The sequence below is a fragment of the Pyrus communis genome, chromosome 1 (assembly GCF_963583255.1).
Source record: "Pyrus communis chromosome 1, drPyrComm1.1, whole genome shotgun sequence".
Taxonomy (NCBI): domain Eukaryota; kingdom Viridiplantae; phylum Streptophyta; class Magnoliopsida; order Rosales; family Rosaceae; genus Pyrus; species Pyrus communis.
In genome coordinates, this window is record NC_084803.1 from 15,248,731 (window position 1) to 15,386,943 (window position 138,213).

General features: G+C 37.4%; 20 protein-coding genes and 1 pseudogene across 26 annotated transcripts; 10 read left to right on the forward strand and 11 right to left on the reverse strand.

The window, feature by feature from the left end:
• Positions 1-5,027: 5,027 nt before the first annotated feature.
• LOC137710763 (lysine histidine transporter-like 8) lies at positions 5,028-8,339 on the forward strand. The gene is made up of 5 exons (XM_068449889.1): positions 5,028-5,684; positions 5,902-6,038; positions 6,147-6,574; positions 7,479-7,610; positions 7,814-8,339. Exons 1-5 carry the CDS (start codon positions 5,230-5,232, stop codon positions 8,300-8,302), a joined length of 1,641 nt encoding a protein of 546 aa, XP_068305990.1. The 5' UTR covers positions 5,028-5,229; the 3' UTR covers positions 8,303-8,339.
• Positions 8,340-9,850: 1,511 nt separating this feature from the next.
• LOC137744699 (protein S-acyltransferase 10-like) lies at positions 9,851-15,012 on the reverse strand. Of its 2 annotated transcripts, none has more exons than XM_068484482.1 (11): positions 14,632-15,012; positions 14,312-14,426; positions 13,760-13,834; positions 13,520-13,591; positions 13,261-13,398; positions 12,956-12,989; positions 12,276-12,385; positions 11,735-11,821; positions 11,390-11,473; positions 10,975-11,040; positions 9,851-10,213 (listed from the first exon to the last, which is right to left on the reverse strand). In XM_068484482.1, the coding sequence occupies exons 1-11, from the start codon at positions 14,714-14,716 to the stop codon at positions 10,117-10,119; spliced, it is 963 nt and encodes a 320-aa protein (XP_068340583.1). In that variant the 5' UTR covers positions 14,717-15,012; the 3' UTR covers positions 9,851-10,116. The 2 variants fall into 2 exon arrangements, with proteins under 2 accessions (XP_068340583.1, XP_068340572.1); XM_068484471.1 differs by having other exon boundaries at positions 9,851-10,291; positions 14,632-15,010.
• Positions 15,013-22,790: 7,778 nt separating this feature from the next.
• LOC137735510 (GDSL esterase/lipase At2g23540-like) lies at positions 22,791-24,150 on the forward strand. The gene is made up of 2 exons (XM_068474941.1): positions 22,791-23,049; positions 23,906-24,150. The coding sequence occupies exons 1-2, from the start codon at positions 22,791-22,793 to the stop codon at positions 24,148-24,150; spliced, it is 504 nt and encodes a 167-aa protein (XP_068331042.1).
• Positions 24,151-31,913: 7,763 nt separating this feature from the next.
• Positions 31,914-33,990, forward strand: LOC137740980 (putative F-box protein At1g65770). 2 transcript variants are annotated; one of them, XR_011069192.1, is made up of 3 exons: positions 31,914-33,229; positions 33,414-33,635; positions 33,741-33,990. XR_011069192.1 is itself a non-coding variant. In XM_068480792.1 (2 exons), exon 1 carries the CDS (start codon positions 31,965-31,967, stop codon positions 33,222-33,224), a length of 1,260 nt encoding a protein of 419 aa, XP_068336893.1. In that variant the 5' UTR covers positions 31,914-31,964; the 3' UTR covers positions 33,225-33,229; positions 33,741-33,990. The 2 variants fall into 2 exon arrangements, 1 of the variants encoding a protein (XP_068336893.1); XM_068480792.1 differs by lacking the exon at positions 33,414-33,635.
• A 461-nt stretch (positions 33,991-34,451) lies between these two features.
• On the reverse strand, positions 34,452-35,743 carry LOC137744325 (uncharacterized). Its single transcript, XM_068484165.1, has 3 exons — positions 35,478-35,743; positions 34,882-35,146; positions 34,452-34,789 (listed from the first exon to the last, which is right to left on the reverse strand). The coding sequence occupies exons 1-3, from the start codon at positions 35,599-35,601 to the stop codon at positions 34,570-34,572; spliced, it is 609 nt and encodes a 202-aa protein (XP_068340266.1). The 5' UTR covers positions 35,602-35,743; the 3' UTR covers positions 34,452-34,569.
• A 249-nt stretch (positions 35,744-35,992) lies between these two features.
• LOC137744315 (thiol-disulfide oxidoreductase LTO1-like) lies at positions 35,993-38,980 on the reverse strand. 2 transcript variants are annotated; one of them, XR_011069605.1, is made up of 3 exons: positions 38,499-38,980; positions 37,889-38,347; positions 35,993-36,916 (listed from the first exon to the last, which is right to left on the reverse strand). XR_011069605.1 is itself a non-coding variant. In XM_068484158.1 (2 exons), exons 1-2 carry the CDS (start codon positions 38,884-38,886, stop codon positions 38,025-38,027), a joined length of 711 nt encoding a protein of 236 aa, XP_068340259.1. In that variant the 5' UTR covers positions 38,887-38,980; the 3' UTR covers positions 37,474-38,024. The 2 variants fall into 2 exon arrangements, 1 of the variants encoding a protein (XP_068340259.1); XM_068484158.1 differs by lacking the exon at positions 35,993-36,916 and having other exon boundaries at positions 37,474-38,347.
• Positions 38,981-40,610: 1,630 nt separating this feature from the next.
• On the forward strand, positions 40,611-43,062 carry LOC137714893 (thiosulfate sulfurtransferase 16, chloroplastic-like). Its single transcript, XM_068454052.1, has 6 exons — positions 40,611-40,944; positions 41,231-41,341; positions 41,477-41,550; positions 42,119-42,189; positions 42,302-42,355; positions 42,949-43,062. The coding sequence occupies exons 1-6, from the start codon at positions 40,781-40,783 to the stop codon at positions 43,021-43,023; spliced, it is 549 nt and encodes a 182-aa protein (XP_068310153.1). The 5' UTR covers positions 40,611-40,780; the 3' UTR covers positions 43,024-43,062.
• Positions 43,063-43,549: 487 nt separating this feature from the next.
• Positions 43,550-44,516, forward strand: LOC137749329 (protein IQ-DOMAIN 6-like). Its single transcript, XM_068489430.1, has 2 exons — positions 43,550-44,145; positions 44,248-44,516. Exons 1-2 carry the CDS (start codon positions 43,888-43,890, stop codon positions 44,431-44,433), a joined length of 444 nt encoding a protein of 147 aa, XP_068345531.1. The 5' UTR covers positions 43,550-43,887; the 3' UTR covers positions 44,434-44,516.
• Positions 44,517-44,584: 68 nt separating this feature from the next.
• On the reverse strand, positions 44,585-50,414 carry LOC137749314 (serine/threonine-protein kinase STY17-like). Of its 2 annotated transcripts, XM_068489409.1 has the most exons (16): positions 49,983-50,414; positions 49,542-49,656; positions 49,132-49,232; positions 48,884-49,003; positions 48,306-48,360; positions 47,358-47,468; positions 47,222-47,272; positions 46,803-46,978; positions 46,621-46,728; positions 46,457-46,530; positions 45,994-46,169; positions 45,725-45,820; positions 45,400-45,480; positions 45,217-45,270; positions 45,001-45,135; positions 44,585-44,923 (listed from the first exon to the last, which is right to left on the reverse strand). In XM_068489409.1, exons 1-16 carry the CDS (start codon positions 50,177-50,179, stop codon positions 44,852-44,854), a joined length of 1,722 nt encoding a protein of 573 aa, XP_068345510.1. In that variant the 5' UTR covers positions 50,180-50,414; the 3' UTR covers positions 44,585-44,851. The 2 variants fall into 2 exon arrangements, with proteins under 2 accessions (XP_068345510.1, XP_068345520.1); XM_068489419.1 differs by lacking the exon at positions 47,358-47,468.
• Positions 50,415-59,639: 9,225 nt separating this feature from the next.
• On the forward strand, positions 59,640-62,456 carry LOC137710644 (ammonium transporter 2 member 3-like; annotated as a pseudogene).
• A 386-nt stretch (positions 62,457-62,842) lies between these two features.
• On the reverse strand, positions 62,843-65,476 carry LOC137710957 (bifunctional nuclease 2-like). 2 transcript variants are annotated; one of them, XM_068450140.1, is made up of 9 exons: positions 65,151-65,476; positions 64,825-64,890; positions 64,529-64,581; positions 64,393-64,449; positions 63,990-64,055; positions 63,827-63,898; positions 63,561-63,670; positions 63,389-63,480; positions 62,843-63,238 (listed from the first exon to the last, which is right to left on the reverse strand). In XM_068450140.1, exons 1-9 carry the CDS (start codon positions 65,407-65,409, stop codon positions 63,186-63,188), a joined length of 828 nt encoding a protein of 275 aa, XP_068306241.1. In that variant the 5' UTR covers positions 65,410-65,476; the 3' UTR covers positions 62,843-63,185. The 2 variants fall into 2 exon arrangements, with proteins under 2 accessions (XP_068306241.1, XP_068306233.1); XM_068450132.1 differs by having other exon boundaries at positions 64,678-64,890; positions 65,151-65,475.
• Positions 65,477-65,996: 520 nt separating this feature from the next.
• On the reverse strand, positions 65,997-68,696 carry LOC137748657 (ankyrin repeat domain-containing protein, chloroplastic). The gene is made up of 7 exons (XM_068488828.1): positions 67,977-68,696; positions 67,654-67,730; positions 67,428-67,526; positions 67,230-67,328; positions 67,039-67,137; positions 66,845-66,943; positions 65,997-66,655 (listed from the first exon to the last, which is right to left on the reverse strand). Exons 1-7 carry the CDS (start codon positions 68,689-68,691, stop codon positions 66,557-66,559), a joined length of 1,287 nt encoding a protein of 428 aa, XP_068344929.1. The 5' UTR covers positions 68,692-68,696; the 3' UTR covers positions 65,997-66,556.
• Positions 68,697-70,167: 1,471 nt separating this feature from the next.
• LOC137738081 (serine/arginine-rich splicing factor SR45a-like) lies at positions 70,168-73,325 on the reverse strand. Of its 2 annotated transcripts, none has more exons than XM_068477693.1 (8): positions 73,212-73,325; positions 73,099-73,118; positions 72,028-72,159; positions 71,881-71,904; positions 71,622-71,721; positions 71,361-71,510; positions 70,697-70,766; positions 70,168-70,603 (listed from the first exon to the last, which is right to left on the reverse strand). In XM_068477693.1, exons 1-8 carry the CDS (start codon positions 73,212-73,214, stop codon positions 70,368-70,370), a joined length of 735 nt encoding a protein of 244 aa, XP_068333794.1. In that variant the 5' UTR covers positions 73,215-73,325; the 3' UTR covers positions 70,168-70,367. The 2 variants fall into 2 exon arrangements, with proteins under 2 accessions (XP_068333794.1, XP_068333786.1); XM_068477685.1 differs by having other exon boundaries at positions 71,875-71,904.
• A 1,196-nt stretch (positions 73,326-74,521) lies between these two features.
• Positions 74,522-80,019, reverse strand: LOC137719170 (phospholipase D delta-like). The gene is made up of 10 exons (XM_068458404.1): positions 79,025-80,019; positions 78,370-78,486; positions 77,870-78,064; positions 77,406-77,708; positions 77,190-77,258; positions 76,933-77,080; positions 76,356-76,504; positions 75,853-76,005; positions 75,370-75,570; positions 74,522-75,030 (listed from the first exon to the last, which is right to left on the reverse strand). The coding sequence occupies exons 1-10, from the start codon at positions 79,958-79,960 to the stop codon at positions 74,734-74,736; spliced, it is 2,568 nt and encodes an 855-aa protein (XP_068314505.1). The 5' UTR covers positions 79,961-80,019; the 3' UTR covers positions 74,522-74,733.
• A 2,958-nt stretch (positions 80,020-82,977) lies between these two features.
• LOC137710729 (uncharacterized protein At1g76070-like) lies at positions 82,978-83,436 on the reverse strand. The gene has a single exon (XM_068449878.1). It carries the CDS (start codon positions 83,434-83,436, stop codon positions 82,978-82,980), a length of 459 nt encoding a protein of 152 aa, XP_068305979.1.
• Positions 83,437-84,469: 1,033 nt separating this feature from the next.
• Positions 84,470-92,956, reverse strand: LOC137734295 (DNA-directed RNA polymerase II subunit RPB1-like). The gene is made up of 15 exons (XM_068473586.1): positions 92,676-92,956; positions 92,269-92,532; positions 91,633-91,932; positions 91,386-91,544; positions 91,079-91,240; positions 90,718-90,938; positions 90,462-90,603; positions 90,041-90,376; positions 89,657-89,943; positions 89,212-89,470; positions 86,070-89,131; positions 85,800-85,871; positions 85,599-85,652; positions 85,415-85,486; positions 84,470-84,939 (listed from the first exon to the last, which is right to left on the reverse strand). Exons 1-14 carry the CDS (start codon positions 92,757-92,759, stop codon positions 85,426-85,428), a joined length of 5,463 nt encoding a protein of 1,820 aa, XP_068329687.1. The 5' UTR covers positions 92,760-92,956; the 3' UTR covers positions 84,470-84,939; positions 85,415-85,425.
• A 1,671-nt stretch (positions 92,957-94,627) lies between these two features.
• Positions 94,628-95,652, forward strand: LOC137715105 (uncharacterized). The gene is made up of 3 exons (XM_068454332.1): positions 94,628-94,926; positions 95,064-95,179; positions 95,264-95,652. Exons 1-3 carry the CDS (start codon positions 94,717-94,719, stop codon positions 95,409-95,411), a joined length of 474 nt encoding a protein of 157 aa, XP_068310433.1. The 5' UTR covers positions 94,628-94,716; the 3' UTR covers positions 95,412-95,652.
• A 4,916-nt stretch (positions 95,653-100,568) lies between these two features.
• LOC137740402 (probable prolyl 4-hydroxylase 10) lies at positions 100,569-103,138 on the forward strand. Its single transcript, XM_068480283.1, has 8 exons — positions 100,569-100,969; positions 101,056-101,137; positions 101,430-101,527; positions 101,661-101,758; positions 101,950-102,079; positions 102,176-102,363; positions 102,607-102,695; positions 102,903-103,138. Exons 1-7 carry the CDS (start codon positions 100,764-100,766, stop codon positions 102,678-102,680), a joined length of 876 nt encoding a protein of 291 aa, XP_068336384.1. The 5' UTR covers positions 100,569-100,763; the 3' UTR covers positions 102,681-102,695; positions 102,903-103,138.
• An 810-nt stretch (positions 103,139-103,948) lies between these two features.
• LOC137733370 (F-box protein SKIP23-like) lies at positions 103,949-105,328 on the forward strand. Its single transcript, XM_068472525.1, has one exon. The coding sequence runs from the start codon at positions 103,949-103,951 to the stop codon at positions 105,200-105,202; it is 1,254 nt and encodes a 417-aa protein (XP_068328626.1). The 3' UTR covers positions 105,203-105,328.
• Positions 105,329-105,579: 251 nt separating this feature from the next.
• Positions 105,580-111,299, reverse strand: LOC137733379 (aconitate hydratase 1). The gene is made up of 20 exons (XM_068472533.1): positions 111,129-111,299; positions 110,908-111,012; positions 110,549-110,709; positions 110,365-110,457; positions 110,015-110,200; positions 109,758-109,919; positions 109,379-109,523; positions 109,114-109,256; positions 108,982-109,038; positions 108,805-108,884; positions 108,642-108,717; positions 108,299-108,484; positions 107,852-107,919; positions 107,652-107,770; positions 107,439-107,560; positions 107,195-107,293; positions 106,599-107,078; positions 106,349-106,447; positions 106,012-106,254; positions 105,580-105,918 (listed from the first exon to the last, which is right to left on the reverse strand). The coding sequence occupies exons 1-20, from the start codon at positions 111,130-111,132 to the stop codon at positions 105,850-105,852; spliced, it is 2,697 nt and encodes an 898-aa protein (XP_068328634.1). The 5' UTR covers positions 111,133-111,299; the 3' UTR covers positions 105,580-105,849.
• A 6,248-nt stretch (positions 111,300-117,547) lies between these two features.
• On the forward strand, positions 117,548-119,835 carry LOC137709760 (NEP1-interacting protein 1-like). The gene is made up of 5 exons (XM_068448745.1): positions 117,548-118,229; positions 118,739-118,917; positions 119,063-119,146; positions 119,265-119,432; positions 119,540-119,835. Exons 1-5 carry the CDS (start codon positions 118,070-118,072, stop codon positions 119,660-119,662), a joined length of 714 nt encoding a protein of 237 aa, XP_068304846.1. The 5' UTR covers positions 117,548-118,069; the 3' UTR covers positions 119,663-119,835.
• Positions 119,836-138,213: the final 18,378 nt, after the last annotated feature.

Sequence of the window (138,213 nt, forward strand, 5' to 3'; positions counted from 1 at the left end):
TTCAACCAAATTCATGGAAAATTTCCAATCACACTCACTGGTTAATGGAAAGAAAATTAAAACTAAATTCGCAACACCACTAATATAAATTCTCATTTTATGGTTCCCGTCATTTTTCGCAATTAACTAAATTGCCCACAATAAAATTAAAACCTTTTAAATCTTCCCTTCGATTGTTTCACTTTTAACTTACCTCAAATGTAGCCACGGATTTAATAAATTAGTGACTCACACTTCCAGAGCACTACTCACATTCCATCATCCAAGGGAGAGAAATATATATATATCACAACTTTAACGGTCAGTGAAATTAAACTTTAAATAATCACATAGTTACGAGAATATATGCTCGTCATTAGTTTTTGTTCGCAATATCGAATCCAACAATGCCAACTCAAGACCAAGGCAACCAAAATAATCAAATTTGTAATTAAAATTTTTCCCATCAATTTTTCATCAATCATAAAAATTTCTCATCTCACACAACTGGAAATTCGTTTATATTAAACGAACTTAAATATCATTTCATAATTTTATTCATGTCCACCCTAAATAAATGGAGAAAATTTCATAGTCTTTTCACCATTCCAAATATAATGACCAACCATAACCACAGTTTTTAATTTCCTTCCCATTCGAAAAATCACCATATCTTCCATAAATATTAAAATGTCCAACCAAATTATCGTGGCCATAAGATTTTTAAAATTTCTAGCTATATTTATCATTGTCAAAACACTGATTTCACCACCATTTTCTTTTATCTTCATCAGTGACTAGTAGGCTGGAAAAGATTGTACTATACCTGGCCAATACACATCACACTTTTTTTTTTTTTTTTTACATCTATGGGCCTTTTCCACCCAATTTCACATCCACGAGCCTTTCTCGCCCAATTTCACATTCACGGGCCTTTTTCGCCCCATTTCACATTCACGGGCCTTTCTCGCCCAATTTCACCTTCACGGGCCTTTTTCGCCCAATCTCACATATCCACGGGCCTTTCTCGCCCAATTCACATATCCACGGGCCTTTTTGCCCAATTCAACTTCTCAAGTGCCAGGTATAATGCCAATTCTCCATCTACTTATCACCACCTCACAATCACCTTAACATTCAACATTTTCATAATGCATAGCCTAATATCGATTCAATTCAAGATTAATCCAAAACTTTAATCAAATGCTCATCTTCAAAGCTATAACATGAATACTATATTTTAAAATTTTCTACTCCCATTCAATTCAATTCAAAGCATCATAATTCGCAATATATGCATTTCACATAATTTCCGTCATACTCATAGAACTTATGAAATAAAGCAATATCAATACAATTCATAATTCACACCCACAATTCAATAATATCTCATAATACATACCATAATGTCAATCCAATTCATTTCACTTCATGGTGATTCTCAACATATATATATATTTCACATAACTTTCTCATTACCCAAAGAACTTAGAAATAATGCATTATTAACGCAAATCACAATTCCCAGTAACGAAACTTTCATAATTATCAAGGAAATTGCACCACAATCATAATACAATTTATATCTGTATTTCACAGATAAAACATGAATGCCACTTTATTCCTAAAAATATGAATTAATGCAACCACAATGCATGTCATAATTCACACCAACAAGACTCACGAATAGTGCATCTCGTAGAGTATGATTATTTGCTCTGATACCATTTTGTCACACCCTGGCCCCGAAATATTTATTTCGGGAAATCATAATATTAGTGATAGGCCCAAACTAAACTCTTGTTTATTTAGCCGACAATTTTCACGACTCTAAATTTGTGACATCCCACATCGCCCAGGGTAGTGATCCTTAAATGTATATTCTCATCCCTACCTAGCACGAGGCCTTTTGGGAGCTCACTGGCTTCGGGTTCCGTAGGAACTCCGAAGTTAAGCGAGAAGGGGGCTAGAGCATTCCCATGATGGGTGACCCATTGGGAAGTTGCTTGTGAGTTCCCAAAAACAAAACCGTGAGGGAATGGTAAGCCCAAAGCAGACAATATCGTGCTACGGTGGTGGAGCGGGCCCGGGAAGTGATCCGCCCCGGGCCGGGATGTGACAAAATTTAAGTTCCTTAAATCCGCAAGTTCTATAACCTTACTTCTCTTAGATCAATTTTCTAATCTAAGAATAATCCTCAATTAAAATGTAATTTTTGATTATTTAATCTCACTTATTTTATGGCTGCATCTAACGTCTTGTTAGACTGCCTATGTACCCTAAACAGGGATCAAGCCATTTGTAGTTCACATTTCCAAAAATCAAACCAAATCCGAATATATTCATTTAAATTCAACATATAACACAATGGTATTATTATTCAACCCACAGCAGTTAGATCTCAAAAGCATAATTAGAATAACGAAATTCGCATAAAAACACAATGTTGGCTCCTTGGCCGTGCGCCGCTGCACCTGCCGCCGCGGGTGGCGGTCAGTCGCCTTGACTGGACAGAAAATTCAACTATTTTTAAAAATTCTCAAATTTTACAGAAATGTAGAGCAAATCAAGGTGAACAACTTTTATACCTGGGCCGAAGTGCAATTCAGCTGGAAAACACCTGAATTTGGCTACGAACTGCCGGAACACTAGAATTTGAGTGTTCTTGATTCGCCTCCAAAACATTCCCGACGCCCCAACCAATGCTTGGGATTTGTTCTTGAGGTTGAGAGGAGCCTACTGGTAGTTGTAATCGACGGAATACCTTTCAAAAATGACTAATTTTCGTCGTGCACCCATTAAACCCGCCGGTTTGTTCTAGAAGAAATTGTGGCTATTTCCCCTAAAATCTTTGTGAAAAAGGAAGAGAAAGGATTTGGGATATGCTTCTAAGTCTTTTCCCATTGAAATGCCTCGAAAAACGGCCGAAATTGGAGGCAGAGATCAACAATTTCCGTTAGGTTGTTGTCGGGTTCGCAGGTCTGCCTATGACCCAGCCCACTAGGCTTCCCTCTCCCTTTTCTCTCTTCCCTCCTTTCTCTCATTTCCTCTCTCTCCATTCAACAGCTCCTTTTTTTTTTCTTTTTTTTTCTTTTCCTTTCTTTTGTCTTCTCTTTCTCTTTTCCAACGACCCCCCCAAAACCGCAACCACTACGTGGCTTATCTACACAAAACTCCAGCAAAATCTAGAGCATTCCAGATTTCAGGGCAAAAGGATTATTTTGCCCCTATCTCGGTTTTCGCCTACATGCTCGTAGGGTTGTTCTCTATCCAAATATGCCAAAAAATCCGATAAAATATATGAGGATAAAATACATCCTCGTAAATTACATTCAGCCAACTAGGGCATTTCCATCATTTCACTTATCGACAAAGAAAAACTGACGTAAATTATAAAAAAATTCCCATAAATAAAACTTTAAAATTTCCCAATTCTATTTCCATAACCATAAATCGATTTATTTTCGATTTTCTCCACATATTCATAATTATGAATGTATAATTCATATATTTAAATTTCTAGGGTATTACACAGTCTCCATCCCCCATATTTGGAGATGAGGGAGTAGGCGCGTGATGGGGGATGGGGGATTTTTGGGTTAGGTTGCTTAGAAGAAGAAGAAGAAAAAAAGGGATTTTTTGGGAAATGGGATTTTTGGGAGAGGGGGGGGGGGGGGGTGGGTGATGGGGGCTCTCATTTTGGTGGTGAAGGAAGGTTGGGGGTGGGGGATGGGTTTGTAGGGGTGGGTCCCCCATTTAAAAAATTATTAAATGATTTTATTTTATTTAGTTTTTAAGATTTAATTAATATTTTAATAGAAAGTAGGTTCCGTCTCAAGCTACGTCAGCATTTAACGGTCAATTTGATAGACAAACTAACGGAAAATATGAAATTGTAACAAATTCGTAAGATGAGGTATGACATTAACATTTTTTAAAGATGGGGTATGAAATTGTGACTAGTCCAATAGTTGAGGAGTTTTATGCAATTTACCCATTTTTTGTGATAATTTTGCCTTCACTAGTTTATTATTTTTTCTAGTAAGATCGGTCTCATGTTTACTTACAGGAATAGAGATTGGAAATATTTTTATTCATAAAGTTCCTTGCATTAATTACGAAAGACTATTTCACTACTTAATCTTCCCTTATGTTTACTAACATATATGGATTCAAAAAAGTGTGAGTTATTCTTTAATTCTCCGTAATCATCTACCTAAACATAAAGAATCAGATCAACTAGAGGGGCTATAGCTAGTGATCCGATTCTATTTCCGTACCTCCCCTATTTCTAAGTTCTCTAATTCACACCTTCTCCCATTTCTATTAACCAAACATGTCTTATCAATCATGACAATTTAATCTGCATAAGGTTCATGTATGTCAATAAGAAAATAAAAACAATCATGCACATTGCGTTTTGGAGTAAAGAATGCCCAATGGATGTTGGCATGCATCATCATAGCATGTTAAAATAACATTAGAGGCCATTTTCATTTGAGAAGCTCTACTAAAAAAATCTAATGATCTCTTTCCCTTCATCGCTGATGGCTCATTCAGCCAAGAAAGTCACCGGCAGGAGACTTTGTTTTTCGTCACCTTCATGCTTTGGGGTCTAAGAAAGTCCAATTCCAATTCCAAAAGAACGCTAATATTGACCAGTGTGTTTATCTTTGAAAGCAACTTGCATTTCCTTTCTGTTTTTCAAAGTCTTATATTTTCAAATATCCACATGCTAATATAAACTCCTAATAAAAAAAACCCTAAGTTCTCCACAAATTAAAATAATAATAGCCGTTTTGGCCTCTTTCCCACTATTTCCTTAGGGTTAAAACGTTGACCAATTCATACTCCATGCTCAAGTAACCTTAACAATGGAGCTCCAAATCGTACGTTATATATCATTTATGCCAAAACAATTTAAATGCATAAAGCAAGAAAAATAAGCAGTCAATATTGCCCGTCAAACAATTGCTTTAATTACTTTCCAACTAATGCAATCTTTCTCTCTCGGTCATGGTCATACAAAGTTGTCTAAAACGAACCAAAGACTATCGACTCCAAAGCAGTTTCACAAACAAGACCCACCAGCTCTTTCCTTGTACCTTGCCACTTCCATCTTTTACTATTTGATTTATTCCCCTCCCCTATATGTATTCTGCTCTGTGTTTTCTCTCCAAGCCACAGAGGGAGATAAATAGAGTGCAAGGAGCAAGAACAATATAGGAGAACACAAACAAAATAGCAAAAATGAGTGTAGAAGCAAACGAGATTAGCTCAGCTCCTATAACACCGAGGCCGGCTGCTGGGGCTCCAAAGCCTCCGGTAGCTCCACAGCCTGCGGTGTCTTGCCCACCTTTGCAGTACAACTCACCGTCTTTGTCTAGGTCACCGCTTCTCGATGGAGCCTCAGATCAACCAGCAGCGGGAGGAGCTGTTGTGCCTGCCAGTAAGACCCCCAAGGGCTCTAGAACCCCAGCTGGAATAAGGACTCCAAGGATGTCTTTGACTCCAAGGTTCATCACTCCCATTGGTAGCCCTGTCAGGAAGGCTTTGAAGATGACTAGGCTTGATCCTGAGGATGCTTGGCTTCCCATCACTGAGTCTAGAAATGGGAACAAGTACTATGCTGCCTTCCACACTCTTTGTTCTGGGATTGGTATTCAAGCTTTGGTGCTTCCTGTTGCTTTCACAATTCTTGGCTGGTAAGACCCTCCAGATTAAACCCGGAACTAGTACTCGTTTTGCAAACTTTTGATGTTGCCAGACTGTCAATCTGGACCGTAATTTCACCATGACTCAGATTGAAAGTATGGCAACGTAAAATGTCAGACTATTTTAATCTTTCAGAGCTACAAAATTTACGAGTTATGGCTTCTGATAGTTTTATGGGTTTTTCTCCTCTTTTCTGATTGATTGCAGGGCTTGGGGTATAATCTGTTTGACTCTCGCATTCATATGGCAAAGTTACACCCTATGGATACTGGTTCATCTCCACGAGAATGTAGAAACTGGAGTACGTTACAGCAGATACATGCAGCTCTTTAGTCTCACCTATGGTACGATTCCAATCGAACTTCATAATTTTACCCCCAAGTCCATCAACCTTTTCTAATTCGACTTTCTGCACCATTGGAGTGACTGATTATGTATACAAAATGTTGCAGGTGACAGAATAGCAAATTGGCTAGGGATGTTTCCGATCATGTATCTATCTGGAGGCACCTGCGTGGCCTTGATAGTGATTGGTGGAGCCACTTCCAAGCTCTTCTTCCAAACTTTATGTGGGGCCGCATGCAGCTCTAAGCCATTGACAACAGTTGAATGGTACTTGGTGTTCACATGTGCTGCTGTGCTGCTATCTCTGCTGCCAAACTTGAACTCCATAGCTGGAGTTTCACTTATCGGAGCTCTCACTGCAGTTGGGTACTGTACAGCGATTTGGGTGATTTCTGTATCAGAAGGCAGGCTTCCTGGAGTTTCATATGATCCCATTGAATCTGCGACTAATGTGGAGAGGGTGTTTAGTGTGCTCAATGCCCTTGGGATCATTGCTTTCGCCTTCAGAGGTCACAATCTCATCCTTGAGATTCAGGTAATTGATAATTTTCATCTTAATTAATTATTAAATTTTAATTTAAACAACTTTACAGATTAACAGATTAATTTGAGTTGGTTCTTTCGACTCCCAATGCATATGGCCAGTGAGAACCTGCAAAATTGGTCAATATATATTTTTTTAGGGTTTTTGAAGTCAGAAATTGATGCCTAACTAGGTGAATTATTAAATGCGCACTTTTTCTTTGAAGCCAACAATTTCCTAACAATAATTCTAACAGAATTGAGACTTCTCATATTGCTTTTACACATACAAAGTGACAATTTTGACCAACTTGAGCATCTTCAAATGAATAAGAATCTAACCGTCAATTATTATTATTTATTTTATTTTTTATTTTTTGAAAATGCTAAGACACATGCAGATACAGTACAACTAATCTAGCAATTGGAATAGCTTAGTTTTCCCAGTTGAATATTTAATTAAAACCAACCATGACCGATCATTAATCTTTAGCTTTACATAAATTAAAATTGTGCAAATTCATGCTTATTTGTTTATTTATATTTTATAAAAGCTTATCTTTAAAGATTCATTTTGGCTTTAAAACATAAAAAATGCTGAGAGAGTATGTTTTTTAGATCATATTTTTGCAGATAACACGATGAGACAGTTGATGATTGAATTTCTCGTTTAATGATTTAAAGAATGAATCAAAAAATTAACCGGCACAACATGTAATCTACAAAATATAATTTAAGTAGATGATATCTCTAACATTGTACGTCAAATTAAAAAGAAAATTTTAAATAAAAGTGCGGGGGTGCTCAACCGTTCACTTATCATGATCATCCCCATCACCTAGGTAGTTAACTCTAACATGGAATTATTCAACCATAGACTTACTTAGCTTTCTGAATTCAATGTTTTTGTGTTGCAGGCCACCATGCCTTCTAGTGAGAAACATCCCTCACATGTGCCAATGTGGAGAGGAGTGAAGGTGTCCTATGCAATCATTGCTGCATGCTTGTTTCCCCTTGCAATTGGAGGCTACTGGGCTTATGGTCACTTGGTAAGCACCCAATCCTCATCCTCAGTTCTTTCCTGCACAAGACGTTTGTTCTTTATCAAAGAACAGACATGCAGACGTATATTTTTTTTCCAGACGTTCAGCATAAAGAATTTCTGTATTAATCATAATTAACAAATGTTTAAACATGAACTATACACTTAACTCAAAGATTTTAATATTTTATTTCACTTTTTTTTCGACAGATACCAGCAAATGGAGGAATGCTTCCAGCTGTGTTCCAGTTCCATTCAAGAGATGTGTCACAATCCGTCCTAGCGCTCATAAGCTTGTTTGTGGTGATAAATGCACTGTGCTCATTCCAAATCTATGGCATGCCAATGTTTGACCACATGGAGTCCCAATACACAAGCAGAAAGAAAGCTCCACTTCCATGGTGGCTGAGGTGCATTGCTAGGGCAATGTTTGGGTTCGGAGTCTTCTTCGTCGCGGTGGCAATTCCATTTTTGGGAAGTGTGGCTGGTTTGGTTGGAGGGATAGCACTGCCTGTGACTTTAGCGTACCCTTGTTTCATGTGGATCAAGATTAACAAGCCTAAGAAGTACAGTCCTATGTGGTGGCTAAATTGGTCTCTTGGGATTTTGGGGATGGCTTTGAGTTTGGTTTTGATGGCAGCTGGACTCTATGTTGTGATTCAAACTGGGATTCAAGTCAAATTCTTCAAGCCTCACTAACAAAGGGAGGATTTCAGGGGAGGATTTGAAGGGAGGATTTGTGAAGAGGAAAACAAAACGGTGGATTTACACTTATTAATTTGTTTTACTGTTCTTCGTGAAAGAAAAAAAAAATTATTCACAGTTGTAGTTTGCTGCTGAATTTCATGGGAAAGATAATTCTATTATATAATCATTTTTTTTTTCATGGAAATTGTAATTGACATTGTAGAATCTTTAGGTGTGTGTAATATTACTTAGTCAAGTAAAATTCTGAAGATTGGATTAATCTCACTTAACACACACACACTCTCTCTCTCTCTCTCTCTCTCTCTCTCTCTCTCTCTCTCTCTCTCTCATGCTAATTCATTTTTTAATTCAGAAAATTCAAAGGCCAGTGGAAAATTCCGGAACAGATCCTGTCTGGATCCTCTTTGTGAGAATTATAGGGATCAGTTCATCCTATATGTTTATCAGTCTACGACCAAATTTTATTTTGATTTTTTTTATTAAATTGAATACAAATAGTACTTAACGAAAACTAGCCATACAATGTACGATAAATGGCTGAGATGAATTGATCCATAGAATCTTCACAAAGAGAATCCAGAAAAAATCCTCATCCAAAAATTCCATCAACTATGGACTGCCACTCTAATTATAAAATCAAATCACACTAAGTTAATTGGTTAGGTGGGAGGAGAAGTTGGATGAAATTTCAAAAGTTGATCAGGTGATTTTGGTGGAAGATATCTGATGAAGATCTCTTCTCAGGTGGGAGAGCTTAATTGTAACGCTAAAGTGGCCTACTGCGGACCATGCCTGTTTTATTATTATTCAAGAACACTACTTAGCTCTTTTATACACCGAAAAAGTTGTTCTTCCTTAACTGCAAATCAGTATAACATATTTAATTAAAACCATCAAATTTTAAGAGGTTAGAAGTCTTGAACCAACGTTTAATTAACTGAGCTTATTAGTCTCAGAAGGTGGCTCAAAGTCAAGTCAATGCTCTTGTGACTTGTGATGAACCTTGACGGGTGGTTCAACCAGTGTGGACGCAGACGCATAAAATTGCAAACTATCTTAAGGATCCGACAAAAGGATCCTCACCGGATCTTTTTCCTGAGGGATCCAGAGATCTTGTAATCGTGTTCATTCATCGTACATAGTAAAAAATCTTTTAAAATTAAATATAAATAGTACTTAACGAAAACTAACCGCATAATGTACAATAAACGGACACGATTACAAGATTCCCCAGATCCCCGAAAAGGATCCCTCCCAAGCATCATGCAGCCGTAATTACCAAAGGAAAATACTCGACTCCTTCTGCAGAATAAATCATGTATCTAAATATTTTTTTCATCCGCGTAAAATTTAATCGCTTCTATCCATATATTCCACTAACACATATCGCGAGAGATAGGATCAGTAAATATAATGCACCAAGTGTATAACTCAATTCACATTAGATAAACTTTTGAACCACATTTCAACGATATGAAATTCTTGCAGAGCAGTTCTAGGAGAGTGAATTTGGTAATTTATGGGAAGAGTTCAGCTATGTATATAAAACTGGCACAAATAATTCGGAATTTTATATCCTGCAAAAACAATTTGATCAAAAACCTTTTTTTATAACATGCCTAAAGATCGAGCCTAAAATAAAGTACAAACTATAGACCTTGAACCAGTTCCGACTTATCCATCTCCGGTCGCCATATTTGGGAGCTACCTAAACAAAATATATGCGCAGATATGCCCCCGGATGGTTCCCCCTGTAAATTTTGAGGGAAAAAATATGACAAATTAATGATACAAAGCTCACAATGTCAGCAACAACGACAGGTTACAACGTCACAACAGGTGTAAGGTCTAGACTTTTCTTCAAGTTGCTGCGTTGTTGGTAATGATTCCATTCTGTATTTACTGCTTCGAACACAGCAAAACTCGTATAAATTTCTGCATGCTCCTTTACTGAAGGGATATACCCTCTCGGGTACTCCTCTGTCGATCAAAACAAAGTAAAAAGAACTGAGAATCTAAGAGCATAACGGTTAACTATTTTAATTCACATCTCAACACAATATTCATAGCCTAGTATATGCAAATAACAATTCTCCTATGTTTGACAACGGATTTGCATTAGCAAGGGATTTAGACTAAATGAATTAGAAATGAACAACAAACATCAGATAGAGGGATTTGAAATGCACTACATGATCGTTATATATTTACAACAAAGACATAAACAAAGGATTTACAAATCAATCTTTCAAGTAATCATTTGCGAATCCCTCTCAATGCATTGTATCTAGTCATCTCAAATCTCTCCCTCTAATCTTTTCTAGCACATTTCTAACTAATTTAGCCTAAATTCCTTGGTGGTCGTTGCAAACCCCTTACCATTATAGAACAATTTGGAACACAACGCTAGTTAGGGTTCTGTAAACACCGTGTACATATACTATTATACTCTTTTTCTTTCATCACACAAATTGTTCATGCATGTTAACCACAAATAGCCATAATAAACACATCTAACCATATTTATGTCACATATATTTTTTTTTACTGAATCAGTATTAAAGTATATATAATGACACTAGATATTTTTAACATACAATGACGATTTTAGTTATTTACAGCAAATAATATTATATAGCAGAAAAGAAAAGAAATGAACTAACCTTAAATATGGGATGCGCCTTCGTCTTACAAGCTCATAGGTAGTCTGATTGGTCAGAACTAGGTAACTGCAGGAAAAGAAAAAGAAAATTAATGTTCTACTGATACATTTCAGTTATGCTTTTGAGGTAAATGACTTATGTAGTGATAGTGCTCAGTTATAGAGAACGAAGCCGGGATGGGGGAGCAGAAAGAGAGAGAGAAAAAACAGACATCCAATTCTTTAAATATATTATACTATAACACGACTACTGCCAGCATCATAACACAAACAAATGGCAGAAGTTCTGTGAAAGCATTAAAATTAGGTAACTCTACCAAAATGGCAAATTGAAAATAAAAACATGGTGTCATAGCATAGGAGGAAACGTCTTGCATCTAAGAAACCCAAAGCTGATGCCAAATATAAAACTTTACCTATGAAATATCAGGAGGAGCAGCAGAAAGGTCATGGAAATTGACAAAGTAACCAACAGCAATATCACAATTGCATCCTTCCACCTGACAATTAAACATTCAGAATCCAAATTATAATGGACACCAATTAAACAGAAAAGAAAACCCTTAATGGGCAAATAAAACTTCATAACGAAAACCACAAGGACCATAAGAAATGACTTTTCGATTCTGTTTTTAGTTTTCACTTAATCTATTTCTCCATGGATTCATAGAGCACCAAACACTTAGACAGTACTACCACAATGACAAGGGTATAACCTAAATCATTCCCACGAAATAAGGACCTCAGAAAAGATACCATACCAAGCGACTGATATATTAGCCTTCAGGTATGTGATGTACAGGATGACAGTCCAAAGGCACAGTGCTGTCTCTTCGCAAATGTACCACCTACAACATTAGACCAAAAGACATAAAAGTTCTTGATCAGGAATTTTAAGTGTGGAAATGTAAATAAAAGTTTTCCGTGCAGTATTCAGTGCACTGATCGCCTATCCTGTTAAACGACAATTTTAGAAATGATCAGACAAGACTCAAAACTAAATAAGATTACAATCTTAGGAATGTTTTGTACCATTGACAAAAAGAATAGTTCAACCATAAAATAGAATAGAAATATGTCAAGGTGGTGATCAGGGCTTTTAAGTATGAAATGTATATATACGTTGGAGAAAAATAGAGATGATACTGAAATAACAAAATAAGTGCAATTCTAAATTCAACAACTGGTACTCATTCATACCACAAACTGAACATGGAATATCTTCTGTCTATTGGCAACAGATAAAATATAAGAACGCAAAACACAATAACAAAATTTAAGCTAGTACAAAATCACACCCACCAAAATTTACAATGGTTACCCACACCAATGCATGTTCCAAGCCAAACACAATGATGATCGAACTGAAGAACACATTTGTCACAATCATGGCAGTGCTTTGATCTCGGAGGCTGCACATAAGTCAAAAGCAAAATATATAATCCAAATTTACATTATAGGTAAATAAAAATTTTGAGTAACGGCAACGAGATAGATAATAGATTCTTTTTCCAGTAAATTAACACAAGGGCAATTTTGTACACTAACAAATAACAATCTTGATGCATAACCTGAAAAATAGGGGGTGTGAACATCTAGAGGATTGCAGCTAGAATCTTGTTCAACAGCAGCCATACTTTTTCGAATGCTCTAGTGACTCTTCTGGAGGAAATTCATTTGTCCAAGGTCGTAATTCTAAATCAGATCAACTTTTTTAAGACCCTTGTCCATGCCGAGCAGTTTAACTATAACTAATTACTCAATCACTCTTATAATAACACTGAACATACACAGGTACAATACGAGAATCTTTAATTATTGGTCTTCTCTTTCCTAAGATAGACATTTTCTCTGTATATCTTTGTGAATATTCCATCCTTTATAAAGTTTTGTTCCATGCTCAAAAGATGTTGGCAAGAGAAATAATGTAAACAGCCAAAAGTATCAGACAAGATGAATATGTAAAACCGAGATGGTACTACCTGCTCAACATTACAGTACGCGCATGTCAAACTTCTGCAATAACCAAAAGGAAGCAGTCAGCAAATATATTTGTGAAATATGAGAACTTATCTCGCTCTTATTCTTAACTATTTCATTCAATATTGTATTTGAAAGGAAATGGTTGCATCGAAACAACTTTAAACTCTGTTTACCCTACTTATTTTATGTTCAAACAAACACAATTAAGATGAAACACACAGAATAACGTGCAAACACCAAATCATCACTTTGCAATGTACAATAAAAGTGAAACTGCTCTGACAACTTATGAATAATTGCATACCTAACAGATGTTCCAGGTGGATACAAGTCCATCACAAGTTTGGTCCAAGATGTTGCATTATTTCCAAGAAGACTTCTTCCCAACTGACTCCCTTCCACTGTCACAACCACGCTGCCAGTTTTGCTTGGAGCAGGCTGTCTTTGCTTAACATTACAGCAAGATGACATCAAGAAATTAGTTCACTTAATGTTGTAAGATCTCTGACCATAATTTTTATCAATATGAAAAACAGAAATACATAAATGAAAGCAACGCTTACTTTGAGATTACTGATGCTTTTCTGAATATTGTATTGGATTCATTGACAGTCCTCATTGCATCGAAGACAAAGCTAAAATATAAACACAAATAATCAAGAAGTCAATGAGCTGAAATTGGAATACAAGTATCAAATTTTTGAGATATCACAATGAGATGAAACTGGAACACAAGCGTAACGTTCGCTATTCATATTCAAACAAGTATAATCTTAAGGTAGCATAAGTGCAGTGGCATTTACCCCGGAGAAGAACCAGAGGTAACAAAGTATTGAATCAGTGTCACAACAAAGAGAGTCAAATATACAGCAGTATTCCTGAAAAAGGGCAGAAAAGAAAAACAAGGAGAAGGGTTAGTGGTACGACAGAAACACTAATAGAACACTTTCATACGATGACTTAGACGTTCATACCCAAATCTAAGATCATTGATCTTAAGTTCCATATGTTCCACCACTAGTTCAGACAGAATGTGATAAATAACTTGTCTAAGTTTCAGCCCTAATACAATGCACGCATTGCTAAACAAAAGGCAACGCCTCATCAGTTACACTTGCGCTAATGGAACCAATTGACACCGGTCCTCACATACGTTAAGGTTCAACTCATTTTGTGATCTTAAATTGAAAATTGATATTATGCAACTAAGACACAGCGGGACCTATTTATTTAAAAGTTCTACAGTAACCCATCGTCGAAATTAGCTAAATTTGCATATGAATATGCTTATCGCCATAAAAAATGTGATGCAACTAAAACAAAGATTAAATAAAACTATAAAAACATTAGCATACCATGGTTCTTTCTTAGTTTTCTCTATCAAACCTCCATCAAAAAGAAAAATCACGCCGGCGTATATCAGATGTAGCATCACCAATGCAACTTTCAATCCCAAAGCAGACCTCCGCGCTGAAATTCAAAGTACCCAAAACATAAAAATCACAATGTTTTTGCATCAACAAAAAGTCAAGCTCTCTAAAAACAATAAAAAGTAAAATCCTGGACTCAATTGCGATTAAAAAACTATGTAGCTGAACAAAAACAGTCAGATTTTGTTTTCTGTTCCAATTTTTTTAAAAATAAATACAAAATTGAAGGGAAAAAAAAAACTCACCGGGATCGGAGAGGCAGGGAAGGAAACGGGAGCATCGCTCAAGTGGTCGACACGACGAGTCCCGGCAGATGTTCACGATCGTCATCGGACGAAATTGAAAGAGAAAATAAGGAACTGGTTACATCAGTATTCTACAACACTGGGTTTTCCAGGAAAATGCTTTCTTTAGCTTCAAAATTTGAACTTTCTCGGGAAAGTGACGGAATTGGAGAAACCCAAGTGGTTAAACTGGAAGAGCAACGGACCTGCGAGAACGAGAAGGGTTTGGATTTGGATAGAAGATTGAGCGTTTTTTGTCAGAGAAACTGGAAATTGAATAGTAGCTGTACGCCTGTGCCCCTATGTTCCTCTGTCCAACACTTCGATTTGTAATATGCCTATGGCTTTTCTAACCCTCATTACATATCACTTGATTAATTAGATTAGATCGCTAATCATATCTAAACTACATATTAACAACGTTTCTTTGTTAACTAACAGTGGGTATAATGACTATTTAGTTTTTATCACAACAAAAAGTTAAAGCAGTAACGTAATTTCATAAAATAAAATTTTACAAGCGTACATGTGATTTTAACATTTCTAATTTTAAAATATTTAAAAAAATCTCTTTCAATTTAAAAAAATTTCAAATGCTTTATATATGGGCATATACTAGTTAACTTTTGAGTAATGTTATAGATACCACATTTATACCATCTCTCTAGGTAAGGCTACCAACACATGAGAATTTTTTCTTTATCACAAAGATGTACAAATATGGTAAGAGCAATATTTTTTTTAGAGAATAGTAAGATCAAATTTAGTGATCTAAAATGCAATACAAATAATTTTTCTTGGTTTAGTGTTTCAAATTTCTAATGTGAACAAGAATTCCTCTATTTTTTGCTCATTCATTTACATATTCTACACATTTAAATTTGATATTTTAACTTACAGATTTTAACATGTGACAATCGATAAAACGACAAAAAATTGCATTGTCATAAACCGCAGAAAAGTTCATTTGTTAACCTTGGGTATCATAACCACCACCTATGGAAAATTCAAGTCAGTTTGCTTCAGGTATATTTGTTTTGTATTCAAGTTCAGTTGGTTAGCTCATAAAATTGGACAATATGAATCAAACTTTCGGAATACACATACATTTTCTAATAATAGGGTTCACAAAATTTCTGCCAAATAAAAGTGTTCCCACTTAACAACGTGAAGCATGATGATTCTAATAATTTAATTGCCAAATTGAGATTTGAAGTCAAATTTAAACTACATATTAATTAATGAAGTTCTTCTTGTCAACTAAAATTTCATAAAATTACCATTCTACCCTTTAATCAAAACTGAACATCTCTATTAATTAATGAAACATTTTTTGTCAACCAAAAGAGAGTGAAAAGACTACTTAGTCTTCTATCACATAAAAAAATGATGGGCGATAATTTAATTCATAGGTCCAAATTTTACTGTTTTTTATTGAAGTCTCATTTACGGATGATGTTAAAATACCTCTAATATTAAAAAAAATATATATGAAAACAAAAACCTCCCACTCCCCCCACATTATCTCTCTCCCTCTCTCCTCATTTTTCTAAAAAAAATGTGTTCATACACACAAAGTGTGTAGACAAATGCTAGTAACATATTAATAGAAATCTTATTGTCAACCAAAACTTTGTAAATTACCATTCTAACCCTCTAATCAAAACTAAACTTAAATATAAAAAATGGACAGTAATGTAATTACACACAACCAATATTTTACCACTTTTTAAAACCTCACCTATATGTGACTCTAATATTTCTAATTAAAAAATAAAAATAAATCTCTGACTCCTCTCTCCCACTCCTGCTCCGAAGTTCTCTCTCACTCTCTTCCTCTCTCCTTCTATTTAAAATTTAAAAAAACCACTTAGCACTACTATTTAGTGGTATTCCTCTTCACTTGTAAGTGAGAAGACTTAGGTCTAATTCTCGCCAAAAGCGAATTTGGATCACATTATTGATAACTCATTATGAGACTTAGTCGACTCTCCCATCCTTTAGTATGGATAATATCGTTTGGTAAAAAAAAAAAAACGTTCACATACACTTTGTATGTGGGCATATTCTAGTTTTAATTATATGTTAGGACCTCATCATTTTTTTTTTAGGAAAACTAATAAAAAAAGGTTTGAAAACTTTGAGTTTTAATGATAAGGACAAAATAAAGGATAAAGTAAATAGTACTAGGATTGACTTTTTAGTATAAAAATATGGCTTTTCGTTAAAGTGAACAGTACCGTGAATTTTTCGTTAAAACTATTTTTTTTTTTTTACAAGCAAAAAGGTAATTCTCCTAAATATATTTAAATTACTAAAAAAGATTCGAACTGAAATTTCATAATTCGTATTAAGTTTGCGAAAAAAATCAACCAGAAATTTAGGCAAGTTCTGTACCGACAGGTCCAACTGATCCATTAACATATGTTCAACCTAATTTCCATTTCCACACCTAACTAAGCTAACTGAACAGTCGTTGGGAGCACCAATCATTCAATGACAAGTTGCAATCTTTATTCTCCGAGTATTGTGATTGTTGTATCATCAAACTAACTCTATAACTAAGCTAACTGAACAGTCGTTGTATCATCAAACTAACCTAATTTCCATTTGCACATATTTTTTTAATTTTCGATTGTCGGATTAGAAGAATTGAAGAATATCAAATGATAAAAATTAATAAAAAATGTGTGAAAAATAAAATAAAGTGTGTGGATAGCACACCCCTATATGCATTCTTTCGAAAACATGAATTGTAAAAATATGTTGCTAGACCAGAGAACTCTATCGGTTTAGTTCTAGGATTTGCCAATCTGCCAAAAAACAAAACAAACATCTCACAATAATAAAACGGTATTGTGGGTTTTTTTTGTTAACAAAAACAACGGTGTTATTACTTTACTTGAAAGTGAGATGTCTTAAGTTCGAATCTCGTGAATGGCGAATTCGATACCAAATTAAGTTGCCCATTGTATGGCTTAGCCGAACTTCCCCTCCCCCTAGTGTAAAAATATCAATATACTCAAAAAAAAAAAAGTCATTATGTATTTTTTTTTTTTGAAAGAAACGAAAGTTTCATTTCAGGGAGTGCAGAATAAATTTTTTTTAAATATCAATTGTTGTTTACATGTTAAATTTGAAATTTATCACACGTGAAGAAGCATGTTGAGCGCAAATCACACATGAAAAATAGAAAGAACCTTGCATGATCTTTAACATCGCTCGAATAAAATTCTGAATACTAAACCGCTATAGTAAGGCCATCGAGTCATTTGGCCCACCAAGATATTAATATTTTAATAAATAGTACATGGCTATATTTGCCTCCATCTCCAACCGAGGGCCAAATGGGCATAGGGCTCGTTTTAGCCCTGTGACAAAAAACCGTCTCCAACCGAGGGCTAAATGGTCATAAGGCCAAACATAATTTATGACACACCCCGATCGAGATCAGGGCATGCTGGCCGTCACGTGGAAGTGACGTAACCATGTGCACAGTGCGGAAGCTAATAGAATACTAATAAAAATAGTACAAATAAATAAAAACCAGCTTTACACAAAGTAATAACAAACATGTGCAAGCGTAAGTGTGAGAACAAAGTTCAGAGCACGAAGACCTAATGCAGTCCGGGAGAAAATGACACACAAAAGCACACCCGAAGATGGTCCTACACTGGTAATAGTCTATCAGATATGCCGGGGAAATCCTCAGGGGAGCCACCAAACGTGCTAGCCAACTAGAACCTGGAGGGGCGCAAAACAAAAGCGTGAGTGGGCAAAAACAAAGTTTTTCCAAAAACCATTTCATAAATAAGTTCTAACCCCTCGCCGTAAAACCTGTATACTTCCCAGAAAATAGAATATACATATATATAAGTCATGCTCAGAAATATGTCATGCCAAATGCCTCGAAGTAAAATGCAAGTGCTCAGGAATATCAAATCAATGTCATGTAATCTGTCAGCCGGAGTCACCTAACGTGACCTGTACGGCTGAATCTAGAGCTCAAATCTCCATCTCACTAACTATACATGCACACGAGTCGGAACCACCTAAAGTGGTCTGCACGACAAGCCTGGGTGTAATATAAGTACGCTCAAGTGCTACGATCACGTGAAGGCTGGGCGAATAATCGCGGGTCATCTACGAGTCGGAACCACCTAAAGTGGTCTGTACGACAGGAATGTGCACCTAACTTGGATCCAAGATGAGCGTGTGGTGCAGGAGGTGAACATCACGTGAAGGACTGTGCCCGACTCTGGGCGGGAGCACTAACACTAAGGGTGCAGGTTATGAGCTCTCTAAGCATCTCAAATCACTACTGAACGTAAACATAAATCATAACTCACCTGGCACTTACCTGTGCGTCCACAACACCAATACATATATATATATGCAACTAACAATGCATAAATAAACGGCAATATAATGCATGGCATATAAACGAATAAACGTTTCATTTCACTTTCTGGGAAAAGTATAAGTATATAGGTATATATGGAAAACCAAAAGCCCACTCACTGGTATGTAGAAGGGTCGTAACCCCCTTGCCAATGACGGATCCACAGAGGGACCTGGGAGGTCCCATGACCCCTCGAAGACCCCTGAATCGTTTCTTGAAAATTTTCAGGGACCCCTCGTACTCGGATGAAGGCTATGCAGCTGCAGCAATGGCGTCCTCATGGGGAAGACGAACGTTCGGAGGAAGAAAGACAATTTTGTCCTTTTCAGCCTTGGCCCAAAACGCACGTTTTGGCCAACTGATTAAAACCTTTTCTTAAATAAAAAAAAAGAAAAAGAAAAATTAGACAATGGAAAAACGTTTTCGTTTGCTTCCTTTTTGTTTTAAGTCCCCAAGGCCCCCATCACTCTTCCTGAATCCCCATACCTTACTCATCCCTTCCCCCATCCAAAACCTGAAACCGCCAATTTTCACATATCCAATCCTCAATTTCCCAATTCTCAAAACCCTAAAATCCTAAAATCCCACCCAATCTCATATTTTAATTTTACTTGAATATCATATCTCAATTTGTTTCAAATATCCACACCACCACCATTTGGTTCAAAATTCAAATAAGATTTTTTGGTATTCTAATCTAATCTAATCTCAACTAAATTATATTTTCTATTGATGGAGATTTATAATCTATTATTGATATGATTATAAATATGTTTTATGTTTGTATACTCATTTAATTATTGGAATTTTGTTTATTGATTAATTGGTATATGTTTTTTGTGTGTTTTTTTATTTTTTTTTGTTAATATGTAGGGTAGAGATAAGAAATATGGAAAGGTTTTTCAAGCCAAAGAGCATATTTGCAAATGGAACATTTTCAGACTATGAAATATCGTCGTAGACGCTTGAATTAGAATTTTATAGCTTGTAATGTTGTTTGCGTATGATTTATGAATGAAATGTATTATAATTTAACTTTTAAAGGTTATTTTTATCTATAATTTTTTCCTGCCTCTCTCCTCCTTGCTTCTGCCATGGTCTCATCCGTCGGTGCCACCCACTTCTCCTCCAACCTTTCTCTGTCGTCTGGCAGGGGCAGTACATAAGCCCAAACTTTCCCAAATTATTTCAACCATCTTAGTAATTTTTCTTATGGGTGAAATTTCCTTCATAAGGTTAGTAAGATGGATATGATCTGTCATGGGTTTGTGAAATTTGGTGGTGGAGCTACCATGGCTTCGGGAGAATGGGGAGGGAGGCGGTTGGTGGAGGTATGGCAGCTTTGTTCTTAGTGAGAGAGAAGGTGAATGTTTGGAAACTAGTAAAAGAGAAAAATGGTGTGTTTGGTTAGAAAGATAGTGGGAGTTTGGGGAGAGTTTTATTTGACCAGTGTTTTAAATTGGGGTGTGCTATCTACACACTCTCTTAATTTGCGGCCGTTGGATTGACTGAATTAAAGAAGATCAAATGACAGAAATAAACAAAGGGTGTGTGAGAAGCAAAAAGGGGTGTGTGAATAGCACACCCCTTTAAATTTAGTGCTTCATATTAGATAATCAATAACTTAGGTACTCCCTAGTAACTTATGAAACCTCGTAATGGACACTTGAATTATGATTTTATAATTTGTAATATTGTTTTGCATATGATTTTTGAATGAAATGTATTATATTTAAATTTTCAATGTTATTTTTGTCTATAATTTTTTTGACCTTTATAATTGGGACCCCCCGAGTTTAAAATCCTGGATCCGCCACTGCCCCTTGCCTCGAGTGACCGCGCTCGTCCTCGGGATAGGTCTCACCTATATACGAAACAACTATAAAAACGTTAATTTTAAAACATATAACCAACCTTATGAAATAACTTCTCATACAATGCTCAAATGGGGTGTATGAATACACCAACGTGATCTACTCAACCTCAGGAACATCCCCATATTTTTAGAAAAATTTTCCACCGTCGCATGCGCCGGCCATGTGTAGGCACGTGCCTGGCACGCTGACGGCGTCAGTTAACACCGTCAGGAATATTTCGTTAACTTTAACGGATTCCGTTAACGCCGGAAAATTGTAAAAACTTCAAACCTTCATATCTTCTTCGTTTTTCAACCAAATTTCACAAAATTGGTACCAAAATGAAGCTTACAACGAGAGGAACAAATCCATACCACTTTCAAGTGCTAAAATCCACGGAATCTCACCGGGAAAACACCACCAACTCCGGCCAACCTTGTAACTCACGATCCCGACGTCCAAAACCTTCAAACGAACCACCCCGAGCCTCCTAAGGACCTCACTAAGCTTCATACAAGCTTGAAATTCCCAAAAACACAAGAATTAACGTGTGCATGAACAGTGACAAAAATCGGGTATCCCGAGTTCGACGTGAAAACGAAGGTATCCTTACCTGAAATGGGTATGGTTGAACTTCTACGGACCTCACGAGCATGAATATGTACTTTGTTTCTTCGATCTGTGAAGATTTAGAGGGTTTCTAGGCATGTCCGTACAAATGGAGGTGAAAATGGGAGAGAGAGAGGGCTCGGACAGGGGGTGCAGGGCAGAGAAAGGTGAGGGTGTGTGTGTGGAAATGTGTGTGGTCCACAATCAGCCAACAACAATCCAAAAACAACCACACAACGAAAATTCACATTAGGGGCAAAATCGTCCTTTCACACTTACGGTTTGAAAATTCCGGAACGGGCTGTCACAACCTACCCACCTTATAAGAATTTCGTCCCGAAATTCAAAACAACCATACAAAACAACCCCTAGTGATCAAAGAACAACCGAGGATACAAATCTCTCATCCGATCTTCAGTTTCCCACGTAGCTTCCTCCACATAATGATTCCTCCACAAAACTTTCACCAAGTTCACTGTCTTGTTCCTCATAACCTTTTCCTTCCAATCTAGGATCGTCACTGGTTCCTCATCATAAGTCAAATCCGGATTGATTTCCAAGGGTTAAGGTGGTATCACATGAGATAGATCAGCAACATAATGTCGAAGCATGGACACGTGAAAAACGTTATGTACTCTAGCCAACTCCGGAGGTAACTCCAGCCTGTAAGCTACCTCGCCAACTCGCTCAGTGACCATGTATGGTCCGATATACCTGGGACTCAACTTACCTTTCTTTCCAAACCGTACAACGCCTCTCCATGGTGAAAGCTTCAGAAATACCCAATCACCAACCTCATACACTCTGTCAGTAGCATGCCGATCTGCTAAACTCTTCTACCTATCCTGGGCCGCCTTTAGGTTAGACTTAATTACCTGAACATTTTGAGTAGTCTCCTCAACAATCTCCGGGCCCACCAAAACTCTTTCCCCTACCTCTGACCAACACAACGGTGTGCGACAAGATCTACCATATAATGCCTCAAATGGTGTCATGCCGATACTCGAATGAAAGCTGTTGTTGTAGGCAAATTCCATTAAATTCAACCGCTTATGCCAAGCATCACCAAACTGTAACACCGAAGCTCGCAACATATCCTCCTGATTACATTACTAATACATATCCACCTTTACTAGGAATGTGGTCAAGGTGATTAGCATATGTAGTACCAAAAACATTATTCAAAATTTGATCCTCTTATCATTCCCCTGGATTTATCTTTTTGTTTCCAATCAATTTTTAATATATGTATAATGCAGAATTTATACATGCTAGGAGCTCGGAAATTTGGGATTATAAGTATTCCTCCAATTGGATGCTGTCCTAATTTACGTGCTTCATCAAAGAAGTCGGGTGATTGTAGAGAAGATCTAAACAAGCTCGCTCAATCCTTTTTCATTTCACTTAAGGATCTTCTGCGAAACATGAGTTCAAAATTGGAAGGGATGAAATACTCACTCGGGAATGCTTATGAAATGACCATGAGTATCCTTGAAGACCCATTAGCCTTCGGTAAGCATTTCATATAGAAAACATGGTGATTTAATTGAACCTTGAGTTTGTTCTTTATACAAGCTGTAAAAAGAATCTAACAACTGAAGGACCCTATGAGTGCACCACCTTGTTCATCCATCCGTGTACTGCCTTGTCCATTCATTCATTTTGCGACTAACATATGTTCACATTACAAATTTTATAATAACATGTTTATTTTCTTAATCATCTTTTAAAGGTTATATGTGCAAATTGATTAAACTAGAGATTGTGTCGTCATAACTATCGTCGGATGTTAATTGTACTAATAAGTGATCTACTTAAATGGAGTACTATTACTCGAGTTATAATTAAAACCAACAAAAATTATGAAAAAAATATATATAAAAACAAAATTTAGAGCAAAGCTGGTAGAATCAAACTAAAAACATAAAAGTGATTTCTCTTATGCGTATGGAGGTTATATTTCTTTTATTCACATACATAACCTAGATTTTTTTTCAAAGGTGAAGTATTTTTGCTACAAACCAAGTTGGTACATATGTGGATGATATCATATTTATTGCCCTTTAGGATTGGGGGTTTTGTGCAAGGGCACCTATTGCACAATCCCAAAACCGCCACTATGTTGACTTATATATTCACATACTCTATGTAATATGAGTAGACCATAAACTTAATATTTTATGAAAGTAATAATATTAAAAAAATAGATACACGTACTATAACTAATAATAACAATGTCTTTGATAACACACCACATGGCAATACTACCGTCGCACTAAAATGTTTATCATCAAATCACTAGGGTTGTTATGATTAGATTTACCTTTCAAGTCTTAAAAAATGAATATACAATCTTTCAACTTGATAGGCTTCAAGGACGTCCAATCAGCCTGCTGTGGATCAGGAAAGTTCAGTGGAGAATTGCCATGCTTTTTTCTCATTGGCCCCAACCTTTGTGCGAATCAGCGCGAGTACTTGTTCTGGGACAGTTATCATCCCACTGAATATGCTTCGGAATTGGCAGCACTTACCCTCTATGGTGGAGGAACAAGATTTGTCACACCCATGAATTTCAGTCGGTTGGTGGCTACTCATGTTAACATCACTTCCTAATGATTAGATCCAAACCAAAATAAAGAAGAAATGAATCTTCTCTTTTCTTTTAATGTAAAAATAAGTTAAATTTGTGAGGGTTTGTTGTTTTGATCCATTTTTAAATTGGAATAATTAGCAATAATTGCGATCGATATCTTCAACAAGCATCACAGAAGTTCTTTTCTTCCAATATAATATAGAGTATTTGCTTTTAATATAAGATAATACTTGCACCCATGAATTTCAATTGAAAATCATTTAGTCATTCAAATGTATAGAACAAATCGACGGTGTAAGTACTAAGCAATATATTTATGGTGAACCGTCCATTTATTTGATGTATTTTGATGATTAAACAATCTCGAATTTGAATGGTTTTTTACATGAGTGATCTTCAATTGAAGATTAATAAATTAAATAATTCCAATCATTAATTTCATTCGGTCAATATATGGTATTAGCAAACAGGGGACACATGTGTATCTCCTATAAATTAAAAGATTCTGATCAATGCTTACATTCGGTCAATATATAGTATTTGCAAATAGGGGATTTGTGCTTTCCTATAAATTAAACAAGTCTGACCATTGATTTTATTCGATCAATATACGGTATTCGAAAATAGGGCAATACATGCATCCCCACATAAGGAATGCAAGTATTATACTTCCTTGGAGAGGATGAGTTCATGCAAGTATTATACATCTCTAGGGAGGATGAGTTCATTTTCTCTTGCTAATAACATATCTTGACCGTACAAATTTCATAATCAGAATTGTTTAATTTTTTAATCTTTATTTGAATATCACCTTTACAAAAAATAATTTTAGAGATTATTTAAAATAAATAAATAAATAAATAAAAAATAATAATAATAAAAAATATATTTTAAAAAAATAAAAAATAAAAAATTCTTTTGGGAAGGAGTAGGTGCACCACCAATACCATCAAGTGTTTGCCTAACAAGGAGTTTTCTAATGAATTTTGCACCACAACGGAAAGGGTGCCAAATTGGCACTTTCAGCTTGGTCCCACGACCATCTCACCTTCTGCAATACCTACCTGGGTCCCACTCGTGACCGTGCCCCATTCGAAATTGAATTCCATTCGAATCCATTTTATGAGGATCTTAGGGATTTCTACATCTTAGTCATTCATCGTGTATCATGCGCTCAAAAATCATTTGACTTTTTTATTTAAAATTAAACACAAATAATATTTAACGAAAAGTGATCACGCGATATACAATGAACAGTTCGAATATGAAAATTCCTAAGATCCCTACAAAGTGAATCTAGAAAATATCCTCTTCTGCCCTATTCCAACCGGCACTTGCTTTACAATTACAAGCAACATATCATCAAATTTGGAAAGGGATCCTCTCCGGATACCTTTTCATCAAATCCACCTAGTCTGAGATCCGGGCCATTAGCTTTTGATTCAACGGCTACAGTTACTATAACTTTTAAAGGGACTCCCTGTTTGTAGCCGTTGGATCAAAATTCAACACCCCAGATCCTGGACTAGGTGGATTTGGTGGAAAGAAATTCGAAGAGAATCCCTTTCCATCAAATTTAGCACACCTGCTACACCATCGAACTCATCAAATTTAAAAATAAATAAAACAAAAAATTAGGATAATAAATTACTCATACCAAAACCAAAAGCACCATCACCTGCAACTGCAAGAGAGAGATTTGAAACACCTTTGGCAAACTCAAATGGATACTTACTAGCCACTAGTACTACGGTCTAGTGATATTCTTTTTTACTTGTAAGTGAGAGGTCTTATGTTCGATATACAACTAAAAACAAATTTGAATTACATTATTAATAACACATTGTAAGGCTTAATCTACTCTGCCACACCCTTAGATAAATAATATCATTTTTTTATTAAAAAAAACAATTGGATACGTATTAGTAGCTCGTATTCATTTTTTAATTTGTCCATTAATATTTTAACATCTGTTTTCTTATTTTAAAAAATAATGAATATGTTATTAATTTAGCACACCTGCTACGCCATCGAACTCATCAAATTTAAAAAAAAAATAAAACAAAACATTATGATAATAAATTACTCATACCAAAACCAGAAGCACTATCACCTGCAACTGCAAGAGAGAGATTTGAAACACCTTTGGCAAACTTAAATGGATACTTACTATGTGACATCCCGTCCCGAGATTATAAAAACGTATGTGTGAATTTACCTTTTTACCCCTAGTTCGTTACATTTACGTGTAGTGTTGTGTTGTGTAGTGTTGTAGGACCAAATAAGGACTCACCTTCGGGTGTTTCATTTTAGAAGTTGTATATTTTTAAAGCTTCCGAACTGTGCAAATGGTTACGTCACTCTCACGTGACGGCCAGCATGCCCTCCTTCGGGACGGGGTGTGTCAGTTGGTATCAGAGCCTAGTTTCAATCTTGGACATCTTGAGAAGTTCTAGTGAATTATGTCAGAACTACACCGCCTCGTAGCAAACCACGTAGTTAGAGGAATTTAGTCTCCCTGATTTAGCTATTAGGGGAAACTATTATTTTGGTGATTCAGTATATTATCTGAAAGGGACATTTTAAGATGGGTTATGAGTTGAATTTGAATCACCTTATGAAATGATGAACCTGAGGGAGCAAAGTGATGGATTAATCAATTGGAAAATATGTTTTAGATTATGCAAGTCAAAGGAATCTTCCTTTTGACAGAAGGGTTGAGACGACTACCTGGTTTGAGTTATGAACTTGTATCCTGGTGGAAACAGGAGTATAATTCGTTGTCACCGAAGGAAACAGCCGATTGAGAATTGTTTAAGGACTTGTTTAAAGAAAAGAATTATTCATTCGGCATCTTATGATGGTAGAAAGCAAGAGTTTACAAATGTGAGACAAGGAAAGCTGACGATCGATGAGTATTATAGAAAGTTCTCAGACTTGCCTCGTCCCATTCGAATATTGCTGCTATTTTGATTGAAGTGTTATATTGTTTTAGGCTGGGTGGCATAAGGCAGTGGTATTTTGGGTGACCACTATCCATTGTAATTCTTACCAGGAATATACAAGATGTTGTTGAGCCTTGAGGACTCTGAGAACATGTTCAGCGAGAGTAAAGAAGAATGATAAAAGAATGGGAATCAAAAGAGGACGATAAAGTTAATGATTCGTCATATCAAGAATATAGAAAGATTCAGAGCTTCAAGAGAAGTGAAGCTAGAGCTAATTCTTCCAACTGAGGTTTTAATGCCATTGGTCAAAGTCAAAGTGATAGACTTACTGGAAATTCCAGATTCAGAGTCAAGGTGACTCGAGTAAGGGAAATGTACCTTGTGCAGCAGGTACAAGACTAAACACTTTGGAAAGTGTGGAATCAGTGAATGTGTTTGTATAGACAGAAGGGATATAGAGTTATGAATTGTCCCTAGAATTAGTTATTACCCGACAGTTTCCTTGATACCACCAATATCAGTCCAGCAGGTGTTTGGATCATTAGTTTGGGTTATATGAACTGTGGGTGCCAAGATGTTTGATAAGTTGAATGTTCAGCCGAACAGACCACGAAAGGTGGATCCGGCTGACACATGAGGAATTGATGAGTAAGTCGTACAGGTTACTATAAGTAACTCCGGCTAATATGCTAGCATAACTAGTTGAGCTAGAGAATCAGCCGTACAAGTCATTCTAGTTGACTCTGGCTGATGTATTTCGTATTATGGATGATGTTGCCAAAGAAAGTGATGATGGAGCATGATTGAGGTGTTTATATGTAATTATCCCTGTGTGGAGTAAGATGGAAATGTAACACCTTCAGGAATTGTTGCTTACTTATCGAGACAACAGTGATTTATCTGTATTGCGGGCTGCAGACCGTAATATTTATAACTTATTGGTTGGATCTGTTAAGCAAGTAAACAAGTAGGTTACCTACATGAGTTGGTGTTATTCAAGGTGTTCAATAAAGGTGAAAGTTAAAGTTATACCAGTGAATTTTATTTTGTGGGATATCGAGGAACTGAAAGTGATTTTAGGCACAGTTTAATGGCGTTAAATCATGACAAGATGGGTTACTACGGGAACTTAGTTACTTTCCATCGATTTGATTGATCAGAGATTACTTTGGTGGGCAGGCAAAGTGGATTGAGTTAGGCCGTTAACATTGCTGTGAGAGCAAAGAGATTGTTATCAAAAGGTTACAAGGGTACTCATCTTATGCGGTACTACATAATGTTGCTCCTACTAATATGAAAAATGAAAAAGGGATTGGACACTTTTTCAATGTTTTCCCTGAAAGTTTACCTGGATTGCCTTCAGGCAAAAATGTGAAGATCAATATCGATTTGTTTCCAGGTATAAAATTTTATGTTAGAGATTAGTTCATGATGAGTTAAGAGAATTGGAAATTTAGTTGAAAGAATTGGTTGATAAAAGTTTCATTCAACCTAATACAACACTTTTGAGGAGCCCAGTTCGTTGGTGAAAAAGAAAATGGACTTTAAAGACTATCCATTGATTATAGACCATGGAATCGGGTAACGATTGAGGACCGTTATCCATGATGGTGTACTGATGTTTAATGAATCAGTTAAGAGGTATTTGTGTAATTTCAAAGATCGACTTGAGGTCTGTCCATTACCAATTGAAGATTTTGAGCGACGTTGATCCTAAGATTGTTTTCTGGACTTGTTATAGTCTTTATAAATTTTGGTGATGCTATGCGGATACTCATGCTATTTCATAAGTTGATGGATGAAGTATTCCAGGAATGCCTTGATAAATTGTTATCATTTTCATGGACGATATTCTGGTACATTCTGAGCCAGAGCAGAGCATGTAAACATATTAAGTCGGTGAAGTAAAGATTGTTAGAACGTTGGTTGTATGCTAAGTTTAGCAAATGCTAAAGTTAAATGAATCAAGTGGCATTCTAAGATTTGCTATATCTGCTTCAGGTATTCAAGTGAATTCATAAAAGGTAGCAGAAATTGAGAATTTAGAACAACCACGAATCGTGATTGGGATTTGGAGTTATCCTAGCTTAACAAGCTATCATGGACGGTTCGTGAAAGATTTTTCAGTCATTGCTTTGTCATTGACGAGATTGTTGAGAAAAGAGGTTATGTATGAGTGGGAAGGAAATTGTGAGCAAAGAATTCAACAACTGAAGTATTTCCTCACTCATGCACGTATTTTAGTATTCCCAGAAGATAGTGGTAATCATAAATTTTAGTGATGTTTCTTGAATGGTATGGGATGCATGTTGATGCAAATGTTAGGATGATTACATACGTTTCACGACAAAAGGAACCTCGTGAAATGAATTACCCTACTGGTGATTTGGAAGTCATGATTACCATTCTTGCTGTGAAGTTATGAAGACATTATATTTGGTAAGAATGCAAGATTTTTACTTATCCAAAAAGTCTCCAATATCCATTACTTGGAAGGATTTTGATATGAGGCAGCGAAGGTGGATTGAATTGTTTAATGAACATGATTGTACGACCAGGGTGATCGTAAAATTGTTCTAGCTGATGCACTTGGTGAAAAGACTGTGGTAAGAGTTAATGTCTGGCACGCTTGCCAAGATTGTCTTCTTGTGGATTGGAAATCAACTGAAGTAAAGTTGAGAATGGAAGATTGAGAAGAAGTTGTAATTGCTAATTTTCAAGTTAAGTCTTTTTAGTAAGGTCGTACTCAAGACTCAAATGGTTAACAAAGAAAATTAAGAATTAACCAAGGTAAAGAAGGAAGGGGAAAAAGAAAGATTGCTGAGTTCGAGAATAGGATGGTTATGATTGAACTTGAAGTGATAGTTGATCAATGTACCAAGTTAGTACATTTACTTCAGTGTTGAGTAACAACCACAGTGCAACAGTACTTATATGTTTTATGGAGAAGAGATTTGGGTTACGGAACTGCTGAGTTTCTTAAGTATGTTGGTTGCACAGTGTCCAAAGTAACGCCATAAGGACCATGAAATGTGTCGATTTTTGCTGATTTGTGGAAGAAATGCTTCTGGATAGAGAAGATTCGATCACGAAAGAGTTTTGGTAGGCCCTGAAACTATGGATGAGTCTTCTCAAAGTATTCAGGTGATTAAGTTTAACCTGAGAGTAGCCAGGAATGGCAAAAGAGATTAATAGTTGAACATGTCACTAATCGAGTGTTTAACGTAGATGATCTTATAATTTTGAAGTTTTCACTTTAGAAAAGTATGATTCGGCTGGGAAAGGAAAGCAAATTAAGTCCTAAGTACATCGGACTTTATGTGATCATCGAAGAGTAAGTGAAGTTGCTTGAATTACTTCCAGAGTTATTGTAAGAGCATAATGTGTTTCATGATTCAACATTTTTAGAAATTTCATCATGAAAAGAAATAGTGAGATTTGGAAAGGAGACAAAATAAGTCTTAAACACATCAGACCGTTTTTGACCACTAAAGGAATCGATGAAGTTGCATACAAGTGGTGATGTCTTCATAATTTGCTAAGGTGCATAATGTATTATATTTCGATGCGTTGTCACTAGATGGCAGATTCGTCACATGGAGTTCCGGTGCAACTATTGAGAATTAATCCGGATTAAACTGGTTGAGGAACCAAGGACGACTTTAGATTGGAAAGAGGAGGTTCTGAGGAACAAGATGGTGAACTTAGTGAAAGTTTTGTGGAGGAATCATTCAGTCGAGGAAGTTACATGGGAGACAGAATATCAGACGAGGAATTTGTATCCTAGATTGTTCTTTGACCACTAGGGGTCGTTGATTGGTTGTTTTGAATTTCGGGACGAAATTCTATTAAGGTGGGTAGGTTGTGACATCCCGTCCCGAGATTATAAAAACGTATGTGTGAATTTACCTTTTTACCCCTAGTTCGTTACATTTACGTGTAGTGTTGTGTTGTGTTGTGTAGTGTTGTAGGACCAAATAAGGACTCACCTTCGGGTGTTTCATTTTAGAAGTTGTATATTTTTAAAGCTTCCGAACTGTGCAAATGGTTACGTCACTCTCACGTGACGGCCAGCATGCCCTCCTTCGGGACGGGGTGTGTCATACTAGCCACTAGTACTACGGTCTAGTGTCATTCTTTTTTATTTGTAAGTGAGAGGTTTTATGTTCGATACCCAATTAAAAGCAATTTTGAACTACATTATTACTAGCACATTATAAGGCTTAATCCACTCTGCCACTCCCTCAGAATAAATAATATCATTTTTTTATTAAAAAAAAACAATTGGATACGTATTAGTAACTCGTATTCATTTTTTAATTTGTCCATTAATATTTTAACATCTGTTTTCTTATTTTAAAAAATAATGAATATGTTATTAATTTTATTGTGTATACATGTGAAGAAACAATAAATCCTTCTTCACGTGCAACTCTTTTACATATGATGCGGTAGCATATTTTCGTCATTACACTAAAGCAAAACGAGTGACCCACAATTAAGTTTCTACGGCAGGTAACAAAAATTGAGTTTATTTTCAATTCTGGAATTCCGTATATTTCATAAATTTGATCTTATGTAATAAGGAATCAACTATTTAAAGGAGTGAAAATAAAACAACAATAATATAGTAAAAATTAAATAAATCTGACAAACTCACCAAATCATTGTTAAATAGCTTGATTAGAGAATAAAATGGATATGAACTCAGTTATTATCCGACCTGTCATATCAGACAATCTGAGATTTTTCTTATTTGTTGACAAACTGAAATCCCCACCCAATAAGAATTCGACAAATAAAAGGGCGCGAATTAAAGGGGAGGGACCACACTATGATAAACAACCATTTTTCCATAGATTCTCCTGTCTCCTAAGTCAATCAAGATGGAGACGACGAAGGAGTGGTCCGATCTTCCAAAGGAGCTATGGCCGGCAATCGGAAATCGCCTCGACAACCGCCTCGACGTTCTCCGATTTCGCAGCGTCTGCAAGACATGGCGCTCCTCCGTCTCCCCTTTTCAGCAACCCGTTACCCCTCCTCTGCCCCTCAGCTTCTCTTCCCCTCCCGCCGCCGAGGATGGCGGAGCTCTGCAGACTCAACCCAAAGCCCTACTCTTTCAAATCAAAGTCTATCGGATGGAATCGCTCGTCGGCGAAAAGCCCAATTCGTCAAAACCGTGGGTGGTGAAGTTTGAGGAGTCGAGTTCCGGGGACCTGCGATTGCTGCATCCAATCAGTAATAAGCCGCTCAGGTTTTTCCCTGCATCTAACTCTTTAAAGGAATTCAATTTGTTGGACTTTAAGATGGTCGAATTGCGAAAATCGTATAGTCTGCAGTTTAGGAATGGTCTCAATGTTGTTACGGCTTGTGTGAACAAAGTGGTAGTCATGGATGCAAAGAAGTTGAATGATTGTGGTATTTTTATGATTTGTAATGGCGGAAAGTTGGGTTTCTTGAGATTCGGGGATGAGAAATGGACCCATGTGGATGAACAAAACTCACACTACGATGATCTTATTGTGTATAAGGGTCAATGCTATGTTGTCGATAGATGGGGAACAATTTCATGGGTCAATTCTGATTTGAATGTGATCCAATTTTCGCCTCCGTTATGTGGGTTTGGCGGGCGGAAGCATTTGGTTGAGTCTTGTGGCGATCTCTTCGTTGTTGATCGGTACCTTGACAAGTGTGAAATGGAAAGGTTCCCAGAGCACAATGTTGAGAATGAAAATGTTAGTGTTTTTGGCCCTAATTTTCAAGCTCCTCCTCATCGTTTCGCCGCTTCTGTTGACGGCGAGGCTGTTGATTTTAAAGTTTATAGGCTGGATCAAGAATGGGGTAGGTGGGTTGATGTGAAGAACTTGGGAGATCAAGTGTTTATTTTGAGCAATGATGGGTCTTTCGCCGTCTCCACCAAAGACTTTGGTAGAGTGAAGGGAAATTGCATTTTATTCACTGATCAAAAGCTTCCTCATTTACACGGAATTGGGGGATCAAAAAGGTGTAACACTCGCGTGTTCATGCTAGAGAGTGGCATCATTCGGGACGGACATGCTTTGTCCTGCTTTAACAAAATGCTCCATCCACCATCCAGTTGGCTCCGCCCTGTTCTTGATTTCCGTCGGCATCGGCTTGCAGACTGATTAATGTAAGTCTGATATGCTTCATTCTTCTCAAAATGTGAAAGGTTTACTGTTTACATGCCTACAAAATTTTTGTTTTTGCCACTCGGCGAAACAAAAAGTGCTTTGTATTTTCAACTGAATTTCATCTTCAGAATGTGATAGCAGATAAGCAATTTTTGGAATCATTAACAAGGCTAGTTCATGCAGTCTTTTTCCTAAAGAACATTATCATTCAGCTCAAAGGATTGTAGGTTTCCAGCGATGACAAACCCATGATTTAGTGCTCATGTTATGACAATCTTCTATAGACACCGAATGGCCATATCGAAAATGTAAACAAATTGATGTAGGATAACGCGTGTTTTAAAGAAAAGGGAAGAAATACAGGTTTTCTTCAAAACCTGAAAAAGTTCTATCGCGATTCATGAGGTAGATTGAGAGCATGCTTATTCCCCTGAGTATTGTGTACTGATAGTGTTTCACTTGGAAAAACTAGGATTTGTTTGTTTTTAATTATTTCTCAACACTTGCCAGGGATACTGCTGACAGCGAATGAAGACACATTTTCTGAATCTCTCGGGGGCGGAATATCCAGTTTCTCATGAGTGATTTGTAGAATCATATGATACGAAACTAGTGTAAAATCATCAATCTAGTTTATCCGATGTGTAAGCATGCGGTTTATCGATGTTGTTATGGATGTATATATGCAGATTATGCAATCTGTTTCTTTGTTGGAACTCAAATCTTTACATGTAATTGGTAACGTAATGCGTTTCTTGAATCAGATTCCCCTCCTCACCCACCCCTTTCCACTCTCTTCTCCCATCAGCCTAAATTCTCAATCATCCTATGACGACACTTGCTTGAACTCGTTGTCATCCTTTACACGCATTAGTAACCATAAAAACTGGTGGAAGAGTTCGATTGAAGAGCGTAATTTTCGGAACTAATCATTTCTAGGTTTTTGTTCTTGAGTTTGAGCCTTATTGTTGGTTAAAATTGAATCGAAATGAAGATCACGGAACTTAAATTTCTTGAAAGATAAGTAATTTCGCGCGCTCTCTTTAAACTTTGGTTTCTTTAATTTTGCGACTTCCTTTTGAAATCGTAGCACAAAGGTTGTAAACTACAAACATTCACGACAAAACTCCTTTGATTTTATAAAATTTGAGTGATGATCGATGGACCAATTTGGCTTAGTTGTTAATTTTTCAATTTTATTATAATTTAACAGACCAAAAATTGAAAATTTGGATTTATATATATTATCTAAATACAACCACATTTATCCTAATCAACCACTAAATTGTAACAAAGCGAGAAGAACAAAAAAAAACTACTTCTCAATTATTACGACTAGCTAAGAGATGCATCTCATGGAGTACGTCGACACAGGCGAATCAACCGCGGGCGCATCGTACACCCTCGGATGATCGCTCTCCAATCCGTAGTCCATCATCGGACGGTGCTCCAAGTCCTCATCATGATCGTACACGAAATCAGGCACCTCAATCTCGCTCCTCCTCACGTGCTCCCACAAATAATCGAGCCTGCTCACGTACCTCAGCTTTCCGTATACCCTGCGCCGCACCACAAGCGCATGTTAGTACAAATGACAGGAAAAATACTTGCATGCGCCTTTTCCGTTCAAGTAAATCAATCAATTATTTACCCGTCGGTGAAAAAGAAGCGGCCGAAGGTGGCGAGAAAGAGGCGGGCCTGGAGGCCGGGGTGGAGGAAATACACGGCTTCGAGATTCCGGCGGACGGCGATCGGGATGGCGTCGTAGATTGATCGGACGGCTGAGATTCCGGGGAAGTTCTCGCACCTTTGAGCTCCGGTGTGCACGTACAGCACAGCGAACGGCTTTTTCTCGATCTCTGGGAATATTCTCTCCTCCAAATACTTCCGCAGAGCCTCAACGCTCACAATTCGAGCTAAATAATACAAAATTAAAATTAAAAATCAGATAATCAGAAAACTAAAATAAATTAAGGATAAATTGTTGATTACGAAGAATGATTAAGAATCTGTTTGGGAATAATCTTTTGAAATGCTGAAAGCGCTTTGAAATTGACAGAAAACGTTATAGGTCACAAAAGCACTTTCTGGAGAAGCACTGGCTTCTTCAAAAAGCACTTCCAGGATCGCTTGAACTTTTGATAAAAAAAAAGTCAATGGTATTTTTAATAAAATCATTCCTAGCACAAGCGCTCTGAAACAGAAGTGCTTTCTACAAAAAGCAATCTCAGAAGATCCATAAAATACCTGGAAAGAATTTGCCGATGATGCGAAGGACGGTGCGGCCGCGTTTGTCACGACCCCTGATCCTGAAGATGTCGAGCTTCTCGATGAGTTCCTGCTGCTCGGAATCGGAGATTGGAGTATGCATTTCTTTCTGTTTAGTATTACTTTCTTGTTGCCTGTTTGGATGGCGAGAAAGTGAGGGGAATTGTGACAGAATTTTGAAGTGGGAAGGGAGGATGAGGGGGTCAATGGCGTTGGATGAGAGAGAATTATGTAGCCGACGACAAGCGGTATTATTTCGTGACTGGCTCAGGAATTAAGGGGGCGAATGGAATATTCGGACGGATCTTCCGTTATTGGAGGTATCTGGGTGTCTGATTGCTGAGTTGGCGTTCTGTTGATTAAATTAGGGTTTGGATAGAATGGACGGGCAATTTTAGTGGAGGGTGGGTCCAAAGATAGAAGGAGGGGAGGAGAAAAAGTCTTTCAAGGGTTGAACTAGTAAAGAGTGTTTATGGCATGGGCATGTGGTCAAGCCTTAATCTACTTGGCTAATTAAGGAAAAATAATGCTAATTTGGTATTTGGGATTGTGGTATGGCATGCGTGGAGGTTGATTTTAATGGTTGATGCATATGAGGGTCGTGATCATTAATAATTAGATAAAATAAAAATTAATTTGGTGCTACGCGATGTTAATGTTGGATATTTTTAGGCTCATCCGAAGGTGCCAGCCTAGAAAGAAACCACGAAGAGCCCAAGGCAAAGTCAAAGACCATGGGGGACCAAGAAGCCCAAGGTCCAAAGGGCTTGGAAAGGAACACGTCCAAGTGCTGAAGGGCTTGTCGAACACCGTCCAACCGACCAGGGTATACGAAAGGTTTGTCAACCATTGACAGCACATGGGCAGACTAACAATTTTATGACACAAATCTCTAAGGGAAGGTCTACTCAGACATCAAACAAGCCATTTAGCGACCCAAATTAAACAGCATGGACCTAGGATTTAAACGAAAAGTGAGTCGGAATGCGCTCAGAGAGGTTGAGTTCGACAATCGAGGCAGATCAAAGGCTCAGTCCACTTTACAATGTGAATGCGTGTTATCTTAACTGGACACCCATCACTTCACTATCAAATGTCTGGATGGCAGATGACAAGATGTTAGTAAGCTAGTCTATGTAGTCAGCGGATTGAATGCCAAGTAGGAAGGACCCAAGCTGAAGGGTTCATTGAGGGCCTATATAAAGGGGTAAAAACCTCCAATAAGGGGTGAGACCAAAAAGGAGGGAGAGAATTGATGTATTAGTTGAGTGTTGTTTTCCAGTCTTGCAGTTAATAGAATTTGTGCAATACAGTGGATGTAACCCAATTTTTAGAGGTGAACCACTTACATTTATGTGTCAATTTCATTACAGTCCACATCCCAATCCCACCAAGGCTTTAGTATGTAGTTTGTTAACCTGCAAATTTTGAGTATTAACACACAAATAAAACACGTGTTGATGCATGTGAGACCTTTCAATATTAATAATCATGATGAAAGAATGCTTAATTGGCAATTTGAGTAGCATTAACATCAATATGACAAGCAACAGACTAGTCGTTGGTGTTATCTAACAGTCAAGATCAATTTACACGTGTAAAAGTGACCATAACATTTGTTTAGTAACTTTTTTTTTAAAATTTTTTTTACAGAGGTTTGGTAGCTTCCGAAGCATACATGATCTCATCCAATGGGATTTCTCTCTTTATATTCGCCTCGTTGACTAATAAGAGTTAAAAGTTAACTTAGCATTTTGAAAAGGAGTAGGATTCTCGCACCTCTTAATTTCTTTCTCCTTCCATCCCCTCTTATTTAAACAGTTACGATTAAACCACGTCAACATCTTATATTAGAATTTTTTTTTTTGGTAGAAAGGTAAGGAAAAAAGGGAAACAGAAAACAGATATTAATTTCATCTACATAAATAGCCAAGTTGGCAACATCTTTAGACTCAACACAAAAGACTAGACAGTGAAAGAATGATCTATTCATATCAATGACCATTGAATTCCCATTACGGTGAATTCCTTAAACATAAAGTAACAAAAGTGAAGAAAATAGAATATAAAGGAAACCACAGCTACCTTGATGCTGCGAGCATCAAACCTACCATACATTATTTATGATTTACTCTTTACTGTTATGAAAATCATTAATCATTGTAACACTTAAGTTTATCCGTCTCCAATGTTTCCTACCACTCTGACTGCCATTCTTATTAACATATATTTCTATTTCCTCCTCTATCAAATTAGTTAGACAGGCAGCCTCATAATACAAGAAGATTGAGCTTCAAAGCAGAATACGAGTTCCGTTAATCACCCATGAAACTAACACATCCATGAAACCGAAAAGCTAAAAAAATAAAAATATGAGTTAGGTTAATCACCTTGAGGGCACAGGTGGAAGAGCACTATATGACCTGTTGAGAGTCACAACCACCAAGCTAGCTATACAAAACAGCAAACCCACTTCCTTCTGTACTTTTTCTAACCCAAAATCCGAAATTTCAACAAACCCAAATACTAGATCACTGCCATTAACATCAAATCAAAGAGAACAGAAAAGAACAATATCCAAAAGCTCACCTTTAAAGTAATGAAAAACAAGGTGAAAGAGAGCAAAGCGGATAACAAGCAATACGAGCAAGAAGCTCCTGAAAACTTTGTGCCAAGAATGTACAAAAAACAAGCGCTAGCCGCTGCCATGGAAGTTGAAGTCCCAAGCAATACTAAGCGAGCATTAGATTCATCAATTCCAAAAGGCAACTTCTTTGCAGTCAAAAGCTGCACAACCAGAGTAGCAACTAACCCATAAGCAACTATTCCGATAAGCGGAAGAGGAACACCTGGGAAAGCCAAAAGGGATTTTTATCAAACACCTTGCGTGCAATGCAATTCATTTCCAATCCACAACAACCCAATCGAAATTTTCACTTTTTCTTGTTTTGGGTGATCAAAAATTTGAATTGGTTTCAGATATGGAGTTAAGGGGAGTACCAAAAACGACAGCGTAATCGCTGCTGAGGATGTCGCCGCAGCTGCCGCTGCCGCCGCCGCCGCCGCCGGTGCGGCAGAATGCATTGGAATTTGTGAGCTTGAGATAAGTCAAGTACGTCGTCTCGAGAAACCCAACGCCTCCGAGCCCTGCGTAGAGTTTGTAGGTGAAGTCACTCGAAGAAGACGGAGTCAACGACGCCGTTTCGGATTCCGAGTCGTCGGCGTTTTGATTTGGTTCGGTAGACGAGCATGTTATGGGAAGAAGCAGAGATCTCTGACCACAATTCAGAGATTTATGGAGGAGCGGGAATCTTCCGTGGGTCGACGGAGACCGGCGCAACGACGAGAACGGCGGAGATGTTAGGCTCACAAAAGCCAAAGTCGCCATTTCTGCTCACATTCCACCTGAAAAATCAACAGAGATTCGCGGTGACTAATCTGGGCTGGCTGGGCCCAAGTAACTTCTCTATGGTCCAACCCAAATTTCCCAACGGTCTATTTTGGCGGGTGATGAATCGGTTTGGGGTTTACTGTTTATATTTGTGGGAAGCCTTTAATCCCAATTTAAAAAAAAAAAAATAGAGATTAGTTGTTGGATCCACATCACATCAAACTTTAATGATTATAACAATCCGTTTTTCAAAATCATGTTATTTTCATCACAGAAGAAGATTTCTCAAGATAATAAACAACAGAGGTACAGAATCACTATTTGTATGTTTGTCTATCTCTATCTCTCACTAATTGACCTAATTACGTGACAAGAGAATAGAGAATGAATACAGTACTGGCTATCCAAGAATCTCCCCACCACAGAATGTACATTTTAAAAATGTTTTTTGTCAGACAATCAAAACATGTGAACTATCTAGTTAGGCAAAAGAAAATGATAAATAAATACTTCTGTTTAACTATGATCATCATATTGAATAAATCCAATAAAAAGGACGGAGATAATTAAATAAGAGTGTATGTGATTATCATGTTTCTTACAATATTGAAATTTGTACGTAAAGTGTTATGGATTCTTGAAAAGTATAATTGCCACACTGTTAATGAATTCGTCTATCAACCACCTCTCAGTTTTATAATATCTCTCTTTCCAAAGTTACAAGAAGTCATAGATATGTATTCTTAGGTGTTTATACAAAATTTAAATAATCAATCAATTTAAAACTTTTATAATACACCGGATTATAGTGGATGCCTGAATTTACATACTTGAATTTCGAAAGTCAAAATTTAGTCTTTAAAATGCCAGTGCACAAAATTTGCAAATTAAGAGCAGCTACTAGACTGGGCTTCAGGGAAGCCAGACATCCCCACCAGGCTCGAATTGCCTGACCTAGTGCCAGATGGCATGACATCAAAGTGACATCAGTCATGATTAATAATACAAAAAATATAAAAAAATCTAATTCCTTTTTTTTATAAATACCTAGCCATTTTAATACCAATAGTCTGGGTTATTTAGTTTAGAGGTGAAGATGCACTTAAGCAATTAGTGTTCACTTTAGGAAAACTTTTAGGGGCGGAGTTGCCTATAGCCTAAGGGGACTTTTAGGGGTAGAGTTGCTCTATATGATATGTCACTGATAAGAAATAAGCATGTTAATCAATTAGTGTTCACTTTAGGAAAACTTTTAGGGGCGGAGTTGCCTATAGCCTAAGGGGACTTTTAGGGGTAGAGTTGCTCTATATGATATGTCACTGATAAGAAATAAGCATGTTAATCAACACTTAAATGATAATTCAATCATCAACTTCCATATCATTTAGCTGAAAAAACTTGGTTTACAAATTTAATCTCTCTAACATTAATCGGGAATAATCTCAAGGGTAATGCTAGGATGACCAAAATTATAAACGAAATGATATGTTACTAATAGAAAATAAACACGTTAATCAACACTTAAATAATAATTCAATCATCAACAACCATATCATTTGATTTAAAAATTTTAATCTCCTTTGTATTATCCTCGTAACTCTCCAAAACACTAAAGAATCTTGTCAGCAGTCTCATCCACCAGGTGTACAGAGCAAAGGTTGAAACTTATCCATGCAAAAGTATGTGTGCCTCATTTTTAGGTCTATCTGAATACCAAAACAACAGCAAGCCCAAATAATTAGAAATATGATGGCGATTTCTCTGACAACACACCCCCATTGATCCTCCCTCACAACCATTTTCCAATATTTCTCTGATAAAACAGCAAACCCTCACACGCTGCATTGCAATCTGCAGATCTCAGATACCAAAAACCTAAATAATTAGAAATATGATGGCGGTTTCGTCTGTGTCATCCTCCTCTTACTTTACTAGCTCTGCTGCAATTCAACATCCTTCACTTCTTTCTCACAAAAATCTCATCCACAAATCTTCGTTTTCTCTAAACGGGAAAAGACTTGGCACTGGACTCCAAAACAACAACTTCAACTTCTGGTAAGTAGAAGGAAAAAAAAAAAAACCCAACAAAACTAGAAAAATAAAATTATTTTTAATTGTGTAAGTATAATATTGTTAGGTAACAAATTTCAGACTTGTGCTTTCTCGCACCCCTCGCCCTTTGTTTATGTCTCTTGATTCTTCTTTGATTATTCGATCCAAATGCGAGAAAAAAATGGATGACGCGAGTGCATGGGGAGAAAAAGGGGAGTAGGAAAATCATTACTTCCAGATTGTTGTTGTCGTTTTTCACTAACTGGATCTTATTTGGTAACTGGGAAAGTGTGACAGCTTATCAGAAAAGGAATTTGGAGGCTGTTGGAGTTCCAACTTCCGTGCCAGTTCGTGTGGCTCACGAGCTTCTTCAAGCTGGACACAAATATTTGGATGTCAGGTAACTTCTCTGTTTTCCTTTTAAGCCTATTTATTTATTTATTTTTGTATTAAGTTAAGCACTCTGTTAATCGTTGATTAACATTTTGTTTAACTGTTCTTGTTTTTGAGTAAATTTTTTTTTTTTTTTGTGTAGGACTCCTGAGGAGTTTAGTGCAGGGCATGCACCTGGGGCCGTTAACATCCCTTACTTGTACAAAGTTGGCTCAGGTTCAGTTTTTTCTCCATTCCCGACCCCTTTTTCCTCCACTATTTTGTTAAATGATTTTTCAGAATTATAATCACCAAAAGGAGTGGCTCAAGAACCACATTTTATTAAACAACTGCAGAAAAATTAATTAACATTGTTTTTTCTTGCCCTAGTTGAGTAACATTGAAAATTTGCAATCTTCGTTGCAAAAAAAAAAAAAAAAAAAAAAAAAAAAAAAAAAAAATCTGAATTGTGCTTTGGAATCCTTTAGACCGTCGTATATGACTGTTGCATCCAATACATTCTCATCTAGCCGTAATTTTAACAACGGATTTAGTAGGAAAATTCACAGTTTTTGTGTCTTTTTCTTACTGTTTGAAATTGAACCATAGGGTTCCTCTCATATTTAGGCAAAAAATTTGGTCCTACTATAAATTGTAGTGACATTATGGTGAGAAAAGTTTATTTTTATTTTTCGAACTAGAACGATCAGGGAATTCGAATAAAGATGTTGTTTGACAAGGTTTGGCATGTTTTGTGTTATAATGGTATAGTAAAACATTTTGGCAATGTTGTTGTTCTATGCAGGGATATCAAGGAACCCAGAATTTCTAAAAGAAGTGTCATCACATTTCAGAAAACATGATGAGATTATAGTTGTGAGTCCAATTACTGAAAATGTTTTACTCCTGATTTCATCTTCTTTTTTCTTTCAATAGTTTTTTGTAAATTTCTGTCGCGGTTAAGCGTTTATCTTATGCCTTTCCACAGGGATGCCAGCTTGGGAAAAGGTCGATGATGGCTGCAACTGATCTTGTAGCTGCTGTAAGCACATTACCCTTACTTACCTTTCAATGCTTTTTTACTTAATCTCTAAGTAAGTGGTTGATGAAGACGAAAAATATGCATCGCATTTTGGTTGAACGTCATTGTCAAATAGGTTGCACAACTTGTATGGCGGATTAAAATTCCGAAAAGAATTTATCCAAAGCCAGAATGTGTGTTTTAGATATGTTTTGTTTCAGTAATCGGTACTTAACGTTAGTAAGAAACACTTCGAGGATCCAATTGTGGAAGGAGAAAGAAAAACCCTTACCTATCAATTGTTAACGTCGGTGAAATAATAATCTAGTGAAATAACAGCTCGATCCAATTGTTAATGTTGGTGGAAAAGTAGCTCAAGAATCAAGTTAGAAGGCAAAAACCCTCAACTATCAATTAAACTAATAATCGGTGCAATCTTTGTTCGGGCAACCGGGTCCTTTTCCTTATTCAAAACGGTGCTTTAAGTGTTTTTGGCTACGAAGGGGAGTTACAAGGGACTTATCTGCGAAGAGTCCCCTTGGAATTGGTATCCTTGCAATCAAAGAATTGATAAAAACTGACCAGAGCTTTGTTCCTTGATCTTCTTTTTGCAGGGTTTCACTGGCATTACTGATATAGCTGGTGGGTATGCTGTTTGGACGCAGACTGGACTTCCAACAGAGATATGAAATCTGATTGTTTCTTGCCAGAGGGAGGGAGGGAGGGAGGAGGGGGGGGGGGGGGGGGTGGTGTACTTTGGAAGCAAAGGATATGGTGCAGGAAAAATAAAAACACAGATAAAGTGGCAGTAGAGCCCTGCAGAAGCATAGAAACTTGGTTCCAAAGAATATTATTGTAAAAATGTGGCAACAGAAAAAATCATGTAAAAGCAAAATTAGTAAATAAATTAAGCTCTCACAACCGCAAAGTTGGCATCCAATATTATAGTCGCTTACTAATCGACGCTCTATTAAACTGAAACTATTTTAGTTCTTGACTTTTAAAAGCGTTGTTTACCATAATTTATATTTAAATTATTCTAATTCTTGACTTTTAGTTTTACTTATATATATTGTATACGAAATAAAAAAAAATATATTCGTGTCACGTTAAAATCAATACTCTTAACAAAAAAAACAAAATAAAAAACAAAAATTGTTTGTAGTTCATCTGATTCTCATCATTTTTATCCTTCATCATTTATGATTTCTCCTGTTTCGTTTTAAGTAAACATGTCATAAAACTTGAACCAATCTCGAAGCTCGAAAAACCAACATGTCGTTTCCTAATTGAAAAAAGTGGAGGTTGTATTTTATTAGTTTTCAACCTTTTATTTATGTGTATGAGACTCTGGGTTAGTTGGTTGAGACTTCAGTGTAGAATTCATCCCACCACGTTCTCCGTCTCAGACAAGCAGAAACCATCTCTCTCTCTCAACATGGTGGCCACATCTCCTTCCTTCACGTCACCGTTTCAATTTGCTTTTAAGTGGAAAATGCCCCAACAAAACTCTCACACTTGTTAGATATCAATACACAAAACTATACAAGAACATGGGAACTACTCGCAAGTGGTTCAGAACAATCCGAAGAAAGTTAGTCGGATCATCCAACAGAGATATCGTCGTCGTCTATACCAACACCACCCCGAGCACTCACAATGAATCAGCCCCCCGGTACGAAAAAATCGACGGCATTGCTTCGTCATCATCGTCATTCGTTGCTTCGTCACCTTCGGCATTCGAAAGGAGAATTTTCACCAAGGAAGACATTGCAGCCATCAGACTCCAAGCCTTTTTCAGGGGACACCTTGTACATTACCCCAACTTGTTCCTTTTTTTTTTTTTTTTTTTTTTTATACGCCAAGTTTTGCTTTGGTGGATGATAATTGTGATGATTTGAACAATTTGACAGGCCAGGCAAGCGTTTCGAGCACTGAGGAGCCTGGTGAAGCTGCAGGCGTTGGTTCGTGGGGTGTGCGTGCGGAAACAGGCACGTATAGCTCTGTATTGCATGCACTCGATGGTCCGGTTGCAGGTCAAGGTTCGTGCACGGCAGCTCCTCAGCGGGTCTACTGACGGCAGATCCATCGCAGGTTAAACAGTGTTTGCTGAACAAGTCTAGTGATGCATGATTTTAAGAATTTGTAACAACGATTTGGTAAGTCAAAGAATTTCCAAGTAAATGGATGTGTAATTTTAAGTTCAAATTCGCCCGGAAAGTTCCTGCAGTTCAATGTCAACAAATAATATTCTCAATGTCCAACAAAAAATATAATACCATACCATAAGGTAGTTAACATTATCTGTCAATGACGGGCTCATTAATATTTACTGTTAACCAGCCGGCCGGACTGAATTAGTAGATGAAAATTCGAGTCTCTGAAGATAAGACCACCAGAAAAACACAAACAAACTACAAAAGAACAACTGTGTGATTGGAAAAATCTGTACAATGCAAAAAGTATGTGCAATGAAAATGGTCATGTGCAAGATCAGATTTCTCTCATCAACTGTTCTCAGTGATTGCCCCATCTAAGTGCCGAGAAAAAACCACCAGATCTGTGTCGATCTTCTCCCTCATTTCCAACCTGTGTTGAGATTATAGGATTTAATCATTTGAATATGTTTAACGGCCCAGAAGCTTTATGGTTGGGCAAGAAAGTACCTCTTTGGCCAAATTCTGCAGGATTTGTACAATATCGGAGAAGGGGGGCCTTTGAGTTGGGTCTTGTTGCCAGCATCTCTCAAGCAGTTCCGCGAATCTTGGGTGAGTGGTCTTGGGAATTGTAGGTCGTAGGCTCTGAATGCCGTGCCAAATAAAAGTTAATCCATAAGAATATCATGTGGTAGAGTTATGCCAAATTAGAAATTGGGTAAGTACCTTTTGCACCACACCTACTGCTGCTTGTAACGGTGTCAAGGATGAGTAGGGGAGCTGGTAAATACACCATAAAGATGACTGTGAGTTTTGAAATTAATGCCATCATCAACTGACGCACTGAATAGCAAAGGCAGAAGCAAGCATTGTAACACAAACTTCTTGCAAAGAAAAGTATGCACTTACTTGTCCAGTTAGAAGCTCCCACAGAACTATTCCAAAACTGAAAATATCTGCTTTGTGATCATATGGTTTGTGTTCGATGACCTTCACAAGACCATGGTAAAAAGAAGTTGAGAGATAGGTTACGTTAAATGAAGTCAGCACAAACTACCAACCAACTTAATTACTGTTGAACCCGATGATAGCAGGCCAAAAAAGCCCCATGATAGCTCTAACTCCGGGGTAAAAGTTTAGTGGGATTGAGTTGAACCCCATGAATAATTAAACTATGAATTGTATCACTTTAAACAAAGTAGGATTTAAAGTAGATGTCCAAGGAGATTACTACCTCAGGAGCCATCCAGCGGTATGTACCAGTCTCAGCTGTCATCACTCCAGATTGAATCTGCACTCTGGCAACCCCAAAATCAGCAACCTTAACGACCTGCACAGGAAGGATATACGATTCTAAACATTAAAAATCCGCAAACATGTTAAAAAAAAACAGTTAATTGAGACACAAAATTTTGTTTGAATTTTTATCTATATAAATGCAAAGGGAAAGCATGTGTGGCTGACAAATGAATTGTTGATTGAATAGTCATGAATTCCACGTACTTCGTGTTCATCCATAAGAAGATTGGCAGTCTTAAGATCCCTGTGGATTATATTATTTTGGTGCAAATAGTTCATTCCCTTGGAAACGTCAATTGCTACTTTGAGTAGAGACGGAAGCTTAAACACACCCTTGTGCTTATGCAGAAAATCGTACACACTTCCTTTGGACATAAACTCTGATAAGCAGGAACATGAGCATCAAAAGGTGGTCATCAGTGAATTCAAAATGCACTATATTTCTTAAAATAAAAATTCATAACTGTTGACAATCAATGTCACTGTTTTCTTCTAGTTGTAACCAATTAGACATGGTATAACAAAGATGAAAGTATGGCAGCCATCCATAGCAATCATGACTACTCAAGAAATAAGATAGATGCGCCCATGAGAATCATTAATATATATATATATATATATATATATATATATATATATATTTATAGACACACACTCTAAGAGATACCTGTCACAATGCATAGGTTTGGAGGTCGTGTACATGCACCTATAAACTGCACAACATTCTTGTGCCGAATCTTCCTGCCAAATCTCATGATATCAAGAAGTTTAGAAAGCTGCACAGAAAATGACAACTGCCATCAACAAGTATAAGCAGGTATATGGGTGAACCTCAATATATAAACTTCCTGTGAAAAATCCCTCAGCATCTCTGCATTGACACGCTCAGGTTTGAGAACTTTTATGGCAACTTCCTGAGTACAATATGTCCCTCTGTACCTGAAAGAAGTTGGAAACAGCATATCAAATGAGAACCTGCATAAAATCCAACACAGATTCAAAATGTAACTTACAGATCACCGAAAGACCCAGATCCAACTTTGTTCTCAAATTTCAGCTGCCTTGTATCAATCTCCCAGACATCTGTTCCATCAGTTGGTATTTCTATGCTACTGGGGAAGGACTCATTCCTTGTTTGATTGTCCTCACCAATAGCCGCGATTGGATGTTGTTTTGACCAAGATTGATCCTAAAATACGAAATCACAGTAAATTGTATGATCAGATGGGAGCAATGAACCCAAATTTTCTGCATGATGGTAGGTGGTTTCCAGTTTTCATGAGACAAAAACAAAGATTCACCAGATTTTAAGAAACCAGCCCAAGTATTCCCATACCACACTAGTCTGAGTCTTATTCAAAGAATGAGACATTTTAAATTTTGTTCTCCAAGATACAGCCATAAAATTAAGCAAGTCAAGGAGAAAACTTACCTTAAATTTTGAAATTTCCTTTTCTAGCACACTTTTGAGCTCCTCGGTTACCTAAGTTTTACATGCAAGAACATTTTGCTCAAAGAACAAGAAGCATGTGAATCAAATATCCATGAAGAAACATACAAACTTGTACCTCATATTTCCACCCATCAACCACAAAAACATCAAGAGAAAATCCATCAACAGTGGAGAAAGCATGAGCTTCTTGAATATTCAGTCCAATATCAGCAAGTAATGAAGTTAACTGGAAAAATAATCACTAATATGTATCATTTAGTAAGTGAGTAGGCCAAAAACTGACAGAAAGATAACATAAAATTTGCCATAGAACTGTTGAATCTTATGACAATACACAATTTAAATTTTAACAACCTAGGAACTGCTCCACCAAGCATATCTCATGAAAATAGATGAGCAACTCTTGACCTACAGAATTCCAAAATTTACTAGCTACAGGGTTAAAAATACAGAAAGCAACACTCGAGCCCCACTAGTCAGGTCATTCTATTACAGCATAATCTTCTAACAAAATAAAAAGCCTTTCCTACAAAAGTAAACAAAGATCGATACAAATTGGCTCTAGAAATAATCTCAGTTAAACCACAAATTGCCAGTTGCAGACAATAGCAATTGATAAAAGAATGTTAATTTTCGGAATCCATCCACCAGTAACCTATCACAGCGGAGACAGGATGAGTACGAAAATAAAGAATATGTTACTGCTTAAGATATTCTTTAAAAGACGGAACAAGGTTGAGATAAATATTACGTCAAGTTTGATCTAAAATGTGAAAGGTACAAAATGTGTAACAACAGCCACCTAATAGGATAAAAGGTTCTGCATCTAAACAGAGTTCTCATTGTATATCTAGTCCATCCAAAGGATCCAACTGTAATGCATTGGTTCCAAGTCAGTACGAAATAAATATATAAATTATAAAGGACATTCTGAAAGGAAAGTTCAAACATATCCATAGATATGAGCCTATGAACAGAATCAGATGTGCACAGCATTGAATAAAAGTTGGTAGAAATAAAAGGTCAATGGCATGCATGTGGATATATATACAGATGAGACTACCTGACTAAGAAGTTTGGGCTTGTCAACTGTTGAAAACGTGATCTCATGCATAGGCCTACACAATTAACAACAATAATTAACAGCGACATTTACAAACAGCCAACGCAATAAATTACTACCAATATTGTGTCTGTATCCATGTTAAACAACATCAAACACTTTACTTTGTCATATAGAAGCATCTTGAGCGTAAGCCTAAATTATGTAGCCCCAGACTTCACAAGTACAAAACACTATAAACTACGCAAAGTTGACAACCAGATGGAGAGAGAGAAAAACCCGGAACAAACTAAACTGTAAACGAATTATAAAGCATAGAATATTTGTAACATAATGTTAACTAAAATTCTTATTGAGCCTCAAACATATTCCACGGCACACGGGAAATTTCTCAGATTTATCATGAAGTTAAGTGGAGAAACCTTCTCTCTTTCTGTCTCTATGTATTTTGATAATTTGAAAGAGCAACAAAGTAGCAGACAACTTATCAAGCTAAACACCTCTACAAAATTAAGAGGAGAATCCATTTCTCCGTGGATGAGTAACTACTTAAGATTGGGTTCAATGTCACTTCTTACCGCGAAAAGACTGGTGTTGCACTCATAGCACTACCTCCATCTTCAACATGGTATCTATTGGCTTGAAGTGCAAGTGCGTCAAGAGTAGGAGATGAACCAAAGGTGGGAGGTGCATGAATCCTGTTGATAGACAATTCTATGATTAGCACATATAAGAGTAAAGTACAAAATGCAGAATGAGGTAATTGAATGAAAAACAAGGATGAAGAATACAAGTAACTGATATAAAACTATACAATGTGACATACCCTTGTCTGTTAGAATAATTGAAAGAACTTTGTGCATCTTCTTTCATCGAAGAATCTGAATGGACAGAATCAACAGAATTTCCATTGAAGACAGGATACACCTGCATAAAAAAACGATTTTCATGATTATTAAGTAGTCATGCATCGTAGCCTAAGGTAATTACATTGATTTTAATAGGTACTTCTAAGTCTTCAACTCAAGACTAGACAACTATACTCGGCAACAAAAGTTGGACGAACGGTTTCCACTAGAAAAGAATGCGGACCACAGTCAAACCATTATACATACACGGATAATGCAAGGATAAGGACATGCATGAACCCACACACAAGGACGGATGGCATTAGGCATCAGCAGAGTCACAGCTAGCTAATATTCAAATTATTCCAAGAAATGCACATGTGTTCACCTGCACAGAGCGAACTTCAAGGGCGGGTTGGTTAGCAGGGTCTTCTGCAAATTGCAGCAATCTCTTATGTGTTAGAACATCTTCTGCCCTCTCCACATTCACATCCAATGCATAACTACATAGAACCAGCAACAACAATTACACAATTATACAAACTTAACTTCCAAGACTTCAAGATTAATAAACTGCGCCAATTCGGTATCTTTTTCTCCTACTATCACTATTTCCAGCAATACGAATTCAAAAAATTGATAAACCTAAAAATATGAATCATCTGATATTTTGTACACGTATCAGTATAGATTCCAAGTTCCAACTCTTTAATTTCTTTAAACTTCCCAGACCTTCTCAGCAACCAAACAAGCAATGCCAAAACCCAAAAAGCTAATTACCGAACATACAAATCGAAATTACAAAATTCTAGGGTTAAGAGAGGAGTACCGAGCAGGTAACCGATTGAAGTGAAGCCAAAGCTGATCATCAAATCCAGGAAGATTAGCCTCCTCAAAATTAGACTCTTGTATTCGTCGGAGCACCTCGTTGTACACTTCCAACTTCTGGCGGTGGTGGCGGGGCTGCGCCTGCGACGACAGCGCCGCTCTGCTGCCGCAGCTCTCCACGTCTTCGTCTATAGCCATTGGAGAAGCTCGGGGGAAAAGCTTGCGAGAAGTGAATCAAATCAGGCTGTGGAATTATAGATTAGAGGAGAGGAATATGCAGGGGAAGAGTGAGACGGAGATTTTATAGAGAGGAGAGAGAGAGAGAGAGAGAGGAAAGAGACAGCTTGAACTGGAAAAAGGGAAAGAGTGAGAACGAGAGATTCGTTCTGGCTTTCTACTGCAGTTGGATGCATCCAACTGTTTCCGTCATGGCATTTAGACTCTAGCGACTGGGATCCACCACCTGTTGACTCATCGGCGACTTATCTATCACTGCCAGTCTGCCACTACTTATTTAGTACTAAATCGACGAGTAACAATTATTAAATTCGATTTTTTTCAAAAATAAATTTGAACAATATTATTTTTAGTCTCATTATGAGACTTAGCTCATATTCAACTCGTTAGTATAGATAATATCATATGTTAATATATACATATATATATATATATATATATTTATGGATATCTCCAAAAAAAAATGTTGAATTGTTTTTTCTTTTGTTAAATTTGTTTTCTTCTTCTATTTAATTATTTCATATGTACTTATTGTTATTGTGTTAATTTTATTATCTTTCGAGGATTGATGTACTTGGAATATTGCGAAACGTTGTAAGTTTTCCATTTCACGAGCGAAAATTATTATTATTTTTTTTATGTTCAAACACAAGCGAAAATGTTGAATTAAGTCATTTCACGGAAATAATTAGGAAAGTCGGAAAATTTACGATCACACTAAATGGCATTGCCGACGGTATAAGGTATCCAAGTTCCAAGTAAAAATCTGACCCTTCCAAGTTTTAACAAACACTAAAACACACGGATTGAATTCTCTTCCTCCTCTTTTCATCCCTTATATCATATTCTTTATTTTATCTTTCTCTTTCTATATAAAATTAATAAAAGATGTTGACGTGATTTAACCGTGAATAGGAGAGAAATGAAGAAAAAGAGAGAAAAGAGAGGAGAAAATCCTACTCCATAACATATATATATATATATATATATGTCATTATTTGGTGACAATATCCTATATACATGTTCTTACTCATTCAAGGCTTCGTATAGCACCAAAAGACTGCCACGTCAAATCGGACAGCCGCTAAAAGCTTCGGTGCGCACGTACAAATTACCTTAGTTTGTATGTGTGTGGGGAAGAACGTGAGACGCTAATGCAAGACAACTGATGATATCAACACCCCGTAAACTTATAATTGATATGTGTCAAACACAAATAAGTTTCATAATGCACAAACAAACGACTCATATTGTCATGTACATCGCATGAACGACTAAAGATACCAAAACTCAGATGCTATCAACTATGGTATTGATAGGTTATATGGCACAAGAGGATGAGGCTCTCATGGGCCAGCCTTAGGAATCGGATGAGCACTACTCCTGCGCTGCTACATACTGCACTGCTACTCAAGGTACGCATTCCATTTTATTTCCATCTGATTGCTTAGCTCGCATTCCTATTTCAAGTAAGAATATTTTTGTTTACCGTTTTCAAGTGATGATAATACTCATCATTTTATTTATTATCGTTAGATAAATTTAAATTAAATTTTTTTTGTAGTGGGTAGATACAAATCTTAAAATTTAAACTCATTAAACGATATAAATAAAGTGATGAATATTACAACTATCTAAGGATAGTGGGCAAAAATGCCCTAGTACTAGAAATTGAATCACCTTGGACACCCTAATGATCGTTTCTTTCCTTAAACCAAAAAGTTATATCTGAGTTGTTATGATGAATATAAGAGATTAAATTGTTCTACATATTGAATATTTTAAATTCTTATTAATCAATATTTATTTAACCACAAGGAAGTTAAAATATAATTACCTAAAGGATTGAATGTTGAGATGTTGAAATGAAACCGTTCGATAGATGACTGAAAGTGGTGGGATTACTGCAAGCAGAATACTTGTGTTTTCCTCGCTGGGAACCTATTTGTTCTCCTATTTATGATTAGATATCTTCATCTTGTGAACATTATATCGTTCAATCTCTTTATTATTATCTAAAGATCATATGTACAGAAAAATCATTCAATTTAGACATTATTTAGTCATTCATGCATGTCAAACTAATCGACGATTTTAGTAACAAATAGTATCATCATGATAAACCGTCTATTTGTTTGATGCATATGGATAGCTAAATGATCTAATAAATGCTTTTTCAGTAGATATTACCTTTAGATGACAATAAAAAAAATGAATGATTCCAATTATAATATTCGTAAAGTAAAGATACGTTAATCATAAGTGGAGGAACAAGTAGGTTCGCTATAAGGAGAAACATAAGTAGGGTAAACTGCGGTTTGACCCCCTAAACTATTACCCTGGTTGAAATTGATCTCCTGAAATATTTTTTTGGTAAATTAACCCCCTAAACTACTTAAAATAAGTCAATTAACCCTTTCTCGTTAGATTCCGTCCAATGTTCAGTCAAATTAATCTTTTTATCATCAATTCTTACTTGTCGGTTATAACCACCAATAAAATAATAACACGTGGACACATAATAATTCAAAAACTTATAGCATAATAAGAAACATAAAGAATCCAAACGTTTGCATAACATACCATTTCACATTGTCATTACACATTATTATGTGTCCACAAGTTAGAACTTATTGGTGGTTATTAGTGACATGTAAGAATTAATGATAAAAATACTAATTTGCTCTTGAACTTGACAGAATAGTGGACAGAATCTAACGATAAGGGGTCAGTTGACTTATTTTAAATAGTTCAGGGGGTTAATTTACCAAAAAAATAGTTTAGGGGATCAATTTCAACTAGACTAATCATTCAGGAGGTCAAACAGTAATTTACCCAACACAAGTATTATTCTTAGTGCAATGCCTTGACAATTGAAATGTGAATAGTTAGGGGTGTACGGTTACCATATCGAAACCATAGTACCAAACTTTCGGTTTGACAAAAAAATTTACCATTACCATACCAAAATTTTAGTATACCGAAGTTTGGTATTGCCAAATAGTTTGGTTGGCATGGTATGACAATGGTAATTCCACTTTGTTTTGGGACAAAATTTGTCTTTTTCTTAAACCCAATTCAAGGGCAAAACCTTTGTTTGTACCTTTATCTCATACATTGTAGCCTAAATTCATCTATTATTCATCATTCACAATTTACACACACAATAATTCAAATGATGCATCAAGATTCATGATGAAAATTAAGCTTACAATGCAAATAGAAGTTCAAGTTTCAAACCAAATAAAAATTGGAACTAAACTTCAAAAAAATTCAAATGATGCATCAAGATTCATGATGAAAATTAAGCTTACAATGCAAATAGAAGTTAAAGTTTCAAATCAAATAAAAATTGGAACTAAACTTCAAAAAAGTAAAATTCATTGATTAATTCTTCAAGCTTGAGATGTCGAAGTTTTTGGAGGCAGCATTGAAATTGTAGAAGATTGAGCTTGTGTCAGATTTCGTTAGGTACTATTTATGTTTAATTTTAAATGATTTCTAACCGCACGATGTGTGTTACATCCCGACCCGGGACGGATCACTTCCTGGGCCCGCTCTACCACCGTAGCACGATATTGTCCACTTTGGGCTCCAACCACGCCCTCACGGTTTTGTTTTTGGGAACTCACACGAGAACTTCCCGATGGGTCACCCATCCTGGGAGTGCTCTCGCACGCTACTCGCTTAACTTCGGAGTTCCAACGGAACCCGAAGCCAGTGAGCTCCCAAAAGGCCTCGTGCTAGGTAGGGATGAGAATATACATTTAAGAATCACTCTCCTGGGCGATGTGGGATGTTACAATGTGCGATTAACGGACATGATTTTTGGATCCTCCCCAGATCCCCGGGAAAATGATCCGGCGAGGATCCTTTTCCCTAATCTAGACACGTTTAATACATAAGTCAATACATTTTGATGGTTAAATAACGTTATATTTTATTAATTGAACCATCATATTGTTACTCAGTACTACGATTTAGTAATATTCCTCTTTACAAAAAAATAAAAATAAACCACCATATTTGAACGAATCAAGCTGTTATGCACCATCGTCCATGGTGGGATGACCCTACTTTGTCCTTTTATTATCTCTTATGTCTTCATTTCTTCAAATAGGGTGTAATGTCACTTATGACACAGGATTCAACGATAATATTTAGTAAGTTTTGATAAATATCGTATTGTTGTTCAAGATGTGCTCCTGTCTTGCGTGAGCGTGTGATGTTGTTTATACATTAGTTGGTATAAACACGAGCAACGCGAACAAAGCTAGTGAAATTCTTATTTTTTCCAGATTAAAGTAACAAACAAAGATTTTTCCACCTAATAACTTTTTAATAGGAAACAAATTGCACCCACAATTTTGTTGTCCAACTCATTAATATGGTTTAAGTATTATCGATCGTTCTTAAGCCAAATTAACCGATTAATTGGTGCTAACTCATAATTTTTAATTTTTCAGGAATCATTAATTTCCAGCTTAAAAAAAAAAAAATCATTATTCTAGAATTAGAAAGTCCATAACCATATAACAATAAACCTTTTGCTTAATACATCGATGTAGTGTACATATCAACGGATTTGGATTCCATTCGGATTCAAATTGTGGGGATCCTCACATTTTAACAATTCATCATGCATCGTGCGGTCAGAAATCATTTAACAATTTTTATTTAAAATTAAACACAAATAATACTTAATAAAAATTGATCGCACAATATACGATAAACGGTTATAATGTGAGGATCATTAGAATCCCAACAAAGTGAATCCGGAGAAAATCATTTTCCCATATCAACCAATCAAAACACGGAACGTGGACGACAAAAGCACTAAGAATGGTCTCGATCAAAATCTCCACCGTCGGATGAAGAAAAAAAAACGTAACTACTCAAAAATAATAAAGCAATTAAGAAACCTTTTGCTATGCCAAATTATCAAAGCATTCCTGAAAAATATAAATAAATACAGAGAAAACAAATGCAGAGTCAGAGAGGAAGAGACAAGTGTTTGACATGACGAAAATCAGGGAGGCGCTTTTTGCTGGGTTTACATAAGTCTAGATGATGTGGGCTGTCATTTGTCACAGATTGAGAGAAAGCAAAACCAACAAACTGGAGTTTTTTGCTGGGTTTCTGTAAAATTGTTACAAAATATGGGAAATCTTTGCTGGGTTTACTCAGTTTTGGCTTAGGGTTAAATTATGTAAATTCCTCTTCACCATATATTCATAAAGCTTATGACTTTGGCTATGGGAAATCTTTGCTGGGTTTGGTCTGTTTTGGTTTAGGGTTAATTAGATTAAAGGGATTCTTCTGTATCATATTTCAATATTTTTGTACGTTGTTTTTTTTAAGCTTGAGAATTTGGAGACAGATTATGGGTCAATGCATATGTAAGCAAGTTAAGCGAAAGGGGCTGAGTGGTGATTCTTCGATTTGTTCTTCTGCTCGAGGCGGCGGTGGCGGTGGCGCTGGGTGTGCAGCGAGGCAAGGATGTTGGAGCATGATGCGAGAAAAAAGGTCCAGGCTCTATATTGTTAGGAGATGTGCGGTGATGCTACTTTGTTGGCACAAATATGGCAACTATTAATGAAACTTGAATTCTTTCTTCTTCTTCTTCTTTTTTTTTTTTTTTTTTTTTTTTGTGTTACCGATTTACAAAACTTCATGTTTAGGATCGAGGTCCTTTATATTGTAAATCATTCTGTATAGATTATCTAAAAAATCAATTTAAAATCAAGTCGTTGAGCCAATCAATAATAGAAAATAGATAAAAGGTTAGTAATGCTTTTACCATATCCAACATTTGTTTTTATACAGTTCACTGACTAAACAATCTCACTTTTTATTAATTTTGTTTGCAAATATGATATTTATAATGTGTTTTATAATATGAACTATTCTGATTATAAATACAAAGTTCCATAAATCGATAAGAAAACATATTGAGGAGAAACTTCTTGTCACATCCCGGCCCGAGCGGGACCACTTCCCGGGCCCGACTCCAACGTAGCACGATATTGTTCGCTTTGGGCCCCGACTACGCCCTCACGGTTTTGTTTCTAGGAACTCACACGAGAACTTCCCAGTGGGTCACTCATTATGTGATTGCTCTCGTGCACTACTCGCTTAACTTCAGAGTTCTGATAGAACCCGAAGCTAGCGAGCTCCCAAAAGGTCTCGTGCTAGGTAGAGATGAGAATATACATATAAGGATCACTCCCCTCGGCGATGTGAGATGTCACAATGCTTTGATATCAAATTGTCACATCCCGGCCCGGCAATACCACTTCCCGGGCCCGACTCCACCGTAGCACGATATTGTCCGCTTTAGGCCTCCAGCACACCCTCACGGTTTTGTTTCTGAGAACTTACACGAGAACTTCCCAATAGGTCACCCATCCTGGGAACGCTCTCGTGCGCTATTCGCTTAACTTCAGAGTTCCCATGGAACCCCAAGCCAGTGAGCTCCCAAAAGGTCTCGTGCTAGGTAGGGATGAGAATATACATATAATGATCACTCCCGTGGATGATGTGGGATGTCACACTTCTTCTCATATATTGAGGAGTCAAGTTAATTTGTAATCCTATTTTAAAATATGGCATATTTTTTGGTTGAGAAAATGATATTTTAATATATTATGAGAAATAGAATATGAATTTATGTGAAGTTGGAGTTATTGTTTTAGCTAATTTGTTTATGTCAAGTCACAAACAAAAAATCATATTGATTAGTATCGGTTACCAATTAGTGAAATATCTCGACCAATAGTAAATAAATTGCGCATAACTTTTTAGACGGTCACCAATTAGAGATTTTTTCAGAAAAAATCAAAATCAGATGTCACGTGGTGGTTTAGCTAAAGACCCATTAGTTGGGACCAGGAAGGGGTGACCGGGGTCGTAATACACAAAGGGTGTGCGATGTTTTTGGGATAACCTACACTCTAGAACATCTCATACTCATACCCATTATACATCTCTTTTATGTTTTGATTTTTTTATGAGTTCATGACAATATATTATTAGTTCGAAACATCGTCATTTTAACTTCTTTTTTCATGTAAGCCCTTTTCAGGTGGATATTTGACCCGCGACTTAATAATTTCTTCTTGTCTTGACCTATCTTAATTCTTTATCTAATCTAATTAGTGTTAGTGGGTTTCCAATATGCATAAAGATTTTCAATGCATCGAGAGTACGGTCAGATACACTAATTATCGTAGTATGAAAGGGAAAGTTTTTTTTTTCTCAAATATCCATCCATTTGCATAATAACATAGGTGTACTAGACTGTATTTTCCCTACATCTTTCAAATATACAAACCAATGAACTTTCTTTGTATTGAGCTAAGAATCTTCATTGAACAAATATCAGATATTTATTTATTTTGGTGTTCCAAGTTCCAACACAATTTACAAACAAGTATTTTTATTTTCTTAAATAATATAAAATAAGAATTTCGGATTTGAAGGGATTTTAATTCTTTTAATGAATCTAAGGATATTTAATCAAGATTTTAAGTGATTCTCTGAAATTTAACGTATATTCAATTAGAATTTTAAGATAGTTTATTAAAATCCTTAGAAATCCGGATGTATTCAATTAGGATTTTAAAAAAATTTATAACATTCCAGGTGTATTCAATTAGAAATTAATTTTACAGAATTTGATAGAGTTGAGGAGTTAGAGGGAATTTGAGAGATTTCGTAGTGTATTTTAAACATCTACAAATATCACCTCTCCCTATGAAATTTCGAGGGAATTAAATAAAAATTTTATATGGAATCTCTACAAATCAATTAAACTCCATAAAAATCCATTAAAGTCTTTCAAATTCTCAATTGAATACACTCCTACATTTACACCCCGACTAGATAAAAAGGGAAAACAAAAATGAATATTCAAATGCAGAGACAAAATATTCACATTAATCATATAAATTTGCACCAAAAAAATAAAATAATTAATCACATTATGTTGTAGGCATAATTTACTAAACGATTATGGAGACCATAGAGAGAAAGAAAGGTGCGACAATAATAGAGTGAAGAGAGAGATGTGTAATTGTGAGGTATGTTCTATTTCACCCATTGTGCTTTTATTTATTGTAGTAGGATAGGTAAAATCCTTACCCTTTTAGGATTACAACTCTTAATAAGTAATCAACTCCTAATAGGAATATAAGAGATATTCCTAGATATATTAGAATTTACACAATCACATTCCTAATCTAATAGGACTGCAACACATTAGTCATTGATAGGGTGTGCTTTAATTGCTACATTATTCCACTGCTTGGAGTTTATTTGATGGAACTCTAGCTAATGTGTGGGCTGTGGAAACAAGATAGTATCAAAAATTTGGAGGTTTTGTAAGAGGGAGTACCAAAAGTGTTGGTGTCTTAATGTTAGTGCGCCAATTGGATCATGGCCATTCCACTCTTAGTTCGCACCTTCGAGCAACTTTGAAGTTTGTGTACAAATGAAAAAAAAACAAAAACAAAACTCTAATTACCTGAATCGGTTCCACAATTTGTACAATAGTTAAACTAAGGCAGATGCCTCGAGGGTTGACTCTTATAGAATTGTTTAAGAACCAAACTTAGGTGACTGCATATTCTCCGTCCTTCATAAACCTCAAAATTTATGTATACTAAAAAGAAAAGAGGCAAAATCATGATCGCACAAACCGACTTTACAACTCGTTCATTAATTAAATCAAGACAAATGTCTTGAGAGCTTGCCCTTAGAATTTATTGGGTACCAAACTTAGGTAGCTCCCTACTTCGTATCCTCAAGCAGCCTCAAACTAGCTTTACAACTTGTTCAACAACTAATTCAATACAAATGCGTGGGATCTGACCCTTCTAGAGTTAATTGAAGACCAAACTTAGGTAATTGTTTCGCATTCTCAAGCAACTTCAAAGGTTGTATACTAAAAAGTGTAATGAGGACAAAATCCAAGTTGCACAAACATGGTTTACAAACTCATGCAACGATTAAATTCAAACAAATATCTTGAGAGCTGACCCTTTTAAAGTAGATTGAGAACAAAAGATGAGTGATTACTATTGCAACACTTTTACCAACCTAACTAACCCCTTAGGATTCACAAACCTCAGAGGCCCTTGCAGCTCATGATATCCAATTAATGTCTCATTTTATTCAATTTGGTAGACAAGTCAAATGACAAAGACCATATAATTTCAAATTGAATCTGTAACATCAGCCAGCAATGAATGTTGAGTGTATGCTTTTTTGTACTAAAAAACCAGATTTGTAGATAATTACAATGTACAACAACATTAAACATTAAGCCAAACTCCAAAGCTCTAAACCCTATATATTTCCCTTCCTTGTAAGCTATTCCAAAGTTTCACCAAACTCTCTCTCTTCGCTTCCCCTATTTCCGATGAACAATGGTTGTCCACTTCTTATCGACCTCCCAACTAATCTCTATCCGGACAAAGTGTCGCGGTCATGGATGAACAAAGCAGACAATGGGTGGCAGCTAATAGCCACCACCATGGTGGGCATGCAAAGTGTGTCTGGCCTTGTGATTCTCTACCGGAGCATGGTGAAGAAGAAATGGGCCGTAAACTCAGCTTTCATGGCCCTGTATGCTTTGCTGCAGTCCTAATCTGTTGGGTCATGTGGGCCCACAACATGACATTTGGCTCAATATTTTGCTCAATTTTGGGAAAACCCGGTTTTGCCCCAACGTTTTCTCCTGACGCAATACATGGGGTATCTTCCGAAGGCTGACTATGTGTACTACCAATTTGTATTTGCCGCCATTACTGTGATTTTGCTCCGTGGGTCCCTCCTTGGGAGGATGAACTCCACAGTGTATTTAGTATTTGGGGGAACAGGTTTCATGAGAAGTACATCATCGATTATGCTGGTGGGTTTGTGATTCATCTTTCTTCTGGTGTGGCTGGTTTCACTGCTGCCTATTGGGTAATTGATCTAGACACCCAACTCTATGCTTAGTATGTCTTGTTACACTATCAAATTGTCAATACTCAGCCTGTTGAGAAATACGTCATTGATTATTCGTCGTATTGTGTCGAGTAACATAACATCATTCTATGTTTAATACTTGTTTTTTTTTTCTTTTTTAAATAACATGCACAAACAGAATCGCTTACAAAAAAGCTTATCAAGAGTAGAACCGAAAAACACTAAACAAATAGTAAGTAGTATATAAACCGTAGTTTAGTGCATCTATATAATTTGGTTGGTGCTTCTTCGTTCTATTTTTTTATTAAATATGTATAACCGATTATAGTTGTGCATACTTTGCTTCTTTCTTTCGTATATTTTTAGTGTTAGATTATCGTCGCATGATGGAGTGATTTGGTGATGATCATGTAGGTAGGACCAAGACAAGCACATGACAGGCAACATTTTCCACCAAACAACATAATTCGCATGTTGGGAGGTGCAGGGTTTTTGTGGCTTGGATGGACAGGATTCAATGGAGGATCTCCATTTGCAGCGAACGTGATTGCATCTTTGGCCATTATCAACACCCACATCTGCACCGCCGCCAGCCTTCTGGTGTGGGTTTCCCTTGACATGTTGGTGTACCGGAAAAGCTCTGTCATCGGTGCGGTCCAGGGGATGATCACCGGCCTCGTCTGCATCACACCAACCAATGAAAACGTCCTCTTACAGGAATGCATGACATGTTATGTTATTATACTATCAATTAGTCGTATATTCTGTTTTGAAGTGTAACGTAAGATGCCTTAATATAACATGTCATATATCAAATGATGCTTATCAATATATGTGAACTAGGTTTTGATTAACATCAATTGATATAACTAGGGCTGCAAAATGGATTGAAAATTATAATTCAAATCGAAAATTTTCGTTCCAGATTTGAAAATTTTCCGATTCTGAAAATTTTTGAAAATTTTGGATGGCAATTGGAATGTACCTATCCAAACCGAAATTCCTAAATTCCAATGCTAAAACAAAAAAACAAAAAACCATGGATAATCTTATTTTATCAAGTTTATTGTTGTATTTAGATATGTTTTATTTCGTATTTTGTGTATTTAATAATACTATTATACTTTATAAATGGACAATATTATATCTTGTCTAATATGATTTTATGTCAAACACACATGTAACGGTCTACAAATATCGCAAAAATTTAGAAATTGAATTGAATGGCGGATATATAAAAGTTTGAAAATTTTCAAAGTCTTGCAAAATGTAGGAGGTCCAAATTATGTTTTGAACATTACGAGATAAAACCAATTCCGAAATTTCTGATAAATTTTGATAATCCAAAATTACGAAATTGGAACTAATATTGATTCCGAAATTTTTGGATTGGCATTGGGAATGCTTGTTTCCAATCCGACCGAAAATCACTCCTAGATATAACAAATTCCAATGCTCTTGTATAATAAAATACATGACATGTTAAATTATCAGACTGTCAATCTTCGCTCATTAATCAAGTGGATTGTTGTTTTAAAGTCTATCATCGAACAATCTGACAACATAACGTGTCACTTATCTAACAATTAAACATAATGTAATCATTGCTTTCATAAAACAAGAACATGATGGTTAGGAATGTTATAAACTTGGCTTTGATTTATTTAAGAAAGTAAAAACAAGCAATTTTGCAGCATTCCACCAATAATATGAACATGATCGAGCAGGGATTGTGGAGCCATGGGCAGCACTAATAATGGGAGCAATGTCTGGCTCAATACCTTGGTATACCATGATGATGTTGCACAGAAGATCGGCCGTCTTCCAAAGCGTCGACGACACGTTGGGGGTCTTCCACACGCACGCAGTAGCCGGCCTCTTGGGGGGACTCCTCTCGGGCTTCTTTGCCCGACCCAACCTTCTCCGAATGACGTACCCCCACTATACCTACGGTCCTGGCTTAATGCACTGCATCCTTGAAGGGAAAACAAAGGTTGGTCTCCAACAAATGGGGTACCAGATCGGCGGAGCACTTTTCATCATCGGGTGGAACGCGGTTGTCACGAACTTGATTTGTATTTTGATCAGCCGCATAGTTGATCTTCGAATGAAGGAAGAGGACCTCGACATTGGTGATGATGCTGCGCACGGAGAAGAAGCGTATGCCCTGTGGGGACACGGTGGGAAGACGTCTACACAGATTCGATGGCAGAATCCACGGATTCCTTCCATTTGCAGATGCGAGAAGCATAGTTTTGTAGCGTAAATGTAGTAGGTTTTGCAGTACTTTCCCTATGTTTTTATAGTTCAAAGAATGCATGCAGCAACTTTCGTTGCTGGTGCTAGTTCAATCCATCATTTTATTCTCGTCTGTAAAGCGTACATGTTGAAGAATGTTGCTACTGGAGTACAAATTGTGACATGTAATTTACGTTCGTGTCACACGTCTTATGTAATTTGGTGAAGAAAAAAAAAAGAACATACTGCAATAATCCAATTTTATCGCGTTATGATTCGAATTACAGGTAACTACTGTTGTAACACAATCGAACTGCTATCGCTGTCAAGGATTCATACACGCAAACTTTAGAAGAACGTAAATGTAGTAGAAGAATCACTGCACAAATGTAATAAAACATCCAATGTCTTTTGAAACAAGATTTTTTTTCAATTCGATTACGGGCAAACACAATATGATCATTCTTTTCATACAACATTTTGGTAAGATTTACAAACTCTGGAATTCTGGATATCTCCAAGGAAAACCTACCGTCTTTAGGTTTGGAAGATCCAACTAAATACACGATTTATATTTACAAATTTGGGGAAAATATACTAGGGTAGCTGTACATTCAATAATTTGGAAGTTCCCTCGTCATTGAGTAACTCGTAAAGGTGTTGCTTGCACCAGAATCTTCGCGATGAAAAGCTATGCCAAAAGCCTCAAAGGCATATTTCTAAGAAACCATTAGAAGAGGACAACCTTCTATAGTGATTAAGGCCCTTGAATTGATTTGCGAAGCTTGAATAGTTCGTCTTTCCACATGGCTGCAGGAACCAATTGTTAATTTGCAAATGATCCGATATATAAAAACATGAATAAGGCAATCAGAAGCAAATCGATGAAAAAAAGGGAAAATGTAACGTGACTAGTAATTGTATATGTTACAAAAGCAGTGAAAAGTCCTGATAAAATACCTGCATCTTTATATCTTTCCTCTTTGATAGCTAAATTGATATTCTTAACCAAACCAAGTTCTTGAATTAAAGAATCTGGGCCCTCTATAGCACTGAAAAGAATACAACATATGATCGTACACACAAAAAACTGACGAAACAAAATTGAGACCCCTAAAATACAACTCCGTACCTGTCAAGAGATACGTCATAACAAGACTTTGTATCGCGCACTCTGCCCATTCCATAACTGATCCTCACTGCATCTGTTAAGACAATCTGTTTGTTTATATATATGGGTGCCTGCACGTGGCAAGTGTCACTAAAACTTAACAACAATTTCAACGAAATGGTCATGTGTAAACTGAAGGTTTCTTGCTTGGACATGAAGCAGCAGGAATATTTATGTACATAAAGTCTATGAGTATTTGTGTTGAGGAAGGCAAGAGATGTAGATACCTTGCATCTATGTGCGAAATTTATGGCATCTGACGGGCGTGCATCCACACTAAGAAAGCCATTTTCCCCTGGCTGCAGATAACAGGAACCTCAATGTCATAAGGTTGCTTCATTTTCTTTAAAAGATTAGGACATAACTCATACGGTTTTTAACTTTTACCACCTTGCTAAAGTACAATCTGGCAAAGTAAGTATTCCGCACTCTTTCCGTGATTCTCACCATATTCACCTGGAATTGAAGTGGTGACAAAAAAAAGACAATGACCTGAATGGTATCTTGTACTTGGAAAACTAATATTGTATAATCAAAGTGCAATGCTACCATCAGGGATCTAAAGACTATGAATGTCTTCTTAAGTCGGACAAACTATATACTTGCGATCCCTTCTCAACACTCACTTTTTTCTACAATCTAGTTATTGGTATCGTTAGATTTCTTATGAACATGCAATAAACATAGAGTGAGACTAGTGAGTAGCTAAAGCAGGAAAAGGACAAACTACAAAAGCCTTCTCTTCGACCCTTCAGAAAGTAAACTTAATACACACAAATAATTAGCTCCATACTTGATAGCCGAGTTTGTCAACAAGGTTTCTTAAGAACTGGAAATGATCTGGGGAGTCCTGTAGCAAGACCATTTACGGGATCAAAATACATTACATAAGAAAGAACCAACTTAATTAACAGAGCTCAAACAGTTACCCCATTCTCATCTCCCCACTGGGCATCTATGAGATTTTCTATTGCAAATTCGCCTGAAAACAAAAATCAGATAACGACATTAATAACCAAGGACATACACTCCAAATCACATTCACGTTCATTCATATGACACACATAACTGCATATACCTACAACAATTGGCAGCAAAAAGTCTCCATCACAAGAAATCTTAAGAAAAATCGTGGGAGTTTGGAAACGCTGGACAAAGTTTCGGCCTAATGTATCAAGAATATTTTGTTGTCGGCTGGCGTGGACTGAAAAGGGATGCAATTTACCAGATAACTGCCATTTCGATTCTTCTTGAAACCCTCGCCTCTGCATACGGTAGTGCGATATAGTTTCTGCACTAATTAAACAGAAATAAACAACTTCAAAGACCTAATCACACTCAATTAGCAACAAATTACTCCACTTTAGTCAAAATTGCAGAATTTAGGCAACAAAGACCATCTTTTGAACGAAATAGTAAGAAACAGAATCAAAATCAATTCAATAATCACAAATACATAGAAACGTACGTATTTGTATGTGTATACAAACATGTATGCGATCACAAAGAGAGAGAGAGAGAGAGAGAGAGAGAGAGAGAGAGAGATGGGACCTGAGAGGAGGAGGGACGCTTGGATGTGGTCGAAATCGTGATGATCGTCGGCGTTGCTGGATCTAGAGCGAGAGGAAGAGCTGTTGCAGGTAATGCGGAGAGATTTGAGCGCACGACACCGTTTTGATGGTCTGATGAACCCTAATCGAACCGTGAAGACCAAGTGGCGCGAAGAGGAAGCAGAAGACGAAGTTTTTGGGACCGGATGGATGGCAGCTGAGCGATCCGTCACGTGGAATTGAGCTCCGGCTCCGAGCATTGCACCAAACCAAAATATCCACGTCTGAGAGAGAGAGAGAGAGAGGAGAGAGAGTTGATCTTAACTTCGGCTGGTTGCCTTCTTAACTCTTTTTTAATCAATGTGATTAACGAGTTTAATTAACGATTAATTTTCTATAATTTTGTTCTAATACTCCCTGTCAGAGACATGTCTCCCCAGTTAAAAAAAAGAAGTAATGCTAGAAGACTATCAATTTAAATTATATTTGTAAATCGTATAAGGTGTTTGTTGATGATTGAATTATTACTATTGATGAACATATATTTTTTTTTTATTAGTAACATATCATATGATTTGCAAATATAGTCTAAAAATTGGTCCACTAACATTACTCATGAAAAAACTCAAACTCAATCAGTTTCTATGGACCGGGGCCAACTCGATCTATTTCGGTTGGGCGATTGTGACTTGGTGCTTGCACAAATAAATGTGCGTAACAATAACAAAACACAACATGTTGACATATTATAACGAGTTTAATAAAAAAAAATTTAGCATAGCAATGACATATCAACATAGCATAACGTAGCATAATGACACGTGATCTATTATTTTTTCTTCTGGCAATACGATATTTTAAATTACTATAATCTATATAATCTATAAAAGAATGAATTTTGAATTCGCGCGCACACTTCTCCTAAACCCACATAAAACACGTGATTTTACACGTTAAATGAGTTGTGCTCAAGACTCGATTGATCTAGCTCACTTTTGTTTCATGTAAACATCATGTATGTACGTGTCCTGCCCCTTTCAATTGTGTTGAGCACGTGCTGAGCTCGTGCGGACTCGAGCTTCTTTTGTGCCTAACACGAACAGTCCAAATATGTAACAAGACATTCTGCAATTCAATTTCAGTGACTTCACAAGTACAAAACATTACAAAGTTGGTGCATAGCTAATGATTTTGAGCCTCAAATGTTCTCCTTTCGATAGTCCAGATGGCGTTTTCGCAGTTGTAACAGCATCGGCTCGTGAGTTGGAAAGATGGATCGTCGGATGATAGCTGGACATGCTGAATCTTTGATGTAAAGTTATGGCAGATCAAACCCTGGTTTGCCTTCAGATCATTTGGCCAGCTGACACACTGATGAGGCGGATATGTGATTAGAATATCCAACCGTTAACGCGACCTCGGAAGAAGCTTCAACAGCTTAATTAGCTCGTAAGTCCTCGTGTCTTGACCAGAGTAGAGGCAAAGGTCAAGAGGGGATAAACCATCCTGCAAGAAAGTATAGATGACTTGCAATCATTCATCATAACATTCACAAATCTTACGGTCCACATCAAGGTGATGAGATGCATATACTGGAAAGTCAATAAGTTGCTTAAACTTGAACAGCGTTATATAAAAGGAGATATTATGGAGGACAGTTCAAGCATGTGCAGAATCCAGAACTCCTATGTTTACCTTGTTCTTCAATGTCTTATTCGCTCCTTTAATCAGCAAAAGCCTCACAACATCTGTTCTTCGGCCTTGAACAGCTAGGTGTAACGGCGTCCAACCATCCTATATAGTGAAAGTAACTGATTTAATTATACTTCTCTGGATTATTATAGATTGAAGTTGCATAATAAAGCGCTAGGGGAAATTAAAATCCGTACGTTGTCCTGAAGGTTTATATCAACATTATATAAAAGAAGAATTTTGATCGCTTGACTGGAAGCTGTTCGAACAGCATAATGCATCAATGTGCCACCATCCTGGTTTTTACCATAAACATTTAATTAGGACAATAATCTTCACACCAATTCTAAACTGGATACAGTGATACACTACGTGAATTTGTACTCACTTTATCACGAACAAATGGATTAGCTGATTCTCTCAAAAGATAGTTCGTGATGGCCTGGTTTTTACCAAGAATTGCTTTGTGAAGAGCACTCCAACCGTGCTGCAGACGACATGAACCAAATCTTAAATCAGGTATTGAAAAGCCAAGAACAACATTCTGCATTCAACGTTCTAAGGTAAAAGGTGGCCATTTACGTACCTTATCCATGACATTGATATCAGCATTATGTTTCAATAAAGCATCCATAAGGTAAAATTCTCCAGATGCAGCAAGAGTGTGCAGGGGTAGCCATTTGCTCTGAAAGAGTTTACAAATACTTTATAAACAACTTAACAACTTCAAGTTCATCAAGTTAGAAGTACAAAAACGTGATTATGTTTTATCCTAAACATGCACGAATGATCATAAGAAGGGGGACACTTACAGAGGTAGCAGCAGCTATATCAGGTTTTCGCTTATTAAGGAGAGCTTTTTCCTCTTTCGAAAATAACTTTCGGGGTCCTATTCATCCAAGCAACAAACAATGCCTCACATACCTTATGAATTAAACAAAACACAAAAAAACCAATTCAAATTCAACCTAAGAAAAGTTATCCATATTGAAAATTTGGTTAAGAAATGGAAGTTTGGATACTTGATTATCTAAAGTTTACTAATTTTCCAACAAAATTCAGAGCTCACATCTGCAATCTAATATCCAAAAAATCGCAGTCACATCTGCAAAATTCAGTATAAACAAGCAATTACCTTCAGATTTCTTAGCACCAGGCTCATAATTCCCACTGTTAAAGTAATCTGCAACATCCTCCAATCCCTTCCCATAAACCGCCCACCTCGGATTCTTCGGCGCCACTCTCTCACTCAATTTCCTAGCATCCCCTTCATTCTCCTTCAACTCCTCCGTCGGAGCTAAACCAGAAGCATCATCCAAAACAAGTGGCTTCAATTGGTTTAATTTCGCCTCCCTATACGCCAAGTACTCCTCCAAATTCAAATCCCTAATCGGCTCCAGCCCCTTCTTCTGCTTCTCCACCCTCGTCCCGAACTGCAACTCCTGCGCAATCTTCCGCCGCTCTTTCTTCGTTATGTTAATCTCCGCCTGCACCTCCCGCCACTGGTCCGGAACCAAATTCTCCGACCCGATTTCGGAACCATCTCTTCTGGGTTTCGCTTTCTCGGGTCTGATACGGTCGGTTTTGGTATCGTTTTGGAGGTAGGGGTCGTCGAACACGCCTTCTTCGAACACGACGCAGTCGCCTATTACATGGTCCTCGTCAAAATGGTCGGTTTGGGCGGAGTAGGAGGAGGTGAAAGAGGGAAAGAGGCCATGGAGCTTTCGCGGGAACTTTAGGGTAGCAGGCGCCGATAGCTTGCGAGGTGTGGTGGGGAGAGAGAGGGGTTTGGCGAGGAGGAAGGTGGATTGGGGGTTTAGAGAGAGTGGCATGGTCTTTGCACTCGCCATGCTTTCCCCAAAAATCAAAGATTTAAAATACCTTAACTGGTTTAGAATTGCTCTGCTTTGAAGAAAAAAAAAAAAAACTGTTATGTACTGTGAGAATAAACTCATTTTTATTATTTCACGGTTTTAGTTTTTTTTTTTATCTCAAACTGTGAAAATAAGCTGTTTTTAAGTATTTACCAAATATCTTTTTGAGTTTAGCTTTTTTTTTTTATACCCATTTTTCATAAAAACATCTCAATACCAAACCAGTATTTAAGATTGTACAAGGCCCTTAGGGGTAAAACAGAAAGCACAGTGTGCTTATCAACAGTGTTTCAAAGTGTTTTATGTTTTAGTATAGATTATATTATATTTACCAAACTTGAACCGAAATTGAAGTAGAACAGAACTAAAGTATCACTATGTTTATGTTTTTTTACTTGGGTAATGAGAAATGAATGTAGAAAGAAATGTGGGAGGAAATAGGAGTATTACTAAAACAATAAAAATCAAAGTCCTACTATTTAAGTTGTATGTTTTTTACTTCTATTATTCAACATCATCCTTAGTTATATGTAGTTATTTGCTTTATATAGGCATTTACATCATTTCACAACACGTTCATATTTTAAGAAATGCTAAGAAGACTTTCCATGAATTTTCCGTCACCTCATCTTTTTGGAACAATAAGATGAATGATAGATAATCATTGAAAGTTCTATTTTTGAAAATCTTCTTAGCATTTTTCTTGTATTTTTCTCTCTACATTTTTTTTGCAACTTCATGAACTGTTTAATTAAGGATTTTTGCAAGTCATCAATCAAGTTTCAAGTTTTCACTCAAGTTTTCTTGCAACTGTGTAAGTGTTTTTACGACTTTATTGTTCAAGTGTTATTGCAAGTAATTTAAGTGTTATTGCACCTATTTAAGGTTTAAGGTTTCGTTAAGAAAAGTTGAGGCTTTCTTAGATATTAACATTTAAGATTTTATAGTGATGCATGTGTGGTACTCCATTTTTGGTCCATTGGAGGGAATAAGGATTCCTTTGTGGAGATCCTGAAAATTTTTAAATCGTATCCATTCATCTACATCTTGCGGTCAAAAATTATTTTAAATTAAATATAAATAGTATATGACGAAAAATGATCACATGATATACAATGAACGAACATAATTTGAAAAATAACTGCACGATATACAATGAACGGACATAATTTGAGAATGACAAGGATCCTTATAAAGATGATCTGGAAAGGACTCCTGGCATTGAAGGATGATTCCCCATATATAATATAATGTGTGATATAGTTTGAATAGATAAAGATTAGGAGAAAGTTTCAATTTTTGGTGAAGATTTTAACCCTATTTTTTCCGACCATGATATATGGGCAAAGGCGATCAGCCAACTCATGCTGATTATGCCAATTTATACTTCATGCCTTAGATAAGACTTGTCCCCTCAATTATAAAAAGGCAGATGCCAAAAGCAAACCAAAATGGACGAAAAGGAAGCCACATACATATTTAAACCCCATATCCAAGGTCTAAAACCAGCAATATCCTACAATTAGTTAAAAAAAAGCACGAGAAAACGAAACAAGAGGAACAGCAGACTTCGAGACGCAGATCGATACACTCCTACATCGTGTTTCCAGATTTGTCACTTTTGACAGACGGGAGATACATCACATATAGACTCATCTAGAGCCACGAGCATACTTTCTTTCCGGGCTTCCATAGGGAGAATAAGACCTCTCTCTTCTTGATCTTCCGCCATAAGGTGAGCCGCCCCTTGGAGAATAATCACGGCCACCTCTATAGGGTGAGCGCCTTGGAGACCTCCTATATCCATAGTCATCACGACCTGAGCCCCCACGGTACCTACCACGATCACTATCACGTTCACGATCTCGATCACGATCACCTCGGTAGCCTGTGACCAAGGCAGAGATGAAATATGAGAGAGAGGCACACAAACCACAGAAAGGCAATAGATCATTTATTATGAAAAGCATATCAAACATACCATAGTCTCTAGTATTTTTCAACCCAAGATAATGCCCAGGTGTTGGCGTTCTTGGTCGCTTCCTCCGGGACTGAAAATAATCATAAATCCTCAATTACTGAAACTTCCGGTACACAATCTCAAAATGAATAAAAAAAGAATCATAAACAAAGTTGAAAAAAGCAACAGAAACAGAAATCTCCAAGCGACGTCATTTTTAATAAACTTGGATTCCAGAGTATATATTTTAACAACTTAGAAGAATCTAGATAAAGTGGTAAATCTGGACACAGAAACAAGCACAAGATATCCGGGCACCTACGTGATACGATTAATGTCCATAAAATGAATGCCAGTTATGAAATACCATAAAAGCCTGATTAGAAAGTTGTTCGTAATGTCCGTGGATTAGTTGAGGGTTGAAAGTTGAAAGTGAATGCTGAAGTTGTATAGTTGTTGGAATATAGTTGCTATGTTTAGTTGATCAGGCGCATTTGAAATGCTGTTTAAGCTTGCCATTGATCAAGCTGTTTCTAAAGTTGACATGGATAAACTCATCATCTGTGATTGCTGCCAACATAGCTGACGCAATGACTTCTGAATATAACCAGAAAACTTCCAAGTTAAGAACAAGAAAACCCAACTAGATGGTTTCAAGTTTATCACCATATTAAAATCACATTACCCTCTCAACAGTTATGTATCGACCTTCCAGAACTGACTGATTGAGATTTTTAATGCACCGTTCAGCATCTTCAACTGAGTCCATCGTAATGAAGGCAAAACCACGAGAAATCCGAGTCCGAGGCTCCATAACAAGAAAGCATGAAGCTACCTGAGGATGAATGCAAGCAAATATTATAAATGAAAAATTCATCAGTACACCACGTTTCAATAAAAAGTTCTAAAACAATTAATTTTAAAACAAACTATAAAATCGAAGCACCTTTCCCTCCTTTGAAAAGTGCCTTTCAACATCCTTCTCTGAGACCCTTGTAGATAGGCCGGTCACATACAGTGTATTTCCAGGATTTATAGCAGCAGCCCTACCACAAAAAAGAGACTAAGTTGAGCACTAGCAGCACCATCAGCCCATGTGGCCAACACAGAAAAATATCAGTGTCGTCAATCGGAACAAGGTTTGACAAGATTCAACTTTAGAAACACATATACTACCCAAAAGAAAAACCAAAACTTACACCAACCTGCCAGGACTTCTGGACCTTGATCTGCACCAAAAAATGCCAACCATGTATCAGAAATATAAGTGGTACATGGCCAAAATATTAAAGTTATTAAGGTCAATAAGTAACATAGTGAAAAGTAAATATAAGCAAAAAATTAACACCAACCTGCCGCGACTTCTAGAGCGAGACCTCTGCCTTGGTGGCCTAGACAATGATCTTGACCTCGGCCTCGGCCTAGACCAAGACCTAGACCTGGACCTGGACTGAGCTCTCCATGGAGAAGGGGATCGTGAATACCTTATTTATCCATACACAACATAAATTTTTTGAACAACTTCAAATAAATAAAAAATAAACATTGATAATCTGATTTGAACTCTGCTGCATAGTGAATCTACATAATTAAGACCGCCAACTCAAACCTAATATTCTATCCAAAATAAAATTTATCTTTAGTGTGAATTTAACAGACCCTAGAATTACCATATTAACCCTTGCATGAACATATTAACCATATTGAGAGATACTAGAATGTTCCAAATTGGGCATTTCACCCACTATCCAAGCCAAATTTGAAACATTCTTGAAAACGCGATGGAAAAAATAAACAAATGCTCAAAAAGCATAAACTTTCACGTCACTTGATTCTATATTTCTATAGGATAACACAGTGAACAACTTCGAAGCCTAACAGTAAATTACAAACATCTATGGTACAATTACAACACTTAAATGGTAAACAAACCCTCTCGTGTAAAAACAGTTGCCACATTATGGTCTCTCCGAGAAACCCTCAAATTTCACGTCGGAATATCTTCCATAGACTACGGCGCAGCACATCAAGCACAACCACATGAACCTAACATAACCCGCATGCGCTCCGGCATATCTATCAACTGCATTTCTAAAACAATTAGCTAATATTGAAAATCCTAAAACAGGGAATTTGTTTGTTGTTCCTTTCCTATAATTGCTAAGGGAGGGCCCTTAAAGTATCGGTTTCTACACAAAATTTTACGAACAATGAGAGATAACCAGAGACAAACATAGCAAAAGAAATGTTCCCAATCCATCACCCAAAAAATCAGTTAAACACACAGCGAATTCTAAACTCCAACAGATCGAAAGCCTGGATACATATATCATGTTAAAGTACAATTCTTTCTTTCAAAAAACATGGTAGGATGCAATTCCAAACCAGAAATTGAAAACAAGATTTGGGATTTTAGGGCTTACTTTTTGCGTGGAGAATCCGCCTGCACAAAAATTGTAAAACAAAAAAGGGATTAAAAATTTGAACTTTTGTCGAGCATGGAACAGCTGCATACGATGTTCTAGAGAGAAATTACCATTTTCAGAGGGCAAAGTCGAAGGACCCTAGAGAGAGAAAGAACAGAGAGGGAGAAGACTGGAGATAATTAGGGTTTGCGGTCAATAAGATTTCTGGGATGAGTAAATTGAAGCTTCCTCAACTTTAATCAAATTTGAATAATATTCTCTCAACTAAAAATTCGTTATTATTGGCTCTATAACCCGTCAAAATGTATAGCTACGATCATTTTCGTCGACTTCGTCAAAATTTTGTCGAAATAAGTTATGTTGGAAGAATCATTTCCCCAATTGAATTAAAATTAAATGACCATTTCTTCAATTGAATCAAAATTAAGGTATCATTTCTTCATTTGGATTAAAGTTGAGGGATCATTGGTAATGAATTTTTAGTTGAAATACTGTAGCTACACGTTTTAATGAGTTGATAGACCAATACTAATATATTTTTAGTTGAATAATTATTACTTCAATTAAATTAAAACTGAAAGATTATTATTACAATTTACTATTGGAAAGCGCTGTTTTGCGTCTATTTTCTGCGTAGGACCGGAGAATGACATTCAATATTTGTTCGGGAACGATCCTCTACGGCGAGGCACATTTTTATTAGGTGTAATTTTCTTTTTATTAAAGATTTTTGGGTAAACTCCAGTTGACACTCTTAATTTTTAGTGCAATTACAATGTTATACATAAATTTATGAATTTACGCTGATGTTGATGGAAAAAATGTGCCACATGGAAAATGTTAGAATAATTAACAAAGTTTATTTTCTTTGATAAGTTTATTTATTTCTTAATTTTTCTTTAATTCTTTTCATACAACGTCAAGTTATCAGTTAACGATTAAATAAATAGATTAATTAACAGATATATGACATTGAAATATATTTGTAAGTTTGTGTATGACATTACATTGTTTTAAAGATGAGGTATGATTGCCACTTAGTACTACGGTCTAGTAATATTCCTCTTCACTTGTAAGTAAGAGATCTTAGGTCCGATTCTCGCCAAAGGTGAATTTGAACCACATTAAGTGTACTCCATTTCCCTTATTGTTGATAATATCGTTTGTTAAAAAAAAAAAAAAAAAGAGGTATGATTTGCAATTGCACCCAAATTTAAGGGTGTAAATTGTATTTATCTAAGAATTAAAGACAAACATAATGGTTTAGATGAGTCAGTTTGCTCTCGTAGTTACATGAATTAGTCTAAAATATCGCTTATATAAAAATAAAAAAATTTCTTAAGAGGTGGGTAGATTAATAGTTTTTACAGAAAAAGAAAAAGATTACTGCTACTTCACTATTCACATTGTCGAAATTCCTTATACATACAATAAATTTAAAAAAAAAAAAAAGGACTGCTGCTTCATTTGATACAAATTCACAAAGTGACATCATTTCACCTCACAAATTTACAAAATTGAATCAACAACAAACAACGCCCACTATTTTTGATCTGGTAACTTGAACACTAAGCAATGTCTCGCCTCAAATTGATTGCACAAATCACGTTTGAACATAAGAATGTCGAGAGATTATGTTGTGAGCATATCAGGAACTGCGGCGGAATGAGCTCCAAGTACTTTACCACCAACATCAGGGAAGTTTTCATGTCCCGGCAGGGGGCCGACCTTCCCATCAACATCTACCTGGATAGGATACTTCAGAAGATGACCCTGCAGTAGTGTAAATTCAGGTGTTGTGAACCTCTTCCAGTTTTCGTCCGCAATCGCATTTACTTTCCTCATACATTCCAAACTCTCAGGCTCTTGGAAGCATGGATCCAAAATACCAAGGTGCTCGGCCCAAAGTGACCTTCGATATCCATATATCTGCATAAACGGAAGATTGGAGGTCTCATCAAAGCATGTCTTTCACTATTTCCTTCCGTTATATACCATCAAAATATTTTGAGACAGAAGATGAAGGAAGGGACATTTCTGATGTTGTCAACAAATTCTAAATTTGTGAGATAATTAGCTTAAAATGCACTTTAACTTGTTCTTTGAAGATAATGGAATAAAGGGGCAAGAAGGAACTGCTACGCTAAACCAAGGGTCCAAGACAAGAACAATTACGACAGCTAGTGCTAATAAAGTCTCATGGACGCTAAAGGTAGAGGGCCACTATAAGTTGCGAAAAGCAAGAGAGAAGTACAGCAAGCTACAGACCTGACCAAACGGATGTTTCTTCCTCGCAGCCCAAGTGTGATGGGGTTGATACGCACCCATAGCTATCTCAGTGTCTTTTGTACCAGCCATTGATCTTTGGTTGATATTGGCAGATCCCAGTATTACATACTCGTCATCTACTACCATACCCTTGGCATGAACATAAATCATGAACCGCTTATATTTAAATGAATCGGAAACCTGAAAGAAAATAAATTATGAAGACCAACATCTGAAGAGTTTCCCGCTGACAATAAATTAAAGCAGATATCTTATCCACTCCAAAATATAGTATACATGTGACAGATCTTGATAAACCGTCGAACCCAATAAACAAACCATTTTGGTTTTTTTTTTTTTTTTTTTGTTATTAGCCATAGGGATCAAGGGCCTACAATTTAACTTAGGTCAACCAAAGAAGTTAGAATTCAATGAGTTCGACTATTAGAGTGGTGCAGATGACAATTGTTTTCAAATAATTACCGAAGATGCATTGTCATTTGCCATATCCTCAGGAGGTATTTCCCGTTTACCCAGGCAATAGAAACTTAGGTAATCTTGAGGATGTGAGTCCTGAAGCTGCGCCGATTTCAGTGCCTGTGCAACGACACTATACATCGCTTGCATTGTCTGGCTCTGCAAAAAGCAAATATACACAAGTCAGAAAGAAACTTTCACGTGTCCTTTCGGTTCTTATTTGTTTTGCATTTTCTCAATTCCCCTTATCCTAGACATCTAAAGATTAGATACCAGCATTATGTGCAACATCAAACAAATAATTCTAAGGCTAAGCCAATAATTTCCGTGAACAAATTCCTGTTGATTCGGGTCTAGTCAAGCTGCTAGCAAAGAGAATCAATGATGTTGAAGCAAAAAGTCCATCGCTATTTTTCCTAGTCATTAGAAGATCATAACATCCAATTTCGTAGTCCTATTTAACAACCATGTGATTTCCGCATACACTTATATATTAGATAACCACATACCTGCCAGAAGAGAATTTCTTGCATTGCAGCAGTTTTTGGATCACCTTCGGGCCACATAGGTAAAACGACATAGACTGTAAATCTCTCATTAGCTTTAATTTTGCTAACAATCTTTAATGCCAACTCCATTGGGATAAGATTATCAGCTCCTGTACACACCATGAGAGAAAATAGTCAGATAAATTTGAATCATAAGAAAGGAGATATCTACTATCAATTAATAACGATGTTTACTTAAATGTTTGCAAACAGAAGAATTATGAAGCGACGTAGTTACTGGTTAGGTGGCAGGTGCAAAAATATAGGGTAATTGAGGCTAAAATTTGTGTAAACCCAACGACGAAGAAACAAAATGCAGATGCAAACTTTCAATATTTCTAGACTTCTAGTCAATTAAGGATAACATAACAGCAAATTGAGCTGCTTCCCATGTACAAAATGCTTGAACCATAAATTCCAAGTGCAATTATGCACGCATGAATAACAAGCTACTGTACTGTTTTACAAAACTAAAATTTTGCTCCCAAAATATAAACATTAATTCCTAGAAAACAAGCATTAAACATTGTCATCTCACCTGCATTTTCATAATCTGGCCACGCATATGATGAACCAAGAAAATACTGATTTTCGATATATATAAAATGTTGGGCCGATCTGATTGCATGGATGTATGCTGTTTGAATGCTTTTATCTATTACCAGGTTCTTTGAGCAAATAAGATTCTGCAGTTACAATAAAGAGGTATGATCAGATTTAGGCCGCACATTTAAAAGTACAAAAATGGAAGACAGATAGAAGAAGGGGGAACAAGAGGGGGAATCAAATAAAAACCTGGGCCTCAGCAGCACGGCCAGCTTTGGGAAATCCCTTCAGTGATCCTGAGTCAATGGACCGGAAAATCTACAAGAGAAGGAAGAAATTAGCAACTTGATTCTCCTTTTTACTACAGAAACAATATATCGTGTGTGTGTGTGCATACCCACCAAAATAAAATTATTAAAAGAAACAGAAAACAACAGAAAGGAGGGCAAGAAAGTTGCACTCCACCTGAACATGCCAATCTTCAGGATCTTCTTCACGGTTAACCCACAAGGAAGGGTCGTCTTCTGGAATAGTTGTACCATCCTTTGAAACAGATAGGGGAGGACTTAGTATCCAGGAGATGCGGTCAATTTTTATTAAAGCATCATCATGCCAATGTGAAACCTTCTTACGTAATAGTCCAAACTCCTTCCACTGTGTTGCTTTCCTCCAACGTTGCTCAAAGTTTATAAGAACATCATATGCAGCAGGCCCATCTATTCTACAGTGCAAGTCATGCCATGGTTGTCTTGGAGCCTTGGTTCCAGCCTATTACAAGAATACAACATGAACATGCAGAAAGATACGCATTACAGCAGTCTCATTATATATCATTCTAATTACAGCATAATATACAAAAGAAAAAGGGATACAGTATGCTAGAGCCTAGAAGCAATGCAGATAATAAAACCCCATCACCAATTACTTACAGGAAAAGTAGGTTGATGAAAATCACCCTCAAATACAGTGTTAAGATCATGAAACAGTCTGTGCTCGGGTGTGTCATAACGACCATCACAAAGATCAAGACCTCCTAAAAACGCAGTTATCTTCCGATTATTACCATATGCCTGTGTGTCCACAAGAACACATTTTTGATGGTGGGTGAAGAGGGTTCCAACAACCTGTTCGAACCCATACAGTGCTTGTTAAATTGAACATGTATCAGCTCAGTAGAAAATAACGTCTAGTAAACCGTAAACTATTCTGAAATAAAACAAAATCTCCGATAAAAGCAATAAGTGGATTGCAATGAAGGAGTTATTCTCAAAACACAGAAGGTTCTGGCCAATTGTACCCAAATGGTCAGTATTCGGGATATATCCATAACTTGGAGATTGCATTAAACAAAAGAGCAAAAGCAAAAGGGATAAAAAAAAAAAAAAAAAGTGTCAATACCAAACTACAAAATGTCATAACTGAAACCTGCCTGTTGTTTTATAATGCTAAGCTTATTGCTAGCGTAGCGAGTTGCCAGAACACAATTTACAGATGAATGCTTGAAAAACTTCCTTGTTTCTTCATCATGAGTCGCCATCATTCCTGCCTGCATCCAATCCAGCTTTCACGTTATGACCCAATTTCCAGACTATTGGAGTTTTCAAGTTGTATATTCATTGTAAGGAAAAAGATTACAAGACCTAACCAATATATGTATATCGAAGAGAAGGAACAAGCCCCCTATCCCTCGTCGATTTAAGCCTAAAAGCTAACAACCAAAAGTAAACAACTACTAGATACACATCTCTTGAATTAAGGGGATTGACAACAAGAAACACTATTGGTGACAACAATGTACAAGAGGGCAGAAAACAATCCACTCTACATCAACCCATCCCCCTCAAACTAGGTTAACAACAAGTACACTTCATCTAATACAGACCGTCCTATTTAAACTGACTCAAGCATTACACAAAATACACAATGCAGTTTTTTAGTCTAGACATAATGGCATACTTCAAAGCCTATGCAAGTTTCAAAAGTGTTTTTTTTTTTTTTAACAAACTATATTATCTACAACATACCCGACATGCCATATCAAGAAAAAGTAAATCAAAACGACAATGCAGGTTTAGAAATGTCACCGTTTTGAAGCAGAACTTGTCGTGCGAGGTCTTATCGTCCCACACCAACAGCAACACCCTCACGCCCTCCTCCGACTTGTACTTCAGCAAATCGCCGAGCATCAAATTTCCGCCGCGCGGCAGTGGCCGGCTCGGCTCCCGAATCAGCCGCACCTTGTGAAACACCGACCAACCCACAATGTAAATCAAGTGGTGCGCCTCCGAAATCGCATAGCAAATGTCCTCCCACGTATTCTCCTGCTTATACACCTTCCCGCCGTCCAACTGAATCTCCGGCAGCAGCCCCTCCGGGCAGTGCGCGTCTTGGTACAATCGCACGGAGCTTCCCTTTCGGAGCGGGAAATACGTGTGCGGCACGCCCTTGTGTTCCGGATCCCCCGCTATGCCTTGTTTGTACAATGGGTTTTTCTCGAACGGCGTGAACTGCAATTCGACCCGGATCGCCGAGTCGGGTTTCGGGGGCTTCCCGGAAGGTCCGATAATCGGAAACCACCCGGAGATGGGCTCTCCTGTGGCGATTTTCTCGGCTGGGATCTTGGCGGTTCCGATGATCTCGGCGCCGAAGACGTCGTTATCTTTGACCTGAAACTCGAGGTTAGTCACGGGGTGAGCCAGCGGGATAAAGAAATGCTCCTTCCACTGCGGGTTCTGGGAGTTCTTAATGACACGTGTCCGGGCGACGGTGGTCTGGGGGACCACAACGGTGACGTAGGGGTCGCTGGTTATGATCTTGCGGTGGGGTCCGTGGGTCTTGCGGTCTCGGCCGTCGTCTTCGGCGGAGCGGTGGCAGGATATGTTGATGGTGTCGCAGGCGGTGAAGCAGCGGCGGAAGCGCTCGGAGACTATGTCCATGTTGGGGAGGTGGCAGGCTTCGACGATTGTGAGGTCGAGGTCGCCGTGCAGGTAGGTCACCCGCTCCGACGTCTTTTCGGCCATTTCCGGAGGTCAGTGTACAAAACCGTAATTTCGTAAACCAGATTTGCCGGGTTTGCGGTGGTGTGAATAGTGACAAAAGCTGGGTTTATGGGGGGTTTGGCGTTGCCTATAGGCAGAGAAGGTGGGAGTTGCAGAGGACCTCGTGGCACCTCGGAGGGATTTGGGGGCTTTTTAAAATCCCGTGAAAACAAAGTGTGAGTGGGGCCAGGAAGTTACTGTCCGTACCAAAAAAATAAAAAATAAAAAAAATAATAATTGGGTTTATATTTCGGGAAAGTTCGAGCAATTTGCACACGACATGAATCTTAAGAGGGAAAGGTGTCAATTTTTTTCCGTAGTTTCGACATTCCTCTTGTCTCGGTCTATTTACACATGATGAACCAAAAAAGTACAAATATTTACTTAAAATCCGTACTAGTTCTTATGATTCCATTTCTTTCTCCTATTTTTAATTTTTGATTCTTTTTGTTTTTTTCATTTGTGTTAGGTAAACATGCTCTAAAATGTGTAAGCGAAATTATTTCCCATTTAGTTATGAGGATGGTGCAAGTAAATGTATTGGAGAATTTAAGCATAAGAGATCCCAATAAACATTAGAATTGCGTCAACTAATTTCATAACTTATCAAATTTATGATTATGAGATTTGATTATGAATTTGAAAGTAAGATCGTATTTTTATTTTTTATGTGTTAGTAAACACGAATGAAGTTAATTTGAATAATCAAATCAAAAGTTTATCAGAGACCAATAACAAAAACCTTCAAGAAAAAACTCCAATCCTTAAATGAAAAAACCTAGCAACCGATCCTTTGACTATGATCTTGGGATCGGCGTCAATTCGTCTTTCTTTTTTTTTTTTCTTTTTTTTTCTCTATTTATAGAAATGACCACTCTCTCGTTCTTTCAAAAAGAGTTATTGTGGTTTTAATTGCTCTCTCGTTTAACTCTGTTCTTAATGAAATTTCTTTTGACGAGAAGAAGAATTGGGGATTCCAAAAATGAGTTGGGGTGTTTGGTGTGCAATAATTGGGTAGGACGCATGGAGTGTGAGTGAGACCCATGAAAATAATTGAGCACGTTCACTTCATATTTTGGGTGAGTTGTGGATCCAACTACTTATACCATCAATCAATACCTACCCATTTTAAAATTAAGCACGAAATCATTGAAAATCTCCGATGATAAATGATATCAATTCCCAAATGGGATTCTCCAATGTTTATGATGCTTTGGGAACTACATGTTTTCATAATGTTATTAAATGCATAGAATCTATATAGTTTTTATGTGTTACACACAAAGTAAGATGTTTGCAAATTAGGAGGGGAGAGATTTCTAAGCATTTCATGATTCCTTTTAAATGAAAAAGGTAGAGAAAAAAAAAATAAAGAAACAGTTACACTCAAAATTTTATACTAAGAATGATTGTTAAGTTTGCAACGTATCATCATTTAGTATTTTTGTCAATTGGCGAGTACATTATTATATTAGTCACCTCTAAATTTATTTTCTTATCACGTGATGAAGATAATAAAACACAGTATGCACGCTCGATTGCATGGTAGATTCTCTCCATAGGAGAGCCATATTTGTGGGTGTCATCTCCTAGCAGCTTCCAAGCTAGGTGGTCAGAAATTCAGAATGCAGTCCACAAACTATAGGAATAGTGTCACATACAATATTTTAATAACTTGTCCCTCCAAAAGCAGAAGCAGAAAGTGGATTAGGTGCTTATTACTTTTGTGCTTAATCCAACTTCCCCAATCCAAACGTGAAAGCACCATTCAAAAGCAGAAAAAAAAAACTGCTTATTTTGCTTTACAGCTTTAACCTACCGGCCCACAAATCACAATCAGTCTGGTTGGGAAGTTGTCCCCAGCCTCACACTCGTTATCACAAGCTTTCCACATTTATCTATACGCCAAGTGCCAAGTCAAATTATCCATAGACTTTCATGGACCATGATATTGGTATGCTATCACCGTGTTGTCATGCGTTAGTTATACAACACAATACTGTAGAGTTTTGTGCCAATTTTACATGTGAAATGAATGAAAGAAAACTTCACGATAACTGTATACTTATGTCGTAGAAGTTACTTTCCTAAATATCAATGGTTCCATCATGTTTTCCAAATTTTAGTTTCCAAATGGAGAAAACCCCATATGATTGTGAAGGACGGCTTGCAGATAGATAGTGCCAAAGGGACTGCAACATAGGGTTTGGATGATATTGGTATCTTTGTAAGAATGAAGTTTACTTATTGTGGGCTTGAAATATTTCAGAACGGGTCAATTTTGGGCCCAAATGAACCACCGAACTAGTTCTATTAGAGCGCCCAAAATACAAATCTCCAGCGAAAAAGAACGTTCATGTAATGAAAAGCCAACGAACAAATGTTGGACATGAAAATGCCAAAGTGCTTTTGGTATGAAAGCACTGGAAAGTGTTTTTTTAGCCTTTTCAATTGCTTCTTTAAAAATCACTTTCAAAAGCATATGAATTCTTAAATGGAAAGTTTAATTTGTTTTAATTATAAAACCGTTTTCTATAAAAACGCTTATAAACATAAGTGTATCTCTAATTAGCACTTCCAAAACGTTCTCAAATTCAACTCATCCAAGTATCAAGCAGTTCTATTTGACCAAATAAAACATGTAATTAAACTTAAAGGAAGTGGCAGTTGTTTGGTTCTCAAGCAAAAAAAAGCATTCTAGTTAAAAATATCAATAGTCATGAAATCATGGTAGAACAATTAATATTTACATAAACCTGAATTAAATCCACAGATATTTAATTTCTATTTCGAAACCTAAGTTTCAAAATATAAACAATGATTGATTCGTGCATATGTGTTTTACGATTGAAGAGGCAAAGGGTGAGAAGAAAAGGTCCTCCATTTCCTCAAAGCAACAGCTTCCTTCTTCACATCCCATATGATCTTCATCTTCTTCTCCCCTTACCTCATGTGTCACGTCATTCTTCTGATCATCACGAACCTCCTCCAGTCACAAATCAATCCGCCAACGTGCTACGACCACTGGCAAACCTCTTCATCTGACCCAAAGAAGGCACCCTTTCTGGAGCTCCATCACGGTTCCTATTTTCATTTCCTTCTTCCGGGAGGGCTACTTCTTTCGGAACCTTGCTCGAAACCCTAGCCGGCTTGTTCTTCACCTCTTTAGGAATACATGAAACTGGAGCAGAACCAGTACTATTTGATTTGCTTTTGCTCTTCTTCTTGCCATGGACTTGGCCCATGCAGGAGACCTTTGGGGAGGTGGGTTCTTTGGAAGCAAAGGTAATTCCACTCCTGGTTTTCCTTCTGGATTCAGGAGGAAATATCCGTATCATCGGACCGGCTGCTTTTCTAGGGCTCGGAGGTGGGCTGTGGAACATGATCACGGCCGGCTGTGCAGCTCTTGATAGAAACGTTAAAATCTTGCTTCCCATTCGTTTTAATGGTTTCTCCATCGACTTAATTGTTGTGAATCTTGTCTACTTATATATTCATATACAGTATATATATTTGTGTATGCTTGTATATATAAATTTATATACGCAGAAATGCCTTTAGGGGGCTTTGGGGGAGTCGGAATGGGAATGAGAATGTTGACCTCTTCACAATATCAGCTTGTGCGATGGAAAGGCAAAGGGTTTTTGCCGGCAAAAATAAAAAATTTGGATTAACAATGCATCCTCCACGTGGCAAACAGCAGTGCAATCTCCAAAGTCGAATGTGATTTTTAATTTTGTTATTTTTCAGTATTTCAGATAGGAGGTTTACATCCACAAGTCAAAATCTTTTGTTTATGACTTAGGATCAAGAGCAAATATTTTGAAACATATTTTATGACTTTTTTATTTTAAAGAGTTAGTTAGTAGTTTCGTCAGAGATTATGAGCAATTCTTGCTGGTTCACTCCTTCATTCGTGAATGTGTACTTGAATTTAATTCGAACATAAGAGAGAATCAAAACCAAAACATATGATCAATATCCATCGTTTTTACATGCGAACGTAGAGTCATCAATCTAATACCCAGTAATGAGCAATTCCTATTCTATTACCATTCTAGCTACATGGGCCTAGGAGAACCTAGGAATCACAATAATTTTACTGTTCATTCTATATTAGTTATGTCAGTCAACTAGAGTAATATGTATGTCATCTTCCATCCAAATTCAATCTCTCTTCATAGCCATTTGAAAATATTTCTTGTAGAAAAGCAAGACATAAATTAAACCAATAGCATTTTGTGAGCTTTGTGCGTAACCTCTTGAGTAAAAACTTTCTTTTCATCAATTCGCTCATCTAATTAGGCCCTCGAATTTCCGTGAACGGAAGCATAATTTCGGGATCGCATAAAAAACAACACTACGGTACGACAACGTATCTTTGTGGACACTCAAGTTGTAAAGCCTTTGACAACGTTCATTGGATTGTGTAAGCTTGTGAGTGAAGGCCATGTAATGAGCATTAAACGGTTAAAGAGTAACATCTCTTCATTTATAGTAGAATATCGTTGTATCAGAAGAACAAAAATATCGTTAAACAGTTAACGAGAAGGGTTGAACTTGATTATAAGTTCAAAACAGTACATGATAGCAACGTAGGCAATTTTATAAATCTACAAAATGGTTACAAGTTCAAAACCAGATTTCTCAATACACTCGTCATCCTCACACTGATGAAGAGAGGAAGCTATCCGACTAGAACGTAAACTTTCGACACTTACAACACATCGCGAGAGGAAAATATTCTACTGATGCCAAGTTCTAGGGCACCGAAAACACAGTTACACATTCCTCCCTGGATATCTGAACTGATTAATAGTAAAAACTAGTCCTGGGCATATCCTCGACTATTAACGGGATTGTAATATGTACGGCAAGCTTACATCCCCCAGCGAAGCGGCCAACTTGAACACGGCTTCTCAGTTCCAATTAGTCCATGTTTTCCGATGGTAACAGGAGAGCTGTAGACTTATACGAAAGAACCATGAATAAAAGCCGATGAAGTATCATTTTAAATCATTTTCATTCTCTAGCTACTGGCATGCATTTGGGACCCTATTCTGAAATTTTCATCCAACCAAAACACCCTTTCATTTTCCATGGCCGGATTGAATATCAACTTGCTTACATGCTTCCGTCTCTCTAACCACAAATACATGCAATTTCCTTTTTCCGAAATGAAAACAGAGTTTAACTAAAAAACTGTACCATTTAAGTATAAATAAAACTTTATGCATATAAATGAATGAGATATAAGAATACGAGTGCTCGAGTCAAAAGCTTAAGGAGGCACTGATGTTCAAGAGACGTGGAAATGCAAATAACTGGTGGAATGAAATTAACCCTGATAACCCAAAGATAAAGGTTTGAAAAAGAAACTAAAATCTCCATTTGAATAAATAGACACCCACAAGATGAAGGATGCAAATAATATACCTCCACATCATCTACTGGCTGGCAGATGATGGCGAGTAACCAGGTTGACTGGGTGAGTATCCAGCACTTGGACTGCATAGAAATAAAAGTGAGAGGAAAATTCACAAGCATTATGGCACATTTAGTGCAATGGCGATCAAAATAGAAATATTCGGAGAAAAACAAAGATTGTTTCACAATTTACCTATACTGAGGGGAACTCGAGCTATAGTCTAGGCTCACTCCAGAAGTCAATGGGCTGAACAAGAATAAATATTAGAAAAAGAAAAAAAAAATTCAACAAACTTGCACATCAGTAAAAACCAAGTAGAGTCCCAAAAAACTAAACTGGACAGGAAAATATAGAACTGTGCAGTCGAGAGGTGACCAAAGAAAGTAAGTTTACCTGCCGGGACTGTATGTGGGGCTTGAGGGAGAGTAAGATGGAGATGTAGGGGAATATGATGGTGAGGTTGGGCTGCAAAAGATAAGAAAACATAATTGGTAGACTAAATGAGATTTCCTCAACATAGTAATTACAATAATTGGAAAAGACAGAGGCAGCAAAACAGAGAATTAGAAACTGGAGACTAATCAACTGTGAGTAATAATCCTACTCATCAGCCCACATACAGCAATTCTAATACCATAAGTGCAGTTCAAAAAGATAGCTCACCTGTAGTTCGGAGAGGTAGGACTGTATGGACTAGATGGTGACAATCTTGGACTGCTTGGAGAGTAGGCTGATGATGGACTGTACTTGGCAGACTGAGGATTATAGCTTGGAGATGTAGGGCTGTAACTGGGCGAGGTTGGACTATAACTAGGCGAGGTTGGGCTGTAACCAGGAGAAGTTGGGCTGTAGGCTGGCGAGGTAGGGCTGTAGGATGGAGATGTGGGACTGTAGGAAGGAGAAGTTGGGCTGTAGGAAGGTGAAGTTGGGCTGTAGGATGGCGAAGTTGGGCTGTAGGAAGGAGACGTGGGACTGTAAGATGGCGAAGTAGGGCTATATGCGGGGGAAGTGGGGCTGTAAGCAGGGGAAGTGGGGCTGTAAGCAGGGGAAGTAGGGCTGTAGCTTGGTGAGGTGGGGCTGTAGCTTGGAGAGGTGGGGCTGTAGCTGGGAGAGGTTGGCGAGTATGATGGACTTGTAGGAGAGTAAGCTGGACTGGTGGGACTATAGCCGGGAGAACTAGGACTATATGTCGGAGAGGTGGGACTGTAGCCAGGAGAAGTGGGGCTATACCCTGGAGAGGTGGGACTGTAGCCAGGAGAAGTGGGGCTGTATCCAGGGGAGGAAGGGCTGTATCCAGGGGATGATGGGCTGTAGCCTGGAGAGGAAGTAGGAGAGAATGCCATTCCTCCAACATAAGGAGAAAACTGAGCATCCGAAATTGGTGACAGCCGAAGATTTGGGCTAAGCAAATAATTAGGGGACATCATGCCCTCGTGATATGGTGTTCCTGACACTGGAGAACGAGACGGTGTCATACCAAAATCAAGACCATCCATGTAACTGGGCAGCTGGAGTTCGATGGCGTTCTTCAGCATCTCATCATTGAGATACAGGGCACAATCTCCCGTCCCAATTGGTGCAAGTTGCCCTAACATTATATTTTCTGTCACGCCTCTTAAATAATCCGTCTCTGCGAACACTGCAGCATCAAGAAGAATATCAACAGTCTCTTCAAAGGAGCACCTCATCATAGGACCAGTGTCATTTCTATTAATGCCATGACGGGTTATTGCCATTAAGTGCCCACGGTACGTCATCGTGTCACAAAGGATAGCGAGATGCCTATAATTAACATAGGACCCATCAAACGAAATAACAACCCTCAACTCATCCAACAATGACCGACGAACTGCCTCAATTCCGAGAATTTCCAGAATTTCAATCAAATGATTACTAGTTGTGCGCCTAGCATCAACATCATCATGGCACAGAACAGCCAAGAGATTAACCCCTTCCGTATCCAGCATCCACTCTTGCTCTGCTTTAAACCCTTCATTTGGATCGAACTTGTTAACTTTACCATGTTTAATGAACACCTTGTTAATATCTGGGATACCACGAAGAGCCATCTCTGTCAGCATGTTACTCTCAATCTTCTTCAGAAAAACATCATCTTCAGCAGATTCATCAACCATCTCCCCTTTTGGAGCTTCAGCATTCATGATACGGATACGAAGGATCAATTTTTCTGCATTGTCATCATTGAAGATACAAGTTAAATCATCATCAAATTCAAGGTTAATCTTCTCAGCAATGTCAGCCATGCTCAACTTCTTATCCACCATCATTTCGCGATTCAACTCGATGCGAAGCAACCAAGGTGAAATTTTATCAGGATTAACTTCTTCATCTGGCATTTCATAGTAAGCTCTCACAAAGTCAATATCCTCATCAATTATTGTGCTTGTGGGTTCTGGATCGTACCATACTTCTGTAGCTTGAGTTACACTTCGCAAAGTGGTGTATTCCAAAGCACACTGCACATTCTTCGCCCTCTCCTTCGTTTTATTAGCTTCAGGCTTTAAGTAGACAGACAGGGATGGCGTTTTGATTCTCTTGGCTACATTAATAATTTCCCTCAACCTGGGGACACCTAGGGTAACATTCTTTGCACTCACACCTGCGTAGTGGAAAGTATTCAGTGTCATCTGAGTGGCAGGTTCTCCAATAGACTGTGCAGCAACGCAGCCAATCATTTCCCCAGGTGCTACAAGCGATTGCAGGAAGCGTGATTCTATCTCCCCAATAACCCACTCAAATGCTTCACGAGTAAGCCTGTACTCATCCAACACCCGTTTGCTTGCGAAAGTGCTGCGAAGTAAAATGTTGAAAAACAATGTTGCATTCTTCTGCGCTTCGACACTCAACAAGTCATCACCAGGAACAACTTTCAGTCTCTCCTGCAGCTTATCAATAGCTTCCACAATTTCCATCGGGTGCATATCAGAAGTCCTTCGGAAGTCAATCTTAAAGGTTTTTTGTGCATTCCAAATAAGCCTCTTCAAGTTAACAGGCAGTGGCCAAGAATTATCACCTGTGACTGCAATCTCTGTTCCAAGTTGTAATCTATCTGTTTCAAGTTTCTGAACTTCTGCATCAAACACGTTACGAAACTCTCTAATCGTTTTGAGATCCTCAACATGTTCGTGCAACATGTAGTCGGGATTCCAATATTCATCATCCAACTCATAAGTAAAAGTCTTATCAAATTCTGTTTTCTTCATTTTCAAAGAATCCAGCTTTTGTGATTCTATCCAAACAGCATCCATCCCATCTTCCCCATATAGAAACTGAATGACATCACCCAAAGAATTACGTACTGTGCCATCATATTTCACCATAATATCCTCCATAGCCTTCACCAGTCTCCTTTGGATGTACCCAGTCTCAGATGTCTTAACAGCAGTATCTATAAGACCTTCCCTACCACCCATAGCATGAAAAAAGAACTCCTGTGGAGTTAGTCCACGCAGGTATGAATTCTCTACAAATCCACGACTTTCTGGTCCATAATCATCTTTAGTAAAGTGGGGCAACGTCCGGTCTATGAACCCGTACGGGATTCGCTTACCCTCAACGTTCTGCTGTCCCACACAAGCAGTCATCTGTGATATGTTGATAAAACTCCCTTTGGACCCTGCTGTAACCATGGCCTTAAGATTGTTGCTCTCATCTAAACTCTTTTGAGCACTACTTCCAGCATCATCACGAGCCCTATTCAACACCTGGAAAAATCACATACATTATTACTCAACAATATGCAGGCAAAAAAGAATAATTGCAGGCAAAAAGCCAAGTAGCACACCTGGTTCACTTTGTTTTCAAACGAATCCATCATGGTTCGTCCAGGTTCAGCCTCCAGCTGCTTAGATTGGGCTTTACTTATAAGATCTTTCACCTCATTTTTCGCCTTGGAAATTGTTTCATTGATTTTCTCCATTGTGGCTGCATCAGCAATCGTATCTCCAATTCCAATGCTAAAAGCATTCTGCAGCAGCCAGTAATTCACAAGCCATTGGGTATGACCCAGAAACTTGCGGGCTGCATCTGGACCAACCTCTTCCCTGCCCAACAAGAAGTTTCAATGGATACAACTTCTCTTTTGGTCAAATTATATGTTTGATACTCAGATGGAAGCAAACATCCTATTGTATGGTGCATCATAAACTCCGAGTATGAACTTCACCAAGATCATACACACAAATGCATTTCTTAACTTAATAGAGTGAACTGAATAGAGAAAATCATACCATATAACATGAATAAGACTTCCTGTAGAAGTCCCAAGGGCCTTCTTGCAGAGAGTTCCAGAAAGCAATTCACCCTTTTCTATTCTAACAAGAGTATCCCCTGGAGTTATGTTCCCACTCTCTGATTCCGAGTGCCATGCAGAAGTTCTTTGGAGATTTATTTGTTTTGGTATTATAAGATTGAACACCTGTTTTCCAGTCCAAAGTGGCCGGGGCTTCAAAATTGCAGGAGCAGGAACTTTTCCATCAAAATCCTCCCACCACATCAAGATATTCATGAAAACATCCTGAAAAGAATTAGTGAGGGTAAGGCTCCTTTTGCGTGAAAAGAGAATATTAACAAAACATGATATTCAAGAGGTAAAATAGGGGTGAATCATTTACCTTCTCTATAAAGGTGTCCCTCTTAGTGATCTTACGACAACCTAAAAGTGTGTCCTGCACAATTCCCATGACAGGTCGATTTGACTGAGGTGAGACGATGCATTTTGGCACCATCATGAGCTCCAATACTTCAGCCCTGGTTTCAAAGGACTGGGGCACATGCATGTTCATTTCATCCCCGTCAAAGTCAGCATTATACGGCGACGTCACAGACAAATTCAATCGAAATGTTGAGTACGGCATGATCTTGATTCTGTGGCCCATGATAGACATTTTATGGAGACTAGGTTGTCGATTGAAGAGGATGAAGTCTCCATCGTTCAAATGACGTTCCACCTGAAGCCACAATAGTACAAGTTCAAAATTTACTCTCAAACAGAAAAGATCCAAATCAAAACTTATCAGAATGAAATAGCAATGCCTTGTATCCAAGCTCCAAATGATGATCACTGCTTTTCTTCAAATAACGAAGATCAAGCCTTTGCCCATCATCCCTTATTATATACTTCGCACCAGTTTTACCAGGCGGAGGATGGGGGCCATACTCAACAAGCTCCTTCAACCTGTTTGTTATTGAATGATATTCCATCAGTAGAAATAGAATAAACTAGGGAAGATGAAAAACTGTAAAAAAGAACAAGATCGGAAAATTGCAAAAAAAATAAAATAAAGTTTACCTTTCAATATTATATGGAGTCACAGTCTCAGGGTATGTGAGATTCAAAGCAATGCTCCATGGCACTCCTAATTGATCAATGTTTATGTTTGGATCGGGAGTAATCACTGTTCGTGCTGAAAAGTCAACACGTTTCCCCATTAAGTTGCCTCTTATACGCCCTTCCTTTGCCTTCAGTCTACTACAAATTGATTTAATAGGCCTCCCTGATCTCTGCGTAGCCTGTTCAGTGTGGAAAATTTTCAGAGTATGCATGAAATGAAGTTCTACTGCTTAACATAAATTTATGTCCACAAAAAAAGAAAGACACAACATAAAAGCATATAGCTACTAAGCAGAAATATGTTTCCATGTATGCATACCCTTGGTAGTCCTGGCAACTCATTGTCAAAATAAGTGGCAATGTGGAATTGCAGAAGTTGTGCAAACTCTGAAATGATATGAGCAGGAGAACCGTTTCGTTCCTGCCGCCTCAGATTGTCATTATGACGAATAATCATCGCCAATTGATGCGTCAAATCATCCTGAACTCAGAAAATACATGAAGCCAATTATCAACTTATCACCAACAATGATAAATACTAGACTTTCCTTTTAGCTACTAAAATTATCAGCTTGCCACCTGTTCTCTGGAGAGAAAGGAAGAAACACAGCATGAAAGAAGTTTACCTCACTCCTGGATGAGGTGTCCATCATTACAGAGGGTCTCACAGGTTGTGGAGGAATGGGCAGAACTTGTAGAATCATCCAATCTGGCCGAGCATACTTTGGGTTCAACCCCAATATTTGGGAGTCTTCATCACTTATTCTCTTTAAAACACTAAGAACCTAAAACAAATTTAACAATGTTTTAGTATCACTATCATGAGAAGTTGGTTTGATTGAAGGAAAATCTGTCTAAATAAAGTACACCAACCCTTTCCGCAGTAAGGGTCTGTTTCCTTTCCACAGGTTCAGGAAGCTGTTCCTGGTCATCATTTTTCTTCCTTTGGGCTTTGTACTCTGCATTCATTTTCATACCCTCAATAGAGAGCTTGGGCTGCTGAGCACCACAGCCACCCCGACTTTTCTTTACAGGCTCTTCAGTATCTTGGCCTTGGACATCAATTTCATCACCACCTTCACATTTGGATTTGTTTTTGCAGGCATCCAAAATCTTTTTCAGCCTGTTTTTCGGATTTTTTATTCTCATAGCTTGCTTAAACTTGTGGTCATCCTGCAAAATGAAGTCACACAAAATTTGTCGAGGTTAACAATTGTCTGCATACTTGAGTATAAGATCCTTTTTTAAAACAAAATTGACGCTTTTGGGTTCCTGAGGCAACAGACTCATTTTATGCATTTCAAGCTACCCCAAAACATAACCCAATAAGTTTACAACGAGGTATACAACAAGCTAGGACATCCAAATGACCTTTCAACCTATCTTACAAGACTAACAAGCTTATCAACTATAATGTTAGTCAACATTAAGAAAGCAGTAACTGAAACTCAATCATGTGGATTAGAAAACTATTCTACTGGAAAGTTTAAGGGCAATAACCATAAGTACCTCATCGACTAGAATTTTCGAGCAATTGAAGCAAACGCATCGCATTACAGATAACACAGTCTTTATGAAACCGATGTGAAACATTGGTTTCGCAAGCTCTAGGTGCCCAAAATGGCCGGGGCACTCAGCCATGTTGGCTGTACAAGTCTCACATTTCAACTTCCGGTCAATTGTACCGAGCCGAGGATCACTCAAACCAGCCGTCTTCGGCTTGCCTCCCAACATAGTCTCACTGTGCTCAATCTCCACCACAGACATTTGCCTCTGCAACAAAACACAACAGATTGTTTCAGAACACTCCAATTCACCATAATACAGCACTCATCGAACCCTAGCATCATCCAATCACTACCAAATCGAACAAACTCAGTAAACAGCTTTCGAACAAAGAGGGAGTGGAAAGTTACGATTTCGTCGGGACTGAGAATTCCGAACTGCACGCATTTCACCTTCGCCACCTCCGCTGGCGAGAAGGGAAACCGGATATCCATGGCGACGACGACGACAAACCCTAGGGTTTTTTTCTGAGTCAAATTCTCACTGTCACTGGTACTTATTCAGCTCGCGGTGTTTGTCGGTCAATAGTTTTCTGGTTTCTTTTTTTTATCCGATTTTTTTTGGGTTTAATTGTTTTTCTGATTGCTGCGAAAACGAGGGATCGATTGGCTCTCAACTTTGGAGGAGTAGTCCTCTTACTAAACGAAGCGTAAGTGTAGGCCTTAAGGCTCCATTTATAGGCAAAGTGGATGGAGGCTAGTGGCTGCCTACTTGTCTTAAAGACGAAATTGCCCGCTCAGATTGACGTCTGCCTTCTCCGGGCGGGTTAAGGGTTGTGGGTTGTGGGTCGTGTGCTGTGGACTGTGGCAAAGCTAATTGGAAAGAGAGGAACTCGTATGACACGGTTAATGGTGACGTCTAGTGTTATTGGTATATAATATTTCGTGCCAAGAGTGTAAGAACATGTGGGGTGAAAAATAATACATGTCATGTATTATTAGCACATTATATCATCATAACAATGTATCAATGTCATACATGTTCTGTTAAAAAGTGCATTCAAATAATCACAATGACTTTCATGTGCGATTGGAAAAGATAATTAGAAATGTCTTTTGAGTATGTGGCATTATTCCAAAGTGATAGTGAATATGTGTTCACTTAAGTGTTTTTACAGGAGGCATTAGTTTGTTTAGGAATGCTTATAAAAAGAACAAAAAGAATTTTTTGACAGTTAAAAGCGTTTATAAGTGTGTTTGGCAAAAAATCTTAAAGTATTCTAATAATTATAGAAGCGCTTGTTATAAATACACATACCAAATGTTTATTTAAGAAGTACTTTCAACTGTTTTCCATGAGACATTTAGAACTTTCAATAAATTTAAATGCATTTATTGTATCACGTTATGTTTTTACGTGCAAAGTGCTTTCTTTGTGAGTAAAACCCCAAACGTGCCCTTGAAAGTTAAAAGGCACTTCGATTTGGAAAGAGGGACCAACCGCTTCCACCCAAGCAGGCACACCACCGAGAAGAAGACCCAACAAACCAACTGGATGAAACGGAAAATGGGGGTGGAAAACCACCAGTGCTATGAGCACTCCCAAAACCCCACCAAATGGTGCTAAAAGCACTTTAAAGTCACCTAAACCCATAGCATGTCTCCCAGTGAGATTCATGGAGGAAACACAGGATGAATCGAGTGGGCGAGGCTGGTAGACTGTGACTCGCAGCTAGGAACAACCATTGGAGTGGAGGAAAGCATGAAATATGGATATGAGACAAAACCCAAGAAACTTGAGACAGAGCCAAGCAAACATAGACTGAGCTCAAATAACAAAATCACCAGATACAATGATCAAAAGCAAAGCAGAAAAATAAGGATAGTCAAAAGCTGCAGGAAAAGTAAATCTAAGGGTTGCCACCAACCCCAACCAAGGGAGGGGCCGGGAGCTAGGAACCAGAGTTAATAAAACGCGTTTAGATATGTGGTGTTCCCACCATGGTTTTCGGTATGGTGTTACCAAATTCATAAAATGTTGACTCTGCAGTCCACCTTATTAAGATAATAACACCGATAAAGGATGTCACCGTCACACAAATTTTTTTCATTACATGCCTTAGTTCCATGTACAATCTGCCAAATATTTCTTGTTGAAAGTTGCTGCAATCCCAAGTTCTCAACTCTTACCGGGAAATTTCAGGTTGCAACTACCAGTCAATTTTCCTTTGTATTATAAAGCCTGACAGGGAAATGTGCCTGGAAAACCAAATCCATCGGTCACATTTGAAAGTTAGGTTGGAGTAGTAGCTACCTTTAGAGGGTTGGTACTTGAAAGTCCATGTCCAAGACTTGCAATCATTTTATTTCTTCCACCATATTCCAATCTTAATCTTGTACTGTTAGAACTTCGACAAAATAAATTGATCGATTCGATTTGTCGAAAAGATTGATGAAGATGAAGCAAATAGAGCAGGGGAGTTCACTGCTGCCGCCACCTCCACCACCTCCACTTCCAAGGTTCTGGGCTAATAAGGCTGTTACGGAGAGCGTGACAAAGCGAGAAATTGCGAGGTTCTGGTATCGGAAGCGTATTGAGGAAGAGGAGCATCTCCTCGCCGCTATCAAGGCTGCAGCACGTATTCGAGCCCGCAAGCTCTCGGTAAGATTCTGTCTCAATCATCACGTGTCACGCACTATCGAGCTGAGACATGATCAGAAACAAGGACAAAAGAGCAGTCAGTAGCCATTTTTATTTGCTTACATTTTCCTAACTAGTTGAAGGTGTATGGTATACAGGAGGAAGATTACAGACGCTTCGAGGAGTCCTTAAACGACGATGACAAAGATGAGAACGACAGATCTTCTGCTACTAATGACAGTAACAACGAAATTCGTGTTGGAATCAAGGACTGGTGAGCTAATTGTCTCAATCAATCAAGAAGAAGTTATCAATTTTTTCTTGAACCTATATATATTTTTAACAAGTATCTATTCAGGTGGACGAAAAGCAAGTACGCATACTTGAACCAACCCGCCGTGGCGTCCTCCGTGGATCCTCCGAAAAGGCGGACGTCCACATTTGTTCCGAATTGTTTCGCTTATAAGCCGGCGCCGCTCTACCCTACTTCTCTTGGTGTGTTTTAGACCGGCTGATCATCATCAGTTGCTTCAGTTGACTGGACTGAATATTGTTCGTGAAGTTTTTGTGTTGCCAAATATATAGACGATTTAATTCCATTTGGAATAAGTAAAGGTTTTCAGCCTTTGCAAGCATTAGTTTCTGCACAGAATTAATCATCTGCGTGTCATGTATATGTTTCTGTTTTCTGTTCAGAACGATGAAATGTTTGTATTTCTGAATATTTAATAAATTAATTGGAACAACGGAAAATACTTTCGGCGTGGAGCTTTGATTGCAATATTTTATCCAATCTTAGTTAATTAGCGCATTTTTTTTTTCCCCAAACGACAGTATTAATGGATTCAATTATTAGTTATTAGTGCGAGAAAGGTCAGTGTGGATCGAAATCGTACCAGTAAAATGTGCTCATAATATAATTAATATAATCTAAACTACATATTAATAAAATCTTTTTTGTCAACTAAAGAGACTAAAACTATTTTGACTTCTATACAACAAAAAATTTAAAAACAATAACGTAATTACACGAAACAAAATTTAGTTGTATGTCTCGCGACAACTATGAGACCAGAGGTGACTGTTGTATGTACATGACGACCTAACCATCAAAAACCAATGAAATTTTATGACTGTATGTGTGTGCAATCAAATTTACATTCACAATCATGTTCCAATTATGGTCTACCTACGGTCGCATGCCTCGCGATAGCTATGAGCCCAGAGGTGGCTGTTGTGTATGTATAGCAACGTTACTGACCTTAACTTTTGTGGTCTGGTCTCTCTTCTTTGTTGTTCTAAATTTCTAGCTGCTTTGTGTGCTGTTTGTTGTGGATTGCACAGTTTAGTCCTATGCCCACACATTATAGGTGTGCAATTAAATTTGTGTAATATTTGTTACAAAAATAGTTATATCACTTTAAAAATAAAATAAAAAACATTGAAAAAAAAAAAAAAATTTGTTGTCTCTTGAACAAACGATATTATTTACACTAGAGAAAGAGGGATGTGTTTAGCATTGCAATGGTTGAACAATAATGTAGTTCAAATTCGCCTTTGGCTAGAATCAACCTAAAACCTCTCATTTACAACTGAAGAACAATATCATTAGACCGTAATACAATTTGGCGTGGAACTTAGAAGATGGGGTGTTTCGAAGTGGGAATGTGAGGTAAAAAAAAACCTTCTCAATATTTTTATTTTTTATTTTTAAATAGAGTTTGTTATGTTTTCCTAACTGTGATGTTTGTGTTAAAAAAAAAATGGTGTTGCATGTAATTACCAAATTGCCCATGTTTTTTTTAGGGTAAAATACAAAAAACTACCTCAACTATTAGTGTCACAACACTTTCATACCTCATCTTTTAAAATTGACAATGTCATACCTCATCTTACAAATTTGTGTCAATGTTATACATTCCGTTAGTTAGACGTGAATTTCTCAGTTAAACACTCATGTGGCTTGATCCAAAACCCAATTTTATTAAAAAATTATTAAAAACTAAAATAAAATATTTAATATTTTTTAAATATTAAAATAATAAAAAAAAGTTAAAAAAATAAAAAAAACCAACATTAGTTCGTCCCTTCCCTCTCTTTCTCTCTCTTCTCCCCATCTTCATCTTCTTCCTCCTTTCTGCAACTGTAACCCATAAAAAAGAAGAGAAAAAACATAAAAACCAAGTTGTCTTCCCCTCTCCCCACCCCCTCTTCTCCCCGCACCCACTACCTGCAACCCAAAAAAAAAAAAAAAAAAACCCAGATCCTGTTGAGGTGAAATCGTGAAACCTTCGCCAGGGCGATTCTGAAGGTTGAGAACCTAGGTGTGGAGAAAATGGGAAGGAATGGGTGTGGAGGGAAGAGGGTGGGTGCGGCCGGGGGGGGGGGGGGGGGGGAGGAGGGGGACGGACGAACTGGGTTTTTTTTTTTTTTTCCTTCTTCTTCTTTTTCCTCCTTCGAGTTAGGTTGGGGTTTTTTTTTTTTCCTGGTTTTTTCTTCTTCTTCCTCCTCCTTCTTTCTGGGTTGTAGGGGGTTGGGTTTGTGGTGGGGGGAGGGGGGACGAATTGGGTTTGGTTTGGGTTTTTTTTTTTTTTTTTATTTTTTTTTTTACTTTTCTTTATTATTTTAATATTTAAAAAATATTAAATGATTTCTTTTAGCTGACGGAAGGTATAACATTGGCACAAATTCTAAAGATGAGGTATGATATTGTCAATTTTAAAAGATAAGGTATGAAAGTGTTATGACACCAATAGTTGTGGTAGTTTTTTGTACTTTACCATTTTTTTTATTTTGTTTGGTTTTGATGAGAGGGTTAGAATAGTAGTTTTCTGGAGTTTTAGTTGACAAATAGGATTCTATTAATGAGTAGTTTAGATAGCATATACCTACACACTATGTGTGTATGAACACTTTTTATTTATGCTTTAAAATGGGAAGGAGATGGAGAGAGAGAACTTGGGTGGGAGTGGGAGTGGAAGGTTTTTGTTTTTTGTTTTTAATATTAAATATATCTTATATTGTATGTGAGATTTCAATAAAAAATAGTAAAATTTGGACATGTGAAATCACATTATTGACCATCATTTTTTTTTTTTTTTTTTTTGTGATAGAAAACTAAATAGTCATTTCACTTTTTTTTAGTTGACAAAGAGAGTTTAGATAATAGGTAGTTTAGATACTAATAGAATTCTATTTGTCAATCAAAAGAGAGTGAAAAGACTATTTAGGGTGCGTTTGTTGCATCAGACTATCTCGGACTGAACTAGCCTTAGGGACTAAGTTGGACTAGCTTGGCTTGGACTAAGCAGGATAAAAATAGTGAAGTGTTTGATACAATGCCGGACTAAATATTTTAGGACTTAAATAAATTTTTTTTTCATTTTTAATCCACACTTGCTTTACAAATGAAAAACTAAAAACTAATAAAAAAATAAATAATAAAGATCAAATCCAGTAGAACACTTCTATTTTATCCTCTCTCTCCTCCAAAACTAAAATTTGACAATTTGTTCCATCGTCTTCAATCTTCATCTAGGTAGTGCTTTTTCAACCCTCCTGTGCGCCGACCCACTTACCCATTAGAAATATAGGACATAGTTGTCAAGCTACCATGGCAGAGCTTCAACAAGAGCTTTGAAATTTTTTATCGGAATTTATTGACCGCATCCAATGGGCACAACATCAACATGGAAAAAAGGGAGAGCCAGATGGTTCTTCTTCAATTCAAGAGAAATAATTATCAAATTTTAAGGCAAATTAACCAAGTTCATGAGCAGCTCTAATTACCAAGTTCATCCCCCAATTCCCATATCGATTCGAGAGAGGGAGGAGACTTGTTCTGGAAGCTCACCGAAGGATCAATAGCTTTGACGAAGAACAACGGTTCGCTCCCACCAATTCACGCGAAGGAGACGGCGAGGGAAGCAGCATAATGAGGTTCTTAGCAATCCCATGCTTTTGGGTCGGACTAATTAGGACGACTTAACGAGGCTGATAGTCCATGCGAGTCCGGGCTAGTCCCATTTAGTCCATAGCCATGCCAAACATGGGTTATTAGTCTTAGTTAGTCCAATCCTAGCTAAGGAGGTCAAACAAGGGAGTCCTTAGTCTTTTATCACATTGACGTAATTTCAAGAAACAAAATTTTGTTGTTTTTTGTTTAAACCTCATTTACATGTGATTTTAAAATCTCTAATTTAAAAAAAAAAAAAAAAAAATTCTCTTCTGCACTCCTCACTCCCACGTTCTCTCTCACTTTTCATCTCTCATTCAATTTAAAAAAAAAAAAAATTTGCACACAAAAAATGTGGAGATACACTAGTTAATATTAATCACTCCTGCCAACCCACTTTATTGCATTACGTCACATAAATTACTCTTACCAACCCTATGTCATATTATATGGGTCAACTTGGACCATGGCATTCAAATAAAAATCAATTTATAACAAGGTTTTAAAAGACGCTAGATGCTAGTTGAGCGGCGGGTTGGGACCTAGCGCTTAGGTGGATAAGCGAGGTCAGGCGGACGCTTAGGCGGACTAGGCGGAATTAATTAAATTTAAGGAATTGTTATTAGCATTCAAAAAATCTCATTTGACACTCCAAACTTTCTATAATTAAAAATAAAAATACACTAATGAGAAGTGTATAATAAGATTTTTGGAGTGTTAATAATAGTTCCCTAAATTTATTATATTTCGTGTAAATAAGTGTCTATTTATACTTAAACTATATATAATTTCATTATAAACTACAAAATAGAATGACATATATATTATGAGCTATTGAAACATAATGAAAATATAGGAAACAAGTATATAATGTGTGTTCATTTAAATATTCAACAAGTTTCTTACAATTTATTGAAAAAAACAAAATGCAAGATGAAAATTATCTATTTTCTATCTAAGTAAATCACAACCTAGGCGGGTCTTGGCAGGCTAGGCGATCTAGGTGAGTGCCTCAGTAGGCCTATGCGCTATTTCTTAATTTTTCAAACACCTAGACATTAATCGGGACGATGACCAGCCTAGCACCGCCTTTAGAACAATAGGCGCTAGGTGGGAATTTTTAGAACAATGATTTATAATAGGTTACGATATTAGTTATCCTATCATCATTCGTTCACACTAAAACAAATCAATGTCTCTAATATGAGTAAAATAAATCAGCTTTCCAATGTTACAAATTGATCGACACACACTATTTTTATATAGTTTATGTCAGTACTAATAATCCTTACGCAAATGTGTGACTGATGATCGTTGATGATAACATTAACTCTTCACGATTGTTCAATGAATCCTAACATATCAAATTATCTAGCGCCATTAAAATGTGAGACCATTTGATATAGAACACCTAACACAATTAACCTTTACCTAACACTATCAAATTATTAATTTTTTTTTTTTTTTGATAGACATGTAACACCATATGTTGAGGCCTAAAAGGAAATTTATATAACTAAAATTTTCTAAAATTTTCTCTTCTTTAGAATAATAAATTACCAAAAAAAAAAAAAATTGTTATTATCACTTCAAAAATCGTATTTACATTTCAAATTTTTTATAATTAAAAAGAAAATGAAAATTTTAAAATACTAAAAACAGTTCTAAAGAAAAAAAAAGATTAAATAGAAGTAACAGACTGACACTACTGTTTTCAAATTCCATATTTCCCAAAGCAGAAGACTTCTGAAAATATTAGAACTTTAGAAGTTGTAGACTTTTCGATGCTTTAATCGAATCTCTCCTCACAGAGGTCCAGATCTTGCTGTCCCAATTCCCAAATCGAACCAATCGATCTCAAACTCCTAGGGTTTTTTCTCAATTCCTTCGCCCAGAAGCAACTATGGCTGTCAAGCCACGGCACGCGCGCCTCCCGGCCCGCAAAACGTCTTCGCGGTCCACAACGCTGGTCCTGACCTTGCTCGTCATGTTCACCTTCGTCATCCTCATTCTCCTCGCCCTCGGCATCCTCTCCGTTCCCAGCGGCTCCTCCGGCAGCTCCTCCAAGGCCAACGATCTCAGCTCGATCGTACGGCACAGCGTCGAGAGGTGCCGATGAGTCGGTTTGCATTCTTTGCTTTGATTGATTTGGTTGGTAATTCGGTAATTAAATTGAATTTTGTGGGTTTTGTTAGGAATGAGGAAGATGGGGCAGGGGAGCAGTGGGTCGAAGTCATCTCGTGGGAGCCGAGAGCTTTTGTGTATCACAATTTCTTGGTGAGCTGAGCTGAAAATTTATGATTTTTCGGAAAATTTTGGATTGAATTTTCTTTTATTACCTTTGAAGTTACTGAATTGAGCAATCCATTGGAATGCTGGATTTGTTATAATTGTGCCAATGTATCTTGCATTATAGATGGTGTGAGTAAATAATTGAGTGTAATTTCTAATTTGTAATCGGTAATTGCATTGCATTTAGTTTTGGAAGAAATTAATGCTTCATAAGTGCCGGGATTTGATGTAATCTAAAGCCGGGGAAATTCTAACCCTGGTTGGCTAATGTTGGCAGACCAAGGCGGAATGTGACTATCTAATCGATCTTGCCAAGCCGACTATGCACAAGTCAACCGTAGTTGATAGTGAAACCGGAAAGAGCAAAGATAGCAGGTATTCATTTCTCACTTCATTCTCTGGTGTGATTTTGGTTGAATGATGTGGATGGGAAAATCTGTTGTCTTTGTTTTCATTCCCTTACTGAATCCCCTCATGGCGGTACAATTGTTTTACTTGTTTTATGCAGGGTTCGTACAAGCTCGGGAACATTTTTGGCAAGAGGCCGCGATAAAATTATCAGGAACATTGAGAAAAAAATTGCTAATTTCACCTTTTTACCTGTAGGTATGCTGTTGAGCTCATGTCTGCCCTCTTATTTATTTACTTTCTTGTGCTTTTTAATGATATTTTTTTTTTTTGCCTTCAAAGTTGAAGGTACTACCTTTATGTGGGCTACAATCTTTAGGGTATTCATCTATTAATAGTGTAGCTTTGTGTTTCATACAATTCACAAGCTATTTTTAAACCAAATACAGAACACGGGGAGGGACTTCAGGTTCTCCACTATGAAGTTGGACAGAAGTACGAACCTCACTATGACTATTTTCAAGATGATTTTAACACTGAGAATGGAGGCCAACGTATAGGCACGGTTCTTATGTACCTGTAAGTTTCCTAGCATAGCTGCCTAAAATACTCATATTTCTGATCATCGACCCACTTATATCCTTCTCAAATGTTTTCTCCTCCCATGTGGTTCAGCTCAGATGTTGAAGAAGGGGGTGAGACCGTGTTCCCTGCTGCCAAAGGGAATATTAGTTCTGTGCCTTGGTGGTATGAGCTATCTGAATGCGGTAAAAAGGGACTGTCGGTTAAACCCAAGATGGGTGATGCATTGCTTTTCTGGAGCATGAGGCCTGATGCAAGTCTAGATCCTTCAAGTTTACATGGTTAGTAGCTCACTTATAATTAGCTTTGCGAAGCATCAATTCAAGTTTCACCGATTCCAAAATGTCCACCATGGAATATGACATTTGTTTATCTGTGCTTTCTTTATCAATTTTGTGCCTATTTAAAATGTAGATATAAGAAAAAATTATTTCTGCATCACAATTTCGTAACTTTTATTACTTATTCCCAAGTGTGCTAACCTTTATCAAGAATGAGCTAACTTACTCCGGTGTTTATTTCAGGCGGATGCCCTGTGATTAAGGGGAATAAGTGGTCATCTACGAAATGGATCCGTGTCAACGAGTACACTATTTGAACTATTATACAAAAGGTAGCTATCTTTAACCAAAATAGATAACTGACGGTACTTATGGTTGCTACATTCTGTGAAGCTACAAAATTCCGTTTCTCAATTTCCCAAAATATGCCATTGACTTGCTCTATGCTCTTGTTCTTGTATATGTCTTGGTTCGGGTTAGGCTGTCATACGCTATTTCTACCCGTAAATTATATGTATTATTTTCTCAATGATTGGCAGGTACAAGTTCTTATGTTGGTGTGGTACTTGTCAATATCTCAAGCCGGAGCCTTTGTACTTGTGCTTCAAGTCTCATTTGTAACTTAGTATACGGATCGGTGCCTGCATGCCTTAGATTTTGATGTACTATCGTCTATAGCTGCTCTACTACTAATTCAATTTTTGTTTGCAGAGCTTCTGTATTCTTGTTATCAGAACCCCTCGATGAAATAACTTCGATTTCGTTTCTTTTTTAATGGAAGTTCTTACTGTCTGAAGCTTTAGAACGTTGGGTTGATGAAAAGAAACTGTAAGAGATATTCGCGGAAGATCGAAAGCATTACATGTACTAATCATACGTTTGCATCTTTTTTATTGAAATTAATCCCTAATATGACTGGGTCAAGTTGCCCTATCATTTCACCTATTACTAAGAAGAAAGCGACATGATTTAATAAGTTGAGGTTTTAGGTTCGACTTTCTTTCAGTTGCCCCTGCAATTGTTGCCTGGGATTGCGGCTTGGGTCGCCGACTGTCAACGAAAACATAGGGGGTCCACCACGTGCTACCCACGAAAGCTTGCTTTCTAGCTCTTAGCTGTTGGATTTTCAACTGTCTTCTTATCCTGATCATTGGATTTCAACGTTAAAAAAATAAAAAATTATCGAAGGTGTTAGGTGGCACAGTTTAGTGCATCTAGCTTTAAAAGAAGATTAGAAATCAACCGTCAAAATTAATTCAAAGGTAAAAAAATCAAATTATCAGAGTTAGAGGGAGTTTATTTTTAAAGAACAAACTTAACGAGGCATGCCCTTTCTCCTCTCAAAGGGGTGGACTTGCACAAAAGCAATTACTATTTGTAAGGATAATTTTACCGTCCTTGACCTCCTAAAACGAGTGAACTTGATTTAACGACTAACAATTTAACTCAATAATGCTATTGTTTATTAAATAAAAATCCTAAAAGTTAGGAATATCAATTAATTTTAGGATATTTAATTGATAAGTTTTCCGATTCTCATTAGGACTGGAGGATGTACTCATATAAAAGTTGAGCTTTCACCACGATGAGCAAAAACCCTAGACTCCAAGTACCCTGTTCCTCTGAAAACACCACGACGTACAATACAGACAGACTTGACATGGCGAGTGGTGCAGATAATATCCCACGCGAACTGTTAGCGAACATCGGAAACCGCCTCAACACTAAAACCGATGTTTCTAGATTCCGTGCGGTCTGTAAGTCATGGCGGTCCTCTATTCCTCCCTTCAAGAACCTGCTCCAGTTACCCTCAGAAGCGTGGTTTGCAGTCGGGGAGGATGGCATAGATAGTTATTGCGTAGGCTTTACCCTCGTCGAGAGCGCAGTCTATCATATCGCACCTCCCACGGATGATGGTCCCCGGAAAAGAGGTTGGTTGATTAATGTCAAAGAAGTAGGTACTGATCAGTTGAGTGAACGACCAACTCATCGCATGTTGCATCCACTCTCCCGCTTATTTGGAGGGCAGCCCAAGTCCTTGCCAAAGGTATTCAACTTATTGGAATTTAGGGTTTTTGAAGTGGCAAAAATGTATAGTCTAGTGTACGATCATGAGATGCCTGATGATCATTTGAAGGTGGCCGCATCCTTGAATCTCGATTTCCCTGCTGTCATGGCGATTGATCCATTCGGAACGTTATATTACGGAGAGCTAGGTGGTGATGTCGTAGAGTGCATCAACTTCCCTTTGAAGTTGGACGACGTGTACCCTGGTTTTCAAGATGTTATTTTTTACAAAGGAAGGTTTTGTGCTGTGTGTCGTGATGGGAGAGCTGTAGGTGTTGATTCTTGTCTGAATACGGAACTGATTGCTTCTCCATTAGCGAATAGCTCTTGCCGTGACGACAAGAGGAAGAAGAAGTTGGTGGAGTCGTTGGGAGAGCTGCTTTTAGTCGATATGTATTTGTATGGCAAGCCGTCGGACTTTACATTCGAGATTTTTAAGCTGGACGCTCACAAGAAGCAGTGGGTTAAGTTTGAGGCTCAGGCTTTGGATGATCGAATATTGGTTCTCGGAGATGACGGCTGCTACTCCCTTTCTGCTCGAGATTTCCCGGGAGTCGAGGGGAGATGTATTTATTTCAAAGAGGCTCTTCATTACAGGAGTTACAAGTGCAATGAGTTGGAAAACATGTCCAGTGAAATTGCAGTGTACAGCTTGGATTCAGGCCGTGTCTCGCAGATAACTGATTTTCCAAGTTTAAACATATTTTGTCCACCCACAACCTGGAGATGGCGCATCATGAACAAGGCAGCGAGGAAGAGAAAGATGTGGTAAGAAGAAACGGACATTGTTCAAGTTCTTGTTCTTCATTGATTCTTGTATCTCTTTCTTAACATCCATATTCTTTCTGATGGCAAATTCGTTACCAAATTATACTGCTTATTGTGTAGCTTAGCCGAACTCCCCTCTCCCCTTAATCATTGTACTAAAAAAAACATCCATACTCTTTCTTGATTGCACGTGAAATCTAGTCGTTTTGCGGTCCAATCTAGTCCTCCGTATCAAACATGACCTAATACGATTGCGGTTAATTCCTTAATACGACTTGACAAGAGTCCACACAACCCTACGATCAACGACTGATTTCCACACGGCAGCACAATTGTGTCGAAATTGAAGAATCTTGGCCCTAGTACAAGTGCTAGAGACTATAAATTAGAAAATTGAAAATTTATGAGCTTGAGTTGCAAAATTGAAGGCAAGGTCGAATTGAATGCACTCCACACCTCCAATGAAAAACCAAATTTCACAAGTTAAAAATGGAAAATTATGAATGTTCCTACCAACATTCCTTTATTTAATGTAGCTGGGGTCAGCGCTGGGATTGAAACATCGTCCTCTTGTTGCCGAACCGGGTCAATTATTTCAACTTGAGAGGATAGTTTTGGTAGAATGTTGATCAACACCTTATGGTTGTTGATCTAACTTTTGATCAGATTCCTGATGACATACTGCAAAATGCCCCCGTGGTCGAAATAGGCCAGCTCAACCTGCACGAAAGACGAAACAAGGGAACTCTGAAGCAACACGAGCTTGACAGGCAATGAAGATAGAAAGAAGCAAACGATGATGCAGCATGTTACCTCTGTATCGAAACGTAGTGTACATACGAAGGACTTGCCGTTATCTGTCACCACTGTGATATCCTGACCGGGTCTAATTTCACTAACACTACTTGGAAGATCGATGGTGTAGCGTTCCTCCCCGGTTAAACCAAGAGAGTCGGCATCCTCCCCAGGCTTGAAACATAGTGGAATTATGCCCATGCCAACGAGATTACTACGGTGAATGCGCTCAAAGCTCTTTGCTATGACCGCCTTCACACCCTGAAAATTATCATGATGCAAGACAGACTTCATTAGAAATAAGATAAACATATACTGGAATCGAATGAAGTAAGATACTGCTAAAGGGTATTACCAGTAGCATGGGACCCTTTGCAGCCCAATCACGAGAACTTCCACTTCCATACTCGGCACCAGCCAAAATAATTGTATCATGTCCTTCGCTTTTGTACCTCTGTCAATAAAAGTAAAGGAGTCAATATTACAAATTTAGGCCAGGGATGAAAGCATCAATATTAAACATCAAATAAGGAGGAAAACCTTCCCGAGGAACTAAAATGATTTTTCGATAACCTTTAGTAAAGGCTGAGATAGGAGGGCATTACCATAGCAGCATCAAACACGGACAGTTTCTCTCCAGTGGGAATGTGGATTGTTTTGGGACCAACTTCTCCTTTCAAAAACTTATTGACCAGCCGAATATTTGCAAAAGTGCCTCTTGCCATAACCTCATCATTACCACGGCGACTTCCATAGGAGTTAAAGTCTCTTCTATCAACGCCACGTTCCAGTAGGTATTTGGCTGCTGGGCTGTCTTTGTGAATACTACCAGCTGGTGAGATGTGATCGGTTGTAATACTATCTCCAAAGTTGAGCAAACAGTAAGCATTCTTCACTCCATGAGCGCCTGGGGGAGACATGGTCATATCCTTAAAATACGGCGGTTCATGTATATAAGTTGATTTTGGGTCCCAGGCATAAAGAGTGCCAGATGGTACAGATAATTGATTCCACATTGGATTTCCTTTGGTGATTGCTTCATAGGTAGCCATAAACATATGAGGAAGCACATTTGATTGCACAACCTGAAAACAGCACGACAAGACCAACATGAATTTTCGATCCCTCGACTTAAATAGTAGAAACTATTCTTGTGAAAATCATTCCTTTCAAAAAAAAAAAAAAAAAAATTATAACTCACCGTTGCTACTTCTTCATTGGATGGCCAGATGTCCCTGAAAAATATCTTTTTCCCATCTTTTCCCACCCCAATTGGTTCTGTTTCGAAATCAATATCTACCTGCAGAAATGCAAACAAATGAGATATTGCACCAAAACTCAAAAGTTATGAGCATAAAATCAGCTCATGTATAGCATAAAGATGCATACAAAATAACATGATACAGAGTGTAACAACTGTCTGTGTAAGAGTTTGAGTTCCATACCGTTCCAGCAAGTGCATAGGCAACAACAAGGGGAGGAGAAGCAAGATAATTAGCCCTTGTTAATGGATGCACACGACCCTCAAAATTCCTATTTCCAGATAATACAGCCGCAGCTACAACATCTGTATATGTGCAGAAAAATCAATAACTTAGTGACCGTGCAAGACTCTATAAAGTAGCATTTGTATATGCACAAACTGTAGAGAATACTACCATTTTCCGTAATTGCAGCCGCTACTGCATCATCAATATCTCCTGAATTCCCAATGCAAGTGGTGCATCCATACCCAACAATATGAAACCCTAACTGATTCAAATACTTCTGCAACCCACTGCAGAACAATACATGACTTAGGAATACATCACAAGAGTTGCATTTATTCCAAAGTTGTAGCATAGAGTCTTAAAATTACCTTTTTTGCAAGTATTTGGTTACAACCCCAGAACCGGGAGCAAGACTTGTCTTAATCCATGGCTTGACCTAATAAAAGGCACCAAAATAATGCAAAGATAGTTAATAAAAAAATCACTACGTTGCCCAACGTTATACAACGTAGAAATAAAACTAATCTTTCAGTTATGTGACATCAAAAGTATTCAGTAGACTAAGAAACAGGGGGACATCAATTTAACCCGCAGAATGCAGGCACACATTTTGTTAATCACATGGAAGGCAAATTGGAAATGGACTCATTCTAAATAGCACACCGCAAGTTTTTATCTGACACAAAATTCATTATCCGTAACATCATTTTATTCTACCCCTATAGACCAATCCTCTTGTAACTTTTTCCCCTTACTATTATCCTAAAACGAATTAAATAAACATGAGAAATGAGCCATAATTAGAGACATCCAACCTCCAATCCTAAATCACAAGCTTTCTTTGCAACCAAAGCAGCTCCAAGCATTACACTAGGATTTGAGGTGTTTGTGCAACTGGTGATAGCTGCAATAACAACATCCCCATGCCTAAGCTGTGCTGGGGTTCCGTGAAAATCGAATTCTATGACTTTACTTTGAGATTCTTTTGGCACAGCAAAACCCTGCAATGCATTGTAAGAAACATAAGCTCTTCAAGAAAAGGTTTTCTTACGTGAACATTAAACTATAAAGTAATCAATTACGGAACATCCAAATGACCCCCACAATTTCCAAGCAGTTCTGAATGAAAATTCATGTCAATTTATGTCACTTTCTCACCTTAAATCCAACTCTATTGTCAAGGCATGCATGCCAATCCACTTTCATTTCTTTCAATGCAACACGATCATGTGGCCTAGAAAACATATGATTCTCAGTGTCATCACAAAAGATTGAATTCAATGAAGTGTGCAAGTTGGCTTGATTTACCAAGAAATCCTACCTCTTTGGACCTGATATGCATGGTTCCACTTCATTAAGATTTAGCTCAAGATACGACGAGTACACTCTCTCGATCTGGGGCTGTGTTGAGAAAAATATTCACTCAGAAGTTCAGAACGCATATTATAGAAGATTTTGAATAGGAAGGTAGCAAAAATAGTGGGTGCACATATCTCACCTCATTGTAGTCAACAAACATCTTATTAGCCCGTAAATAGGATTCTATCAGAGCGACCTGCATGGTAGCTTTTATCTCAACATACAAACAAATGAACACGAAAAATGAAACGGTGTTTAAACAAGAAGTTACCTTGTCATCACTTCTGCCAGTAAGTTTTAGATATTGCAAGGTGACATGATCCACAGGGAAGAAGCCCATGGTTGCACCATACTCAGGAGACATGTTAGCAATAGTGGCACGGTCTGCTAGTGACAATTCACTCATGCCTTCCCCTGCAAAAGAGAGCAAAGGCCAATATCTGATGTGAGAAGAAATGGAAACCAAGCACCAGCCGGAGCATCTATCATTGAAACACCAGTACAACTAGATAACATGATTAAGCATACGGGTCTACCATAGAACTCCACAAACTTGCCAACAACTCCATGCTTCCTCAGCATTTGAGTTACTGTCAGAACCAAGTCGGTAGCTGTCACACCGTCTCTCAGTTTTCCTAATAATTTAAACCCAACAACACCAGGCAGGACCATGCTCATGGGCTGTATAAAAATAAAAGAGAGAGATGTTCTCAAAAATAAAAAATAATAAAAAAAAAAAAAAATAAAAAAAAGAGAGAGATAAGAAAAAAAGAGTAAATGTATATTTCTGGATAAGAAAGTGTGCGGTAATAAAACTCAAGTTGTACAGTAATACTAGGGTCAACATAATCAAAAGAAGACATCAAGTTATTCATCAAAAAAAGCAGGCAAGGATCCATGGATGCACTTCTTTACCTGGCCAAGCATAGTGGCTTCTGCTTCGATACCACCCACACCCCAGCCAGCAACACCTAATCCGTCTATCATAGTTGTGTGTGAATCTGTCCCAACAACACTATCAGGATAAAGCAAGCCGTCTGTGTTGAACACAACTCGACCAAGGTATTCCAAATTAACCTGCAATTAGCATTTCATTTTGTATATCTCAGGTTAGAATTCTGGAATAATATATTACAGGTTAAAATTTGTGTCCCCCAAATCGATTGAATTACCTGATGAACAATCCCTGATCCAGGAGGAACAACGAGCATGTTATGGAAAGCATTTGATCCCCATTTCAGAAAACCAAACCGTTCTTTGTTTCGCTGGAACTCAAGTTCCATATTTGCCTGCACTGCATTTTCTGATCTTGCAATATCTACTTGAACCGAGTGATCAATGACAAGATCTACTGGGACCTGCATTCATGAGAAGCCAATGTAGATTCTCTTTGAAACAGTTAAAAAGAAAGAAAAAAAAAAAATCAAATGGCATGCTTGTAATGCAACGTGAAAGACAGTCAATTTATTATAAACAAGAAATGCCAATGCAAAACAACGATGCACGCATATATGTAGCTCACCAACGGGTTAATCTTGTTAGAATCCCCCTTCAGATTGTTCATGGCATCACGCATACAAGCTAGATCAACGACAGCTGGTACTCCAGTAAAATCCTGAGAACCAGATGAACAACACATTGATAATCCACGTAACAAACGGCAATAACTTCAAATTTCAAGACTGACAATCCACACAATGATTTACCTGAAGCAGGACTCTAGCAGGTTTGAATGGGATCTCAACCTGCTTGGGAGAAGTGTTCTCCCAATCAATAATTTTCTCAACATCATTACTCTTCACTTGAAACTCATCACAGTTACGAATTGCGGATTCAAGAAGGATCTTAATAGAGAATGGCAGCTTCTCTGCAACACAAAACACCAACATCAAAGTAAATTTCACCACAAATTTTCACTTTCAAGTACAATAAACAAAAGAAACACTCCGTTTCCAAACAGTAATAAAAAAACCAACTACTTTACACAGCACAAATCACAAAGATTCAAACATTCTCGGCAAACAAACAGAAAATACATCAAAATCAATCAGGGAAACAAACAAACCGATTCTGGGATCGTTCAGAGCCGGCAAGCTGTAGTATTTGCCGAATTCGCCGCCGTCCGGCTTCTCGAGCGCCGTCAGTATCTTCTGAAACGGATTCGCCGCCGCTGAAACCACTCCCGACACATCGAATTAAAATCAAAAGCAAAAAAATAAATAAATAAAAAGCTCCGATCAGGAAAAACCAAAATTAAAAGATCGAGCTGGTGGGTAGCTACAGTACCCATTTAGCGATAAAGATCCGAGCTTTCGGCGATCCGGGTCGATCAGCTTTCAGGGTTTCGATTCAAATCGAATTCGGGCCGACGATTCGAGAGAGTGAAGTGATGAAAGGAGGGGAAAGACTTCACAATGTTAGATGAAGTTCTTTTGTTGTTGATGTTTTTGTCGTATGTTCTTAGTCCGATGAATATCCGATCTTAGTGGAGGAGCAATGATTCGGTGGGGTCGAGCCTAATTTGTGTGGCGAGTTTATTTATTTATTTTTGGTTATGATTTGGAAATTGGACCGTTAGTTGGGTGACTTTTGGGTCGCTGATGACATGATAAGGCAAAAGTGGGCCTTTGGATCCTTGGAGAGGCGTGTGGCTTTCATTCACCCGTCACCAATCTTGATGCGTTTTGCTATTTATAGAACAAATTGGATTGGGGTTGGTTGGATATTAAGCTCTTTTTCTGTGAGGTCTTAATTTTATAAACAAAACCATGGGGGCGTGGTTGGGGTCCAAAACAGACAATATTGTGCTACGATGGAAGCAGGTTCCTGGATATGGTCGGGGCCTGGACGAGGATGTGACAATGAATGAAAGATAATTGACTTCTAATATAATAGATAAATCATAATTTGACACATTAATAGATGAGTTATTATTACATTTACAAAAAGTAAGAATAATTCTTGTAGACAATAGAGGAGCCAAGTGATGCCGAAGTAAGCGAATTTTGAACAAAATATGGTTCATACTCTATGTCTATGTTTTCCCATTCTTTATTCCTTATAGAAAAAAACAAGTACATCAACCAAATTATATAAGGTTGCATTCGAACAATTAATGACATGTTATCTCAACCATCACCGTCCTAACGTGAAAGTGATAATACAATGTAACCGTGATTATGTCTTTGAAATCTATATTTCCCATTAGGGGAAAATCATCGTATAATAAGGGACGTGGATACAAAGCAAATATCTCTTAAGTTATAAGACATTACACAAAAACTAAGGGTTGTTGAAATTTTAAAATGGCTTGGTCCAGGTTAAAGTCTTCATTTTCACCCCACTGTGTTTCCGGTTCAAACCGTCCCCCCTCTTCTTTATTGTAAATTACTGTAAAATATTGTTTGTACTGAAAAAATAGCGGAGTCCCCATAAGGATGAAAAGTGAAGGGTATAGGCATTGATGCACTCACACATAGAGATCAACCCTCTTTCCATCAGACAGAGAGTTGGCAATAGGACCCCCTTTCTCTCTCGCACAGAACCCCTCCAAAATCCTCTGCTCTTCGCTGCCTACTCCTTTTTGGTTGGGGTCGGTAGGCAACCCCCTTGCTCTTCCTCCTTTTTCTTCTCCTCTCTACCCTTCCGCTGCCTATGACTGTTGGATTGTGAGGTCTCGAGTTCTATTCTCAGCGTCACCTATAACAATATGACATTGTTTGGAGTTGCCTAGATAGAGCAGCATGTAATTCGTCATACTTTGCGAGACTGTTTAGGACTGTACAGAAAATAATTCTTACTACAAAAAAGTATACTGCATTTCCAATGTGACAATATCTGATACAAATATAAATTGGGTAAATTCCTTTTCAAATTTGACTTTGGACAGTAAAAGATCTGGTAGAATTTCAGAGTGACATGTAGGCCATTTAACTATGTTGTACTTTTACCTAATTACTACACGCATGGATTAGATTACAATATTACCTAACCACATATCTCTTATGTGGGTTCCAATTAGAAATACTTCTTGTTCTTTCTTTCTTTAGTTCGTTAGGTAAACCAACAATTAAGATAACCAAATATTACATGATTATCTGTCAAATTCACCGAAAATTTACATGATTATCTGTCAAATACACCGTAAATTTACTTCAAATTTTAGCCTTAAAAGATAACCAACAATTAAGTGTCCTTGATATTAATATACATATATATTCTTTTTTGTAGAGGTCTGCACCTGATTGTAATACAATTTATTGACTAATTGCGTCTTCAACGATCATGACACGATCATTGGTCATTGTTTAGCTTAACCACCAATTAATCAAGTGGAAGAAATAAGATTGAGAAATCGTGAGAGAGCATTTGACGTTAATATATGCATGCATGTATGACTCTTCCTCCAACTGATTAATAGCACGTGGTATAGAAAGATTCTAGAACGCTGGATTATAGAACACAAAATCTATTGGCCAAAGGAAAAGGGTCACAACATACGATTGGACATCGGTACGTTCCTGCAGACATTTGTTTCCGAATCCATGCCGCATCTAAATCAACTTAATATAAATTATCCTATCATTTACAAAGAAAATAAAACGGTGAATCTCAGTTTACTATTATCAAATTGTATTTTTTAATATTTGGTATATGAAGTTTTTTTCGTTCCAGAGTCATACTTAAAGTGTTAATTTTGGGACAGTCTTATACATCCGTCAATTTGACTGTTAAATCTTCCGTTAATTGATGACGTGACTCTATGTTAACAATGATTAAACATCACGTGTTATTAAAGGGTCTACGTTAAAGTTAAAAATTCAAAAAAAAAAAATTAAAAGATAGAAAAAAAAGGGTTAAATCTCTATCCCTCCCCTCACCCACCCCACCTTCCCCTTCCCTGATACCCACCCGCCACCATCCATTTTCATTTTTCCCGCTCATGGCTTCTTGCGGTAATGTAGTCTGCAGCAGCTTGGGTGGACGCCCAAGAGTGGGAGGTCTGCAACGACGACGGCTTCGTCTTCAAGTGGAGGAAGCGGCGCAGACTCAACCCAGATGCCGACTCACCGGCTCCACGGTCCTTGTCCGCCGTGGATCTACAGGAGGATCCCCAGAAACTCCGGAGAGAGCGGAGGAGGAAGTTTCTTCTCAAACTCAGAGCTAAGTACCAGGCAGAGATCGAGTAGTGGGAACTTTTGTCGAGCACGTTGCGCGCAATGGAGGAGAGGGAGTGGCAACTTCAGCGGAAACGAGAGGAGGAGCAGCAGCATAGAATGGAAGAGCGAGAACAGGAGGATACGGCGTCGTTGGATGGGTCTGGGGTGTTAGAGATTCAAGGGACGGAGTCCGGTTGTGGGTTATTGGTGGATGAGCTTCTTTTGCAGGTGAATTGGGGGTTTCTTTATTTTTCGTTTTGGGATTGTTTAGTTTGTGGCAATTTTTTTGAAAATTGAAAGATTTTGGGGATTAGGACGATGCAAACGAGCAAATGGGCGTTCTCGAAAGGGTCGGAAATGAGGGAATGGGAGAACTGAAAGAGAGCGAGTCTGACTGCCTGGAAACCCGGGGAGGTGTACCGGGTCTTCAACACGGTGGCGACCCGGCAAACGACGCCTTAGTACAGTTTCCGTAGCGACGAAGAAGTGGAGGAGAGGAAGGTTTGGTGGGTTGGTGCAGAGGAGAGAATGGAGGGATCAGGGAGGAAGGGAAGGTCGGGGGAGGTCGAAGATGACCATTTTTTTTTTTTTTTTTTGTGAATTTCCACGTGGACGCCTTAATGACACGTGACGTTCAGTCATTGTCTACATGAGCGCCACATCATCAGTTAACAAAATTAACACTTTAAATATAATTCTTGGACGAAAAAAATTTCATATACCAAATGTTGAAAACCACGAAACTTAAAAATAGTAAACTGAGATTTACCCAAAATAAAAATATCAATTTATATTTATATTTATATTTTATAAATCACATTTCAGTCGTTTGACACACTCAAAAATATACGAAGTGAAAATTTCATGTACATTTTCCATCTAGGTAGAAATATATGAGAAATTTTATGTACTTCGCTTGATCTTATTCTGTTTTATAATGTTGCCACAAAAATTAATGTAAAACTGTAAGGTGACAGAAAGTTCATAAAAAATCTCACTTTAAAAGAATTTCCTTAGTATTTTTCAAAATATAGTAGTTCATTTGGACTTTCTTTTGAGTATGATATAGGAACTAACTAATATAATATATGTAATGCATCAGCTTATGTGCATCTTCAGTAATAATTAACTGCTATGATAAAGCTAGACACGAACTTAGTGGATCTTAATAATTTAGTCGTGTGGTGAAGGCAATTTAAACGAAAGGCAAAGAAGAAAAGAAAGTTCTAGCTTCATTAAAGTGCTTCAAACTTTCTCGACTTCAACTTCAAAACAATTACATGCATTATGTATATATGCATGCACGTAATATATACAATATCTCTTTCCTTTTTGGTGCGATTTAATTTCTAGAGGTATGTATTATTGTTGTCGGTTGCCATTGCAAATCTACAAAATTGGACATGACACAGGACTTTTGAATAATTCATGCATCTTCCTTTTAAGATTATAATGGATGATTTATTATTATTATTATTATTATTATTATTATTTTGTCAAAGATCATAATGGATATATAATAAGTAGCCATAGTTAAATGTTAAATGCAATCGTTCACATTTATGCAAGTTACAATATAAAATACTTTATAATATTAAATTAACAGCTAAAAGTCACTCGTTCATGCATAATCAAATGACTCAGCGCAGTCGAAAGAGAAAAACAAGTAGCTAGCTTTAATTAGGAGGTTAGAAGGTGTGAGATGGTCCGCATTGGGAAAAAACCATGCAAGCCTCGAAGACCAAGATCGAAGGAGTCGCCTAAATTCAGTTGGATACTTTTCCAGAAGATTGGCTTTTCTTCTTCCAACCGCGTGTTTTGATGAGATGGTTGTCGGAAGTTCTTTTTTGGTGGTCTTAGTATTTTTCAAAAGCCACGTCTCAAATGAGACTGCATGGTGCATGCACTGACTGTGTGGTCGTCCTTATTTCTGATGCATGCAAGCATGCATGCATTCCCCATAAAATATAAAAGCCAGTAAATGACGTAATAAAATCGCAAAAGTAGAATGTCTCTACTCTCTAGTTGTTGTGTAGCCACTTAGGCATATTGTAGGCGAATTTAGAGAACCAATCCTAGCTTGCTTTACTTCCACAAGTTTGATTCATATTTGAATCCGATTGCACTTCGTTCGGATTTTCTTGTTTGCTTTTCTCTTTCGCATAAGTTCACTGCCAGAGACTGGTAACATCTTTATTTTATTTTGGCTGTTTGTAGAGTAGTTCAGTTGTTTATGAAATATTTTAAAAGACTTCTCAACACTCAAGTTCAAATAACTCCACACAAATGCTAAATTTATAAGTTTAGTATATATTTGCATGTGTACATGATGAGATTACTGCACCTATATGTTTGTTTCTCTTTACTAAATCGAATAAATGAAAGAATAATTAAGAGGTAAATACAAATGAAGGAATGCAAAAGGAAAATACGAGTGTAGAAAGAGAAAAGGGGTATACAAAAATCATTTAAGTAATGACTTTTTTTTTTTTGTTTTTTTGTAGAAAACTTATTAGGAAAACATAAATTCTAAAGTAAGATCTCAGATGTTAAGATGCATACTTTTAACTAGAGGTGGCAAAATTAACACATTGGGCGGTTAATAGATACCCATAAAGACTCATTTAGTTTGATTTCACCTTACACCATCATTATCACTACTAATCTCATTTGTATATTATGGTAATATCAAATTAAATAGGTCTTTAACAAATACCATTAACAACCTAATGAGTTGATTTGTCACCAATAGCGTAGCCATGTTAAGGGCTACCCTGGGCTATAACCCATGTAGCTTTCCGTAAAAAAAATTAAAATTTTACATGTAATTTTTATTGATTTTCGAATGTAACCCATCATATATTTAGTCACTACTCCTAATTCTCTTGGTTTAACAATACAAAATTATATAATACAGTTTACAAATCATATCTTTTTGTTGCATCAGTTTTCTCATCGTTTCTTGTACATTTACTAGTTTGAATTGTTTGAATTTTAACGCATATTTGTTTAATAACAAACATGTTTATCTCACCTTGTAAAAATTTTCTTAAGCTAGAGGATACTTTGAAAAATACAATACTAATTTTCTTTATTTATAAAAATTTATCCCCCCCTATATCCAATTAGGGAAATCGCTCTTCCCCCACCCACCCTAGCTCTTCCCACCTGTACAAAACGAATATAATACATTTAGTTTCAACATTCCTCAATCTGCCACGTCTTTTGGTTGTCTGCAATTGAATCTAAAATAATATTAAGTTAAAAACGCACCTATGTGTTGTTCCCATGTTGAGGTGGCAGGCAGGACTTATCGGCAACATGCCATATAAGGCAAAACGTATTAACCAAAGCAACCCAATTAAACCTAAATATTTAATAACGTTTAAAGAATAATAATAAAAAAATTTATTGCAAGAAGAAGAAGATATTTTCGTTGCCTTTTGCGTACCCTGTGGATTTAAACCAACCTCAGCGGTGGCCAATCAAACTGTCACCAAAGCATACAAAAACCCAACCCCACACCCTTGACTCTCTCTCTCTCTCTTGGTTGAAAAATGGGTGATGGAAAATTAAAAATCAATTTGCAGGTGACGGGTTTTGTGGGACGATTTTAAAGCCTGAACAACTTGATCATTTATCAAAGCAGACGCTTCTTAATATCGGGTCTCTCTCCCTCTCTCCTCTCTCTCCTCTCTCACATGTATTTTCTGATACCAAAATTACCAGTCTTTTTCTACAAAGCCTATATTTGCTTTTATCCACGAGCAAATATAGCTGTAACGGAAGAAAAACAGAGCTTAATAAACTAGAGAGAGAAAGCGATAGAGAGAGAAGCAGAGAGAGATTTTTGTCAAAGAAAAAAAAAAGAGCTTTAAATGCGAGCTGGTCGATGTGGTTTTCTCTTCTTCACCTATCCATCCATGATCCATCCCTCTTTCCTTTATATATATTCATGTGCAGGGAGATATTCATAGTTTAAAAAGGGTTTTAAATTCATATTTTTTGCTTTAAGATCAACTAACATCCAGCTACAAACCGAAAAGCCTTCTTCTTCTATAAACGCAAATGGCAATGGATTTTATTGCGCACCCATCTCGTTTTTCTCCTTCCTGTTCGTTTTCGTTGGGTAATTTCATCGAACGGGTCAAGGATTTCTGCAACTTCGCCGTCTCTGCGGTTCTGGGGAACGTTTTCTCTGCGATCTTCACCTTCTTCTTTGCATTAGGTTTGTTTTATTTTCTGTTTTCTGAATTGGGTTCTGCTTGTTCATTGAAAGAAGTTGTCTTTCTTTTGCTATTGCATTAAAGGGTGGAAATTTTGCAATGAATTGGATTTTGGCTCTTGGAATTAATAATTTCTGCAGGAAAAATCATTTGGGTTTCTGTATCTGTGACAGAGGAAATGAATCCAATAATTGCATGTATTTGGATTCCTGAATTTTGTGGGGAGAATTGAATTGAGTTGAATTTCATATGCCATTGTTTTGTTAAATTCTGGCTCCAATCAAAGTTAATAACTTTACTTGATGACAAAACGGTTTTATTTTGGGAAAGTTTGTTCATCAATATTTGTGTATTTGTGTCTGGATCCTTGGAACATAGCGCGTTTTCGAAACTAAGAAGTGTATGTTATATTGTCCTTTTGGGAACATGCGATAAAATTGGAACGATACAGAGGAGAATTGTATGTTATGTTAAGATTCTCACTCAATGAAATGGTAATATTTGTGTGCAGTGGGCACCGTGTTAGGAGCAATGACTGGAGCTTTGATAGGGCAAGAAACTGAGAGTGGGTTTGTGAGAGGAGCTGCAGTTGGAGCAATATCAGGAGCTGTTTTTTCAATTGAAGTGTTTGAATCTTCCCTTATTCTTTGGCAATCAGATGAATCAGGAATTGGGTGTCTTCTGTATTTGGTGAGCAATTAAGATTTTGGGGACCCCATTATTTATATGGTTAGGTGGTCACCGTTCAATTGCCGCAAATGTTTGGTTTATTAGAATATTAAGTAGCAAATGCCATTATTACGGGTGCCTAATTCGTGTAATCTATTCCATGCAGATTGATGTCATTGCTAGTCTCCTAAGCGGTAGATTAGTCCGCGAGCGGATTGGCCCCGCCATGTTAAGTGCAGTGCAAAGTCAGGTAATATCAATGCTTAGATGCTAGTCTTATGTGAGGCAACATAAACTCCAAGAGGCTCAGCTCATTCATGAGCTTGCTAATTACTAATTTACTAGTCGTTCTGCTGTGCTTTAACCAGATGGGTGATGTGGAATCAAGCTTTGACGAGATCCCCAACATCTTCGACACTGGCGGCTCCAAAGGGTTGCCCGGAGATTCAGTTGAAAAGATCCCAAAGATCAAAATCACCTGCCACAACAACGTGGATGCTTCTGGGGAGAAAGTCTCCTGTTCAGTTTGCCTTCAGGTAAAAAAAAAATTCTTAAAAAACGGTCTTTCGCTCACAAGCGAGAGAATTCGTCTCAGTTTCGAACTTTTAGCTATTGACATCGTGATTTTTTTTTACATGATCAGGATTTTCAGCTTGGAGAGACAGTAAGAAGTTTGCCACACTGCCATCACATGTTTCACTTGCCTTGTATAGATAAGTGGCTCCTAAGGCATGGCTCATGCCCTCTCTGCAGAAGGGATCTGTGAATCTGATGATCTTCCTGTAAATTACCAAATGAGTAAAAAGTTGTTTATTGAATTATACAAATTTTGTACCCTTTTCATCTGTACCGTCGTTCACCAGGCTGCTCCAGTAGCTTCATGCTACATTGTGAATTCATGTATAAAAATTTTGATTGTGGTAGTTTTAAACCTTTTCATTGCACAGAATCCCCTCCCTTTAACTGTTTTACAGCACTCCTTAGGCACTGCAAGGACATTGTCGTAATCCTACTTTTTGTACTCGCAAGACAGACATGGGATTTTTACGGTGTCTTGGAGTATGAGATACTCCTGGTTTTTTAAACGTAAGATCTTGGAAAAAGCTCGGAGAATCCTATGCTCTGGAACGCCACACAAAATTTTGCCCATTTATAAGGGTCTGTATGACTTTGAGTTGAATTAGGAATTTTCAATTGCAATGCCAGATTTGTCTGCACAAGTAAAGATGTCAATAACTATTTTAGCATGGTCTCACCTGTTGTGCATGCCACCATGCCTCCCCTTACAAGGATAAGTCCTTTTTTAGGTCAAACATTATCATGCGAGGGGAGATTCGAATACATGATCTCGTGTGCAAGAGTAAACGCTTTTAATTATATGAGTTACAAATTTTTCACTCTGCAAAGATGAGTTAAAAGTTATCTTTTCCATAATCCCACTTTAATCCACAGAGCAATTGGGCTTAACTTTCCATTAACATAATGCGTAACCCAATAATTTCTCTTCTGGTGCAACTGATTGAGTGTTAGTTGGCTCCAACAATTGACATATTTTGGTGTAAATTTTGCTGACGAAGTTGTCTCATCAGGTAGGTAGGAACTTTATATCACAGTAGAAAACATTTTTCTTTTAAATATGGTTGTGTTTTTTTCATGTGTATGTTGTGTTTTCTTTTCTTTCCAAGCCATTTTTTCAAGAACAAAATAAAAAAGCCATTTGTGTGTGTATATGGTGTCCCGAAAAGAATAACTTATGATTTTAGGGAAGTCACTTTCTCACGTATTTTGTTTCTTTTAGTTTTGATATTTGAATTGAATAAATCAAAGTATGATTAAATACCATAAGTAAACAGGAGTTTTCAGATGGAGAAAATTGTGCCATGATTTTTTCATCATTGACTATAATGGCATGAAACAACATAAATACGAATTAAGTCCGCTTAGCATCTACAGTTTACTGTGTTGGGCGGCCGGATCATATCCATGCCGCTCGATCACACGTGTAGTAATGTGTCGATCTTACTTCATTATTACTACACGGGACGTGATATCCACACATATTTTATTTCTCACACACCATTCTAATTTTCGGCTGTTGGATCGTATGAATTGAAAAAGATTAACGAACAGAAATTAACAAAGGGTATATAAGAAGTAAAAAGGGGTGTGCGGATCCGCACACCCCTTACTACATGACATCAACAAGAATATATGATGTTTCTATGGCCTTTTATGGAATTGCTCTGTGCAATGTAACAAGCAATGACAAACTTTCTAACCAAACAAAGTAGGTAAAATCTCTTCCTGTTTTTCTACGGTTATCAAATTTTCATTCTTATTCTTGCAAGACTGGAATGAAGTCTGACTCAAGTCACTTGTGAAGAATATATCGTACCTGTAAATTATTAAACAAGCAGACCAAATCTTAAAACTAACCTTGTCATCGGAATAGGATCCCCTCCGAACCCAATAAAGCTGAGCCTGCTGGGCAAGGGATCCGGACTGTTGAAATTTGATTTAACAACTACAAACAGGGAGCCCTCTAAAGTTATAATAATTGTAGCCGTTTGATCAAATTTCAACGGCCTGGATCCCTTACTCAGCAGACTGTTTATTTGGGCCCGTAAGGGATTCGGTTCCCTTGTCATCTACCACTAATAAGATAAGGAAATTAAATTACGGAAAAGAGATTCCTCGGATTGTTCAAATAAATAATAATAATCCAGACAGTGCTCAGTTTAGTCGCTTGTTTTATTTTATTTATTTGAGTGTAGTACGGATATCAAATAAAGCTTTTTATAGTAGTTTGAATGAGTGTGATATTTATATATAGGAATTTGTCAGTTTGAGTTTGAGACCTATAACATTAATGCTACACTAGTTTAAGTTCAGTAATTGTTGGAGTCACACTTAAAAACCTAGTAGTTTACACTCAAATATTCCTACCGACTGTAAAAATACGATTCCAATATAAGCTCAATACATTAGTAACATGCTTTTTTGTTTCGGCCCGCTGTAAAAAGCTTAAGGGAGAGATTCTTGAGCGCCACATAAGTGTATTCTCATGAATAATAAACGATCATCACATAAACATATTACGTGATCAAAATTATAAACATATAAGAATGTATATCGGTTGTAGATTAGAATCTCCGCACATAAAAAACATTAAAGCAAACACAAAATATCTTGTAGCCAACAGCCATTGAGCTGCTCCATTGCCTAACCCCATAACATAAATAAATAGAGTATTACTAGTACAAGAGAGTCATAAGAACTTAAGAACTTCAGCTACCACATGAATAATTTAGAACTCTCAAATAAAACGTGCGGGCCATAACCATATTATTATATTGTAGACCTATCATCTGTGGTAGCGTTAATTTCTAACACTATGCATCTCACATCTTTGCAAGTACAAAACTTTACTAATAGTAGTTAACAACATCGGATGATTTGGTTTTAGGAATTAGGTTTTATATGCAAAATTACAATGAGTTGGACAGATTTATCTATATGTGTGCGTGTGTGTCATTTTTTTTTTTTTTTCAAATCAAACTTGAGATATCTTCCATACAACTAAGTTGTTATAACTACTACGTACAAAATTGTTGACATATTTACTTTACATGAGTAATGGACTGAGAAACTTAGAAATATGAGAAGTAAAGAACAAGATTTGGATCAATTAATCCCCTTTACTTGATCTGATTTTAATTTTTAAGTATCAATACGAATTTTAAAAGAAAACTCACATTTTTTAGTTACATATGTGTTAATAAACACATAAGAGGTTAAGAATTAAAATGAATTATACATCAGTTTTGATAAACATATAAAACTCAAGAGTCAAAATTTCTTGTAAAAATAATGTGATAATAGCTTGTCAATATTTTGATGTATGACTTATAATAACGTCCTATTCTTGGTAGCTTCACAGTTAAGGTATTTTTTTGTTTATATGTTCTTGTGGATACATACTTTTTGTTGGAAGCTAAACAGCTCCTGGAGTCGAGGGATCAAAGACAGCAAGGAGCTCCCGAGCATGGCTACTGTCTGCATCGAAGAAGAAAGAAGAAATGAAGGGTTAAAGCCTCCAACGGTTAGTTCTTTGTTTAAATGTATGTGTGAGTGTGTGAGTGACAAGTGTACAGTCTAGATTAGATTGCTTAAAACCCAAATGAAGGGCTAGGATTTAATTTGGAGTAGTAAGGATGTAAGAGTTGTTTAAGTCTCTTGTCAATCATTCCCTTAAGGAAGTATGGGTCTTGGCAATGCACCATACCCTACAAGATTTCCTTTACTTAATAAAACACACTCCAAAAGTCCTCTCCATTCTCTGCCATTCTAACCCTAAGAAACTAATCCAAACAATCAACCAAAAACACACCAAAACAAACAAACTTTATCATGGCCTTAGAGCTTAGTTTCTGATCTTACAACTTTCTGGGTGTAATCTATGCACGTTGAGATCTTTGGGAGCGCCTACGTAGTGTCCTCAACAACAACAACCAATAAACAACCCTGAAAATGAAGGGATCTAGTAGTAGCAGTGAGCTAAAAGCTCTAGTCTTTGATGGGGAGAACTATGACTTTTGACGAATAAGAATGACAACCATTTTCAAGTCCTATGATCTATGAGATATGGTTCAATACGGGTATGAACTACCTGAGATGGAGGTTAATGCTCTAAAAGAGGACCTCACAGAAACACAACTCAAAATACTGAAGCAGAGCTAGATGGAGGATGCTAGAGCACTTGGAATCATCCAATGTGTTGTCTCAAACACCATTTTCTTGAGGATAGCAAAGGAAGAGAGTGCAAAAGGAGCTTGGGAAGTTTTACAACAAGAGTACAAAGGAGACACCAAAGTCAGAAAGATAAAACTTCAATCCCTTAGAAGAGATTTCGAGCATACAAGAATGATGGAGAGTGAGCTGTTAAAAGACTACTTTACTGGGCTATTTGATGTTGTAAACAAGATGAAAACATACGGTGAGGAACTGCCTAATGAAAGAATTGTCCAGAAACTGTTGATTAGTTTGACAAAACCTTATTATTCAATAGTGAGTGTCATTGAAGAAACCAAAGACACCGAAACTCTTAGTGTACAAGATGTGATGGCATATTTAAGAGCTTTTAACCAAAGGCTTGAGAGGTATGCTGATTTTGCACCTGAGAAAGCTTTTCAATCACTCAATGTTGGATCTAGTAGTCAAGCTAGTGCAAGCAAACAAAAACCACAGCGGAAGGGCAAGAACAAGAAATGGGAAGGAAAGGGGTATCAAAACTCTAGACCTAACCAAGGTAGCTACTCAAATGAAGGTCTAAGAACCAAGCAGCAATGCAAGCACTGTGACAAATTCCATCTTGGAGAGTGTTGGTTCAAGGACAAACCTAGGTGCCACAAATGCAACAGGTTCGGGCACATCATGAAGGATTGCAAATCAAAGAATGTGCAGCAAGTGAACTTTGCAAATCAAGTGGAAGAAGAAACAAATGAGTTTTGTGTTTTCAATGCAAAAGTGGAGAAAAACAATGAAGTGTGGTACATTGACAATGGCTGCAGCAATCACATGGCTGCACATGAGTCATTACTCATTGATATTGACACAAACTTCACTCGAAAAGTGAAAATGGGAGATAGAAACATTGTCAAAGCCACTGGAAGAGGAACTCTGGTCATTAACACCAAGAAAGGAAGAAGATGCATAAGGGAGGTGATGTTAATGCCTGGATTAGATGAGAATTTACTTAGTGTAGGTCAAATGATAGAGCATAGCTATTTCCTACTCTTCGGGGGAAACTATGGTCGAGATTTATGATGATAGGTCCCTATCAAACCTAATGACTAGAGTGGAAGTGAAAAACAGAAGCTTTCCACTTATGCTGAAATACCTAGAAGGAGTGGCAAGGAAATCAAGTGTGACAGGTTCTATGAAGCTATTGCACAAGAAGCTTAGTCATTTAAACATGACAAGCTTACAAAATCTGCAAAAGCATGAAATGGTGCAAGGTATACCAAAGATGGATCAATGAAATGAAACCTATGAAGGGCGTGTGTTTGGCAAGCATCACAGAGATCCATTTGAAGCTGGAAAAGCTTGGAGGGCAACAAAACCACTCAAATTGATTCACATGGATGTGTGTGGACCAATGCAAACAACAATAATCAATGGAAACAGGTATTTCCTAACCTTCATTGATGACTACTCACATATGTGTTGGGTGTATTTCATAAGGTTTAAGTTTGAGGTATTCACAATATTCAAGAAGTTCAAGGCAACGGTGGAATTGCAAAGTGGATACCAAATCAAAAGACTGAGAAGTGATAGGGGAGGTGAGTACAACTCACATAAGTTCAATGCATTCTATGAAGATGTAGGGCTGAAAAAGCAACTCATTGTGGCATATTCACCACAACAAAATGGGATTGCAAAAATGAAGAATAAGACTATAGTCGAAATGGCTAAGTCTATGATGCATGAGAAGGACAAGCCCTATACATTTTGGGGTGAAGCTGTGAACACCTCAGTGTACCTATTGAATAGGTGCCCTACTAAAGCACTAGATAAGAAAGACACCATTTGAAGTGTTCAGTGGAAGGAAGCTTTCTGTAACACATCTGAGAGTGTTTGGCTTAGTGTGCTACACCCACATTCCTCAACAACTAAGGCAGAAGTTGGAGAAATCAAGTAACAAGGATGTTTTTGTGGGTTATGGAACCAGTGAGAAAGGGTACAGAGTTTACAATCTGTCAACTCAGAAGATAATCATATCAAGGGGTGTTATCTTTGATGAAGAATCAACATGGAAGATAGTGTATTTCGACAACTTCACCTCAACAAAAGGTAAACAAAGGAGCTTATGGAGACCTCAGTTTAAGAAGAAGTCACAAAAAATGGTGACATACAAAGGACTCCACAACAAGCAAGCATGAGTCCACAACCAAGTCAATCACAGATAACAACTCCAAGTTCAACTCCAGTGAGGTTAAGAAGCTTGGATGAGATCTATGCTACATGTAAATATTGTGTAGTGAAACCAAAAACATATGAAGAAGTTGAGAAAGACAAAGCTTGGAGGAAAGCAATGAGGGAAGAACTTGAAATGATTGAGAAAAATGACACTTGGGAACTTGTAAATCGACCAAGTGGCAAACTTGTGATTGGAGTGAAATGGGTGTACAAAGTCAAGCTCAACCTAGATGGTTATGTGCAGAAGAACAAGGTAAGATTGGTAGCTAAAAGGCTACTCACAGAAGCCTGGTGTAGACTTCAATGAAACCTTTGCTCCAGTAGCAAGGTTAGACACCATAAGTACCTTGATAGCCCTAGCAGCCAAAAAGGGTTGGAAGTTGCATCAATTGGATGTCAAATCTGCATTTCTAAATGAAGTGCTAGAGGATAAGGTGTTTGTGGAACAACCTCAAGGGTTCATAAGTCAAGAGTTTCCAGAGAAGGTGTACAAACTAAGGAAGGCTCTCTATGGCCTAAAGCAAGCTCCAAGAGCTTGGTACAGTGAGATTGATTCCTATTTCACTGATAAAGGATTTCATAAAAGTCTTAGTGAAGCTATAATCTACACCAAGACAGAAAGCAACAACAAGACCCACATTGTTTCAATCTATGTGGATGATGTTGTTTACACTAGAAATGATGCTGCAATGTTTGAAGAGTTCAAGGAAGAGATGATGAAAATGTATGAAATGACTGTCCTAGGTCTCTTGCATCATTTTCTTGGCATTGGGGTAATTTAAGAAGCAAGTAGCATCTTTATTCATCAAAGGAAGTATGCTAAAACTTTGCTTAAAAAGTTTGGATTGAAGGGATGCAAACCGGTCTCTACAGCCCTAATTGGCAAATAAGAAGCTTAAGAAGGATAATGGAAGTAAACCTGCATATGCTAGTCTCTACAAAAGCATTGTTGGCAGTCTATTGTACTTAACTTCAACAAGGCTGGACCTAATGTTCTCAGCAAGTCTACTTTCTAGGTTTATGCAGAATCTTAGCAAGATACACATGGGGACAACAAAGAAAGTTCTAAGAAATGTGCAAGGAACACTTGATTATGGGATCAAGTATGAAATAGGGAAGTTAACTATCCTAATTGGATTTTGTGACAGTGACTGGGGTGGCAGTGAAGATGATAGCAGAAGCATATCGGGCAATGCTTTCACTTTTGGTTCATGGGTTTTCTCATGGGCCACTGTGAAGCAACAAAGTGTTGCACTGTCCACAGCCGAGGCTGAGTATGTGAGTGCATCAGAAGCTACAGCTCAAGCCATTTGGCTAAGGTTCATACTTAAAGACTTTGGGGAATTGTAGGTTGATGCCACACCATTTCTGTGTGACAACACCTCTGCAATTGCCATGACCAAAAACTCAGTATTTTATCAAAGAACAAAGCACATCAAAAGAAGATATCATTTCATCAGAGAGGCATTGTAGGACAACACAATCAAACTAATCTATTGTAGCACAGAAGATCAAATCGCAGACATTTTCACAAAAGCATTACCGAATGAGAGATTCAATTACCTGAGGGGATTGCTTGGAATGACTCCCAGAAGCAGTTTAGAAGGGAGTTTAGGAAGCTAAACAGCTCTTGGATTCGAGGGATCAAAGGCAACAAGGAGCTCCCGGGCATGGCTGCTGTCTGCATCGATGAAGAAAGAAGAAATGAAGGGTTAAAGCCTCCAACAGCTAGTTCTTTGTTTGAATGTATGTGTGAGTGTGTGAGTGACATGTGTAACTCCAAATTAGATCGCTTAAAACCTAAATGAAGGGCTCGGATTTAATCTGGAGTAGTAAGGATGTAAGAGTTGTTTAAGTCTCTCGTCAATCACTCCCTTAAGGAAGTATGGGTCTTGGCAATGCACCATACCCTACAAAATTTCCTCTACTTAATGAAGTTATGGCAGCAGCCTTGAAACCGTAAAACACACTCCAAAAGTCCTCTCCATTCTTTGCCATTCTAACCCTAAGAAACTAATCCAAACAATCAACCAGAAACACACCAAAACAAACCAACTTGATCACTTTTGGCTTTTTCAAGTAAACTTTTCTTTTCTTTTGCCTTGTGAAATGAATGCGACTACCTAGCCAGCTACCTGCGTATTTTTTGGTCCAACAGAGAGAGAGAGAGAGAGAGAGAGAGAGAGAGAGAGAGAGAGAGAGAGAGAGAGCTGCCACCTCAGGTGAGAAATCACGCTCACACACGTCTGATGCATGCATATATCACCTTCAACATTTCTCAACATTTCTTTTTTGTGTTTTAGTTTTACTCTGCGGTTGTATTTTCTGCGTTCTTTTGTTCGAGGCATTGTGTGGATGATTTGTTGAACCATGTGATCTTCTCACATGCTGTGCCCTTTTTCCAGCTTTTTGTAAAATCATGATCACCTGCAGAAAGCCATGGTCTCAAAGTAATTCACGTGAAGCATATAATTCCAAATGATTGATCTTAGGACTTCATGCAAGCAGGGAGAGGGAATTAATCCACTTTCATTTGACGAACTGTTCCGACTATTGATTAACGAATAACGAAGAAAACACCACCACTCACTCTCGTCAACTAGCTTTCTTAAAACAGAAACCTCGAATGCATGCAATTATAACTTTGCTTGGAACAGCATCAAGTGGGGTGCTTGATGTATATGACGGCTCAAGAAAGTCCAAGGCCTTGTCCGGTGTCTAAGATTTGATTCGAGTATTTAAGGTATCTTAAAAAAAGAAATGAAAAATTGTTTTAAACTTGAAGGTAAAAGATGAACTACTTATTAAGGAAACTTATTCATTTCAACTTCACAAGAAATGGTAGAATTACTAAAGACATATAAGTTTATTTTTCATGTTTAATCTCTTAATATTCTCAAAAAAAAAAAAAAAAAAAAAAAAAAAAAATCAGTCTCATATATCTTTAGTATACCTTGAATTTTATTTGTTACCCAATCCATTCTAAATCCTAGACATCATATGAATTGTGTCCAGTAAGCAAGAGATGAAGAGGGTCTAAACCACAATGAAGAGCTCTGAGAATATTGATTTATATAGGCACTAGTAAAAATAAAAAAACTCTTGCGTGACGAAATTTTGCAAGACAAAACACATATCGTCGCCCAAAGTGACTTTGCGCGATGAAACAACATCGTCGCGCAAAATTGCGCGACAAAAAATACATTGTCGAGCAAAGTGACTTTGCGCGACAAAACTTTAAACGTCGTTGTGCAAAGTCTTTACAAAAATAAATAAAATAAAAAAATTATTTTATTAAATCTTTGTGGGACGTAATTCAAATATTTCGTCGCCTAAACCAATTTATTTTCGTTTTTTTTATTTTGTATGTATAACACTTAAGAAATTGAACGGTGTGTGTGTGTGTGTGTGTGTGTGTATTAAGTAGTTTTAAATTTATTATTGTAGTTCGGATCGGGTTTTTATTTTGTACATATAACACTTAAGAAATTGAACGGTATATATAAATTAAGTAGCTTTAAATTTATTATTGTAGTTCGGATCGGGTTTTTGTTAGAAAAATATATTATTGTAGTTCGGATTCGATTTTTGTTAGAAAATATATTTTAAATTGACGATTGAATTAGTTCATTATATTCATATAGGGTCAAGGAGTGTAGTTGTAAAAAATCATCAAAATCGGAGTTAAAATAACCGTTAAATTGTGATTTTTCGTTTATAACCGTCGAAAAGTTTTGTTCCGTTACTTGATCTCTGAATGTTTGTTTTTTGCGATTTTTGGCGTATGCGATCTCGAAGTATATACAAACAAGTTGGACGATTGGATCATTGAAACTAGTTTCATAAAATGCGTATTCCATCAAAACAATAGATTCACTAACACTTAAAGTTTATTTATACTTTCATTAGTGTAAATATTTTAAATTAAAGATTGAATTCATTCATTGTATTCATATAGGGTCAAGGAGTGTAGATATAAAAAATCATCAAAATCAGAGTTAAAATAACCGTTAAATCATGATTTTTCGTTCATAACCGTCGAAAACTTTTGTCTCGTTACTTGATCTTTGATTTTTTTTTTTTTTTTTTTTTTGTGATTTTTGGTGTATGCGATCTCGAAGTATACACAAACAAGTTTGACGGATGGATCGTTGAAACTAGTTTCATAGAATGCGCATCCCATCAAAACAATAGATTAACTGAAACTTAGAGTTTATTTATACTTTCATTAAGTAACATAAGATTTTGTGGTATCCATTAGTGTAAATATTTTAAATTGAAGATCAAATTCATTCATTGTATTCATATAGGATCAATGAGTGCATCTGTAAAAAATCATCAAAATCGGAGTTAAAATAACCGTTAAATCGTGATTTTTCGTTTATTCATATAAGTGTAGCTATATACATGCGTCACACAAACCAATTTATTTATTTTATTTTATTTTATATTATAAATTTTAAAATATAGTTGTTTTCATAAGTTTTTATTATTTTTAAAAAAGTTTGCACAACGAATATCAATATTTCGTCGCCTAACCATTATTTACTTATTTTTTATTTATTTTTATATTTTATATTGTTACACTAAATTATTTTTTTATTTTATTTTATTATCTTTGCGAGATGAATACAAATTTGGTCGCCTAAACATTATTTATTTTAATTTATTTATATTTTAAATTGTAAAAGAAAATTATTTTCTTTTTTATTATTTATAAAAATTATTTTTATAAATTTTGCGCGAGGAACCAATATTTCGTCGTGCATAATCTTTAAATTTGGACAGGAGCCAAAAATAGGACGCCAAAATTTTTTTTAAGACTTTGTGCGACCAATTTTTCATTGCGCAAAACTCTAAAAATTTGGGCGGGCACCAAAAATGGAACGCGGGAAATTTTTTGGGTAAAGTACAGAAAACTACCTCAACTATTGATCTCACGACACTTTCATACCTCATCTTTTTAAAATAACAATGTCATACCTCATCTTATGAATTTGTGCCAATGTCATAACTCCGTCAGCTTTTCTGTTAATTTCTCAGTTAAATGCTGATGTGGCTTAATTCGAGACCCACTTTCTATTAAAATATTATTAAAAACTAAAAAAAAATCATTTAATATTTTTTAAATATTAAAATAATAAAGAAAAGTTAAAAAAAAAAAAAACCAAACAAAACTTCCCCTCTACGCGCCCTCTCTCTTCTCCCCCATTTTCATCTCCCTTCCTCTTCTTCCTACCTGTTGCAACCCAGAAAAAAAAAAAAAAAAAAAAAAAAAAAAAAAAAAAAAAAGCAAAACTTTGTCCCTTCCCCCCTTGCGTCCTCTCTCTTCTCCCCCATCTTCATCTTCTTTCCTCTTCTTCCCCCTATATGTTGCAACCCAGAAAAAAGAAAAAAGAAAAAAAAAACAAACAAAACTCCCCATGCGCACGCCCTCTCTTCTCCCCCATCTTCATCTTATTTCCTCTTTTTCCCCCTATCTGTTGCAACCCAGAAAAAAAAAAAAAAAAAAAAACCAATTGTCTTCCCCCGTACCCACCCTCTTTCCTCCTCTACACACCACACTCCTTAAATCCACACCCATTCCCCCCATTTTCTCCACGCCCAGGTTCTCCACCCGTGGAATCGCCCTGGCGAACGGGATCTAGGGTTTTTTTTCTTCTTCTTCTTCTTTTTCTTCTTCTTCCTCCTTCTTGTTCTTTCTGGGTTGCAGGGGGTTGGATTTTTTTTTGGGGGGGGGGGGGGGGGGGAAGACAAACTGGGTTGGGTTTTTTTTTTTTTTTTTTTTTTTTTTTTCCTTCTTCTTCTTCGGGGAGGGGGTTAATGGGTTTTCAAAATCTATTTATTTATTTATTTTTTGGTTGAAGATTAAGCAGGGAAGAAAATTAAGATTGGGAGAGAGAGAGAAGGGGGGAGGGGGTGGAAGGGACGAAAGGTTTTGTTTTTTGTTTTTTAACTTTTCTTTATTATTTTAATATTTAAATATTAAATGATTTTTTTTTATAGTTTTTTTAATATTTTTTAAATTTTTTAATAGAAAGTGGGGGTCTGGATCAAACCACGTTAGCATTTAACTAATAAATTAACGGCTAGCTAACGGAAGGTATAACATTGACACAAATTCGTAAAATGAGGTATGACATTGTCAATTTTAAAAGATGAGGTATGAAAATGTCGTGACACCAATAGTTGAGGTAGTTTTTTGTACTTTACCAAAATTTTTTTTTAAGACTTTGCGTGACACACCCCGACTGGAGTCGAGGCATGCTAGCCGTCACGTGAGGGTAACGTAGCCAAGTGCGCAACAAAAGTGATATTAATAAAAGAAATGTGAATAACTAAAAAACCAAAACTAAACTTATTCAACTAGAGATACTATGTAAGTGTGTGAAAGTGATCAAATATAAGATACACACATATCAGAGCATAGGTAAAACGAAAGTGCAGTCGAACCCGTGTAGTCCTCGTGAGCCACCAAAGATGATCAGCTACCTAGAACCTGGAGGGCGCAAAACAGAAAGGTGAGTGGGCAAAAACAAAGTGTTTGAAAACATATTTAGCTTTATAAACATAATAACCCTTCTCTGTAAAACCCGTATAGTTTCTAGAAAATACTACTACGTAGGTATGAAAAACCAATGCACAAGGCCAGCAAAAACTGAAGTATGCCATGTCATAATATTTCAGCACTAAAAAATGTAAGCCAGGTGTGAAACCAATATAAAGTGGTACGCCGGTCAGAGTCACCTAACGTGACCTATATGACTGGATCTATAGCTCATCAACATATGTCTGCACACGAGTCGGAGTCACCTAATGTGACCTGTACGACAGGCTGGGTGTAAATAAGTATGCTCAAATGCTACGATCACGTGAAAGCTGTGCGATAGATCGCAAGTCACTTACGAGTCAGAACCACCTATTATGGTATGTACAATAAGCTAGCACCAAAACTTGGATCCAAGGTGAGCCTGCGGTGCGGGAGGTGAAAAATCACGTGAAAGTTGTGCCCTAGCCTCGGGCGGGAGCACTAACACCTGGGTGCAGCATAATAAGCTCTAAATGCATAAATGCATAGCAATATGCAATGCAACAAGACCAATCACATGCTAACTCACCTGAAGCTTACCTAAGCCTCCACATCATCAAATAGTATAATTCACAATTCATACTAATGCAACAATATAGTAAAAAGCGGTATAGACATGGCATACTAGGTATAAATTCATTTAAAACGTTTTCTAGAAATCGTAAAACATATATATATATATATATATATATATATATATATATATATATATATATAACAAATGCCCATTCACTGATAAGTATTAGGATCGTAGCTCCTTGCTTCGCTTGTCCACGCTCGTCCTCGGGGTACGTCTCACCTATATGCGATATAACTAATTTAACGTTAATTCAATAACACATAAACAAAGCCTAGGATTAATTCCTCATACATTGCTCAAATGGGGTGTTTGAATATACCAACGTGATCTACTCAACAACATGAACACCCCCATATTTTTAGAAAAAAATTTGGACCTCGGACGTGCTGACCAAGGCACGGCCAGACATGCCCCAATGCGTAGGCACGTGCCTGGCACACGGGACGGAAAACCCTAACGGCATTAGGAATATTCTGTCAAAATAACAGAATATTCCATTAAATTATAATAGTGTTACCTGACGCCTTTAGAATATTCCATCAACTTTAATGGAATATTCTACTTCTTCTCCAGTGGACCTCGTCGGCCGCCGTCTGGTTCGTCGATTTCTGGAAAATTTTCAGAGCTTAATATCTACTTCATTTCTCAACCAAAATCCATGAAATTTATATGGATTTGAAGGTCTTGAAGAGTAGAACACATTCGTACTTATTAAAAGTCCTAAAAACAAAGGAAAATGGTCGGGAAAACTCTCGAAAGTTCCGGCCAAAACTAGAATCTCTCGAATGCGCCTATTCCAACATCAACTTCACTCCAAAACTACTGTAGGGTCCTAGATAAGTTGCTTGGAAGCCCCATCGAGCCTTAAAACTTGTGAAATGTCCATGATCACGCCAGAGCAACCTAGCTCCTCGTCGGAGCTTCTGCGTTCTCAGGTTCCTGATGTCCATTCGATGACCTACAAGTATGGTTAAGCTCATGGAGTCACAAGAAAGGTGATGGTGGGTTCTAAAAACTCGATCTGTGCGAATTTGATGATAGTTGGGTGTATGGGTGTCACGGTGCAAAGGGAGAATAAGGGAAAATGATCGAGAGAGATAGAGAGAAGAGGGTGAGAGTACATGTGTGTGTGTGTCTGATTGGGCAGCATCATAAAATATCATTTTCTAATTAGGCTGCCATGAGAAAGAGGGAAAAAGATAGGATTCTCAATTGGCCCAAAGAAAGAAACGCAAAAATTTGATTGGGCTCAGGAACATTGGAACTATTGTGATTGGTGAATATGTGATAGGTGCACTCAACCCTAAAATATTTCTACCCATTTACGTATTCAAATAATCGTAACATTTTCATTACGAATCTGATTCGGCCCTAACTCGCGTCAACGCGTTCGTGATGTCGAGTACAATTTAATTATCACTAAGCCAACGAGGGCAATATCGTCACTTTACACACTAGGAGAGAAAATATATATAATAATTTAGGATGGGTTGTCACAGTCTACCCCCTTTAAGAAAATTTCGTCCCTGAAATTTCTACATATGAACACATCAATAATCATAAAACAGACGTGGATATAGGTCTCACATACATTATTCCATGTCCTAGGTAGCTTCCTTGACTGAATGGTTCATCCATAAAACCTTCACTATACGAACTGTTTTGTTCCGAAGAACCTTATATTTCCAATCCAAGATCGTCACCGGCTCCTTATCATAGGTCAAATTAGGGTTAATTTCTAATGGCTGAGGATGAATTACATGTGTTGGATCAGAGACATAGTGACGAAGCATAGACACATGGAAAACGTCATGTACCTTTGATAACTCTGGAGATAACTCAAGCATGTAGGCAACTTCACCAACTTACTAGGTGATCTGATACGGTCCAATATACCGAGGACTTAACTTACCTTTCTTACCGAACCGTAGCACTCCTTTTCACAGAGATAACTTCAGGAATACCCAATCTCCAACTTTATATACTCTATCAATGGCATGTTTATTGGCGATACTCTTCTGTCGATCCTGGGCCGTCTTCAGGTTAGCTTTAATCACCTGAATATTCTATGTGGTCTCATCCACAATCTCAGGGCCTACTAGCGCCCTTTCGCCAACTTCATACTAGCATAACGGAATACGGTATGGTTTACCATAAATCGCCTCAAAAGGTGACATGCCAATGCTAGAATGATAACTATTATTATAAGCAAACTCAATCAAAGCTAAACGCTTATGCCAAGAGTTGCCAAACTGCAAAACTGAGGATCTCAGCATATCTTTTAGCGTCTGAATTTTTCTCTCATATTGTCCATCTGTCTAAGGGTGATAAGCTGTGTTGTAAAGCAATCTCGAACCGAGGGCTTCTTGGAAAGCTACCCAAAATTTAGAAGTGAACCTAGGATCTCGATCAGAAATGATACTCACCGGAACACCATGATATTCGACAATTTCTAAAATGAACCGTTCTGTTAACTGACTCAACGAGTAATTTTCTCGAACGAGTATGAAGTATGCTGACTTTGTGAGTCGATCAACTACCACCTAAATACCATCATAACCATTCTGCATACGAGGTAACTTGTACACGAAATCCATGGTAATATCTTCCCATTTCCACTGAGGGGGAAATGGCTATAATAACCCAAAAGGTTTCTTCCTTTCTACCTTGACTTATTGACAAACTGCATAACAACTCACATATTCTGCGATTTCTCCTTTCATACTAGGCCAATAATAGAAAGGTTGAATGGTGTGATACATCTTGGTACTTCTAGGATGCATTGCATAAGTCGAAATATGTGCTTCATCAAGTATATCTTTCTTTAATTCTGCTATGTCCAGTACATACATCCAATCACATTGCATAAGCATACCATCAGGTCTCCGAATCCTGACGTCTTTCTTTTTCCCTCTAGACAGTACTTGTATTAATTCCTGAGATTTTGGATCATTCGCCTGAGCTTCGAGTACATGATCCAGCAAAATTGGCCTAACTTGAAAATTAGCAAGTAGAGCTCCTTGGTAATCTTCACCTAATGTGACTCCAGTAAATCGCAACTCTGTCAAGAGTGGAACTCTGTGTGTATAAAGTGTGTTGAGTTGACCCTGGGATTTCCTGCTTAAAGCATCAACTATGGAGTTTGAACGACCACGATGATACTGAATCGTGCAGTCATAATCACTAAGCAACTTAACCCATATATGCTGCTTGAGATTAAGATCTTTCTGAGTAAAAATGTATTTGAGGCTTTTATGGTCGATAAAGATCCAACACGTTTCTCCATACAAATAATGCCTCCAGATTTTTAATACAAAGATAATAGCGACTAATTCAAGATCATTAGTGGGATAATTCATTTCGTGGGGCTTTAATTGTCGTGAGGCATACGCGATCACTCTACCATGCTGCATTAGTACACAGCCCAAACCATTCAAAGAAGCATCACTATAAATCTCAAAGTTCTCACTGTCATCCGGAAGTGCCAACACAGGTGCATGAGTGAGACAATACTTCAGTTGCTGAAAACTTTGCTCACAATCATCACTTCACTCAAATTTAACTCCCTCTTCTGGGTTAACCTCGTTAATGGCAGAGCTATAGTTGAGAAATCTTTCACAAAACGTCAATAATAGTTGGTTAGACTAAGAAAACTTCGTGCATCCATGACAGTACAAGGCTGTTCCCAATTCTCTATTGTAGCTACCTTCTGAAGGTCTACAAGAATACCCTGGGTTGATATCACGTGTCCTAAGAACGACACTTGATCCAGCCAAAATTTACGTTTACTAAATTTAGCATACAATTGATGTTCCCTCAATTTATTTAGAACTAGTGTGAGATGTCTAGTATGCTCCGCCTTAGATTTAGAATATACCAAAATATCATCAATAAAGATAATGACAAACCTGTCAAGGTACGAGCAGAATACCCGATTCATTAAATCCATAAAAGCCGCTAGAGCGTTCGTTAACCCAAATGACATCACGGGAAACTCGTAATGACCACAACGAGTTCGAAATGCTGTCTTCGGGACATCCTCATGCTTGATTTTTAACTGATAGTACCCTGATCTTAAATCAATCTTTGAGAACACACAGGCACCCATAATCTAGTAAAAAAGATCATCAATATGAGGTAATGGATAACAGTTTTTAATCATTATCGATTTAACTGTCGATAATCAATACACAACCTCAAAGTTCCGTCTTTCTTTCGTACAAACAAAACTGGGGCTCTCCAAGGAGAAGTTCTCGGCTAATGAAACTGTTATCAACAAGTTCTTGTAATTGGGTTTTCAATTCTCTTAACTTAGCAGGAACCATTCGATAAGGGGTTAAAGAAATAAGATATGTATCTAGAATTAAATCTATAGCGAATTCCACCTCACGATCTGGTGGTAGTCTAGATAAATCATCAAGAAAAACATCAGGAAAATGCCTAACTACCCGAACATCCTCCACACGAGTAGAAGTATCCTCATTCAGCACCACATGAGCTAGATAGGCCTGACATCTTTTCCTCAACAATCGCTTCGCTCTCACGGCCGAGATAACGCCATCTCTCAGTCCACTACGCTCACCCAAAAAAGTAACCACATGCAAGCCTGGCCGATGGAAAGTAACTGTTTTCTGATAACAATCTAACTGAGCACGATTGTAGTGTAACCAATCCATGCCCAGAATAACATCAAAATCAACAATATCTAGTGAAAAAAGGTTAGCTGGCATGATGACATCTTCCACAAGAACAGGACATCCCTGATATGCCCAGCTAACATAACAAGTCTCGCCTCTAGGCATCGAAAACTCTAATTCATAACCGAGGGGAGTAGGGTGTGGTTGAGTCTTTTGAGAAAATATATGAGAAATAACAAAATGTGTAGCACCTGAATCAATTAATACTCTAGCAAAATGACCAAGAATATTCAACGTACCCATAACCAAATCAGGGTTGCCCTAAGCATCTTGCAGAGTGATGTGATGAACACGGCCCTGCGCCTACTGCCGACCTCCATGACCTCTATTTCCTTGATTACCTCATCCCTAACTGGACTGATTAGGCTGCCTAGACGAACCAGCACTGCTAGAGGCAACATCAAGGTTCTGGGACTGTCCTTCAATATGCCATTGTGGTCCATCGCCCTGATACAGTGCATACAACGCATAAC

Excerpts from the sequence above, each read along its gene's own strand:
- LOC137710763 (XM_068449889.1), top strand. The coding sequence starts at position 5,230 with ATGAGTGTAGAAGCAAACGAGATTAGCTCAGCTCCTATAACACCGAGG. Across the intron at positions 5,685-5,901 it reads GCTTTCACAATTCTTGGCTG|GGCTTGGGGTATAATCTGTT; the intron begins GTAAGACCCTCC and ends GATTGATTGCAG. Across the intron at positions 7,611-7,813 it reads ACTGGGCTTATGGTCACTTG|ATACCAGCAAATGGAGGAAT; the intron begins GTAAGCACCCAA and ends TTTTTTCGACAG.
- LOC137744699 (XM_068484471.1), bottom strand. The coding sequence starts at position 14,716 with ATGACGATCGTGAACATCTGCCGGGACTCGTCGTGTCGACCACTTGAG. Across the intron at positions 11,822-12,275 it reads GGTAACCATTGTAAATTTTG|GTGGTACATTTGCGAAGAGA; the intron begins GTGGGTGTGATT and ends CTAATGTTGTAG. Across the intron at positions 10,292-10,974 it reads AGGCGCATCCCATATTTAAG|AGGAGTACCCGAGAGGGTAT; the intron begins GTTAGTTCATTT and ends TTTGATCGACAG.
- LOC137735510 (XM_068474941.1), top strand. The coding sequence starts at position 22,791 with ATGCAGAATTTATACATGCTAGGAGCTCGGAAATTTGGGATTATAAGT. Across the intron at positions 23,050-23,905 it reads TGAAGACCCATTAGCCTTCG|GCTTCAAGGACGTCCAATCA; the intron begins GTAAGCATTTCA and ends TCAACTTGATAG.
- LOC137740980 (XM_068480792.1), top strand. The coding sequence starts at position 31,965 with ATGGAGACGACGAAGGAGTGGTCCGATCTTCCAAAGGAGCTATGGCCG.
- LOC137744325 (XM_068484165.1), bottom strand. The coding sequence starts at position 35,601 with ATGCATACTCCAATCTCCGATTCCGAGCAGCAGGAACTCATCGAGAAG. Across the intron at positions 35,147-35,477 it reads CATCGGCAAATTCTTTCCAG|CTCGAATTGTGAGCGTTGAG; the intron begins GTATTTTATGGA and ends TGTATTATTTAG. Across the intron at positions 34,790-34,881 it reads CGCTTCTTTTTCACCGACGG|GGTATACGGAAAGCTGAGGT; the intron begins GTAAATAATTGA and ends GGTGCGGCGCAG.
- LOC137744315 (XM_068484158.1), bottom strand. The coding sequence starts at position 38,886 with ATGGCGACTTTGGCTTTTGTGAGCCTAACATCTCCGCCGTTCTCGTCG. Across the intron at positions 38,348-38,498 it reads CGATTACGCTGTCGTTTTTG|GTGTTCCTCTTCCGCTTATC; the intron begins GTACTCCCCTTA and ends TGGCTTTCCCAG.
- LOC137714893 (XM_068454052.1), top strand. The coding sequence starts at position 40,781 with ATGATGGCGGTTTCGTCTGTGTCATCCTCCTCTTACTTTACTAGCTCT. Across the intron at positions 40,945-41,230 it reads AACAACAACTTCAACTTCTG|TGTGACAGCTTATCAGAAAA; the intron begins GTAAGTAGAAGG and ends TAACTGGGAAAG. Across the intron at positions 41,551-42,118 it reads CTTGTACAAAGTTGGCTCAG|GGATATCAAGGAACCCAGAA; the intron begins GTTCAGTTTTTT and ends TGTTCTATGCAG.
- LOC137749329 (XM_068489430.1), top strand. The coding sequence starts at position 43,888 with ATGGGAACTACTCGCAAGTGGTTCAGAACAATCCGAAGAAAGTTAGTC. Across the intron at positions 44,146-44,247 it reads CCTTTTTCAGGGGACACCTT|GCCAGGCAAGCGTTTCGAGC; the intron begins GTACATTACCCC and ends ACAATTTGACAG.
- LOC137749314 (XM_068489409.1), bottom strand. The coding sequence starts at position 50,179 with ATGGCTATAGACGAAGACGTGGAGAGCTGCGGCAGCAGAGCGGCGCTG. Across the intron at positions 46,979-47,221 it reads AGGAAATTTCAAAATTTAAG|GATCAATCTTGGTCAAAACA; the intron begins GTAAGTTTTCTC and ends TTCGTATTTTAG. Across the intron at positions 46,729-46,802 it reads TCTGGGTCTTTCGGTGATCT|GTACAGAGGGACATATTGTA; the intron begins GTAAGTTACATT and ends AACTTCTTTCAG.
- LOC137710957 (XM_068450132.1), bottom strand. The coding sequence starts at position 65,409 with ATGCTCGGAGCCGGAGCTCAATTCCACGTGACGGATCGCTCAGCTGCC. Across the intron at positions 64,582-64,677 it reads TTTGCTGCCAATTGTTGTAG|GCGAATTTGCAATAGAAAAT; the intron begins GTATATGCAGTT and ends TTTTGTTTTCAG. Across the intron at positions 63,899-63,989 it reads CCAGATTGTACTTTAGCAAG|CCAGGGGAAAATGGCTTTCT; the intron begins GTGGTAAAAGTT and ends TGTTATCTGCAG.
- LOC137748657 (XM_068488828.1), bottom strand. The coding sequence starts at position 68,691 with ATGGCGAGTGCAAAGACCATGCCACTCTCTCTAAACCCCCAATCCACC. Across the intron at positions 67,329-67,427 it reads ATATCAATGTCATGGATAAG|CACGGTTGGAGTGCTCTTCA; the intron begins GTACGTAAATGG and ends TGTCGTCTGCAG. Across the intron at positions 67,138-67,229 it reads ATCCATTTGTTCGTGATAAA|GATGGTGGCACATTGATGCA; the intron begins GTGAGTACAAAT and ends GGTAAAAACCAG.
- LOC137738081 (XM_068477685.1), bottom strand. Across the intron at positions 71,905-72,027 it reads CGCTCTAGAAGTCGCGGCAG|ATCAAGGTCCAGAAGTCCTG; the intron begins GTTGGTGTTAAT and ends TTTTTGGTGCAG. Across the intron at positions 71,722-71,874 it reads AGAAGTCCTGGCAGGTTGGT|GGCTGCTGCTATAAATCCTG; the intron begins GTAAGTTTTGGT and ends TTTTTGTGGTAG.
- LOC137719170 (XM_068458404.1), bottom strand. The coding sequence starts at position 79,960 with ATGGCCGAAAAGACGTCGGAGCGGGTGACCTACCTGCACGGCGACCTC. Across the intron at positions 77,259-77,405 it reads CTGAAGATTGGCATGTTCAG|ATTTTCCGGTCCATTGACTC; the intron begins GTGGAGTGCAAC and ends CTTCTCTTGTAG. Across the intron at positions 76,505-76,932 it reads GCCAGATTATGAAAATGCAG|GAGCTGATAATCTTATCCCA; the intron begins GTGAGATGACAA and ends TGGTGTGTACAG.
- LOC137710729 (XM_068449878.1), bottom strand. The coding sequence starts at position 83,436 with ATGGAGAAACCATTAAAACGAATGGGAAGCAAGATTTTAACGTTTCTA.
- LOC137734295 (XM_068473586.1), bottom strand. The coding sequence starts at position 92,759 with ATGGATATCCGGTTTCCCTTCTCGCCAGCGGAGGTGGCGAAGGTGAAA. Across the intron at positions 91,933-92,268 it reads CGAAAATTCTAGTCGATGAG|GATGACCACAAGTTTAAGCA; the intron begins GTACTTATGGTT and ends TTCATTTTGCAG. Across the intron at positions 90,377-90,461 it reads ATTTGGAGCTTGGATACAAG|GTGGAACGTCATTTGAACGA; the intron begins GCATTGCTATTT and ends TTGTGGCTTCAG.
- LOC137715105 (XM_068454332.1), top strand. The coding sequence starts at position 94,717 with ATGAAGATGAAGCAAATAGAGCAGGGGAGTTCACTGCTGCCGCCACCT. Across the intron at positions 94,927-95,063 it reads TTCGAGCCCGCAAGCTCTCG|GAGGAAGATTACAGACGCTT; the intron begins GTAAGATTCTGT and ends TATGGTATACAG. Across the intron at positions 95,180-95,263 it reads CGTGTTGGAATCAAGGACTG|GTGGACGAAAAGCAAGTACG; the intron begins GTGAGCTAATTG and ends GTATCTATTCAG.
- LOC137740402 (XM_068480283.1), top strand. The coding sequence starts at position 100,764 with ATGGCTGTCAAGCCACGGCACGCGCGCCTCCCGGCCCGCAAAACGTCT. Across the intron at positions 102,080-102,175 it reads GGCACGGTTCTTATGTACCT|CTCAGATGTTGAAGAAGGGG; the intron begins GTAAGTTTCCTA and ends CATGTGGTTCAG. Across the intron at positions 102,364-102,606 it reads AGATCCTTCAAGTTTACATG|GCGGATGCCCTGTGATTAAG; the intron begins GTTAGTAGCTCA and ends TGTTTATTTCAG.
- LOC137733370 (XM_068472525.1), top strand. The coding sequence starts at position 103,949 with ATGAGCAAAAACCCTAGACTCCAAGTACCCTGTTCCTCTGAAAACACC.
- LOC137733379 (XM_068472533.1), bottom strand. Across the intron at positions 110,710-110,907 it reads TCTGAACGATCCCAGAATCG|AGAAGCTGCCATTCTCTATT; the intron begins GTTTGTTTGTTT and ends TTTGTGTTGCAG. Across the intron at positions 109,524-109,757 it reads AAGCCACTATGCTTGGCCAG|CCCATGAGCATGGTCCTGCC; the intron begins GTAAAGAAGTGC and ends ATTTTTATACAG.
- LOC137709760 (XM_068448745.1), top strand. The coding sequence starts at position 118,070 with ATGGCAATGGATTTTATTGCGCACCCATCTCGTTTTTCTCCTTCCTGT. Across the intron at positions 118,918-119,062 it reads TTGGGTGTCTTCTGTATTTG|ATTGATGTCATTGCTAGTCT; the intron begins GTGAGCAATTAA and ends TATTCCATGCAG. Across the intron at positions 119,147-119,264 it reads TAAGTGCAGTGCAAAGTCAG|ATGGGTGATGTGGAATCAAG; the intron begins GTAATATCAATG and ends TGCTTTAACCAG.